The 133,070-nt window shown below is 44.3% G+C and overlaps 1 protein-coding gene across 1 annotated transcript; it reads right to left on the bottom strand.

The window, feature by feature from the left end:
- Positions 1-12,143: 12,143 nt before the first annotated feature.
- Positions 12,144-113,992, bottom strand: Ntn4 (netrin 4). The gene is given in 14 exon segments (XM_042054258.1): positions 12,144-12,427; positions 16,885-17,055; positions 19,804-19,872; positions 25,644-25,759; positions 26,089-26,302; positions 47,889-48,077; positions 51,036-51,162; positions 76,743-77,021; positions 93,566-93,577; positions 107,498-107,512; positions 109,950-110,156; positions 110,158-110,199; positions 110,202-110,458; positions 113,552-113,992. Coding segments are annotated over 14 exon segments (1,890 nt in total). The 5' UTR covers positions 113,607-113,992; the 3' UTR covers positions 12,144-12,290.
- Between the last annotated feature and the right edge of the window lie 19,078 nt (positions 113,993-133,070).

The raw sequence follows: 133,070 nt of genomic DNA, 5'->3' as shown, positions 1-133,070 counted from the left end.
CTCCAAGGCCCCTGTGTTCTAACCCCATTGGCCTCATGGGTCTTGTTGCACGTACCTCAGATCCTTGACCGAGGAGGTCTTCCACTTGCCATTCTCTTTTTATAAGAGTATTTTCTCCTAGCTATTCACATGGCTGCTGCTTTCTCACTGTATAGTTGGCAGCTTCAGGACCACCTTTGTTTTGGAAGGATGCCCACCTCCATTATCACATTTATCGTTGCTATGGTGCCGGAATCCTCCTGTGCAAAGGCCCTTCTTATCTCAGCTTCTTGGACTGCTGTTGGCTGCAATTTTCAGCTCTCAGCCTCTCTAGGAGCTGCTTTGCTACAAGGAAGTTGCTTACTCAAGCCTAGGAGAACTATACTTAGGGGCACAGATGGAGGCCCCCACCCAACTCAGTAGAAGGCTTGTACCTGGGAAGAGGGTATTTCTCGTGATGTCGGAGGCTGCTGTTGGGTGTGCTTTCCAGCCCTCCCCCCAGTTTTTAAAATTACATTTTTATTGAGTAATTGCATAGGGATAGGCACACACCATGGCCTGGGGGTAGAGGTCAGAGGGCACCTTGCCAGGGTCAGCTCTCTCCTTCCACCACGGGGATTCCAGGAACCAAACTCAGGAAGCTGGATTAGCAGCACTGTCTCTGCTGAACGATCTCACTGGCCTGCCAGCAACTTTTTTTCTCTTCTGAGAGTAAAGGAAACTCATTACTTCTGAGCCTTCACAATACAAAAGCATGGGCTTAGGCCCGGGGCTCACTCGGTGGGTAAAGGTGCTTGCGGTCAAGACTAATGACCTGCCTGTTATTCCAGAACCCATCTGATGGAAGGAGAGATTCAGTTCCTGCAAGCTGCCCTCTGACCCACCCAGACACAGTGGCATGTGCATGCCCACCCACATATACACTCATGCACACACATACACACCCCAAAATAAATGTTAAAAAAAAGAGAGTAAAGAATGCCGCTTTTGTTAGTAATGATGACTCACTGTAGGAAGAAATACCCGGTTCACTATCCCGTGTCTTGGTCCCTGACTCATTCCAGGAAATGATCCTGAGGACCAGAAGGAATGAAAAGGTTCAAAAGGAACTGGAGTTGGCTGTCCCTGCAGTCTGGGAATGTGCACGATAAGGAGGGAATGCTTTGTATAGAAATGAAGAGCAAAGGCTGTGGAGGTTCAGACCCAGCCTGTATGTCTGCTTTGTTTATCTACCACACAGCGGCTTAGATGCTTAACGGAGCTTCCTTCGTGCTTCAAACAGGGGCGACGTTGGCATCGTGTGTATCAGATTGTTGTGATGATGATTCATAGGAAACCGTTTTCCAAGGAGATAGCATTTGACTTTCGACCAGTCTGGGCCTCCGAGCTTTCATGGGCATCATCAAACCGCAACACGGAGTTCTGCCCCCTCAGCCTGGTGGAATTCAAACGCTGAGAAGTTGGGGACAGACCGGGCTCCAGTCACCTTGCCACTGGGGCGTTTCCGGCGGTATTTGTAGCTCCCTAGCAGCGCCCCTGCCGGCGGAAAAATGCCATTGCTCATCTGCGCATGCTCCCAGTCGGTTCCCTGCTAGCCAGTGTTGGCCTTGTGCTCATCTGTCTGCCTCTTCCCCTCTTCGTTACTGGAGCGAGGACACACAGACTCTGCACAGAAGGCAATAGATGCTGAGCCTGTGCACAGCGAGGAATGATATCTCACTGTAGAGTGTAATTATTACTTCTGCTGTCTTATTGAGGCAAGCATCTTTGACACGTAGACGGTAGCCTGCATTTGTACAATTTGGAGGTGCTTAGGGCTTTCTCTTCCTCCTCTTTTTCCTTTGCTATAAGAAAAAGAAAATGGAGCAACTTCTTTTGTTTTTATTTTATTTTTTATTCTCCCCCTTCCTTTAGAGGAGGAAACAGGAAAAGAAGAACCAGGAGGGTTTTTTTTTTTTTTTTTTTTTTTTTTTTTAAAGAGGTTAGTTGTCTTACATAGAATCAAAAATGACTTGGAGATTTTTGAGGGAAGAATTTTTTTAAAAAGGTGGTTTCAAAAAATACATTTGGAGCTAGAAAAAGGTGGGAGAATATTGGGCTTTCTGAACCCTGACTGGAATGAAGATGTCCCCGTGCCACAGCCATAGGAAGTCACGGATATAGTTCTGAAGCCCGACTGATGAAATACTCTGAAAACTGTCCAGGTCACAAGTGTTGGCTCAAGACTCTGAAGCACGGAACGCACACTGCTAGCCTCTGTTTTTGCCCAAAGCCTGAGGATAATTCACTTAATCCCAGGTTGACCTCCCTATAGAATCAGTTTGCAGGGCACAATACATAAGGCAGGGGGGAGGGTGCTGGAGTTAATTACTGAGCTTTGGTCTATTCAATGCATGAAGCACTTACTGGAGTTTTGACGTGAGTGGAGGGACTTGAATTCTTTCTCAGCCGGAATGTGCTGGAACTTCCCAATTGACCTGAAAGAATGCCTAGAATTTCTTTTCTGTTATGGTCACTGTTACTTCTCACAGTGGCAAGTGAATCCTCCCGCGCTGCCATGATTGGACGACAAGAGCCCCTGGCTGGCTCATAGGAAGCAAAGCCGGCCAGTGTTTCCTAGTAGAGACTAGGGAGGGAAACCTTGGCTGCTTCTCACAGGGGCTTCAGGCAGGGCTGTTGTAAATGGTTAAAGCCGATAGGAGTACTCATGAGGATGGCCAGAGCCCGACCTTATCAGTGGCGGGAGGAGGAATTCCGCTGCCTCCTTCTAGGCTTTGGGCAGAACTCAGCAACTTCTGTTCTGTGCTCATTTCCCAGCTACAGTGGCTTTCCGTCCTGGAAATCCATCATTCATTCAGGAGCTGTAGTTAGTACAGTCATGATGATTGGGCATCCTGCATTGAACTTGCTCTTTGATGATGGAAATTCATTTTTTTTTTTTTTTTAAATGAGACAGGGTCGTACTCTATAGACCAGGCTGATCTGGAACTCACTATGTAGGACAGGCTGGTGCTGACCTAACAGGGAACTGCCTGCCTCTGTCTGCTTCCTGAGTGCTGGGATTAAAGACACACGTACCACCACGCCTGGCTGGAAATTTCTTTTAAATCATTGCAGATACCAAGTGATGGATAAATACACTGGCAATACGAGAAACAATAGAGTAGTATGGCTAGCTCCTGAAGGCCTCTCCACCCCCAGTGTCTAAGCTTCGTCAGAGTAGGGCTTTTCCATGATGATACGGAATGCCTGTTAAGCTAATGCAAATTTACAACCCAACAAATCAGACTGAGACGAGAACTTGAAGCTTTAAACCAGGGTTTTGTGGCTGAAGGATCTTATAATTTGACTGTCTCTGATTTTCAAAAATTGGTTTGTTAGGTAATTATCATGTGGCCTTGGGCAAGTTACTTTACTTCCCTTAATTCCACATCTTTGAAATAATCCCTACAGCAAAGGTTGTTCTGGGAAGAATAAATTTATGTTATTATTATGATGGTGTCTGGAACTCTGAGAATATCAAATTTTCTGCTACTCCCATCTTTATCCCCGATCCCGTTGCTATGGGGTTTATTTAATTGGCTTCTTAAGGGTTAGGAAAGGGAAAATATGGGGACGTGGGAGGATAGTATGGGGGGCAAGCATGAGCAAAGTCCAGTGATTCATATGTTTAGAATGTCACAGTAAAACCCATTGTTCTATCTGCTAACTAAATTAATGAAAAAAGAAAGAACAAATATATATGTATATTATATATGATTATATATAATATATACATATATATTTGTTCTTTCTTATAATTATATATAATAAATATAAAGAACATATACATGTATATTATATATAATCATATATAGCTAATCATATGATTATATATAATAAATATATATATATTCTTTCTTTTTTCATTAATTATTTTAGTTGTCCCCAACTAGATTCTAAGCTATTCTTGAAGTTGTAGGACACTTAATGCTTTATTCTTACATGTGCTATTTTAATTTCTGTCTGAGAAAGAAAATTAAATTTAAAAAAGATACTGAACACTGAAGAGCCAGCTATGGACAATGAAGCTTTGAAAGCCACTTCTCAAATAGGACAAAAGGGTAATACAATTTCAATAGGGTAAGACTTGGGCTAAGAGAAAAGTTGGGGGAGGGACAAGGCTTTCTTAACGGACTGGACTTCCCTGAGACATTCGGTAAAACCTTTAACATCTGGAGGGGTGCAAATTAGGGGCCCTTTACCCGTGCTGCTTAAGAACGTATCTGCTACATTTTTTACTTAAATGGTTTAGCCTGATATTTCCCAAAGACAGAGAACATGCTGATGGAATCATCCAAGTCTGTGTTCTCAGCTGATATCAAGAGCTCCGCAGGTCACGGAAGGTCACTGCCAGGCAAGCGTCTCTGGACAAATTGTCGCGCCGGACCGGACTCTTCTCTGGGGAGGGACTGGCTTCTCACGATGAGACTCCTGTACTTGTCCTTGATTTCTCTCTAGCACAGAGTTGTCCAGCCGGTGCTTTATTGCTCACCCTCAAGAAGGACAGCTGCAGCTGCAGAGTCTCTGTTCTGATTGTCTGTGTCTTGGGCCCGCGTCTTGGAGACAGTCCCCAGGCTGTCTTCCCAGCGTCTCTTCCCGTTCACCTTTCCCCTCGCTTGAGCCTACAGTGGGGTGCGGCTGAGCTGTGGGAGTGACTGGCACTGCCTGAAGGGAAATCAGGAAGCCATCCAGGCAACCTGATTTAGGAGGCAATGAAAGGCACATCTGACCAAAAATATCTCCCGCACTAGCCTGCCCCCAGTACCCGAGATCCCTGATTAGAAGTGCCCATTAAAAATCTTTCCATAGGGGAACAGAGAAAAATATACAGCTCAATAAAAACAATAGAAAATTTTAAAATAGAATATAGATTAACTCCCAGCTATGATAAAATGCATTGTTTGTAGAAAATTACTATTAAATTAAAAAAAAAATATCAAAGACAGGCATGCAGGTCCTTCAGTCATGGTCACTACAGGCTAAAACAGTAAGGCCACATGAAGTGTGTCCTTGGAGCGATAGCCTTTGAATTCTCCTTTCTCTCCACTTTGATTCTTAACAACCCAGTCCACCGTGCCACCGCAAGGCTACTGACTCTGTTCCTCATAAAGTGACATCTGTGACAAGGGCCAGCTAGGTTTCTAGCCAGAGGAAGATATATTTGCAGAGACAAACCTAGTGAATCATTCCATGACTCTGCAAATTCTGTTCCAGAGAAGTATCTGATGGCGGTGCTTCTCGGTCTTCTGAGTCACCGTTGATAATGATGCTGATTAAAATTTTCTTCCCTGGTTGGGTGTGGTGGTGCACGCCTTCCGACCTAGCACTGGAGGGGTAGAAGCTGGAAGATGGGAAGTTCAAGGCTACTCTCAGTGATGTAATCAAACAGCAGCAACAACATCGATAAATATAGTGTTTGTTCCTATTCTGTACCCAGACCTTTGTAAAGACCCCAGAGGGCTGGCTTGACTCAGGGACACTGTATTAAAAAGTTACGTCTGCTTTATACAAGCTGCTAGCAGAGCCTTAGAGGCAAAGTGTGCAAATTCTGAAGGCACAAATATCAGGGGTCAAAGTCTAACCTTGCCAGTTATTTATTCATTCTGCCATTTGGACAACTTAATTATTGGACCTCTCTGACCCCTCATTTCAGCCTAAAAATATTATTGACCTTACACAGATATTATTATATGTGGCCAGAGGAGCCAATCCGTGTAAAGTTTAGCATAGCATCTGGTATGTGGTGATTTCAAAGGAGATAACCACTGTGATGATTACCATGTAAAACAGGCTTTTAGCAATGGATACCGACTAATTATTTTGTTGACCGGGTACTCTGTGAATGGTAAATTTAGAATCCCATCTCAACATACAGTAAAATCAAATTGCTTTTCTTGTTTTTCTAATTTTTAAAGACTTATTTTATGAGTACAAGTGTTTGCCTACATGCCTGTGTGTGCACCACACGCACGCCTGATGTCTTAGGAGACCAGAAGAGGGGGTCAGATCCCCTGAAACTGGAGTTACCAATGATTGTGAGGCAACACGTGGGTTCTGGAAACCAAACTTGGGTCCTCTGAAAGAGCAGTGAGTGATCTTAACCCCTGAACCATCTCTGCAACCCAGTCCTGATCATTTTTGTTATCCTTTTCTAATGTTTCTTTAGTGTTCCTCAAACACAACTAACAGGTATTAGGCAGAAATGATGATAAATATTCAAAAAGCAAAAATTAGGGTTTGTAATCATGGTAACCAACTTCTTCTTTAAGTAGTTGGCTGAATGTACCATACTTGGCCCGCACTTACTAGAGCGAGCCATCTCATTCTCTCTCCAGTTGCTGTTTTCCTTTCTCCTTCCCCCTTTGTGTCCTGCCTCTTCCTACCCGTCCTCAGCTGGCAGAGTGCCGGCATTCTATATTTCTCCCTGTTTCCTTGAATCTCTCCGGGTGCAAGCAGAATTTGCCTACACAGTGCAAGTCACAGCTGAGAGAATTGATTTGAAATGCCGTTGGGTTTCACAGCAGCTTGGTCAGGGTCATTACTGATGAATGCAGAAACTGCTTTTCTGTCCAGATGGACCTCACAAAGCCCAGCCAAGGGGATAGACGGGCTCTTACCATTTTGTCTTAACGAAGATGGCCACAGGCAGCGTTGTAACAAAGACAGTAGAGAATCGTGTAACCACAGAATATAATAGAACACGTTGGCATCTGAAGTGTGGAGAAGGAGAACAAGGGAGACATGGAGCTTCAGTGCTCTTCTCTCAACCAGGATCCAAGAGAAACGACGGACAGGAAAATAAGTCACAGTTGGCGTCAGTTCCCATGGATGCCTTTCTGATAGCCAAATCCTTGTAATAATGCTTGAGCCATGAACTTTGTGAATTAGAATGCATAGGCTCAAATCCAGGCTTCCTGCTTATGAGCAGAGTGCCCTTGAACAGTTCAGTTTCTCTGTGCCTCCGCTTCCTCATCTGGGAAATGGACATAGAGATATGGCACACAGCAGGAGTGTTTCGGCGGAAACGTGAGAGTAATGCCCGAGAAGCACTTAGAATTCTTTATAGAAAATGTAATTATTTTGGTATTGTGCATGTGGGCAGAGATGGGTGTGTGTACTGTGATACCTGCGGGGAGGTCAGAGGGCAACTCTGTGGGATCAGTTCTCTCCACCTTTGTGTGGATTCTGGGTATCAAACTCAGTTGTCAGGCTTACGTCACAGGTGGCAGGTGCCCTTGCCTGTCCTCACTTATAGATTCTTAATTGGTATTTGTTATTATGTTTACTTTTTCATTCACCAATTCTTTGTTGTTGCCCTTGTTTGCTTTGGTATTTTGGGGACAGGATCTCTCTTTGTAGCCCTGGCTGGCTTCAAATTCAGAGAGATCCTCCTGCCTCTGCCTTGAAAATACTGGGATTAAAGGTGTGTGCTACCACACTGGACATGGGTCACCAAGTTCTCTTTACTACTCCTTGTTGGTTGCACCCAGGAGTTCTGAGCAGATCCTTATACCGGGGCTGTGGATACTTGCTAGAAGGTGCTTTTCTTTCCAGCAAGCAAGATCCCTCGTCTGGCTTCTATTTCTTCCTGTTCAGAGGAACACACTATGACTTATCAAACCCAGGCCCACTGAGGCATTCCAAGCAAGTGTTCTACTGTGGAGGGGTGTCCCTACCCCTTACTGGAATGAGCAGTCTCACATTTTAGAAATAAATGTTGGATCCCGTGCAAATTCTTTTTTCTCTGCATTTTTAGTTATTCAGCATATATGGATACTAGAGACCTAAGCATTTCTCATTTAAAAAGATTATAGGTTTCAAGCATATTCGTTAATGTTTGAATAGGACGGAAACATTTACACATCTTTGCCGCAGCGCAAGGACAAGGACCGGAGGGAGCATCATGCTTGAGAAAGCCCGTCCAGACACATCCTTCTCCAGAACGGCCGGGAACAAGCCGTCAGTCATGCGAGGCACACTCCTCTGCCTCTGTTCCATTCTTATCATACCAATCTCCCTTGCAAAATTGAAGCTGTTCATAAATATTTTCCTCCCAAACTGTGGGAAATAAGTTGTGAGTGACGTGAACTCTTTGCTAAGGTTACGTTAGGGGGCGGCTTATCATCTAAACAATGAGCACAGAACCGGTTCAGTCCTGGGGCTTCTGACGAGAGGCCAACAGAGTGCTCACCCTTGTTCTCAGGCTTTCCAGGGGAGTGGCAGACGGACAGACACAGCAAGACATTTTCAAGGGCTCTCCCACCCCCACACCCTTCAGAGGGCCATCTCTGAGCGTTTAGAAAAGGATTTGTTTTGCAAGGACTTAAAGTGTCCCAGGGAACTGTTTACCCGTACTAGGGCTGTTGTGTGCTTAATACGGCCAGATGCGCGTGGCTGCTTGACTCATGGTCACATCCCCATAGATCTGACCGCATTACATGGACACTATTAAAAGATTATCCTGTTATTGAGACTTTCCATTGCATCAGATACTAAACATCGGTAACATTCCTCTACAGGGAAAATGATGTAAGAGGGGGCACAGGCTGTGTTGACCTCGGGCACATCAGGATAGGTATGTGTGGATTGCTCAAGGAGCGGCTGACTAATTAAGCCCCAGGGGTACAGGGAAGAAAGCTCCTGGGGCATAGACGTTCCCTCTGGAGCTCCTGAGGGATGTGTTTCGGTTCAAATGCTGCCATACATGGAAGTTCGATTTGACTCTGTTGACTCAGTGGTTGACCCAGGTGGTTATTTTGTAGAAATGCTCAGAATACAGAGAATTCTCAGACCTACAGAGAGCAGCCCTGGCAGGGATGGGGTGGTGAGATGGTGTTTTGTTTGTGATCTAGCAAAGAAAGCCTGCCTGGAGATCAGAGTGCAGAGCTAGCCACTAGTTAACCATAGAGGCCAGGCAGTGGTCGCACACGCCATTAATCCCAGCACTAGGGAGGAGGAAACAGGAAGCGATGTGGCTGGGCGGAGAGAGGAGAGAATAAGGTGAGTGGAGACAGGAGCCTGTCCCTTTCAGGCTGAGGAGGTGGCGAAAGAAGAAGCGGCTGTGGCTCGCGCCTTAGTCTCTGATTTTTCAGCATTTACACCTACCTATATCTGACTCCGGGTTTTTATTATTAAGACCAATTAGAATTCGTACCACAGAGTGGAATGTAGTGTTAAGAAAAAAAATCCTAAGAAGGGTGGCTCCGCCGGCACAAAGAAGTCCAGTTAGGTCAGATCAAACCAAATTAAAATGCCCATCGTTTTATTAAGTACAGAGCTCTCGGGTGGCCAAGTGCATGGCGGGGAGACAGAAAAGTGGGGAGCCCATGCAAATGTTTCTCCTCTGGGAGCCCAGTTAAATACCCTGTAGCATGCTGGGATTTGGAGTCCTGACCAAAGCAACTCCCAGGCCAGGGAGGCTGGGATGGATGCCAGGGGTGGGGGCTACGCTCCAGACTTAGCATGTAGTAGGGAGCAGAACAAGAGTTCTCCCCTTTTTCTTTCTCTAAGACCCACCTCACCCCAACTTTCACCGCTCCCCACTTTGAAAACCAAAGGGTGTCCCCTGGATGTCGAAAGCAACAGCGGGAAGACAGCAAATGATTTCAGAATCAAGATATTAAGAAGTTATTATAATATGGATTTCTTTTTAATGTTGCAAGAATGGTGCTTTAAAGAGCAGCTAGAAGGAGGAAATTTCCAGTCTCAGAGGACCTGTGCCAATCAGCTTCCTGTTGTGACAAAACCCTGAGGTGAACATCTTAGATAATGAAGGACCGATTTTTGCTCACGGTAACAGAAGTTTTGATCCATGGTCACTTGGCCATGTTGCTCTTGGGCCTGTGCTGAGGCAGAGCATCATGGTGGGGGTGCAGAAGAGCAAAGCACCTCCCCTCATGGGAGCCAGAAAGCAAAGAGGTTCAGTAAGGAAAGAAAGGGCTATATCTCCAAGGGCACCTCCCTTCCTGTCACCAGGCGCCACTTCCTAAAAGTTCCACCAGGGGTGATGACCAAGTCTTTAGCAGGCGGGCCTCAGGCCTGGGGACACGCCAAGGTGACAGACGGGAAACATTGCCGCCCAACAATTAGGCAAATTATATAAAATTAATCTTTTGGTTATGATTTTACTTGATCATATTTTAAAACTACCACTGACTGAATTTTTATTGTTGGGGAAAAATAACTGCAGAAACAGCATAGTGAGAGCCTGCCAAGTATGAAGGGAACCTGTTTTCCCTGGAAGGACAGACATTGCTATGATCTTTGAAGGATGAAGATACTATGTAATCCAGCAAGTGTGTCTTTAGGTTGGGGGATGATCTTTCATTATGCTGAAGTTTTCCCCTCCTTAATGCTTCCCATTTCAAGCTCTCTCTTTACACAGTGTAATCAAATATCTCGCAACATTAGTGTGTGTGCCAGTGTGTGCCGGTTAGAGGACAAATTTCAGGGTGCTGGTTCTCTCTTTCCATCTTGTTGAGGCGCCCTTCCTCCCTCCCTCTCTCCCTCCCTCCCTCCCTCCCTCCCTCCCCTTTTCCTCCTCCTCCTCTTCTTTCTCTTCTTCCTCCTCCTCTTCCTCTTCCTCCTCCTCCTCCTCCTCCTCTTCTTCTTTTGACACAGGATTTCTCTGTGTAGCTCTGACTGTTCTGGAACTCACTCTGTAGACCAGGCGGGCCTCAGACTCAGAGATCTGCCTGCCTCTACCTCCTGAATGCTAGGATTAACTTTTGTTTTAAACATGAATTTATTTACTATGTGTATGGTGTGTTGGCATGTGTGTATATGTAGAAGTCAGAGGACAACCTGACGGAGTCAGTCCATTTCTTAATTATTGTGTAAGTTCTGGGGCTTGAACACAGGTCATAAGGCTTACATGGCAAATGCTTTTAATTTGCCCACTAAGTTATTCCCTCATTATTTATTTTCTAAATTTAAGGAATTAGATTTAAGTCCTCTTATTGAGAGAGAAGTTAATCTTTAGCATTATTGAAGAATTGGCTAGGAGACAAAGGTCAGGAGGTCATATTCCTTTATTACATACATGAAATATAAAAACAAATTCACAAGGCAATATATATATATTTTGTGAGTCCACAGGACCTCAGAGAAAAATATGCTCCGGATATGAGCCTAAAGTTTCGGCACTGTGGCTCCTGGTTTGTAAATTCAAGTACAGTAGAAACTGTATGCGGTGAGTCTATGCCTGGATAAAGAAAATGAAAGATAATGAAAGACAGTAACCGGGTGAACTATCGAATATGTTGTGTTATGAAAAGGGTAAATGTCACGACCATGTACTGTTAATAAAAGAAGGGAGAAAACTGGTCCAATGTTCATGTTTAAATACTAAACACAAAAACAGAACAAATTCTGTGTTTACAATCATTTTCGAAGTGTGTCCAAGTGCATCACAAATAAATGAGCTTTTTTGACAGGTAAAGCCTACTTCCCCTTTATGCAAACATATCTCTACATCTGTGGTTTCTTTCTCTTCTTTTAAAGTCTCTCTCTCTTTCTTCTTCTTTTTTTTTAAGTTTCAGTATGACAAGTATCTTGCGATCTAACCTTTCACCCCGAACCGAGACTTTCACACAACATTCTCCTTTTAGGCTGCGTCTTTGTGGTGTTTCTCCCAATGTCTAGAGCTAAATGGCATCGCTTCCTTTATCCACGGCTCCTGGGTTTTTATCCACCCATGGTGGCAGTGCTTCTGTCTCGGCAGGTCTTCACACAGCCCTTCTCTTGTCTTCCCGTTAGGAGCCGGCTCCAAACGTCCACAACACCAGCGGTAGGTAAAGTGCTTTACGCAAGGAAATACTATGTACACCCACGGAGAATTCCTTTCACATCCCGCCCACCGAAGTCCACACACAGCACACAGCAAGGCTCTTTTAAAGAAACACTTTTCCTGACGGTCGAGTTGGGGGCGGGTCCCTAAAAATCTCATTAATTCCTTAAATAGCATCAAATACAATGGACACGCCATATCTCAAGCTGGGAGCAGACCTCACCAGGGATACAGCCCCTGATAGATGCGTGCTAAACATCATGTCGCTATTCAGATATTCTCCATAGCTATGACTTCCAGAACCAGTTCCACAGACAGCAGCGATCAGCTCGGGGAGCGCAGATCTAGAGCAGATCGATCGGACAAGGCCTATGCGTTGGAACCTTTTTTCTACATTTTGGCACTTCAAAAATATTCCAGTTTCATTTCAAGGTCTCTTTCCCATTACACGCGTGTCTCTGTGTGCCTCGTGTGTCCAGTGCTATTTGCATTCTTTCTTTAAGATATGCATGACCCTTCTCCCGAGAGCTGGCTTCCAGCGCTGGACAAAGCTTTTCATATTCACAACCAGTTTGCCTGTTCTTACGTCTTCGTGCCCAGCCACAAGGTACTCCAGACCTGAAAGCACAGAGAGATGCACGCATGATACTCTGTCAAAGGAGGGGATACGACTTCCAGAGTTTCAGACATCCCTGGTTCAGACTTTCATATAGGCAGGGACAGAAGGTAGGAGACTCGTTCAGTCCCCCGTTAAGTAGGAGTCCCAGGACTCAAACTCAGGGCTGTTTGGTTCTAGACCTGTGTATTGTTCCACTCTGAGTGGGAAAGAATGAGGGATCGATGGGCACTTAATGCGTTACTGTTCCCTGGAGATCATTCCAATTAAGAAGGATTTACACCGGGCGGTGGTGGCAAACGCCTTCCATCCCAGCACTCGGGAGGAAGAGGCAGGTGGATCTCTGTGAGGTCAAGGCCAGCCTGGCCTACAGAGCGAGTTCCAGGACAACCAGGGCTATACAGAGAAACCCCTGTCTTGTAAAACAAAAAACAAAAACAAAACAAAACAAAAAAAAGGACTTTACAAAACTAAAGCAACGTGAGGAAAACGTTAGAACTGTGAATGACAGAAAATGACATGTGTTCTCTCTATACAGCTGTATAAAAATGACACGTATTCTCTCTATACAGCTGTATAAAAATGACGTGTTCTCTCTATACAGCTGTATAAAAATGACACGTATTCTCTCTATACAGCTGTATAAAAATGACGTGTTCTCTCTATACAGCTGTATAAAAATGACATGTATTCTCTCTATACAGCTGTATAAAAATGACGTGTTCTCTCTATACAGCTGTATAAAAATGACATAAAATGACATGTCTCTTTCTATATAGTTATAGTTGAGGACTGAATATATCTTTGTATTTGAAGAATAAATATATCCTACTTATTTGTTTATGAACAAAATAAAGCAAAAAAATAAATAAAAAATCTGATAAAACTTGACCACAGTTAGTTCTGCCCTTGTAATTAAAAACAATTTCAGGCTTTGAGTGAAATATTTTGGCTCACAAAGGCACAGAAAGATGGAGTGTCTCTTTATGTACTAGTTAAGGAAATGACAATATTCCTCATTACATATTTGTAATGGTGTCAATTTTGATATTTTGAAACAATTTTATAAAATGTAGGGCATATAACTTTCTAAGACAAAGAGTTATATAGTTATAACATCTAGCTAAAATTTTAAAGTATATAACTCTTTGTCTTAGAAAGTTATTTTAACTAGATGTTAAAATTCAAATATATGTTGGCTTAAATCTATGAGTCATACATAGTGAGGCATGTCTGTAATCCTAGTTATGATGTCTGCTTGTAACACTAAGGCAAGGGGATCCCAAGTTTGAGGTTACTTAAGCAGCTTAGCAAGACCTTGTCTCAAAATAACAAGGACTTAAGACTTAGCTCAGACGTAGAAGGCTTGTCTGGCAATGCACAAGAACCAAGGTTAAATCCCTAGTAAAACAAACATGCAAACTAGTATGTAGTTTGTTTGTTTTGTGTATGTATATGTGTGTGTATACACACACATATCTTGCTATTGTCTACTATTTAAATAATAAAGTTCTCTTTTTACAAATACAATAAACATTTTAAAACTTTTCTATGTGTATGCATATGTCTTGTTATTGCCCAATGTTTAAGTAAAAACGTTCTTTTACAAAAACTTTGGGGTTGGTGCGATGACTCAGTGGTTAAGAGCAGTGGCTGCTCTTACAGAGGACCCTGGTTCGATTCCCAGCACCCACATGGCAACTCACATCCCTTTGTAACTCCAGTCCCAGGAGACCCAGCAGCCTCTTCTGGCCTCTGAGCACTGCATGAACAAGGTGTGCAGATATGCATGCAGGCAAAACACAAAGACACATAAAGATAAAGGCCTAAAATAATAATAATAATAATAATAATAATAATAATAATAATAATAGCAACTTGTAGATCAAGACCAATATTTTAAATTACTTTAAAGTCACAAATAGAACAAATCGTTCAGGAATTTACCATCTAAATTATTAATATAAAACTAATACAAATGATGCCGAATAAACCCCTAGCGTACGGAATAGCATCAAACCGTAGCACACTGTCTTCTTTTACATTCCTTAGTATTGCTTATATTTGTCTATCTTACGGTTTCATGTCTGCTTCATTATATGTTCGAGGGCACAATATTATGCCCTATAACAAAAAGGAAGTGTACTCTGGTGCTAGCACTGGTATTTAAAGACGCACAGGGCTCATGAAATGTATGGTACGAGTCACAGGGGACTGGGCTGGCGCGGACGGCCAGTGGATCGCTCCTGTGCTCCTGTTCAAAGGCAGCGCAGGGGAGAAGTTGAGGCGTGAGGTTTCAGAGCTGCGGCTGCTTTTTTTTTTTTTTTTTAATCAGCCGTGTTTAGTGTTCATCATTGAACTTGTAAAAATGGAAAAACAAAAAGCAAAATGAAACAGTGTCTGGTTTTGCTTTGGCAGTTTCCAGATTTTTCTTCAAAGCAAGTAAACATGTTTTCAAGAATTCTTTGAATAATTGTGCTTATGTTTTCAATTGTGATGAGCTCAGTGGGTTCTCGGACTCTGGCAGAAACCTGAGCAGGAAATAGAGCTCACTTCCTGGAGGGTGGCTCAGACGGTCAGAGCTTTTGTTTTTAATGTCATTCTGCAAAACTGGACAGACTTTTTTTTTCCCCTTTTGCCAAGATAATAGAAAATTGTTCATGAGAGCCCTGAAGCACAGATCATTGGGAAACAGAACTTAAATGAACGACTCTTATTTCCCATACTCAAAAATCCAAAATTCTTACTTATTCTTCGGAGTTATGCTTTGGAACTATTTACTTTTATAATAAAAAAGTTTTCCTTCTATCTTATTGAAATTTAAATGAAACTAAATAAAGTATTAGAGGGATAAAAGAGGTTGTAAGAAATCAGTTAACCTGAGAAAACTATTTTTGTTTTAAATCACCGGTTAAGTGTTTAGATTAAGGGGATATTTTGTTTGTAGTTTTTCTGTTATCTGTTTCTTTTAATTTGTTAATTAAAAAAAAACACAGAAGAATTCTTTCTAGTGTAACTGTGCTTTCCTGGCTCGGAAGGGGAATAAATTAGATCCAGAATATAAAGGATGCTCCTGCCTCAGCCGCCTACAGCCCAGGCCATGGCTGCTCCAACAGGAAATCACGGAGCGCACATACAGGGAAGCAGGTTTTTAGAATTGATCATCTGAGCATTATGTTATATTTGGTGCTAATGCTGGATGGGGATCGAGGATAGACTGTGATCAGACATCTATATCCTATCCTGCCCTCAGATTGGGGGGGGGGGGGGCAGAGAAGTAGACGAGGACATGGAACGTGAGGTGAATGTTTAAGTGTAGGACGCAGTTTTGGTATCGTTAGCAATGTTGACACAACCCGATGGAAGGTTGCTACGGGAGACTCTTCTCTCAGCTGGTCCTGCATTCTGAAGGGACCATCGCCAGCGGTCTATCTTTATAGAATCAGGAAAGGTCTGAAGAACTCATCTAATGATCCAGGCGATGGTAGCGTGTGCCTTTAATCCCAGCACTCGGGAGGCAGAGGCAGGCAGATCTCTGAGTTCGAGGCCAGCCTGGTCTATAAGAGCTAGTTCCAGGATAGGCACCAAAGCTGCAGAGAAACCATTGTCTCGAACCCCTGCTGCCCCCCACACCTAAGGCCTTATCAGTGACTGCTGTCACCATGACCTCTGCGTTGTTTTTCAGGTTCAAATGACATCTTACTCCTGTTCCAAGTTCCTCTAAGGTTGTATTTAAATTATTTCCCCCTGCTGTTTCACCTTGGAAACCAGAAGGACCATTTAATGAAAAACAACACAATGAAAACTTGAGTTGTTTTCTGTGCAGGGAAAACGGATGCCTCTCATGCAATAGGGAAGATTGGTTTTTTAGTATCATTTGCACAGAAGGTTTTACAGGAGTGCTTCCTTTGCAGACAGGTTCTCGCGGAAGAGGACCTAGCTGTCAAATAATGCACACACGGCAGATAAGTTCAGGGAAGTGCTGTTGGTGCAGCAGGCACTGGAACCAAGCTGAGGCTTCTCTTTCAGGATAGAAAGTATTGTTAGATTTTTAAAATATTTTATGTTTGCAGAGCACATGGAGAAGATGAGGTTCTCTCTCTCTCTCTCTCTCTCTCTCTCTCTCTCTCTGTCTGTCTCTTTCTTTTTGTTTTTGTTTTTTGAGACAGGGTTTCTCTGCAGCTTTGGAGCCTACCCTGAAACTAGCTCTTGTAGACCAGGCTGGCCTCAAACTCACAGAGATCCGCCTGCCGAGTGCTGGGATTAAAGGTGTGCGCTACCACAGCCCAGCTGGGTTTTGTATTTCTTAATGTCAGTTCAAAGAATTCCTTCTGGATATTCAGAAGGTGAAGGGGGGTGGGGGGATGATCTTAGGGAGTTTTGGTTCAGAGGATGTAAGACAGCCAATGTGCAGAGACAAGGGCCGCAAGATTAACTAATTAAGTCCATTAGTGCTCACCTGGATTGAGGATCGGACATGTGCAGCCCCTGTTTGTCCAGGACTCAGGGTACAGCGTCCTCTTGCCTCGTAAGAGCTTCAGTTTCGTAGACTGTAGGACTTTTTTTATCTTCACGTTGACCTCGGCATGGGAACCTTTGTCGTGAGCTGATAAAATCTTGATTTTTAACACTGGAATGACACAATTCCAAAAGTTAAAAAAACAAAACAAAACATGGATTTCATGTGTTCTTTGGAAATTTGAACTATTTGAAGATTCATTTCCAAGTCTGATGGAAAGGTGAATAGACAAAAATCAGAATATGGAAATCTGCTTTACAGTCATGAGGCCCATTCATTTTCACAATGATTTAATCTCATTTATATTTTATTTTCTCTTTATTGGGCAATTTCAACTTTCGCCCCCTCCCATATTATGACACTAGAGAGATATTATGCATTGCCTTCTACAAATAAAAATTTAAGTATATTCAACTGAGCGAAGCAGGGTGGCTGGTGAATCTTTGAGTTCAAGGCCAGCTGGGCCTACAAAGTGAGCTTCAGTACAAACCAGGACTTCACAAAGAAATCCTGTCTCAGAAAACAAACAAACACATTCATATATCAAAACTACCAAGAAAGAATAAATAGGAGGTTGAGCTGTTGTCCTAGTATTATTTAGATTCTGATTATATATTATATATTTATTTATGATATGTATATATGTTATATACTTCAGTGGTTTGCTGTCTATGATGTCATGGCAGAGAACAGAATGCTTTGGTAGAATATAGTTTGCATCATCGTACAGATGCTATGGCATTATTATTATTTCCTGTTCTGTGGAGTACAATATAAGCGGTCTAGGTGAGGAAAAGTGCCCTCCGACTTGATGGCAGGACTATCGTAATCCCTTTCTTTCGTTTATTTTAGGATTTATTTATTTTTATTTTAGGTGTCTTATTTGCCTGCATGTATATATGTGCACCATATGTGTGCCTGGTGCCCATGGAGGCCAGAAGAAAGCATCAGATCCCCGTCTGGAGCTAGAGTTACAGACAGTGGTGAGCTACTATATGCACACTGGGAATCGAACCCTGGTCCTCTGCTAGACCAGCAAGTGCTCTTAACTGTTGAGTCGCCTCCCCAGACCCTTCTTTTAATTTTTAATACTTGGAAAGTGTTTCTAAACTGACACATAGAAATTATCCATGCTTATAGAATTCCATGCGCTATTTTAACACGCGCGTTGTAAAGTGTAGAAGAGGGTAAGTTGACCTGTTCAAACCCTCATCATGCCTCTGTAGTGAGGACACCCACGGTCCTTTCCCCGTCACTCTGCAGAATACAGTGTAATACTAATGTGACACGTAATTACAGATGTCATGCATGATGATTACAGATCATCTCCAGTGTTCTGCTTGACTTCTGATTCTGTTATGCTCTTCTGTCTATGAAATGCATGGGACAAAAAAAATTAGGGAGTGGAATATGTCGGGGGAGGGAAGAGCGTAGACCTAGGAACACTAGAATATAGTTTTCCGTATCATTAAGGGAGCGTGTGCAGATTTTGATAAGACCATGGTGCGTGATGAGAGAAGCCTATTTTAGCTGAGTCCGTATTTCAAGAATGCCACGTCAGACAGCCATCTTCGCAGAATCAAGGATCAGAATTATAGGGCATCTCAAGAATGAACCTAGTCTTAAGAGTCTTAAGCAATTGACTGAAATGTTCATAGGCCTGGTTGCTTTGCATAGAGCTGGGCCAGGCTCCTGAAGAGATGAAGTTGTGTGTGTATACACAGAGTATGTAGCACAGTGTCTGGTAGGCACGGCTGCTCCAAGACAGCGGGGACCTTTCTCCTTCACTACTGTCATTCAGTAAATACTGGGAACAGGAATACACAGCAAAATCAATCAAGTGGACTTCCCCCCATTGTGTTGGAGAATAAGCTCCTTTTCCTTTATTAGACACTATAGTTTCAAAATGCTTCTTTTACTGGCCAAATTGGGGAAGCAATGGGGGCGGGGCAGTATGCTTGCATCCCAGGGTTCCTCTGTGTAACAGACCCGGCTGCCTTGGAACTCGCTTTACAGACCAGACTGGCCTCCAAGTCACTGCCCGCCTCTACCGCTACCTCCTGCGTGCTAGGGTTAAAGGAGTGGACCACCACGCCTGGCTGTATGCTTGTAATTTTAGATAAGATTTATATGCTTTCTTAAATTTTTATTTGGTTTTATTTTATGTGCATTGGTGTTTTGTCTGCATGTGTGCCTATGTGAGGGTGTCAGATCCTCTGGAACTGTTCCAGATGGTTGTGAGCTGCCACATGGGTGCTGGGAACCAAACCCGGGGTCCTCTGGGAGAGCACTCAGTGCTCCTAACTGCTGAGCCATCTTTCTAGACTTACTTTTAAAAAACCATTTATTACTTAATTCTTATAAGGTTAAAGACAATGTTATCAAGAATGGAAACACTGGCAGGCTTGGTGGTTCCCAGCACATGGGAGGTAGAGGCAGATCTCTGTGACTTGGAGGCCAGCGTGGTATTAAGTTTCAGGCCATGGAAGAAAGAACAATAAACAAAATCAAGAATGAAAATACTCTACTTGGTTTTGGGAATCTTGACCGAAAACCTTTCTCTTTATTTGAATGCATATGTTTAGCCATATAAGTCCTGATTGTTCTGGAACCCACTCTATAGACCAGGCTGGCCTCGAACTCACAGAGATCCACCTGCCTCTGCTTCCATAGTGCTGGGATTAAAGGCGTGCACCACCACCGCCTGGATGAATCACCATTCTTAATATCTCACAGACAGCCATCTTTCCGTTTCCCAAGCATCCAATGTGCTATGGAATCTCAGCTTCTAGTTTCCCTAGACAGCTGAGTACTTAGTTTGAACAGGAGGTAAACAAGCACGGGGGGCTTCAAACTCACCATACGAATACTTCATTCCGCAGAATGCCTTGGGGTTTCCTAACACTTGTTCCTTACATTCACATTTACCTACGAAAAGTAAATGGAAAATTGAGATACAGGGGTGATGGAGGGGGGAAGGGCGGGGTGGTGAAGGAGTGGTGATCATTCAGTGGGCAAATGCAGGCCTCACAGCTTGCTTCTTTGTTGATTCATATATAATGCCTGTAAGTAGTAAGCAGTCATGGGAATAGTTTAAAAGAAGTACATTCTCTTTCCAAATAGAATTGACTCTCATCTAATAAAATATCGACCTAGGTAGAATATGGAAGATAAAGGCACCATCAAATTCCAATGCACAAACTGATGTTGTCATAAATACAGTCCAGCGTCAATAGAAAGGAACAGCTAACAGTGTACACTTACAGGAAAGTAACTAAGCGTATTAAATAGCCCATTAACAGTTATGTCAACTAAAATCCAACAAAATACTTGGTAGCACATTGAAGGTAATTGGATGCCTTACCACCTGCTGGGCATGGTGATGACGTCATTCAGAGCACATAAGTATAAGCAAGATATAGTTCTTGCCTAGGGCTTGCAATTTGGCAAGTAAAAAAGGGGGTGTATAAAAAAAGTGATTAAGTGGTCTAAGATAGATGTACAACATGTGCTGGGTGGTGGTGGCGCACGCCTTTAATCCCAGCACTCGGGAGGCAGCACTGGAGATAGAGACAGGCAGATCTCTGTGAGTTCGAGGCCAGCCTGGTCTACAGAGCGAGTTCCAGGACAGGCTCCAAAGCTACAGAGAAACCCTATCTCAAAAAACAAACAAACAAAAAAGAAAGAAGTACAACATACTTAGGTGGGAGGAGGGTCCTCCGTATGGGAAGAAGAGAAAAGCCTTCCTGACTGAAGAAGGATCAAGAATGATCGTTTACAAAAAAGATAGGGTAGTTTCTTCCAACCATTGAAATCGTCTGTTAGAACTGCTGCACATGAGAAGTGCCAGGCCCTGTAGGAGACTTTCATCACACCTTAGTACAAAAATGAATGTAATGAAAATGAAGTTTGCAGTTAATGAGAGGATCGTCGTATCGCTAACAGACATAGAAACATTGGTGGGGGGGCATTTCAGGGCTTTATAGTTTTAAGGGCTTTAGCAGCAACCACCTATCTAGTTTGTTGCTTTAAAGGACGTAGCATAGTAATAGCTCTCTGAAGGGAGAAGCAGCTGAAATCAGAACTCAATAAAAGCAAGAGTCGGTGGGGGCACTGGAGACACCGGCAGCGGAGTAGCTGGCTAGTGTTTCTTACAATTTTGCCTCTGGAGCCACACGCTCTGTCATGTGCGGATGTAGTCACCACTGGGGCAGCACTTCGGTTCCAGAGGCAGAGAGGACACTACACTATGGTGAGACAGGAAGGGTGGCTTCTCGTAGCAAGGCCGAGAGGCACTAACCCAGACGTAGCAGGAAAGAGGGAAAAATGGATCTAGTACAGACCGAGACGACGGTGGTCTAGGACAAGGAGGAGACAGTGATTCAGAGGATGCTGGCAGGACATCTGGGCAGAAATGCCAACCCAGTGAGGGTGGTACGAGCACCTCCGGCATCTCAGCTACAGCGGCGCACGCTTCCAAAAAGAGAACCAGAGTTACGCGTGGAAACGCACAAGTAGAATTAAAAAGTGGGGAAGGAGTGGAAGGCACTTAAAACTGGTGGTTGTGATTTGCTTATAATCTAAACCCAGCAGAGGAGCTCATTCAGAAGGTGCTCCAAGTGGCTGGCTCATGGCCTTTGAGGACGGCATTGAAGCCGGGAGCTTGCCAGCTAGCATGCTGTCATAGAACTAAGGGGACCACGAGAGAATGGTGTACACCATCCCTCACCACAAAGCTGTCCGTCAGTCCTCTGGGCAGCACACAGGTCTGTCACTTGAAGGTCTGTCTTTGACTTCCTGACAATACCCTTTTTTTCCCCACACATTCAGAGTTCAAGCATTCACATGCGCAGGTCAAGCTGGGTTCCGCGAGGGAGCTTATGTTGTCTCAGCTATTCAGAAAGCCAAGCCCAAGGGACTGGTTGAGCCCGGGAGTTCACGCCCAGCCGAGGCTTATCACGAGAGCCAATATTTTTCATTCAGAGACTAATATTTTTCATTCGTCAGGGCTTAAGCAATCTGGAAATGGAAAAGACCTGTTTAGTTACAGTAGGGTCGCTAGGACATTTTGAAAAATGAACATGGCTCACAGTTTTCTGGTACTAGTTAAAGCTAGATTTGTCATTCGGGAAGCCAGAACTCACATCTGGTGTTTTCTACCTCACTAGTGGGAGAAATGATAGATTAGAGGGCTGAGCTTAGTCGTCAAAAACTTTGCCTACCAAGGACAGGACTCAGGGCTTCATCTCTGGCACTGAGAAAGAAGGAATGGAGGGAGGAAGGAAAAGAAAGAAAGAAAGGAAGGAAGGAAGGAAGGAAGGAAGGAAGGAAGAAAAAAAGAAATTATTTTCTTGTGACACATAGCAGTGTTAGTAGACAGACTGCATCATAATGGTAGTCAACAGCTTTTAATGGTGTTTACCGTAGATCGATAGACAGGTAGGCAACTAGATTCAAAGATGAAAGGGCTTTTTTTAAGTGCTTAAGAAACTGGCTGCCACTTTTTGCTGAAGAAAGGTACCCAGGAGCACTGAGCTATACCCGAAGGGAATGTTGAAGCTGAGCTGTCTTCTTCCCTCGGGAACGCATCCAGATGGATCCCAGAGCCTCCCTGGGGACATCCTAAGCCTAACAGCTGTGGAGACACTTTGTGTGCTCACTGGGCATGCTGCCAGCTCCCTAGTAACGTGCACAGTGGACTCAGTGGATGTCCTGTCATCCAAATGACCCGGTTATTACAGATTTGGTCACCGGGCAGTAACAGATTAGAATCATTGTCAAAGCAAAGTAGAAGAGAGCTCTAAGAGTGGCCATATAACATGTGGACTATGTAGCTTGGATATTCATCTTCTTTCCCAAATGCTTTGAGAAAAGATGAATACGAGGGCCAAGCATGGTGCACATCTTTAATTCCAGAACTTGGGAGGCAGAGGCGGGTTAGAAGCCGGATTCAGGCCAACCTGGCCTATACAACTAGTCCAAACATAAACAGATAAGACAAGCTCATATTACTTTATATTTCCTATCTCTTTCCTATGGTAAGTTATAAGGAGACCCTTAGGAAAATTATTATGACATATTTAGTGAGGAAAACAGAGTTGTAAATACCACTGCTTCTCAAATTTGGGTTCATGGATCATTTTGCTGTTGTTTATGTTGCTGAGACAGTGTTGTTCTGTGTAACCCTGGCTGTCCTGGAGCTGGCTATGTAGACCAGGCTGGCCTTGAACTCATAGAGACCCTCCTGCCTTTGTCTCCCAAACGCTGGGATTAAAGTGTTGTGCTACCATGTCTGGCTTGAATCTTTAAAAAAAATTTAAAAACTTTATTATAAAAAAAAAAATCTCTTGCAAATAAAAAGAAGATCACACACCAAAATCCTTGGCTCTAGGGCTCGAGGTTCCCTATGAAAAGGTGTTAAAACAGTTGTCTCTTCATTATCTAAAACATAGATTAAATTAAATAACCACTCTAAATTTCTTTGAAAATAATGAAAATGTTGGGAAAGCCTTATAATTAAGCAATACAGCTTTGTAAATTCATGCTTGTCTAAGTTAGGGTTTCTGTTGCCGTCGTGAAGAGACACCGTGACCACAGCAACTTTTACAAAGGAAAATTATTTAACTGAGGCTGGCTTACAGTTTCAGAGGTTTAGTCCGTTATCATCATGATGGGAAATCATGGTGGCATGCAGGAAGCCTGGTGCTGGAGACGGAGCTGAGAGGTCTACATCTGGATCCACAGATATATGCCACACTGAGTGTGGTTTGAGCACCCACCCTGACAGTGACACCCTTCCTCCTACAAGACCACACCTCCTCCAACAAAGCCACACCTCCTAATAGTGCCACTCCCTTTGTGGCCATTTTCTTTCGATTTTCATCTTATGCATATGTATATGTGCATGTTAAGGGGTATGCGTGTGTATGCATGTGGCATGCATGTGTGTGGCAGAGGACAGAGTCAATATCAAGTGTCTTCTTTAGTTGTACTTTATTTTTTGAGACAGAGTTTCCCTAACTAAACTTGGAGCTTGGTGATTACAGCTAGATCTCCTTGCCAGCAAGCTCCAGGTATCCTTCTGTCTGACCTTTCCCTTCCCCCAAGTGCCGAGATTACAGGTGCATGCCCTGGTGAGTTTGCTTGTTTTGTTTGTTTGGTTTGGTTTGGTTTTTAAATGCTTGTTCTGGGAGATTGTTGTGTCACAGTGTCCTCTGAGTTTGAAACATCCCATTCTGCAGGAAAGCTCCCTCAGCGGGAAGGTAAACAACTCAAAACAGCTTCAGGAAGTCCCTGAAACTGACCAAATTCTCTAGGCGGCTCCCTGCCAGGGTAAGCATAAAACCCCTCAGGTGAGGGAGCGGATGCAAAGAGGGCTCTTAGATGCCCAGAGCTACAGTGAAGACTCAGATGAGAGAAGCTACAAAGACACATGATCAGCTGTCTGGAAGAAGCAGAAGCCAGCGGAGCACTCTGGAAGGGGGATGAACCTGGAAAGGATACTTACTGTTCAGCCTGTTGAGCTGCCTGCAGGCTGTGCTGTGTGCTCTAGGTTTCCTGGTTTGTGAACTTTCACCCCTACTGGGGTGGGCCTTGGTGACGCAGCTGTCCGTGACTCATTTATTTTTTTTAAAGATTCATTTATTTATTTATTATGAATACAATACTCTGCCTGCATGTGTACCTGCACCTCTGAAGAGGACACCAGATCTCATTATAGATGGTTGTGAGCCACCATGTGGTTCCTGGGAATTGAACTCAGGACCTCTGGAAGAACAGTCAGTGCTGTTAACCACTGAGCCATCTCTCCAGCCCCGTGAGTCATTTCTGTTCCCATAACCCGTCACCCATATTCCTGCAAGTAACCCCCATAATACTCAGTGGTTCACCAAGTTGGACTTTGGTGGTCGTGGTTGGCACTTTAATCTGTCGTGGGCTTCCTATGGGTAGTGAATAGATATGTGTGTTGTGTCACCCTTAGAAAAGTTCTATCACATAACAGAGATCAAATTGGGAGTCTTCATGCTTACTGTAGAAGCGTTTTACTGGCCGAGACCATTAACTCAGCCTCATTTCAGCTTCAAACACACAGCCATGTTAGGGAAAGGAGACTAGAAAACAGATAAAGGTCACGTCAGAGCCAGAGAACAACCTCTGCGGGTTAGAAACAGAGTGTGCTCAGAGGCGGGGTAGGGTGGGGTGGGGTGGTGGGTGACTTAAGAGTCTGGGGCCAGAAATCACAGGTCTTTTGGTTCTGCTTTCAGAATCAGGTAGTGGTAGTCACTGCAGACCTAGGGGGTGACGGGCACTAAGGAGGGGCCATCATGAGGCATTTCTTAAAGGTACAGAGCAGGTTAGGCTCTCCTCGATAATTAAAGGAGGTTGGAAACAAGCCACAGCCTGGGTTTTTAGTTTGCAATTATAGAACTAGAGTTGGGGAGATTTAATTTTTTTTTCTGTGATGTTCTACATTTTTCATGATATTTGTACAAAACCAGAAAAAAAAAAAACCCAAAGGTCTATTAAAATACACCTTGTCTGTACTTCACATTCACATTTGTGGGGACAGGCCATGGATTTATTGAACCTCAGAACTAAAGAATACCCCTCAGAAGACCCCCCAACTGTTCTCCGATGGACACAATCCCTACGGCTCCAGACCAGACTTGGAAGTATGATGGAAGATGTCTCAGTCTTACCTGAGTGTCGGAGTGCAGAGAATCCTTGTTCATCCCCCCACTCCCAGGTCGGCTCGCTCTTATTGTATGGAGAAGGAAAGGCGGGGACTTCATGGTACCAATCAACGTCAGCATTACTAACAAAACAGAAAACAATGGCAGATTTAATAAGATGTTTTAGAACCTGAGTAAAAATGAATCTTGTTACAGAGATCCAGACATTCCTATTTAGCTTTCCAGACACCAGTGCTGCTATAGGATATAACTGTGCAAAATAGCTTAGTTTGCAAATGAGCTAGACAATTTTCTGGAAAAAAAAATCACAAGAGCCAATTATTTGATTCTGCAGACTGGAAAAACATTTTTTAAAGAGATGTGAGCAATGTGTGCTCTCCTTATGGCTTTCAGTCACTGCCCAATCTCCGAACGCTTGAGCGACTCACAGAGAAGAGGCACACACACTCACCTGCTGATGCAGTCTCCTGTGAGTGGGTCACAGCTCCCAGCACAGTCACAAGGTCTGCAGCCATAGTGTCCAAAGCCCCAGTATCCCACCATGCACCTGTCACAGTGTGGCCCTGCCACCCCAGGCTTGCAAGGGCAGTCACCATTGCTAGGGTCACAGAAGGTCACTGAGCTGAAAGGAAGGATAGCTGACCCAACTGGATGGCAGGAACATGCTACAAAAGAAGAGAGAAGGGACTTGTGAGTGCCTTTGGATCAACCTTGTGACTTATCCCTGGCAAATGGCTTCATCTCATCAAACAGCATGTTTCTGAGACTCCTGTAAATAGAGACTGTTCTTTCATTTCCAGATGCCCAGACCTAAATAATCACACAGAAACTATATTAATTATAATAGTGTTTAGCCTATTAGCTTAGGCTTCTTATTAACTAACTCTTACATCTTAAATTAACCCATTTCTATTAATCAATATATCACTATGAGGCTGGGGTCTACTGGTAAGTTTCCTTCCCCTTCAGTAGCTACGTGTTGTCTCCTTGACCCTGCCTATGCTGTCTGTCTCTGTTCTGACTTCCTGCCTGGCTTTACTCTGATAAGGCATTGGATGAAACAACTTTATTAATCAACCAATAAAAGCAACACATACAGAAGGACATCTCCCTTTTTCTGTCTAATTAGAAAAGAAGGCTTTAATTTTAACATAGTAAAAGTACATATACAAAAGCAGTTATTAAAAAATAATTATAGTTACAATATTTAGTCCATTTACATTTGGCAAATTAAGGAAAATACTCTATTATCTATAATTTATCTTTTATCATAACTAAGGAAAAATATAACTATAAGTATCTGTTCTTCAACTCTTCAAAGATGCCAGAAGGATATAATATTACTTAAGTAAAAAGGAAGTGCATTGTAAACAACTTTCAAAACTCCAGAATTGACAGAGACATCTTGCTGCCTGGACAGTCACCCAAAGATCTTCTGTGACATTGGGGCATCCATCTTCAGCCTACAGGCTCATAGTGTCTGGCAGACTTTTCCATGAAGCAGGATATTTGAAAGATTGTTTCACCTCTATTGGCAGTTTGTCGGTCACTTTCTTCCGTGCCCTTCAGAATGTCGGGCAGACTCTTTCATGAAGCAGGAACACCAAAGGACTATATCACCTTCTTTAGACAAGTTCATCAGTTACTTTTCTGTGGGTCCTGCATGTCCAGTTCATATAGCATATCATCGAGAAGTCCAAGCAAGAGCAGTTTCTTGCCCAGATGGCTAGCCTTGTCACATTGAAGGCAAATTCTGAAGTAATTGGTGCTGCCAGAAGCAGACATGTCTCACTGTTGAGAAAAGTCTAAGTTCTTAAAATAATTAAAATGCCATATTCTGTAGGTCTTTGAAGTGTTAAAGATTATCTGTCTAAAAGAAATATATCTCAGTATATCTGGAAAATCTAACTAACAAGCTTGACTATTATAAATGACTATCTTTTAATTTGTATTTCTAAATTAAATGTTACATTTTTAAATAAGTTGCACAAACACAATACCTTAAGAGCAGAAATACATATACACAGTGTAACAAATCAGTCATAAATTTGTATCAATAGACCAAGATTCATACAAATGCAAAGTATTCATCTTTATATTATATCTCCCTTTAAATGAAAACAAACATTTATAAACAATCATTTTGAGAATTTGGGCATAGTTTTTTCCAAACTGCTTCCTGCTGTTTGTTGGATGAAGTATTTTTAGGGTTCACAGAGACCTTTCTGGGGGTTTTATTCCATCAAACCACATTAGCCTGTAAGGAATCCACAGGTTCTCATTTTCTTTTGTTTGTTTGTTTGTTTGTTTGTTTGTTTGTTTGTTTTTTGTTTTTTTCGAGACAGGGTTTCTCTGCAGCTTTAGAGCCTGTCCTGGAACTAGCTCTTGTAGACCAGGCTGGTCTCGAACTCACAGAGATCCGCCTGCCTCTGCCTCCCGAGTGCTGGGATTAAAGGCGTGCGCCACCACCGCCCGGCTAGGTTCTCATTTTCTATGTAAACAAAAGCAGAACCTCTTTTCCAAAGCGACATATCCTTAGACTCAAGTTTCAAAGTCAAGATACCTTTAAAATATATATGTTGGTTTAGCTTAGCAGCCCCCAGAATCAAATGTCTCTCTGCAATCAAGAAATTCAAAGAAAACACAATAATATACATAATCCAGACTCTCTGTATATTTTCCATCTTTATGTGGCTGTTTTTTATTACTCTATTACTTTTTAATATTTATTTTATTATTTTTACTCCTTTAATCTATGACTGTCTGTACTCTTATCTATATTATGTTTCCTCTCTCTCCCGAGTCTATGTACACGCTTCAAACACTGACCCGTTTAGAGGTACATTTTTGTCTTAGTGTGTTTTTATTGTGCATCTGTAATCATTTTCTGACTAGGAGCACCTTTTATATATATATATAAATGCTAATCAGGCATGGCTAGGACCAACTTTGCAGCCCTACCTGTTGACTTCACCCCTTCCAACATAACAGAGGTATGTTTACTGCCTCTGCAAGCCATGCTTACCACCCTAGTGGTCCCATGTTGCCATTAAGCAATTTGTAGCATGCTGTTCACAAACCCCATTCAAGTGCAGGACCTCCCATAAAGAGCCAGAATTTGTGCTTCCAGCATGAATCAGGAAGCCAGCTCTTAAAGGAGCTGCACGGTTTTTGCTGCTAATGCCGAGTCAGGAAGCTTCTCTTAAAAGAGCTGCAACTCTTTTTGCCTCTAACAGAGCCCACCAGAGCAAATGCTGCTACCAAGAAGCTGTGTTTAACTCTGTTCTTTTGTGTCTAGAATTTCTTCCCAAACTCTCTCAGGTTTTATGTGGGTGCAGTTGACCCAAGTTCGTGCCATTTTTAAATGGAGACTACTCTGTTGTTTCCCAGCCACCCACACCCAAATAATCACACAGAAACTATATTAATTACAACACTGTCCTGTTAACTCAGGCTACTTATTAACTAACTTGTATATCTTAAATTAACCCATTTTTATTAATTAATGTATTACCATGAGGCTGTGTCCAGATATATATATATATATATATATATATATATATATATGTATGTATGTATGTATAAATATAAATATCTGTCCTGGTTTCCTGCCTGGCTTTACTCTGCTAAGCCATTGGCTGAAACAGCCCTATTCACTAACCAACAAAAGTGGCACATATACAGAAGGACCTCCCACGTCACTCCTCCTTTGGCCAGCCGGTGTTAAACTACAGACAAGCAAAATACAATTAGCATGTCTGCTGCAAAAAGAGCCCTGTCATTTATTCTTAAGTTGAGAGCGTTGTGTATGAACACGTTTTGGTTGAGGTGACATGGATAAGCCAGTGAGGAAGGTAGAAAAGGAGCATTTACTGAGAAACAAATCCCAAGTGCTTCTCAACCTTCCTAACGCTGCGACTCTTTAATACCGTTCCTCATGATCCCAACGACCCCAATCATAACATTTTTTGTTGCTACTGCATGACTGGAATTTTGCTACTGTTATGAATTGTAAATATGGGAGATAAACCGTGCAGCCACCAGTGCAGGTAAGAGGAGCTTGCTGGCGGCATTCTTCTCCTGATTGGATGTAGTTTGTGAGTGACACAGGAAGCAAGGTCATTAGATGAGAAAGGCAGCAGAAGTCTGAGACATAGGAGGAAGGTTTAGGAGGTCAAGCACTGTCATTGGCTAGGCAGCCTTAAGGCTGTACCTGAGGTTAGGGATTGTGACTGTGTAATGTCATCAGACCCATTCCTTCATTTCCTCCAGTTTCATATGACAGAGCAGGTTCAGGTTTGGTGTAGGAAGAGATGGATTGACTTTGGCTGGGATCAGCTTGGCTTCTCAGACTGAAATCTAGGACAGGACATTTTTGCAAGGCTATCTTCTTAGCCCTGCCTACACTGTCTATCACTCACAGTGTTACAATGTCAGGGTTTGCCTTGCCTCTGGGATAGAAGATGTGGGCAATATGTGTGTGTGTGTGTGTGTGTGTGCACGCATGTATGCTCACACTCCTGCATACACTCATGCTTATGAGCAAAGTGTGTGTATGTGCATGCCATGTGTGCTTGCACTCCCGCACATACTCATGCATGTGAACAAAGTGTGTGTGTGTGTGAATTTATATGAAATGCACTTATTTGGTTCATTATATATTATCAACAGAATCAGGGCATGGGTGTGGTTCAGCTCTGGCAGACACACAGAACGTTAGGGAAAAAAAGAAACAAGAGTTGACAAGGACACATAAGGTAGATGGTATAGGAGTGAGAGAAAAGTTTGTCCAGAAAAGCTTTGTTTGTGTGTTTGTTTTGAAAGACAGAGAGTATCCGAGGCTAAATCCCCGTGTAAGAAAAAGAACCACACGCAGTAACAAAAAGGTTTATAAAGATTCTCAAGTGAGAAAGAACTTGTCAAGGGGAAGCAGATGGTGAGGAAGGTTTAAGCTTTCTAGTTTGTGAAAAGGAATGCCATTGTTTATGAAGAGAAGCAAGAGAATGCTGGGCTAGATAGATCGATCTGTGTTGGAGATGGAGGTTGCAGAAGACAGAGGAAAACATGAACTCGGGGTCAGACATGGTGCTTGTGAGCTATGCTAATGAGATAAAATGGACACCTGGCAGCAATCTGAGGCATGGGAGAAAAGTTGGAGGCTCACAAAAACAGTTTAAAGAGTTTCTAGGTAGTTGAAACCGAGAGGACATGGTGAGCCCCCTGAAGTGTGTGGAGTGGGAAGACAGCCACAGCACAGCGTGGAGGCCATCCTCGCAACACAGACAGGCGGAGGAGCAATAGCTCACAGGTTAGACTGTTAAGAGCTAGACAGGGAGGGGAAATAAAAGGAGCCATGGAAGACAGAGGTTGGGAAATTTTCGCGTGGTTAACAGTGTCAAATACCACAGAAAGCACGTGTCCCATAAGATTGACTGCAGGCCAGTAATGCTCTCAGGAGGTTGCTGATGACTTTCCTGAGAATGGGAACTGAGGAAATGACAGCTGACACAATGCTCTTATGTCTTCACTTGTAAGTGTTGGAGCAGCGTTCTCAAGTAGGCGTCCCTGGGTAAAATCATTTGGAACACTTTAGCATGTATAACCCTCTCTCCCCACCCTTCCGTCTGCTTTTTTTGGTTGGGAACCATCACAATGGCATAGAATGCTGCTTTCTTCCTGCCCAAGGTATGAATTATCTCTTAGAAGGAACTTTTAATCACTCAATTATTCATTGACTCAAACAGAGAACTGATAATCATTCTGTTTGTGAAGCATTTGGAGTTTAGAAGACATCAAACATTGCACGCTATAGCCCTCGCCTACGTCTCCAATCTCATCTTTTATTATTCTCTTGCATATATCCTTCATCCTAATTAAATGCTACCTTCCGTTTCTAGACACACTCCACTGTTTCCTGTGGAGGAAGAATAGCCATCCTGCATACATAGTTTTCAAAACTCCATACGTCATTCACATCCACCTCAGACGGCATCCCCGATTCATCCATTTGAGGTGGCGAGTGCTCAAGGCAAGTGTTCAAGGCAAGTGTGTGAAGATAGAGGACAGCCTGCCCAAGGCGGTTATCTTGTTCTGCTATGTAGGCTCCAAGGATTGAACTCAATTATCAGGCTTGGTAACAAGTACCTCAAGTACTTTCTCCAGCTGAGCCACCTCAGCAGTCCAAAGAGAGACTGTTTGAAACAGAAACTAATGACGCTCATAAGAGAAGAGGAATAGGTGTCACCCTGCACTCTGCACCCGTCTCCACTTCCCCAGGCTTGGCGCCCAAGGCAGCCATTCCTGGTGCCTATCTAGGGAGTAAGTCTGTGGTCTTTAAGGACTCAGTCTTAATCCCCACCATGGATGCCACTGACCCTTTCTTTGAAAGCTTCGGTTGCTTTAAGGATAACATTTCTTCTTAGAGCTTCATTAGCGTTTGACTTTAAATCATCAACGGTGGTTTTTTTTTTTTTTTTTCTTTGTCAGACTAGACTGGGAGGTCTGAGGATCATATCTGCCCACCATATCATTTAGTTATTGTTGCTGTTTTGTTTGTTTTTGAGACAGGGTTTCTCTGTGCAATAGTCCTGGCTGTCCTGGAACTCGCTCTGTAGACCAAGCTGGCCTCAAACTCACAGAGATCCGCCTGCCTCTGCCTCGTGAGTGCTGGGATTAAAGACGTGTGCACCACCACCCCTTAGTTGTTTTCTTTTTGAAGCCTTTCTGGGTCTCGTGTTTCTCTTTAGTCGAGGAAGCATTGAATGAGAGATAATGCATGTATCCATACATAACAAATAATTATAAACTCTATGATACGAAAAAAAAGCCCACATTTAATCTAAAATGCAATGATAAAAACTCTTACCAAGTGGCGCAAAGGGCAATGGTGTCTTTGCATAAGGTAGCCGCCATCTATCCGTTCATTTAGTCGGCGGACATTTAATGAACTGCTACTATGTGCTAGGTAAGTACTGAGCAGACTGCGAAGGATCGAAGGTGAACTAGATAACCTTTGCCCTTTGAAGAGACTCACAGTTTCTAAGAATAACTATTCCAGAGCTGATGAGGTGGCCAGAGGGTAAATGTCACATGCAAACCTTATGACCTGAGTTTGATTTCTAGAACCCTGGTGGAAGGAAAGATTGGCTCCTGAAAGTTGTTCTTTGGCTTGTCTCATGTGCATCATGGCACACACACACACACACACACCATACACACACACCCCATACATACATACACCACACACACACCCTACACATACACCCCATACATACATACACCACACACACACCCTACACATACACCCCATAATACATACACCACACACACACACCACACACACACCCTATACATACATACACCACACACACACACCATACACACACACCCCATACATACATACACCACACACACACCATACACACACACCCCATACATACATACACCACACATACACACCATACATACCATAGACACCATACACACACCCTATACATACATATACCATACACACACACATACCGTACACACACACAGACACCATACACACACATAACACCCCATACATACATATATACACCACACACACGTACCATACACACATATACACCATATATACACACTACACACCATACACATGCATACCATACACACATACCCCATACATATATACACCACACACACATACCATACACACATATGCACCATATATACACATGCACACCATACATAACACACACCATACACACATACACACACACTGTACACACACAGTAATAAAAATTAAAAATTGAAAATAATAATGACTAGTCCAATATAAAGGGGCTTACCCAATACAAAAAAAGAAAAGATTTTATCTTTAAAACACTGAGTTTCTCGTGGTAATGATGTCATTTACATTAATGCAGTTATGTATTGTTACATCTTCATTAAGCTTCCTAAGTTTTTCAACTGTTTGATTGAGACTCTTCCAGAATTCTCTCTTAAGATATCAAATCACCAGTGATTTATCACTTGTTCTTAAAAATAACTTATCTTTATTATTGGCGTGTGTACCTATGATATGTGTGTTATATATGTATGCATGCATATGACGTGTGTGTTTGTATGATGTATGTATTGTTATGATGTGTGGGTGTGTGCCTGACACGGCACATGGGTAGAGGTCAGAGGACAACTATGTATAGCCAGCCTTTCCCCCACACCCATATGTGGACTCCAGGAATCAAATGGAGGTCACAGGTCATGTGCCTTTTCCTGGTGAGCTCTCTTGCTGGCCTTGTCACCTGGTTTTATTACTTCTTTTTAATTAGCCAGTGTGGGAAGTTTATGTGATATGAAATATGAATATACCAATATAGCATGTACAGAGAGCATAGAGATGACACTCAAATAAAACCATACAAGGAAGCATCAAACTTTCATAACTTTTAGATGATTAAACCAACAGTTCCTGTGTCACTCAGCTAAATCATTTTGGTCCCTGACAGCAGCCGCGGGAGGCTGGGACGGAAGGCAGAGATGTCGCAGAACCCCTGCCCATGGGACCCCACTCGTAGATTTGCAGCCTGTCTAGGAGTTGACCTCTCAGTAGGACCTTATGTTTTCCAACCGACGCACATGTCAGGCAAGGCCAGAGAAGAATGCGGTCCTATCACGTGTGCTAATGGATCTCTGTCAATGTGACTTTTTGCATAATAACAAGGCAAAAATACCAGTGGGAAACTATGCAGAACTAGCTGCAGGCAGAAGGCCCCCAGCATCCTCCACGGCTGCCTTTTCAGGCTGCACGGAGAGGCTTGCCTTGCACACTGGCCTCCTCAAGTTTGGTGGCTGTCGGCATCAGACACACAGAAGAGGCATTTCTTTTTCTCTTCCCGAATGCGTGTTTGTTATTGTTGTTTAGGAAGATCGGTGGGCTGGGGAGAGGATGTCTACAGGTTATGGTTCGGGTCTGAGTCCCCAACACTCTGTAGACCAGGCTGGCCTTGAACTCACAGAGATCCTCCCGCCTCTGTCTCCTGAATGCTGAGATTAAAGGTGTGCACCACCACTGCCCAGGTGATAATTTTTTTTTAAAATTTCAACTCGAGCATTTTTTTAAAAAAATATTTTTTGTTTTCATTACTATACATTTTTTGTTTATGCAACTAGTCCCATAAGGACATCATCACACAACTATATAATGTACGTTGAGCATACTGTCTCTCTAAACCCTTCTACCCTCCCTTTCTCTTATCCTCCCCCCCCCCCAATTAATTCTTTGTTCCTTCACTTCTCCTTTCAGGGCACATGTACATGTATGATTTCATGTGTCTAAATAAAATCTAAAATAAAAACCACAAGGGAGAGAAAAAGAAGTGCTGCTTTTATCTTTCCGAGGCCGTCAAAGTTTTGACATAAAGGATGTAAGCCCTTGACTTTTGCTTGTCATTAGACATGAACTTAGATAGTGAAAATTGTATATTTTAAAATTATTATTATCACTGTGTGTGGTTGTGTGTGTACAACTTCGTGGAGTTGGCTCTCCTCGTCTACCTTTAATGGATGCCAGGGATTGGATTTAGGGCATTGGGCTTGGCAGCCGGGGCCTTTAAGTTGGGCCATCTCATAAACATTCTCTCCTGATGCAAATGACTTATTTTCAGTAGTCACTGGGGGGGTGAGGGGGGTGGGTGTGTCCTACTGGAAGAAAATCTAAAGCAATGATACAAAATGTCTAAGCAGATGCAGTAGAGGAAAATTGCTTTACAAATGGTTCCATAGCAGGGTTGAACGATGAATTTTGATCACTGCTAAGTGAGATAGAAATTTCATCTGCGAGGTTTCTGGAGGAGTTGCATGTATGATGGGCATCGCTTCCTTAGAACGTTTCCAGGGAGACGGCAGGATGTGCAGCCACTCTGGAGGGTTTTCTAACAGCAAGTACAACTGTTAATGAAACAATGGATTTCATTAACACGTTTTCAAACAGCTTTGTGTATTTATTCCAACTACAGGAGCTGACAGTAAATACAGCTGTTTGGAAGTCTGCCGTACAAGATCTCTTAGAAAAAGAGAAAACAAGACAGAGACATTGGATAAATAAAGAGAATAAGGGCAAACTCAGGAGTCAGATAGGATGAGCTCAAATCCTGGCTAGAAGGCTTATTCTTCTTTCTTTTCTTTTTTGTTGTTTTACGAGACAGGGTTCCTGGCTCTCCTGGAACTTGCTCTGTTCCAGGCAGGCCTCAAACTCCCAGAGATCCACCTGCCTCTGCCTCCCAGGTACTGGAGACAAAGGTGTGCACCACCACATCCTGCCTGAGGCTTATTCCTTATAAGGCTCTATAAAATTAATTTCCTTAAGTCTCAATAGCCTCATTAATCAAGCGAGAATAACAATACCTATAGCACGGGGGGGGAGGGGCTTATAGATGAGTAGGTAGTGTGTGCATTTGCAATGTATCAGAAATTTGTGGTGCCACGGGATCAATAACTGATACTATTTTCTGGCTAATATATATTTTAATATGTTCACCATCCTCCACCTTCCTGCCTGCTCGCCATCTACTCTCCACCCATCCGTCCGTCTGTCCATCCATCCACGTCTCCACGCACCCACCTATCTACCCACATTTTCACCCAGGAGGTTCTCGAACTTTCGCATGAACACGAACTGCTGGGAACCAGAGATAGGAGGGAAAATACCAAGAACCGTATCTCTTGAGCGAGGGGAAGAAATGACAAAAGGCACTGGATGTTAGCACTGAGTCTGTCCACCGTGAATGAGAACGCAGGCAACCAGCAGTGGCCTCATGGCTTGATTTTCAAGAGACTGAACAGTCCAACTGGCTTTCCGGCTTCTCTCTCTCTCTCTCTCTCTCTCTCTCTCTCTCTCTCTCTCCTCTCTCTCTCTCCTCTCTCTCTCCTCTCTCCTCTCTCCTCTCTCTCTCTCTCTCTCTCTCTCTCTCTCTCTCTCTCTCTCTCTCTCTCTCTCTCTCTCTCTCTCTCTCTCTCTCTCTCTCTCTCTCCCTTGCACTTGGGAGGAATGTGGTAGCAAACAGCAGCATACCTTTCTTGATTGCCCAGTGCTTTAGCGTTAAGTTCCTCTTTGGTTCCGAGGTCCTTTCCTCGGATAAAAACACCAACCTATCACTCAGTAGTAAATTAGGGTGTGATCTATGGTCCCACTGCCTATGGCGAGGGAGCCTGTGATGTAATGTAGGACAGGAGTCAGAGCCCCTCAGATGCATACACGTGGAAGAATACGAATGGCAGTGACCATGGCCAGCCACCCCGTGGCCCCTGGTATGTGATGGAGAGCTAAGGCCTTGGCAGGGAAGTCCAAGGGAGCCACGGGTGCTCTTTCACCCTCATCCCACCTTCAACTGAAGCCCGGTTTGTGTGTGTCCCACTCTGAGACTGATCCGTGACACCAAGCTCACCCTAGAAACAGCAGCTCTGGGCTCTCTAGCATTACCTGGTCGCTCCCTAACTTTGGCTCTTCTGTTGACAAAAGATACACTGAGAGCAAAATACCCTGAAAGTATTTGTTCCTGATTTAGCGTTTCTAAAAACAGCACTCAAAGTTCAAGGCCCTCGGCTGGGAAAGAAGTGGCTGCTTGGGACCTTTCACCGCTGCCCCGTGGCCACTCCCTTGGCAGTGCCTCCCAGGCTCCCAGCATTGTTCTCCCCTGGAAAGGCCAAGCCCGACCCAGCGTCTGATGGGGAATTTCAGAAGCAGGCAGCAGCGGCTGCCGCCAAAGTTCACAGGAACTCAAGGGGCATGGTCTGAGATGCAGTTTCAAGCAGAAAGGAGATAGTCTAAGCTGTTACAGATGTATGAAGTGTGAAGTTAAATAGTAGATAAAAGGAGCCCTTCTGTCTTCTGAGGGTCCCTGTTTACTCCTTCCTGTCTGCCGTCATCTTGGAGAGCAGATGAAAAGCTACAAGAACAACCGGTTTTGCTAGTGGATGAGCAGCCATGAACCTAAACATAAGGGAAATTAATTTGACCGTGTGAAAGGCAAGATAGCACCTATGGAACATTCCCTGTGGATCCTTGAAATGATAGATGCATTCTGTTCACTGATTGCTACAGCATAATATTCAGTATTTACTTTGGACATACTGTTTTCAAATCGTGCTTGAATAATTTTAATAAGTAATCCAAACTAACACGTGCCTTTAATTTATGCCACATGGCATAGGAAAACCCATCACACATAGGTTAAGCTTTTATTAGATGTCTCAAAGAGTAAGTGGAAGGTACTTGAGCATATTTCTTATCTGCCCTTGGTGAAACTTTAAATGTACAATAAAGAAATAGTAATGTCATGGCCTTTATTTTTAATCCGTGACTGCAGCTGAAGGGTCAGACCTCTGTTTGTTTTTTTTTAATATTGTTCCTTTCCTGTTTACCAGTTGGAACCATGCCAGTTTCTGTTTGTTCCTGGACATATCTAAGAGATCTTACGTGGTTTAAAAAAATATGTTTTAATCTCTGTGACGTTTTTAAACTGAAGACCACTTCAGTTTAAACTGAGTACACAGATGACTTTAATTTACTAGAAAACTCCTAGATTTGGGTTTTATGTGCTCTTCTTGACTTTGAAGAATTTTCTCTGTCACACTCCACAATTGTTATTATTGCCCGTGTCACACTTTTAAGAGAAACACCGCCTGTTTAACCTGCGCTCCTGTTCTACTCGGTCACCATCTTGCCCGGCGCCTTGCCAGGAATGGGGTCATCTCTAAAGGCCCTTTTCCCTGTTGAGAAGAAAGCCCTATTCTCTGCTGACTGCATATGTCTGGGATCTCTTCTCTGAGCCGACATGATGAGTCTGGGCTATCACCTGTCATGGTAATTTTTTTTCCTCTTCTAACATTTTCATATTGAGCAAAGGCATAGACTCTACTGGATACAAATATAGAAAGATGCGGTCCTTACCTTGTAGGCCTTACGCTCCTTACACTATACTACAGAAATGACATTGAGATAGTGAGACTCCTCAAGACCAAAGATCATCGGTCATTAAGAAATACTAGCTAACACAATTTATTCATTTAAAAAATAAAAAGCCCAAACAAGGAGCTGGAGAGATAGCTCAGCAGTTCAGAGCTCTGGTTGTTCTTCTAGAGGACCAAAGTTTGGTTCCTAGCACCAACATGGCAGCTCACAACCACCTGGAACTTGAGCTCTTGGGAATCTGGTGCCTTCTTCTGGCCTCTGTGGGCACACACACACACACATGAATGAATGAAGGAAGGAAGGCATGAACTTCTCTGTAAGCTTTGAATAATTGTCTGCTTTGGTGGACCCCCAACAGGAACACCCTACTTCTCTTACAGGTTTTACAGTTTCTTCGCACTGCTGCATGTAATACCGAGATACTGCAGACAGAAATACAAAGGGAACAAGATCCCAAGCAAGCCTGCAGAAAGCATAAACGGTCAAAGTGCAGTCAGTTATGCCAAGTCACTTGGGCACAGTTATTTCTCACATTTAATGCTTCATCTCGTCCAGTTTTGTTATTTATTATCTGTAATAAAAATATTATAACTCTGCAGGAGACATTCTCCATCCAGAATAATGCCTTTCACTGAGAGCAATTCTTCCCACATGAGTCAACCTGAAATTCCTTTTCTTTTCTTGCTTGCAATTATCTCTAATTATACACCTCTTTGTTCTAGGGCAATAACTTGTTTTAAGATTACCACTCTGCATCCCCTGTACTTTTTGGGCATCAATAGAAACTTTCAGTTTAGTGCTTATTTAATGTTTGTCATCTTTATCAAATGTAAACTGGTATATCTGATTTATTTATTCAGTGAACTTTCCTTTCTGTTTGAGAGGTACTGCGAAGAATTTATCAATATTTATCGCTTCCCAGGTTGTGTGTGTGAGAGAGAGAGAGAGAGAGAGAGAGAGAGAGAGAGAGAGAGAGAGAGAGAGAGAGAGAGAGAACGTGACTGAGCAAGCGAGTATGTGCTGGGATGCTCTACTATTGAGCTATATTGCCAGCTTTTTTTTTTTAAGACAGACTTTCCCATGCAGCCTAGGCAAGCCTTGAACTTAAGATCTTCCTGCCCCGCCTCCCATTGCTGGAATTAGGTGTGTGCCACCATGCCCAGCCTTTACTGACTATTATTTATATATTATGTTATATTGACTTTTTTCTATTTCTTTCATTTTCTTACCCCTCTGGTTTTTACTTTTTGGATTAAAACTAAAAAGCTGCCACGCTGCTGGTTCTATTTAGAGTTCGCTTTTTCAAAAACAGTTACTTCATTTTGATGCTACCTTGGAATCATCCACACTTGCTTTCAGAATTAAGCAGAGATGCCTGTGTTGTTCGGGGCCATAAAAATGAACGTAGATGGCTTTGCCAAGTTGTGCTTGGGAAGGAGGAGTCCCCCAGTGTGGGCTGCTGTCCAAAGGGACTTCAGTGGCACCCGAGAAGCAGCGCCCTGGACACAAGAGCAGAGAACTGACAATGTCTCCGGTTCCTAACTGGGTTTCCTGGTGAGGCAGTCTGGATGTCGTTAGGGTAACATTTTCACCTGTAAGATGAATGAGAAGGAGGGACCTCGAACGGATAGCGATATAAGTGAAGAGAACTGTGTGGGCTTTACCTCACGAACTGGCTACACCGGTAGACGGCGCAGGACAGAAAACCACGCCCCCATCCGAGGCACTTGTATCTCTCCTGCGCCTTGAGTTCTTGTCGCCTCAGTTAGAAAGCAGAGGGTGGGAAGAAGCAAGGGGGCAAAGCAGTTTGGCTGATGGACTCACTCGTGTGTGTAACCGTAACTAAGGAGCCAGAGAGGATCTTAGTAAACACTTGATTTGGGGTTCAGAGCAGGGAGGGCAGGTTTATTTTGATTTTTCTGCTCCTAAAAAACAATTGGCTGAACTTATTCTGGCCACTGGGGATGAAGGGACGGGTGCCAACCTCTCGGGAGGTGGCCGCTTTGGTATCTTACTCTGTTTCCAGCCGCTGCTTTTTTCTTTACGTTATCGAGGAAGACTACGCAGTGGTTGGAAGGGTGCTTCTTGGCGCTAAAGAAGAATTCATTACAAAGGAACTGACTGGGTGTGTCCCAAGAAGACCTAATTCTGTTCTGCAAGGCATGTGTTCAAACATCTGTTTTAAACTTGCTCTGTGAAAGTGAGATTTCGTACAGAGGCGTCTCAGGGTGGCTGCCACTCGTCCATGCCCACTCGGTTTCACACCCACGCCACACTTAATAAATCTTTGAGTGCTGAAAAGAAGGGGCTGGGAAAGGAGAAAATTTGGGAGGAACTGGATTCAAAGATTCTTTCACAGCCTGGTCTACAAGAGCTAGTTCCAGGACAGGCTCTAGAAACTACAGGGAAACCCTGTCTCAAAAAACCAAAAAAAAAAAAAGAAAAAAGATTCTTTCAATGCCAAAGCAATACTATACCTACAGTATTTCAGTGCTGTAGTGTTCCAAAATAGGTCATTATAGGACAAAACTAAATGTTGGTGTGCTATAATAAAACTAGTTTTATTATAAATTCTAGACTCATTACAGCAATCTGCTTTAAAGAATTACACACCACACACACACCACACACACACACACACACACGAAATCTATATTCTTTGAATAAGAAGTTCTGTGGTTGGAGTTTCCAGATAAATGTTCTGAAATGGTTCATTAGAAAACAGACATCTTAAGAGTTTTTTTTTCCCAGTTTATCTTAGAGAAAAGCAGGTTCTATGCTAACCATCCTCCATGGGAGAAGACAACTAACATGGATACTTCCCAGTGCTGGTGTGTATCAGTGAATCGGAAGAAGAGCACGCCTAGCTGGAACTTTAGCAATGCTTTAGGATTTTCTGCCTGAGGTATGGCTAACTCAGGAGAAGACTGCATTGCAGGTGATTGTTAGCTCAGAGTCTTTCATCCCAGGGTGGCAGTGAAGACAGCTCGCCCCAGAAACAAGCCTAGCGTAGCCAGTGGTCCTCAGAGGCCTGCAGGGAGACAGAAAGGCTACATCGGCATCCCAAGGATGCTTGTAAGGAAGTGTGGGTTTGCGGATCACTTCCTGGTGGGGTTTCTGAGTCAGGAGATCTCTGTCTTCAGGTCCGCATGAGCTCCCAGGTGATTCTGGTCCCCATCCAATGAGCACAGAGGATAATGCTTACACTTGGAAGTGGACTGTGGCTGGACCGTGTGCAGAGGAGAGAAACATCCCACTGATGTTTATTATCTGTTTGGTTTCCTGATGGAGAGCATTAGGGGCTTCGGATGTAGCTAAATGGTAGAGCGCTTGCCTAGAATGTGAGTCCCTAATCAGTCTTCAGTATCCCCCACCCTCAAAATCTGGCAGCTTGAAACAGGCTAGGATGGAATATTAAAGCCATAGAAATTGAAAAATGCTACAAATTAAGATTCTATCTCTACCCCACTGAAAGACTGTGGTGGAATATTAGTTGAAGATGCGTTACATTTGTTTATTCGGTGGAACATTTGTTTAATGATGCAAAGATGTGCTGCATTCTTTTACGCTACATTTGTTTAACTCTGTGAACAGTATGTGTTACTTTGCCTGTCTAAAACACCTGATTGGTCTAATAAAGAGCTGAACAGCCAATAGTGAGGTTGGAGTAGGGATAGGTGGGGCTGGCAGGCAGTGAGAATAAATAGGAGGAGAAATCTGGGAAGAAAAGATCAAGGAACGAGAAAAGGAGAAAGGACACCAGGGGCCAGTCACCCTGCTACACATCAAGCCATGGAGTAAGAAGTAAAGAAAGGCATATAGAATAGAGAAATATAAAAGCCCAGAGGCGAAAGATAGATGGGATAATTTAAGCTAAGAAAAGCTGGCAAGAAACAAGCCAAGCTAAGGCCGGGCATTCATGAGAAGAATAAGTCTCCATGTATTTATTTGGGAGATGGGTGGCACCCCCACCCCCACAAAGGGCCAAAAGAGTAAAACAACCAACTACAAAAGACAGTACACCACTGGGTGCCCCGTGGCTTATTCTCCCACTTTTAATACCCCTGCCATAACCAAACCAACATGGGGTTATAGTTACATAAGAGAGCAGAGGTTCCAAAAGGGTCTCTCTGAGAGAAACCACTGTTCCTTAGAGTAGCTCAGTCCAGAGAGAGAGAGAGAGAGACCTCTCCCTTTCTCTTCAGCCCTTAGCAACCACTTAGTTTGAGCCTGTTTCTGTTCTTAGCCCTGAATCCAGCTGGGAGACTCACATTTTCCCTTGGGTTTATAGACCTTAAATGCACTCTCTGTCCTTCAAAAACACTTCTCTTCCTTCCTTGGGTAAATAAATTCCCTTTCAATGATCCCCCACTTGTCTTAAACAAACAAACAACATCCTGGGAATCCTCAGAAGTGAGCCCTTGGCCTGGAAATATGTGGTGGTAGTTCCACCGTAGACTCTTGGGTAAGGCTGAAATAAAGAGGAAGTGAGAACGGATGATTTAATTGCTCGCACGAACGGATGATTTCATGACAGCAGAGTTGGGGCGGGGCCGTGTTTACTCAGGTCTGATGGATCTGTGACATTAATGAAAGTGTGCTCATAAGGACCAACAGGAGATGAGCCCATTGGGAGAGTGAGAGACACAAGGACAGCTAGAACTCTGGGGGGGGGGGGGTGCAACAAGTCCTTGGTTATTGTGCAGGAAGCTAGGGACCCGAGAAGCCATTCCCAGTGTTAATGTCACTCTGTTTGCCAACGAGCTAGGGTTACAGGGTGGTGTCCTACTAAATGTATGGGAGCTGCTACGACGACTGACGTCACCAGTTCACTTCGTCCCGTAGATAACTCATTCAAGGCCACAGAGGCAATCCTTGACATTAGAAAGGAGGATAATTTCAGAGGAGGGGGGGAAAAAAGGCCATGTTGCAGGGGATTCCCTGAGACAGTCATCCTCAAACTGTTCTCATTCTAGTCCCACCCTCTCCCCGGGGCACACAGTGCATCTTTCCTCCCGTGACACAGAGATCCTCATGGTGCTTCTATCAAAGCGCCTTTGCAAGAGTTACAGTGAGTTCACAGCCAGCCCGCTGGAGAGTGAACAGAGAGTTCTGCGCCTGCGCACTCGGTGCGTGTCAGCCGGCGCTCACACGTCACGCGCCACCGCTTCAGGGGACTGAAGTCATGATCTCTCCCTGTAAGTTTCTTCCCGTTAAGCATGTGAGGCCTTTTCAGGGAGCTCCTGACATCTTACAGACCCGGTGCTGGACACAGTATCTGGAGGGGGAGGGGACCATAAATGTCTTTAAGTGAAGTCTTCACATAGATACGGCCACTTGAAGAAAGATTTATAGTGAAGAGCAGCAAAACTGGGCCTGGAGGTGTCTCAGTAAAGAAAACGTTAGCCAACTCATTTCCTAAATTGACAGTCTTAGGAAAACATGCCGTCTTGTAATTTCTCCTAACATTTCATGGAATTAGAGTCCTACTGGGGGGGTCAGATACTTCTGTTTAGATTTCTGTTTTTCTCTCTTAGTCAACTTGTTAAAATTTATTTTAGAATTCTAAGTTTATATGTACACAAATAGAGACTGAAAACAAAACTCTTGGGTTGATTTGCACGCTGGTTTGAGTAGATATTCTGGCTAGTGCGTCTAAGCAATCTAACGCTAGAGAAGTGCTCCACTACATTTAATCTTCATTGGAAGGCATTCTGCAGCCCTCTCGACCTCTAATAAAATACAGCCGCATGGGGATTTGTTAAAGTCAGGCTTTGGTTTCATCTGGGTTGGGATCAGAGGCTCGGCATTTCTAAGCAGCTAGATGGTGCCAATGAGACCAGTAGAGTTTTGGACCACACACTGAGGGCAGGTTCCCCCGCTGCCTTGGTAAACTCAGTAGAACAAAAACAGTCAAACTGTTAAACCAAGTAAAGTCCTACACGCTGCTGATGGACCCACACAGGGAAATAGTCTGGATCTTTTGTTTTTTTTTTTTTTTTTTTTAAAAAAAATCAACCTGTTTTCTGATGGAGAGAAGGCTCCTAACTAGTGATTCTCTATAAGGGCACCTCATACAAGTCTGTACGTCACGCACACAGTAGATCTTGTGTGTCATCAGAGTTAATAACTGAAGGGGACACATGGGGAAGCCGTTGACGTGTAGACACCGGTGTGGGAAGGATGACATTGACCATAATGCCAAATGGACAATGATAAGGACTGGTTTAGGTAGAAGAATGGGATTGCTGTGTTCTGAGATGTACTGCAGGCTCAGAAAGGGGAAATGAACAGCTAGACATGCATTCTGGGAGAATGTGGACATGGGTGTCTGTGCCCTAATGCGCCCTGGACTATTCAGTGCAGGGACGATGTAGAGAAGAGGAGAGCGATGGGTCTCCCCACCCACCTCCTGGAAACCATCCTAAACCGTCAATCATTTTCATAATTCCCCTCCAGGATACACTAAGAACCATGTGCGTACTTGCTATCTAGTCATGATTTGCAATATGGCTTATGAGAGTAGTTTCATACTTTGGTCCTTTCAGTAGCCCAGAAGGGAAATGAATCTCAGGACATCTTAAGAGGTTGAAGGACTCAATCCGACAAACACAATTTGTGGGTTTGTTTTGTTTTGTTCTGAGAATGTGTTCACGTATTAATAGAGTTTTCATTGAGGTATCATTGTTCTTCTGACTGGTTACAAGGAATCCTTTTTTTTTTTGTTTTACAGTTTCTTCTTCTATACCCTTCTTAGAAAACTCTGGATCTGTGAGTATTTTAGGTCTTAACAAGCTAGAGGGTTTTGTTTTTGTTGTTTTAAAACAGCCTTTTTACACTTGGCAAGCATATGAATCATAGCTTGTCACCAGAGGGGTAGCAGAAATAAAAATAAAAAACGAAAATTGAAGATATTCACTTGGGCTTCAATTCTGCCAATAAACCTTTCCACTTTTTCTGCCAGGCTCATTAAAAATGAGTTCCACCTGTTTTAATTCTTTGTGTATTTTTTTTGTCTTTTTATTTTACAAAAGCCAAACAAATTTTTTTAAAAAAAAAAATAGGAAGAGCCAGAGAGATGGTTTAAAGGGCAAAAACACTTGCCACGTAAGCCTGACAACTTGAATTTGAATTCCTGGAACCCGTAATTAAAACAAAACAAAACAGACCCTAAGAGAGACATACATAGATCTAATCTACATGAGAAGTAGAAAAAGACAAGATCTCCTGAGTAGATTGGGAGCACGGGGACATCAGGAGAGGGTTGAAGGGGAGGAGAGAGGCAAGGAGGGGAGTAGAGAAAAATGTAGAGCTCAATAAAAATCAGTAAAAAAATATTTCAAAACAAAACATACAAAACAGAAAACAGGGTTCAGGAAGGAGCAGAGGCTGGAGAAATAGCTCAGCAATGAAGATCGCTTGGTCCCGCTTGGCGGTGGTGGCGCACGCCTTTAATTCCGGCACTTGGGAAGCAGAGACAGGTGGATCTCTGTGAGTTCGAGGCCAGCCTGGTTTACAGAGTAAGTTCCAGGACAACCAGGGCTACACAAAGAAACCGTGTCACAAACAAACAAATGAAAGGATCGTTTGTTGCCCTAAGAGAAGACTTGAGTTTGGTTCTCGGCACCCATCGTGGGAGGTTCACAACCACCCCTAACTCCAGCTGCGAGGAATCTGACGCCCTCTTCTGGTCTCTGAGGGCACTTGCATTAGTGTGCACATAGCCACACACAGACACGCGCGCACACACACAGAATTGAAAATAAGAAAAGTCTCTGAAACAACGTAGATACAGTGGAGCGCATTTGCAATCCCAGCATTCCTATGGTGAGAAGAGAGGTAGAGATGGGAGCAGGGAATCTATTGGAAGTGTGTGGGCCAACTAGCCGGAAGTCTAGAGCACCACAGCGGAAGCGTTTCTATTGGCATGATAAAGTGTTAAACACGTTATCTTGTGAGTTTATTATATCTTAGTTCCCATTTCAACACTACAAGGAAGACTTTTGCATCTAAGAAACTGGAGACCAAAGAGCTTTTGATAACTGGCATAGGATCAGAAACAGCCAGGAAGCGGCTGTGAACTCGCCTACTCTACACGTGTTTTAAGCCTGTTCAGATGAGAGCTTGAATACAAGCAAGGATCTGGGTAACTTAGTATTCTTAGTGAAGTTCTCTGAGGCCGGTCCAGATCTGGAGTCGGTTGGAAAGGGTGAGCCATGCTGTCCTCCACCCTTCACTGCTTAAGAGATGAAGCTTGCCAAAAGAAACCCAATAAACTGCATGTGGAGATTTCACCAATTCCCTGAAATTCAAAATATGTATTTTTATCCCAGGCTGGACTTGAATTCATGACCCTCCTGCCTCTGCCTCCTCTGCAAACCCTACCGGTGTGTACCACCACAACCGGTTAAAGTATGCATTTTTAAAGAGCATTTTTTTTCCCTTTAAAAGAGGGGGTGGGATGGGGTTCCAGAGCGCTTGTTTCCCATTGTATTGCCTCCGTCAGGTCATTGATTTCAAGCCAGAACCTGGAGTCCTCAGTAAAGATAACAGGCATGATCATGAACTGCCCTTGACAGGGAGTGGTTCTTCTAGCCTAATAACTTCTAGTTGACAGGCTTATAGATCCCATCGTGGCATTTTAAGCTTTGCATGCCACCGGGCAATGCTTTGGCTCTGTACGCATGCGTCACATGTGTGGCGACGCCACGCACAGGAGCAGACCTTTGAAAATTCTATTCGCTTTTCAAGTAAACTTCTGGGAGCTCTGCCAACAGAGAGGCCGAACCGAGCCTGTGGGCACAGTGTTTTAAGAGAGAGCATACAATTATTATGCCCTGAATCAGCCATGATAACAGGGTGGGTACGTTTGAGCCGTGTCAACGGAAGTTCATTCATAATGGCGTGAAAACCCTTGGTTGTTTTCAGGTGTCCAAGGTCATTGTTCAGCTGAACAGTAGCGCATCCGAAGGGTCAGGGACCATTCTCTTTCCTCAGCCTACTGTGGACCCTATACTCACATTTCCCCCTTCTTCACCACGCCTACGGCTTCTCATATTCTCCTCTGGCGCTAAAGAACCTTCTTTATCAGGACAAAAAAGGGAGATTCCCCTTCTCGAACACTGGGCCGTTTTTAACTGAACAGGTTGAAAATCCTTGGCTCCTATTGATAAGAAATTAGCTGATCTCTCCGAGTGTATTGTCTGAGGATTTCATAAACCTGCTCCGGCGGGCCAGCAAAGGGAAGGCTAAGGGAGATGGGTCTGTTTTGCACCGATCATTTTCACGCACGCGCTCACCTTTGCAGGCATCTGGGGCGGAGAAGGGTCGCCTGAGGTCCCGGTAGAAGCCCGGCTTACAGCGCTGGCAGTGCTGACCTTCGGTGTTGTGCTGGCAGTTGGTGCAGACGCCCCCGCTGCGGTTCCCTGACGCCTCCCACACCTGGCTGTCGAAGTGACAGGTGTCGGCGTGCCCGTTGCACTTGCAGGCTGGCGATAAAACAGACGGGAGGGACATAAAAAACACCTGCTGCGGGGTCACTGGTGATCAAGATGTTAAGCTAGGATCGAGTTAAATTTAAATTTTATTTATTTACAGAAGAGGATCTAGCACAATAATAAAAGCAATACAAAAAGGAATATATAAAAAGCTAACTTGCTTTCCCTTGATCGGGATGCCACTTTTATGCTTTTTAAAAAAGATTTATTTATTTATTATGTATACATCATTCCTTCCCTGTATGCTTGCATGCCAGAAGAGGGCGCCAGATCTCATTACAGATGGTTGTGAGCCACCATGTGGGTGCTGGGAATTGAACTCAGGACCTCTGGAAGAGCAGGCAGTGCTCTTAACCTCTGAGCCATCTCTCCAGCCCTATTTTACGCTTCTTATCTGGCTTTTCACTTTTCATTATATATTGGTCTTCTAAAGGGTTCATATATGCATGAAGGTCATCGTGATGATTGGTGTGGATTGTTAGATCACTTGGGAAATTGGCCTCAGCATGCCTGGAAATGTTCTTCAGTGTGTTCATTGGTGTGGGAGGATCCATCATAGCTGTGGACCAGGCCAATCTTTGGGCAGGGAGTTTGGAGAAAAGAGTTGAGCACTCAGCATGCATTCCCCGCTGCCTGTTTTCTGATTTTGGATGCGCTATAATGTGACCACCTGCTTCAAGTCCCTGTGCTTGACTTTCCTGCCATGGTGGACTAAGCTGCCTGTCCCCTTGAACTGCATGCCAGAATAAGCCCCTTACGTGGCTTTTGTCAGAGTAACCAAACACAGCAACAGGGAAAGAAACTAAAACATTTATCAGAATGAAGGAAGATAAGTCCATTCAGGCAAAGACATTCTGGTTACTCTGAGGTTGGCATCTATCTTGGAAAGATATTTGAACAGTCACCAGTTTTCCTCTCTGATGGTGCCCTTTGACCTTGTCCATTCCTGCTACTTTCTCGGGATCAGTGGATCTCTTGCCTCTGGGAAGAAAACCTAAGACTCTTGGCATTATTTGAAAAATACAGGGTGTATTGCAGATACAAACCACAATTCATGCTCGCCCATGAGCCTGGAAAGAAACGCCTGGTGGGCAGTGAACATAGCCTAAGTTTCTCTCTCTTGTGGTACTAAGATCAAGGGTGTTATGTGTGCTAGGTGCTTTGTGTGTATGTGTGTGCACGCATGTGCACACATGCATGTGTGTACACACCACTGCACACATTTGGGCATCAGAGGAAAACGTGCAGGGATCAATTCTCCCCTTCCTCCCCATGGGTTCTAACTGGAACTCAGGTGTTTCTTTCCTTCCACAGTGCGGAGCCTGGGGATTGAACTCGGGTCATCAGGCTTGAGGGCAAGCGCCTTTACAAGTTGAGTCTTATTGCTGGCCCACCTTTTTACATTTTATTTTGAGACAAAGTCTCACTTAGCTGCCCTGGGTGTCCTTGAAGTCACTTTATAGCCCTGGCAGGCTTTGATCTTGGGATTCTCCTGCTTCAGCCTTCCAAGTAACTGAGATCAGGGCCTGAGCCATCAGGACTTGGTTTGAGTTTTCGTCTGTGGAGTAACACGTCTCAGCCGTTGTCCTTTGGTGACTCTGAGGAACTCTGCTGTTGGAACTTCAGTTTATAGAGGAGGCCTCCGTGCTCCTTATGTAATAATTTCTTCACTTCCAAGTGACAGTCTCTGTGTCTATGTGTATTTAGATATACACTGGGTTCCCATGGAAAGGACTAGAATGGCACTCTAGGAATTTAGGAGAGATTCTTTAGATTCTCTTGATAAATGATTTAGAATAAGAATCCAGACATCCCCCTCCACCCCACCCTGGCAGTCAACTGCCTTTGAAAACGCTAGTGCTATTTTTTTCCCCTTGTTTCCTCGACCTGTCATGGTATTTTTCCCAGACTCATATCTTTAAAAGGCATAAAACAATTTGATGTTTATGCTTAGAGGAAATCCTTTATATTTCTTAGAAACAAATCCATTCCGATTCCAGATTTTGTATCGGGAGAGATTTCTCGGAACTTTATTCAAAGGGCAAACAGTTTCAAATCTGGCAATAGGACCGAGTGGACAAGAATGTGCTAACTACTTGGACACTTTGGAGGACCCAAATGCTCTCCCTGAGAACCTGACGTGGTACAAACATGAGTAGATACAAGATTTTAAAATTCTCCTAAAACAGGCTTGGGACTGGAAACATTTCAGTGAGCACATGTGTTTCTCAGAACATCTGGCCACTTGAATGCTAACCCGGATATCATTGGACCACATTCTGCACATTGTAGTCTGGAAAGAGAAAAATGTTTCATCTTCCCATGGCCTATCTTCTCTTCTCCAAATGCAACCCCAAAATCAATCCTAGTAAACAACCCCATTCTTGACTTCCTGGTTTAATTTTGGGTCTAATCCACCAGTGGGGAGGATTAGACCCAAACTAATAGGACCCCCAAAGACATGGGATCAAATCCCCCTTCCTTCATTTCCTAACTCTGGCAAGACATTTAATCTTATTGAGCCTCAGTTTCCCGATTTCTAAAACAGTACTGACACCATCTTTTCTCTGGGGTTGTTTTGTGAGCTGAATTTAGAAGAAGCTGCTTTCGTGTATCGCTCAGTATCACAGCTATGAGAGCCGTGGGACACTGTAACCCTTAGTTGCTCTTGTGTCTACTCGTGTTTGTATCACGTCAAGTTCTCAAGGACAGCTGTTAGGTCCTGCAAGGATCCAAGTGAATAGACAGCACATTCTTGGTCACTCAGTCCTATTGGCTGCGAACTAACTGTTTCCAATGGCTGGAGTCATGCTGGGCAGTGATACGGCTATGTTTGTGTATAGCTTCTGTCGTCCACCACTTTATATTGTGTTTCAGGAGATAACAAGGAATTCACAGATAAGTGTCGTCTACAAAGAAGGCTTTTAAATAGTGGAGGTTGATACTTACTTCTGCACTCGTTAGGGGACCCCGTTCTGCCATCGGCTGCCTCCCAGGGCCGGTCATTGTACAATGGCGCACAGTGCTGACAGTGGCTGCCTGCTGTGTTGTGCTTGCACATGCATTTCCCGTGCACCTACAAACAACGTTAGGGCAGAGCTGTGAGCATGGGCTGCGCCACTAAGGGAGAAATTCTCCCTCCGGTCTCTCCCTGCACCCGTTGCTTTGCTTTAGCGGGGAGACATTGATTCTTTTTTTTTTTTTTTTGTGCGAGGAAAAATACTTTTAATCTGTCTTGTGATTAACTGAAAGAAAGAAAGAAAGAAAGATATTTCTTGACTATAGAATCTATGATGCAATGAGAAATTCTGTGGTATTGGCTAAGTATTTAGTCAGTTTTAATATCCTTAGTTTAAAGAAAAAAATTAACATAAAATAGTGCATCTTTACTGCAAAAATTTAGAATTTTGTAATCTTTTCAAAAATATTAATATAAACATTTGAATGTATATATTTCTAGTGCCTTAAAATGCAATTAAGGACTTTTCTACATAACATGTCAGGAACTTGGTAGAGTATATACCTAGCATGTGCAAGACCCCCCAGGTTCAATTCTCATGCTGCTATCCAAAAAAGGAAAAGGAAATCTGTATGCTTTCTTTAGCATTCTTGTATATCAGACATTCTCTTGTGTGAGTAACAGTTTAATTGAGCAATCTCCTACTTTTTATCACAAAGGCTTAAACTCATGGTATATTCAGTACTACAGTGAATATCCCTGTAGATCAACTTGTATAAACTTGTATAAATTTGTGTAACTCTTTACTTCTCTTAAAAGTATTTCCTAGAAGTAAAATTAATCGAAGAGCCGAAGAAATATTGCTAAGACTTTGAATACACTTTGTCGTAATTACTGGGCTTTTCTTTTGACCCCACAACTGAATTCTGGAGGGTCATCTAAAATACCATGTTTCTCAGAGAAGAATGCTTCTGTAGAATTCTTAAGGAAATATTTTTGGCCCTTATTTCACTGATAACGTTAGAAAATACCTTGGATTATCACGTATCACCTAGTAAGAATTACCATGGGGTCCAGGACCAAAATGCATCTCTGGATACTGATACAGTGACTATAGAGGTGGGACTTTGTAACGCAACTCTGAACGGGCTTCATAAATACAAAGCCACAAGTTTCTCCTGAAAAACAGTTCTTAAAATGATTCAGCATTAAGGTAACAAATCTTGTCAACCAGTCAATGAATACTTATTGATGATCTAGAAGGGACAGTCACGATGGGGCACTGAGTTTGGTACACAAAGTGTCACCTCTCTATTTATTTTTACTAATGTGTGTATGCGAATATGTTCAGGTGCCTTCAGAGGCCGGAAGAGGGTGCTGGAGTACAAGAGCTGAAGTTACAGGCTATTGTGAGCTCCCTGACCTGGGTACTGGGAACTGAACTGGGGTCCTCTGGGAGAGCCCAAGGCACTTTTAACTGCAGGACCGTTACCCGAGCCACAGTACTCCTTTTCTTTAAGAAAGGATGAGGAGTTGGTGGTCGCTGGAGAGATGGCTGAGTGGGTCAGCACACTGGATTCTCTTCCAGAAGTTTGATTCCCAACACCTACGTGGTGGCTCACAACCATCTATAACGTCATTCCCAGAGATCTAACACCTTTTAGATCTAACACCTGGGCAACAGGTACTGCAATGGGGTACACATACAGGCAAAACAACAACAGGAGGAGGATTTGGGTGGTGGGAGAGAGGGTGGTGGTTAGGAGCATATTCTGCTTTTCAAGTGGACCCAACCCAAGTTCTGTTCCCAGCAACCATATCAGGAAGCTCAAAGCTGCCTATAACTCTAGCTCTAGAGGAATCCAACACATCTGGATTTTGCAGGCATCTGCACACACACACACACAGAGAGAGACACACACACACAAGTGTGCATATACACATAATTAAAAATAAATTTTTATAAAGGAAAGGATATAGTACAGTTGGAGCAGAGAGATTCATGTAGGAAAATGCAACACTAAACAGGACAACAAATAAATGCAAAAGAATGAAAAACAGTGTAGGAATTCAAAAGGTTTAGAATTGATTTTAGGCTGAAAGATGTGAAGGGCATTATGAAAGGCGTGGGGTCTGATCTGGCCTTGGCAGACGGACTGTGTTTCTAACAAGCCGAAGAGAAGAAATTTCCCAGGACGTGGAAACCACACAAACCAAGGTGCTAGGGAGCTCTGTGAGCTAGGGTGATCTTTGAGGATGGAGCAGGAATTTTCATCACCCGTGGGAAATGATGAGGATTGCAAAGGGAGGTCCAAGAAACAGGCAGTAAGTGGACCAGAGTGTGCATTAGAGACACAGGCGTGGTCCAGAATGCTCGTGGCATTCATCAAACATCAGCACCAAGAGTTTGGAATTTATCCTGTAGATAATGCAGACACATTAAAGATTTTTAAGGAAAGACATAAGTGGGAAGCGTATCAGGGCTACACTTCATTTTTGCTTTAAGAAAACATATTTCTACCTTCTTCCTTCTTGCCTAATAATACTTTTTCTTTCCTTTCCTCTTTGATTGTTTTTACTCCTGCCCCCAACTTATGTCTCCCAGTAGCCAGCGACACCGCCTGTATTTTTTGATAACATTTGCAATTTTAAAAGGTAATGATATTTATTCCTTGATATTTATTTATTTATCTTTTCTAACTTTTTAGCATCCATTTACCAAGGGTTATAGGAAGATGATATCGAAAGGTGCCGTTAATTTTCTTTACAGGAACTCAGCTGTTGCCAAGAGTCCAGTTTACCAAGTCTAGTCTTGGAATGTCCAAAGCCAATATATAATTTCACCCAACTCATAGGTTATTCTGTCCCACAAATTCTAGGTCTCGGGGGGGGGGGGTCACAGACATTTGGGGGTAACCTCATCAAACATTCATGCGTATCATAGGATAATATTGACAGGTCTGTTCCATCCAGAGCATTCCTTTGCTCCCATCTGCCAGGGACTGAAATGGACCTCCCAGGGTCTGAGGATGCTGGGACAGCAAATTTTTCTGCACATAGAAAAAAAAAAATCAAGGAGCTGTCATTTTGCGAATTACCAAAAATAGCTGTAAATCATTACCCAGACAGTTCGAAATAAGAAATCCTTCCTCAGCAATAGAACTCTTGCCGTTCAAGCTTGAAAGATCACCCACTATTTGATGCTCGTGAAAAATGTGCAAGGAAAACTAGGTCTTCCTTGGAGAACAAACAGAAAAGGGAAACTTCAGTAATAAGTTAAACATAACTCCTATCTGGTTCACAAACATGAACAAGGCAAAAAGTAAGAAAGTGGAGTTGTGCCCCAAAGAGTTCATCTCACACTGCTGTCTGTTTGTCTAACTAGAAGAGGAGGAATAAATCTTGACCACAGAACCACAGCTTCTAATTACGTGAGGTATTCGAACATTGTAGGAGTTTCAGAAACGCCTCTGTTAATGTCAAGAAAACTTTTCTCTTTCAGTGTCTGTCCTAAGGGTCCCCCCCCCCCGCTGAGACAGGGTTTCTCTGTGTAGCCTTGGCTGTCCTGGAACTCACGATCAGCCGGCCTTGAACTCGCAGAGATCCCCCTGCCTCTGCCTCTCGAATGGTGGGGTTGGAGGCTTGTGCTACCACCACCCAGCCAAAGTTTTTATAATTACACACAAATCTGTTTACCACTAAAATCAACCCATTTTCTGCTCATTTGGAGCACATTCCTCTACTTGTGCAGACTTGAAACAAGTCATTCGAGGGATTACTGGACCAGTGTGTTCATTATGAGCTGTGTGGTTTCGTTACAATAGGTGTATATTAAAACCAGAGAGATAAGGAAAAGGAAGACGTCATCTTTTCATACTTGAAGCTACCCGTGTAAGAATCTCGGCAGGGCCCAAAAATTAGGCATGCCGTTTAGATCCATCGTCAGAAGATCGGTCTGAGACAGAAAAGTTTCTTTCTTTCCTTTCTACTGGTTCATTTTGGTTTTCAGTAGCCATCTGTCATGTGTCTGAGGGCATTGGTCATGGCAAGAGATAGTGGCAAACTGGTTACAGGTAGAATTAAGCACCTGTGGTTGAACAATTGTTTATTTGTATGCAGATTTTAAATATGGATTCTAAAACAAGATTGATATTACTTTTAATTATGTGGCTGAATCTGTGTGTCTGCACATAGGTATATAACATGTGAGTGCTGGCACCTGCAGACCGCAGGGGAGGGCATCAGATCCCCTGAAGCTGGAGTTATAGGCAGTTGTGAATCTCTAAATAGGTGCTGGAAACCAAATTTGGGCCCTCCGCAAGAGCAGTACACACCACCGGGCCATCTCTCCAGCCCAAAGATGTTATAGAATATTTAATTATGAGATGGAAGAATGGCATAGATCACCTTAAAAAAAAAACTTTGGGGTCCTTAAAAAAAACAATGCAATATCAAAGCCTACGACTTTGTACACTGGAGGCACAAGGGAACTAGTCACAACCCACAGTCCTCCCTGGACTGTCAGAGGGTTCCGGTGCCCTCTCAGCAATGCCAGAAATTCCTGACGTGAAACGCAGACGAGCCAAGAGCATTTTTCTTATTTCTTGCCCTGTGTAGCACAGATAAATGAATAAACACGTGTAGTCTAGAGGTGGAGCTTCGCTTGACTTAGAGACCACCAAAGTCATCTTAAAGACTGTTCTAGTTACTTCTCCCCAGGAGCCACACACTTTGCTACCTAGTGACGACGTTCCCCGTGGACTCTCACCATATCAAAAGGGCTCACGTTCCACAGGATTCGATATTAAGTTCTTTAGGGAACGTCTGACAAAATCAGTTCCCTACCACTTCTGAGAAAGAAGGTTCAGCCACTGTTTGAGTCTTTTATTCAGATCCTACAGAAAATAACCCTGTGTGTTAATGGGAAACGTGTTTTGTAAACTTCATACTGAGAAATGGTTGAATTTCAAAAATGGAATGATTTCCTTGTCTGTGATAATTTATATACACACGGCTTTACTTCATTACTGTCCCACTCTAGATTCCAGTAGAAAATGAATATTGCTTCATACCAACACCGAAACTTAAAAAAATAAAAAGAAAAAGCATTTGTGAAAGAAGAGCATCTGGGAGCCAAGAAGAAGCACACTTGACGGTGGCGGCGATGGCGGCCGTGGTGGCAGTGATGGTGGCGGTGGCTGTGTATGGGGTCTCTGCTGACCTCTAACAAATTATCTAGAGAATGGAGAGAAGTCATGTGGCCTCTTCAGACCAAACGGGAAGAAACACTGACTAATTTCTGAGGAGGTAGTACATTCCTGTTAGAAAAAAAGGGTTAGTTTCTAAAGGAATGAACTTCTTCTGCTTGAGAGACATTTTCTTCCCCTCCTCCCAGACAGGGTCGCTCTGTGGACCTTGAACTCACAGAGATCTGCCTGCCTCTGCCTCCCAGGTGGGATTAAAGGCGTGCGCCACCACCGCCCAGCTGAAGAGAGAAATTCTAACAACAGGCTAGCCTGTTGGAATCTCTTCTTCTGTGGGACAAAAAACACAAACAGCAATGCTATGCTACAACCCATAAACAGGTAACCCCCGCAAGGACAACACATCTTTTCATTAAAAAATTAACCACGCCCTTTCCCACCGGAAGCCTGCACGTTCTCTTTTGACGGAAGAAGAGAAAAATGGAACTTCAGAGCGAGTTTGGTGGAAAAGGAGCTTGCAGCATCCCGTCAGGATGGATGAAATAGGGTGAGGGACGGTCCAATCCTTGCCTAATAGTAGAGCCTGGGAGAAGGCAAGGAGAAACAGGCAGCTGTGTGGTTTATTCTCTGGGCTGCACCAGAACACTAAAGAAAACAGCTTGTATCCGAGAGCGTGGGCTGTGCGGCTAGATCGAGAGGTAAAAGCGATTATGAACACAGAATATTGGTTCCTAATTAAGTCCGCTCTTCCCACCTAGCCTGAACCCTGGAATGCTCGGAGGCGTCTGTCCTTCCATTTCTCATGATGGGTCAAGTTCCAGAGCTCTTGACAAAAATACCCCTTAAGTGGTTACTGAAAACCCTAGCCGCCGAGATTATAAATATCGGTTCTTAATCCTACCACTGGAGACAGAGTTGCTTGGAGGAGGAACGGACATCCTGGAGGAATGGGAAGGAATGTCTTAGGCGGAGAGGAAAAGGGCCAAAGGCAGACTTTGCCCACTTCACTAATTTGCCCAGACCAGGCCTTGACTGACACTTGGGAAAAAGCATGAATGGGGCCAATGCAAATTTCTGAAAGAACTGCTAAGCTTTCTACGCTCTTGTGTGAGAACCAGAATGCTTATCTCTCTCCATTAGATTAAAAACTCTTGCAGGGAACAGTGGCTTCGTTTTTTTTTTTTTTTTTTTTTTTTTGAATTTCCAGTAAGTGGAGTATAATAGGCTATCAGCAAATATGCACTATTTTTCCTCCAGTTGATACATGTTTAGTAGGACCTGGAGGACCTTAGCCATTTATTTAAAACTGCCGAGAAGGCTGGGAGTTAGCCATGCTGGTGAAGTGGGCATGAGATCCCTACAGTTGTTTAGCGAATCCGGTATGAGCAAGGCACTTCCTATAATGGCTATATTAGCTCATACCTGAGTGTCTCTGAAAGACCCATGGCACTGTGGATCTGCCATGGGATGATAGTGAATTAATAATAATCACGCTAGTGGTGATTATATCGCACAGCTTCTACAATGTGCCATGCGCTGTTCTAGGCACCATATAAATATTAATTAACTTAGTTCACACAAAAACCTTGTTAGAAGGCAGGAATAATTGGCATTGCCCACTTTCAGGACGGATTAAACCAAGGCCCAGAGGGCTTAAACACTTTGTCGAAATGTCAAAACCTCAAAGACTGGTAGAATGACTTGAAGTCTAGCAGACTTACTCCTGAGTTTCCAACCTAACCCCTGTTTGGAAGACCTAGAGAGTAGATTTTGAGAACCGACTTGGCCCAATCTAGATCAGGGTGATCCCTAGATGATGTTGGTGTGTCCCAAGCCAGTTTTCCCTTCAAGAGCTTTTTGGGGAGCTGGTGAGATGGTTCAGAAGCTGAGGATGTTGCCTGCCAGATTCCGACCCGAATCTGATCTCTAAAACCCACAGGGTGGAATGAGAGAACCAACTCCTACGAGTGGTTCTCTGACCGCGACACTTGTGGCGTGCATGTTCCTGTGTGTAGGTATGCATAAGTACATGTTTACACACACATACACACTTTTAAAGAAGGAACAGAGGGCTTCAGGATAGAGTTGGCATGGATCTGTGGTGAAGCCAGCTGTTTTGAGGGCAAAGGAATACAGGAAGATTTGCCAGTCTTCCACACCTGCCACAAGTAACTATCCAGCAAGCAGGGGTGGAGAAGGACATAAGAAACTCACTGGTTGCTTATAAAACCTTTCTATCCGTGCACTGGTTCCAACTAGTGCTGGTTGCGCAAGCCTTTAATCCCAGCACTTGGGAAGCAGAGGAAGCTGGATCTCCGTGAATTCAAGGCCAGGCTGCCTCACAGAGGGAGTTCTAGGACAGCCAAGGCTACACAGGAAACCCTGCCTCTCCCCCTGCTCCTCCAAAAGAGTTGGAGCACAGGAAAGAACACTGTAAAGTGCTGTGCTCTGGATGGGACCTGGCAGTTGCACCCATGACCGCACAGTAACCCTGGCTATCTGCATAGGGCCTGTATGAACATTCCAACATGGATAGGGAGGGGGTTTGTAAGCCCCCACCTGTCCTGAGGGAACCCATGGGCAGTTAAAGGTTGCAAAGGTAAGGGAAATCTGACTCCTCAGTGGTGTGGCCACTGAATATTGCCCTCATCTGAATAAATAACGCCCATCCAAGTTCATCCGGCCTACTTAATAAAAAGCAGTGAACAAAGCAACCAAACAAACAAACAAAAACAAAACCACAGTAAATGAAAAACTATAACGCCCCTCCTACCCAATCTTTACAATGTTATCTATCATCTATCTATCTATCTATCTATCTATCCATCATCTGTCTATCTATATCTATCTATCTATCATCTGTCTATCATCTATTTATTTATCTGTCTGTCTGTCTGTCCATCCGTTCGTCCGTCCATCCGTCCGTCCATCCGTCTATCTGTCTAGATGTATGAGTGTTTTACCTGAACATATGTCTGTGCACCACATGAACACAGTGTTCTCAAAGACCAGAAGAAGGTGCTGGACCCCCTGAGACTGGAATCATAAATGGTTATAAGCCTCCCATGTGGGTGCTGAGACTGGAACGGTTCTCTGGGAGAGCAACCAGTGCTCTTAACGACTGAGTTATCTATCACTCCTGCCCAAACACACTCAGTTTTTTTTTTTTTAAAAGCCAAATGAAAGGAGTTAATTATTCTCATTGTATAGTTTTCTCATTCTCAATACTATGGGTTTTTGTTTGTTTGTTTTATAAGTGAACAGAGCAATTTAAATGTTGGGCTCTTAAGTAATTATAAGTAAGATGCTCTTCCACATCATAGAAACATAAGTGGAACTAAGCAAATCTCTCCTTCCTGAGGCCAGGGACCAGGAATACTTCTGTTTGTGGCCAAGGACTGGAGAGTCCCAGATAGCTCCATTTTGGAAACCCCACTCCCTGAAGGATCTTTCTTTGCCCTATTTTCAATTTAAGTATCCAAATTTCTTCTGCTGGAAAAAAAAAAGTAGTGAAGAAAAACCCTTAAATTGGGGAGGGGAACCCCACTTGCTAAGTATCCCAGCCAGGGAAGTCTTCTGGGCTGATTTGAGTTTTATTATCATTGAGCTGTTTTACAGCTCTGTAAGCTATAGAAAACCAATAAATCAAGTGTTTCTTATCCACAGAAGCCAAATCAGTTGTATTAGAAACTACGTTGTGTTGAAAGAATGCGAATGATTATTGACTTATTATGTAGCCCAGGCTTGCCTCTAACTAAGCAATCCTCCTGCCTTAGTCTTCCATGTGCTGAGATTATAAGTCTGAGCTACTATGCCTGGCTCACATCAGCATTCTGTATTTTTGTATTTGCCTAAATATGTGTATATTCTTTAATTTTTTCATTTGAATTGTTATAATAATGTCTTACTAGTTCTGACATATTTAACATTTGTGTCTGTGAAATTTTTTGTTTGTTTGTTTTGTTTGGTGGTACTAGGGTGTAAAAATAGGGTCTGGTCATTGCCACAGTGCCTGACCAACTGAGCTATATTCCAGACTCGTCTGTCTCCGTTTCTGTCTCTGTCTCTGTCTCTTTCTGTCTGTCTGTCTGTCTGTCTCTCTCTCTCTCTCTCTCTCTCTCTCTGTGTGTGTCTGTCGTACCTTCTATTGCTCTCTCTCCTCTCTCTCTCTCTCTCCTCTCTCATTTTTCCTCTTCCTCTCTTGTTTCTGTTTGTTTGTTTGTTGTTTTTTTCAAGGCCACTTGAAGCCACACTTGCTGGCTTCTGCCTGTAGTCTCGGCTTCTTGGGGCGCTGAGGCAGGGGACTGAATGAATAGCACTATTCAGGAGCAGCCTGAAATACATCAAGAGACTCTATCTCTAAAGAATAAGAATAATAAAAGGGTTGAATGTGTTATGTACAATCTGACACCCTGTCATTCTGGGGGGCGGACCACAATTAAGGTCAGTCCAAACCTAGACTGCTCTAGGCCTGCCAAAGCTATGTGGTGTAGACCAAGTCAAAAAAAAAAAAAAAAAAAAAAAAAAAAAAAAAAAAAAAACCAGAAGAAAAAAACCTTAAGCATTTATTTCTAAAGATAGAGTTTCAATATGCTTTATAAAGATAATGGGTTTTGAATGTCTTATAGTTTTACAACATTAATTCTGATAGTTTCCTCATTTTAGTACCACCAGGGGCTTGATTTTCTTTCTTCTGTAAAAATGCAAGGCCCAGGAGGCTTTGGAGAGGCATTTGGATGAGACTGTGTCACAGCTGGCATAGGAAGGTACCCCGCAGTACTCCCTTCTTTGCAGATAACTATTTATTTTATTTTATTTTATTTTATTGCTTCCAATGGATGTAAAAATTATTTCTGAGAACTAAGCTAAAAATTATTCTATACAGATAAGTTATTTGACTAAAATCATACAAGTATGTTGGGCAAGTGTGTACACGTTGGCTGGCTTTGGATCCTCATGCAGGCAAGGGCCATAGAGTTGGATGCTCTTGACTGGACAACACCTACTTCCAAGTATCTGAGACTTCATTGCTTCAGAAGGGAAGCTGGCTCTGTACCCTCCAGTTTCTTCCATTGCAAATATAGCGCAAAAGTCGGCTATTTAAAAGTGGATAAATATTGCTACGTTTCCCCCACAATCCCCTGCGGTACTCTGTAGAAGAAAGCTCCTCAGTAGAGAGCTAACTGTAAATGTCTTTCAAGCCAAACCAGTGCCTGGCCAGCAAGCTCACTCGGTTCTGGGGACAGCTGCTAGTGGCCACTCGGCTCCCTCGTGAGCCTGCACCGCTCTGTGAAGTGTTTTCATCATTCGATGACACTCTGACTGACGGCTTGTACTTCTCCAAGCAAATCTGCGGCAACACACAAGACAGACTCCCCAAGAGGCCTCCAGATACCAGAAGCTCCATCTTGGAACACTGATGCCATCCAGGGGATTTTTTTTTTTTTAAATCCTTCCCACGAATACTTAAAATAGCTGCTTGTGATGTAATCTTTTGAGGAAAGAAAGGGAAGATCTCAATTTCAATTTCTTAACAGCCATTGGATTTTCACAATCTCAGGAGGGACTAGCAAGCGTGGAATTAGCGACACGCCTCTTTCCACATGGTGCTAAGTCTTCCTATGTTACACAAGAATGAGACAGAGAGACAGAGAGAGAGAAAGAGACACACACACAGAGAGAATGAATAGAACTATTTTTTTTTTAAGCAATTACTGTGTCAAGCACAGAAATTGATGTGAGGCTGAAGGAAGGTTTTGTAGGATCTTGCGCAACATCTTTTAGGATTCAGATGAGGTTTTTTTTTTATAATGAATGGGGGGGCAGGTAAATTCTCTGAGGACCTGGTGCCTTACTCAGTACTTTTTCACCCGGGTGACACTCGTCAATGGGCTCACACGGCTCTTGCTTATTTTAAAGAAAAATTCCTTGCTACCGACTACTTTGCATTCTCGTGCACCCCCTCCCCCTTCTTAATTCATTCTCGTTCCCACTGTTGTTCCCACTGTTGTTCCCGTCTCCCACTGTTGTTCCCGTCTCCCAATGTTGTCCTCCACTCCTTGACAGCTCTGTCTGGTTGTCACTCAGTGTTCTATACAGTGCAGAGGGCGTCACAGGAGTTGACCTGTTTAAGATAAATGAGCCTCGGATTGTGGCACAGGAAGCTAGTTGCGAGGGCACATTTCCTACCACGGTTTCTGGTGGCTGAATTGCTTTCTTCAGAGGCCTCTCTTCACACTAAGAAACTGCCTGTTGCTTTGTGAGTCCTGTAAAATGTAATCTGCATTTTTAAAACGCCTGCTCGTATGAAGGGTTAAGGTAGAAGCAACTCACTGACCTAAAAGTTGCATTCGCTTGGCAGCTCTGGCAGAGTCACCCGAACATGGCCAGAAACAGCAGTCACAGGTAGCTAAAGGCACTGCTTTTGAAAACAGCCAGTTTCAAGACCCAGACTAGCAACGAAATACAACCAGTATGCAAAATCCTTCTACGAACATCTATACTTGCCTGTGGGTTTGTTTCGTGGAGACTGCTGTAACAGCTCTGTTCTCTTTGTGAGGTAGTAGTCCCAGCGAATTTGTCATTTTCATCTTTTTAGGGTATAACACAATGATTTTCGTATAGTCCAGATGCTGTACAGCCACCAACATGAATATAGAGCTTTTCAGCGCTCTAAAAAGAACACGATGAAGCACACACTACCCTGCTTCCCTGAGTCTGCCAACTTATTTTGCCTTTATGGATTTTTTTCACTTTGTAGATTTCATATAAAAGGAAAAAAATACTGCCAGGCAGTGATGGCACAGGCATTTAATCCCAGCACTCGGGAGGCAGAGGCAGGCGGATCTCTGTGAGTTCAAAGCCAGCCTGGTCTACAAGAGCTAGTTCCAGGACAGGCTCCAAAAGCTACAGAGAACCCCTGTCTTGAAAAACAAACAAAACAAAACAGAGAGAGAGAGAGAGAGAGAGAGAGAGAGAGAGAGAGAGAGAGAGAGAGAGAGAGAGAGAGAGAGAGAGAGAGAGAGTAGAACGTAGGCTTTTGTGTTTGGCTTCTTTTGCATGGTTTAATGCTTACAAGATCTAGCCGTGTTAAAGTGTGTATTGGAACCCTCCTTATTGAGGTTGGATAATACCGAATTGTGGATTTGCTGTATTTTGTTTGTGTGTTCATCAACTGAGGGGCATTGTGCGGTACCAACTCTTTTGCGACTATGAATCATGCTGCTTTGAACATCCACGATCAAGACTTTATGTAAACGTATTTTCAATTCACTTGAGTTCATAGGGAAGAGTAAACTTTCTGGATCGTACGAGAGCTCGGTCTTCAGCTCTCTGAGGAAATGCCAGACTTTTCACTTGTCAGCCTGCAGATCCTCAGCCCTGCGTCTTCTCCATGTCCTCACGGGCTCTTGTTACTGCTTATCCTCTTGGTGACAGCTGTGGAGTGGATGTGAAGTGGTGTCTCGTGGATGTTTTTATTTGCCTCCATCTACATGACTAAAAGATACCGAGAATCTTTCCATGAACATGCTGAACCTTTGCGTGCGGTCGTGGGTTTTCCCCTCGAACAGCCAGGTTGGTTTTCTGCTGTTGAACTCTGAGAATTCCTTACATACACTGTGGATGCTAGAACTTTATAGAGAGCTGGTCTGGAAGGATTTTCTGCTATTCTGTGTAGACCATCTTTTCACTTGTGTGTGTGTGTGTGTGCATGTGTGCGTGTGTGCGTGTGCGTGTGCGTGTGTGTGTGTGTGTGTGTGTAACTGCTCTGGCTATCTTGGAACTCACTCTATAGACCAGGCTGCCTCTGCCTCCCAAGTACTGGGATTAAAGGTGTGTGTCACCACTGCCTGGCTCGCTTTCTTGATAGTGTCCTTTGCTCAACAGTTTTGATTTTGATGAATTCAAATATATTTATTTTTGTTTTGTTTTGTTTTGTTTTGAGATAGGGTCTCTCTATGTAGTTCTGGCTATCCTGGAACTTGATATGTAGACCAGGCTGGCCTTGAACTTACAGAGATCCATCTGCCTCTGCCTCTTGAGTGTTGGGATAAAAGGCATGTGTCACCACACTCAGATGATGATGATTGTTACTTGCGTTTCTGAGTGTCACTTCTAAGAAACCATCCCCTAAAGCAAGGTCACAGTTAACCCATATTTCCTTCTAAGAGCCTACAGTGTTAGCCCTGTGCTCAGATCTGTCGGTTCATTCTGAGTTACCCTCGGCACTGTGTATGGTGGACACGGTGTATGGTGGAGGTCCCAATTATATTCTTGTGATTGGCTCACCACCTGCTGAAAAGATCGTTCACCATAACTGAATAGCTTTTTTTCATTGTGATTGGTTTGAATTTTTCTTTTTTGAGGTAGGGTCTCAGGCTCGCTGCTACTGGAATTCTCTGTAGCACCGGGGATGACCTTGAATTCCAGAGCTACCAACCTGGGTGTTTTGTTTCTTATTCTGTACTAAGCGCCTGGGCTGGAGTTTCCGGCACAAAGCAACAGGCAGTGAGAACAGGAATACTTGTCTTGTTCCTGATAGCGGAGGGAGAGCACTGTTTTTTCACCATTGTGTGTCCCGCCCGACGTTGATAACCTTTGCTGTGTGGAGGATGGCCGCGCCACTCCTAGTTAACTGAGTGCTTTTCTTCGTTATTTATGAGAGGATGTTGGATTTTTGTCAAATGCTTTCCCCATGTCTACTAGGAAGATAAGGGAGGTTCCACCCCCTCCCTTTTTTTTTAAATGAGTATTCCAGATTACATTAGTTGGTTTTCTGATGTTAAACCGAGTTTCAAATTGTATAGTCATCTAGATTTGAGATAGAATAAACTCATATAAACAAGAACATACCATTTTCTCTTTTTTCTTAATAAAAAGGAAAACTTCTTTTTCTAATAGGAAAAACAGTGCAAAGCCTAGACAAAAATATTTAAAGGCTTATTTTAATTAAAAACACAAATTTCCATAGTATGAAACTATTAAGGAATATGAAAAGAATTTAAAAATATGTTACAATTAAATTTAATACAAAGCCAGTGTTCTATATTATATCGAGAGATAAATGATATAGTTAAGATAATAGATGTCTTTATATTTATAAGTTATTCTGTTTTTTAAAAAAATTCTACAACTTATGGGGGCTGAAGGAATGACTCTTGAGTTTTGGAGTGCTCTCTGCTCTTTGCTGGGGACTAGAACTGGGTTCCCAGCACCCCATGGGGCAGCTCCCAAAGGCCTGGGACTCTAGCTTGAGAGGAGCCAGTGTCCTCTTCTGGCCTCTGTGGAGCATCCCCTTTCACCGTGTTGGTGCACACATCTTTTATGGGGATCAAAAATGAGTTAAGGCAAGGTTAGGATGGAGTTTTATTATTAAAATCCATTAGAAAGTAAAAATACTATGTTTTTTGGTAAACCAAGAAAAATCGCATTTAAAATGTCCCAAGAATTTTTATTTCACCTCTGCCCTGAACAATAGCTTAAGGGAAACCATGAAACATGATCAAAGTACAGTATGTATGTGGGAATATGAAAATGTCCCAGTGACCATTATTTTGTTCAGTCGACATGGTCTAACAGCAAAAAAGAGCGAGAAAAGGAAAAAAAAAACAATGAAATTAACTCTGTATTTTCCCTTTAAGGAAATCTAATAATTAGAAACGCCGAAGATAGTCTTCTTGGAAGAAGTGTGCCTCTGGGTCATGCTAATATCTGCGTGATTACAAATGTTTGATGTGCTTGCCTGAAAGGGTTTATTGTTCTTTTTTTGGGGGGGGGGTTATTGTTCTTGAGATGATCCTAAAATATATTTTGGTTTTTATGTATTGCTTTCATAAGAGCACAGTAACAATCAGCTGAAAACAATAAGCAATCTATACATAGAAACTCTAGGGGCAGCGGTTCTCAGCTTTCTTAACGCTGCAACCCTTTACTATATTTCCTCATGTCGTGGTGACCCCCCAACCATACAATTATTCTGTTTTTACTTCATAGCTGTAATTTTGCTACTGTAAGGAATCATAAAGTAAATATCTGATATACAAGGTATCTGATATGTGACCCCCCAAAGGAGTTGCCACCCGCAGGTTGAGAACCACGGCTTTGCGGGCTCTGGGGTTCTCTTCTTGCCATCGTGTGGCATAGGAAAATGAGAATTTGCAATTAGATAAAAATAATTCCTAATTTCTCTTCTCAATAATCATAGACAAGGTCTCTTGTAACAAATATAGCTTCCTATTTATAAAGATGCATAACATAAATATTGACCCTATTTATTTGTTAGAGGATTAAAGGAGAAAAAATATATACATATCTATGACATCATCAAGGCTAGTCATTATTGTTAATATTAACATTATTATCTTATATAAATCTCTATTAGATTGTATTTATACAGGATTGAAAGTAGGTGGCAAAGCTTGGATTAGTGTTCCCACGGCTCTACTCTGTGTAGCGTAAGTTCTCATTGTGTATAGGAATCAAATGAAGTTACAGACGAGAATCACAATGCAAGAGCACTATCACCATGAGAGTGATCTGCTCATTAATCCTCCCCCCCCCCAGCCTTATCTGTAGCACAGTGAAATCCCTGCCCCTTAGAAACTGTCAGCTTCATCCCACTCCTGGCCATGTGCCTTTAGAGATGCAAATACGTCTTATGAACTTCTTAATTGTTAGCACCATATGAACACATTCAAGAGTGGAACAAATACAATCACTTTCTCCCATCCAAGTACTAACCAGAGTCGACCTCGCTTAACTTCTGGGATAGATACGGTAACGCAGATTCGGATGGTATGGCCATATATAATCACCTCCCATTGCTCCCGAGCTCTTCTAAAGCTAGTAATATATATACACATACACACACACACACACACACACACACACACACACATTGAAAGCACGATTTCCGGTGAGGTGCTGTGGCTCCTGTCTACAGTTCCAGCTCTTTGGGAAGCCGAAGCAGGAGGGTCCTTAAGCTCAAAGTTCGGGGCTAGACCTTGGCACTCCCAAAATCAGACAATCAACAGGTTTTTCTGGTTTTGTATCTAAATAATTAGAGAGGGGGCTTGATGGGGAAAGCCTTGTTTACCAATAATCTTTAAGAGGTGGGTCTTAGTTAAGGCGTGGCTTTGCTGGGACCCAGGTAAAAAGGTGTGCACCTGTGTGTGTGTGTGTGTGTGTGTGTGTGCGCGCGTGCGTGCTGTACTTGGATTTCTCGTTTCCTGTTTCGTGAGTTTTCCCCTTATAATAAATAAAATATAATTGTTTTATCCTTAGCTAGCCTGGTTATTTCAACAGGCGCTAAAATGATATCAGAATTCTGTATTACTAGCATCAGTATTATTTGGCTTTAACAAATATTATAGCCTTTCTGTATCCCCACCCGCATTTTATTTTATTGCATTAGATATTAATATTGCTAAGGTGTAATACAAGTGCAGTCTCAGTTATATTATAGGAGAATTGAATGTCTAACACACTCCGCTTCCCTGTAAATTTAAAATGGCTGTGTTCTCAGGAGGCTGAGGCAGTAGGATTGGGAGGTTGAGGGTCACATGTATAGTGAGTTCCAGCAGGACCCAGTTTCAAAAGTGAAATTATAAAAAAAAAAGGCTTTGAATTTTCTCTACCTTCCATAGTTATAAAATGAGTGTGTGTATGTGTGTGCACTCATGTGTGCATGTGTGTATGTATAAGTGTGAGTGTGTGTGTGTTAATAAAATATTCTTTTTGCAAGGGGGAATGAGGACTTACGTCGTAGTTTATTGAATGAAATTGTTTAGGGCAAGTTGAAGTACATTTCCAACTCTTACGAAGTTGGCACGATGCAAAGGAAATGCCATAGAGGTGCCGGTTATGAACCGTAAGTGAGATAGCTGCCGTAAAACCTTTTCTCTGTCCACATAGTTTCTCGCTTACCACTCCCTCCCATCACATCAGCTGTGAGACTGGGCGACCCGGCCTTTCGGCAGGCGCTGCTCCAAGCTCTCAACCATCTACATTATGGACTGCAGAGCGCCGTGCTGGGAGCGTTCGTGAGAAAATTTCCAAAACGAGACGTGCTTCACCTATAGCGGGCACTTTAAAGAAAGAAAATGCCAAATTCGTGTTCTTCCATCCCCACTTTTAGTAGGTCAAACTGTGTAAGAGACAAGTTTTTGTTTCCTTACTTTCGTGAAAAGGTGGACGAGCGCTTTGGAGACGCCCCCGCACCTCTCCGCTGGCTCTCGGTTTCACCTTTAGAAGCAGCAGCTGTGACGTCAGCATCTTAGCTCTCAGGCATTTCTATCCTCTGACCGTACCTCACTGTGCAACAACTAAAGTTCCACAAACAAACATCTAAGGATTCTGTGAGAACTCTTGAAAGAAGCCCCACCAGGAATTCTTTCATGAGTGCTGATCATTTTTTCAATGCCTCTGTGTGGGAAGGCTTCGGGATCACTCATCCCTCCAAGTGGTTGCTCGTCGGTAAGGGACGCCTGGCAGAGCTACCAATGGCACAAGGGTGTGAGGCCTACTTGAGAATCGTGCGTATGGTCTTACTTCAATAGTTTCTTTTGGTTTGGTTTGGTTTTTGAGGCAGGGTTTCTCTGTGTAGCCCTGGCTGTCCTGAAACTCACTCTGTAGATCAGGCTGACTTAAAAGTCAGAGAGCTGCCTGTCTCTGCCTCCTGAGTGCCAGGATTAAAGGCAGGTACCACTACCACCCAGAGATAGTTTTTTTGTTTGTTCTTTTGCAACTATGAGTATACTTATCCATGTTAGTACAACTTGAGTATCATAACTACAGAACAGATTTAAGACCACAATTGCATCTTCTTTAAAAAATTTCCTGTATTATAAATAAGTCAGGGCCAGGCGGTGGTGGCGCACGCCTTTAATCCCAGCACTCGGGAGGCAGAGGCAGGCTGATCTCTGAGTTCGAGGCCAGCCTGGTCTACAAGAGCTAGCTCCAGGACAGGCTCTAGAAACTACAGGGAAACCCTGTCTCGAAAAACAAAAAAAAAAATAAAAATAAAAATAAAAATAAAAAAATAAATAAATAACTCAGGAATATCATCAGGGAGATGGAGAGATGGCTCAGGGGTGTCATTCAGGAACCTGGGTTCTATCCGAGTACCTTCATGGCTGGTTAAAACAGTCTATCACACCAGTCCCAGGGGATCCAGTACCCTCACCAGGCCTTTGCAGACACCAGGCACCCACAAGATCCATATACATATGTGTAGGCAAGACGCTCATACACATAAAGTTAGAAGAAAAAAAATGCTGTCCGTGAAATATATATTATATTATCAGAAAACTAATCTGTAAGGTCTTGTGGGGAAAGAACTGAGTGTTTAAAACGATGATGTTATTAAATGAGATGATTGAATCGAGATTTTAAAATCTTTTTCTGCAGTAGGATACACGTCCATATTTGGAAGTGAACATCTGCAAGTCAGTTTTAGATCTTAGCATAGAAAAAGGAAACAAACTACCGTGGACTATAAATACCAACACGCACCACTTATTGAATGTTTGTGGAATAACAAGTCTTGGGCTATGGTGCTGCAAAAGCCACTGGATCTAATCTTCACAGCGGCTGTGTAATGCAGCAGCAGCATCGTCTTTGTCATGGAAGAGGAACTATCGCCTGGAGATGTGCACTGGCTCCCCAAAAGCTCTTAAGGGGACAGCCACACTAAAATACCCACCAGACTCAAAAGCACATTCTCTTATTATGGAAGATGTGATTCCAACTAGGGTTAACTGATTACGAACAGAGAAAAGAGAGGAAGGAGGGAGGGGGGGAGGAGGAGGAGGAGGAGGAGGAGGAGGAGGGAGAGGAGGAGGAGGAGGTAATGGCAATGCACCATGGAATCTGAACCCAGCAAGGATGGAAGGGAGGCTACGATAGAGCAAAGAGATCAAGCATTCTATTGGCACCAGTTTTTGTTTGTTTGCTTGATTTCTCTGTGTAGCCCTGCTGGCCTTGAACTCACAGAGATCCGCAAGCCTCTGCCTCCCCAGTGCTGGGATGAAAGGCGTGCGCCACCACCACCTGACTTGCTTGACACATACTTTTAGATCTATTCTGAAGATGGGAGCCCGAGCCCAGAAGAGGACTTTCCTTCCTGGTCATAGTCACGGGCCCTCTTTTTCAACGAGCTTCTCATTATGAAGTATAAATCCACCTTGACAAGCGTAGCTCAAGGCAGTTAAGCGATTCTCCACGGTACTCGAAGGGTTCTGGTGTTACCCAGTGGGTTGGATGTTTTGGTGGGTTTTTTTTCAATCTTCCATGTTCCTTTTCTTTGCCATCCGTCATCCAACAGCTGTAAAATCACCAGCTGCTAGAAAAGAAACCAGAACTGAACCAGTCCCCCACAGGTGCAAAGCGGTTCTTTCCCTCACCTGATCTCCGGGCTCTCAGCAGGCTGGAAGCAAAGCACAGTTTCTCGAGCCACAGAACCCTCGCCTTGTAAACACGTCAAGCAGCCCATGAGCTCTGATTTAGTTTCGTCTGCACTAGGAAGAAGTCTATGCGGGAAAAGCAGTAGAGGTGGCTGGGATTGGGCAGCGCAAGGACAGCGAGGGAAGCAGGGTTTACCCTGTGGACATCGGCCAACACGATTTAAGTCCATCTTCCTGAGACAGCATTTCTGGACAGAGTCCAGCCTGGCCTCAAACGTGGAATCCTCCTGCCTCCGCCTCCTGAGGGCTGGGACCACAGGCACGCATCCCCAAGCCGGAAACCGTCATGCTTTTGAAACCTCACGGTGCCGATGAAGGCAGAAGTCATCCTCGTGTATGGAAGCTGAGGTTCAGTGAGGCGGGGTGACTTAGCAAACACTGTGGAGAGTGAGTCACAGTCACGTCTGGTTGGCACCCAGCATGGCTCCTGACTCGTCATTGCCATGTTCTGCCTTCCAGAAAAAGGAACCGTTGAGGGGAAATGCAGCTGCCGAAGGGATGAAAGCAGTCTTGGAAGGGCGAGGGGGAGGAAGTGGCAATCTTTAGAGCTGCCTACTGGAATCTCCCTTCATAAACAATGACCCTAGAGTCTTACACACCTTAAGAAAATGGAACAGGTGCCGGGCAGTGGTGGCGCACGCCTTTAATCCCAGCACTCGGGAGGCAGAGGCAGGCTGATCTCTGAGTTCGAGGCCAGCCTGGTCTACAAGAGCTAGTTCCAGGACAGGCTCTAGAAACTACAGGGAAACCCTATCTCGAAAAACAAAAACAAACAAACAAAAAAAAAAAAGAAAGAAAAGAAAAAAGAAAATGGAACAGGTATCATTTCCTTTAACCTCCTAATTCACTACCATCATCCACTGAGAATCCTAGCCTGGGGCCAGAGAGATGGTTCAGTTGTGGAGAGCATCTGTTGCACTTACAGAAGACTGGGGGTCGAGTCCTAGCATCCACATGGACCACCAGTCACCGGACCACCAGTCACCGGATCCAACAGGCATCCATGTGGATGTTTGCAGGTATACGTATGTATAGGCAGGTCAAATATTCATACACATAAAATTTTAAAAATCCTAAATTTTTAATCTTAATAAAAAGAACTCTAGGCTAGAAAATCAGACTTTGTTATAGGACTCCTAGGAACACCGTTTGCTGTCCATGAATCACCAATCACCTCAGACCGAAGCTCCCTAATCACCTGGGAGACTTGCTCAGCAGACTCCAGGGCCCTGACTCCAGAGTTCCTGTCACTCTGGGACAGAGCATGATTCCCATTTCTCACAGGCTACTGGGAAGTGGTAATGGCTTTGTTTCAGGGACTACACTCCAAGAGCTACTCCCATAGAGAACAAAAGTGCTGAAAAGAGCCACACTTCTATGAACACAGCTATGAAAAGAGTCACACTTCTATCAACATACCTATGAAAAGAGTCACACTTATATGAACATACCTATGAAGAGGCACACTTATATGAACACACCTATGAAAAGAGTCACACTTCTATGAACATACCTATGAAAACAGTCACACTTCTATGAACACAGCTATGAAAAGAGTCACACTTCTCTGGATACACCTATGAAGAGTCACACTTCTATGAACATACCTATGAAAAGAGTTACACATATAAACATACCTACTCAGAGGCACACTTACATGAACACACCTATGAAAAGAGTCACACTTCTATGAACATACCTATGAAAACAGTCACACTTCTATCAACATACCTATGAAAAGAGTCACACTTATATGAACATACCTATGAAGAGTCACACTTCTATGAACACACCTATGAAAAGAGTCACACTGATAGGAACATACCTATAATAAGGTGACCTATAAAAGAGGCCAGACATCACTCTGAAGTCCTAAGTTATTAATCCAGCTGTCATAAGTCACGTTCACGTTTGAAATAGTGTTGACAAACATGCACACATGGGATGACAGTTGATTGTCGTCTGTGTCACTGAGCACAAGGATTAGTCTTCTAATGTGCATTTCGCTCAGCTAAGCAATCTAAGAAGAATGCAGCAAGTCAAAAGAGGCAACCATTGCCAGATTTAGGTTTTGTATGTGTGTGGTATAAGTGTTTGTATGTATGCACGTATGTGCAAGTATGAGGAGGCCAGAGATCAATACTGGATGTCTTCCTTGTCCTAGCTTATTTTTGAGACAGTCCCTCACTTAGCCCAGAACTCAGCAATTCAACTGCGTTGCCTGGCCAGTGAGGTTTAGAGATCCTCCTGTCTCAGCGCCTCCCAGTTATAGGGTTGCAGACATGAGCCACCCTGGCTGGCTTCTCACGTGGACTCTAGAGATGGAAACTTAGGCTTCCATACTTACACAGCTAACAGTTGGGCAACTGACCATTTTCTCAGCTCCCCTTTCCAAATGTAAAGCAAGCTAAACACCCCTAATCCAAAATTCTGAAATCCCAAATCCAGGACTTTCTCGATATCATTAAGAGCGCTCAAGGGCAAAATTTCACACTTGTGTGATGGGTCATAGCCAAAACATGGATGAACCACAACTATTGTATAAAGTTATCTTCACACTCTGTATACAAGGTCCACATTAAACATGAATGAATTTCATGTTTGGATTCAGACTCCATTCCCAGAAAAATCTTATCACATATATGTGGACTTTCTGAAAATCCCGAATATTTCTAGTCTCAAGTATTCCAGATAAGCGACACTCAGCCTATACCACCAACTCCTCACAAATCCAGAAAAATAAAATAAGATAGCATTCACTCATTTCTGTGACAAGTAGTTATGTGTTTTTCTGGTTTTAAGGGCAAGGCAAAGATCCTTGGGAAAACAGATCCCCAAAGACTGACAGTCTTGGCCACTTGTCTTGGGTTCTACTCTCTTTCTGGTGCTAGCTGCAGGCTTGACTTAACCTGCCCTGGTTCAGGTTCCCCTACCCCACTGTGGCTGAAGCCCAGCCTGCAGAGATGCCAGAAACTAGGACCGTTTGAAAATTAAATTGATTTCAACTTCGAAGTAGCCTGAGACGAGCCAGGAAATGAGGTTTCCATCACGCAGGATCTTCCTATAGAACGGGGTCTCTCACCCTACATCCTTTTGACCCGGACTCTATGACCTCCCTTGGTCAGTTATACAGCTTCCTTTTATTGTTTGATAATTCTCTGGGTGACAGAATAGTGTCAAGGATAATTATACTTTAAGGTTTCTATATTTAAGAAAAAAAATCATTAAGTTTGAGTAATTTTCCCTTATGGATTTCAGCGGGATGAAGAAAATCTTGTCGAAGGTTTCTTTGAAAGTTTGTGGTCGGATGACCTCTGTTTAAAAAAAAAAAAAAAAAGAAAGAAAGAACCGCTTCCAATGCATGCGCCTGAGTGTTCGACTCCAGCAATTCAGTAGTTGGTAAGGGGTACTAAGCTGTTTAATAGGTCAGTCATTCCACAAATACTATTTGAGGACCCCTTTGGTGCCTTGTGCTGGGGGCCTCAAGGTTTACTTCTGGACTCTTGCTCAGGACTCTGCATGGCTCGGAGGACAAGACACTGAGGGAACAAAAGGCCTGTGCACCCTGCCATAACTCACCGAGATTTATGAGCACTCTGGTTGACACATGTCTGCCAATGCAGCCCACGACAAGCTCTGCTCTACCTATAGTAAGTATGGTCCCCACACAAGTCACAAATGCTTATAATGTTATGAGCTTTCTTTTCCCTCTCATGTGACCTGATGGTGCAAGTCTCAACTCAAAGGTCTGAACTTTGTTGACGACAGTGTTTGGCTATTGGGCATCCCTACTGGAGTAGTTACTTGTGTCTAGAGTATCTGGGTCATTTGTAGTTGAACCATCCCGGAACAAAATTAACTGAGATCCACAAAATTATTCCACTCTTTGTTTGCCACAGTATTATTTCAAAAGTCTTTCCCAGTCTAGAAACTAGTAGCTACTGGCTACATGAAAGCTGCAATCTGGGGAGAACTGAACTCATTTTTAGAGGTAATCATTGCTGTCACTCTCTGGCCACTCTCCTAATCATCTGAGTTACCCTAGCAACTCCACCCTATTAGCATACAGTGTCCTGCTGGGTAACCAGTTCATGATCTGCCCTACAAGGACCAAGATAAAGAAGAAACTGTAGACTCTACCCTTTACGTGATGTCCTATAGATACTCAGAGTTGTTTGGTTTTGAGACAAGGTCTTGCTAAGTAGCCCAGGCTGACCTTGAACTTGCAGTGTTCCTGGCTCAGCCTCCCTACACCATCCACGCTCAAGTTCCTCAAGCCTTCGTAGTGTAAGTCTCTTTCATTTCATTGGTCATTGCTGCTGTTGCTTCTTTTGCTTTACTTGGAGATGTGTAGAATTAAAGAAACGAGTGCATGTAGGATGTGACTAGCCAGCCCGGACCATGAGCAGCTGGGCTGTAAGGATGAGATCGTGACATTTGCAAAAAAGTGGATGGCGGCGGCGATCATTGTGTTAAATAAAGTAAAGTAAGGCACACTCATAAAGATATCATGTATCATCTCATGTGCAGAATCTAGGTTTAGATCTATATATGCATGCATACACAGTATGTATTTACGCGAGTGTGTGTGTGTGTGTGTGTGATGTATGTAGGACAGGATAGCGGACAGGGTGCTATTTGTGTGCTCTAAAGAGAGGGTAATAGAATGAATATGACATGAAAGGGACTTCTGGGGAGGGGAGATGACAAGAAGGGGAGGGGTGGGGCGGAGGGTGGGGGCTGAATAAACCCAAGGTAAAATGGCAGGCAAGTGTGAAAGTATCCCAGTGAAATACGTTACTTTGTATGGTAGCTAAAAATTAATTTCAAAAGGTAAAGAAAAATGTTAAGTTTAAAAAAAAAGAAGTGTTTTCTACTTAGTTTTAGTTGTTTGTTTGTTTTTCTAATCCCCACCCATAGTTCTGAAGTGCTTGATGTCTGAGACCTTTTCTGTTTTGGAAGATAGTGAAGGCAATCAATGCCGATTTACAAATACCTTCTACCTGAGTTCTAATTTTCACTTACTGTGCACCTGTGTCTAGTTCAGGTAATTGCTGGGTCCTGAGGAGGTGGGTATCCTGAAACCACATCCCCTGGTCTCAGGAAGTTACAGCCTCAAAGGGAGACGGGCAGCGTTGCAGGGAAATGGATGGAAGCCATATGTCCGTGATGTGGGATTCCCCTCTGTCTGCGGTGAATACCAGGTTAATAAAGAAGCTTCTTTAGGCCTCTGGCAGCACAGAGTAGGGCAAAGCGAGAGTTCCAAGCAGATAGAGGAGGAGAGAGTAGGCGGAGTCAGGGAGACACCATGTTGCTGCCATAGGAGATGGACTCTGGGTGCTGGAACTTTGCTGGTAAGCCACGGCCTCATGATAATACACAGATTAATAGAGATGGATTAATTTAAGATACAAGAGCTAGTTAGCAATACGCTTAAGCTATTGGCCGAACATTATTGCAAATAATATAGTTTCTGTATGATTACTTCGGGTCTGAGTGACCAAGAACAAATGAGTGGACTCCATCTACATGTCTGTGTTCTGAGAACATGGAAGTAGGAGAGGTTTGCTCTGCCTTCGGGTGATGGGAGTTCAGGTTGCTTCTCACAGAGAATTGTTGTCTATCCTACTGATGGACCGCAAAGCCACCAGACATTGGACTGAGGATCTAGTTTTCCTTGCTCCATAAATTTCAATGGTGGTCCCTACTTCCCGAAAGCCAAAGGTGGCTTGTGTGTGATCATGCCAACTTCTCAATCCTGTTCACATTACACTTTAGATACAAAGGTCACGGCACAAAAATACCGCCATGGATATTTCCCAAGGAATCTAGTTATCATATTTGACTATTATTCCAAAATTGAAGCTTCAAAGACAAGTCAATAGCTCTTCATGAGTTGAGTAGGGAGCCAGAAGAGTGGATAGCAAGGAAGAAATAAGAAACACTGTTAGGCAGACATCAACTCAGAGGACTTAGACTATGGTCCCCAAAGCCAAAGGTAACTTCTGGGTGTTTTATTTTTTTAACCTACCACATGGAATGCTCCCGGGGCCTTGACGGGTCTGAAGCCATCCACAGGTACACACTGATCGGCGTGGCCATTGCAGAAGCAGCTGCCCTTCACGATGAAGTCATAGATTGCATAGTGTGTGAAATGCTGAGGCTTTGCGTTCAAGTCGTTTCCCTGACAAGGGCAGGGCTGTCGCTTGAGCAGCTGCACGCGGAGGTTGGTGATCTTCAGCTGCTCCTGAACTTTGGCACTGTAAGGGTTTTCTATGTCATACGGTGGTGACAGAGCTCTGAAAATAACCTGCAAGGAGAAGAAAACACCATGTGTGCACAGACGGTGTGCAAGCCCCGACTGTTTGCCAGCCGTAGTCCCAGTTTGATTTATACCTCTGGTTATCTGCGTGATAAGATAACCTGAGGCTTTCAGACCTTGCTCACACCTGGAGAAGAGCCGCCCTGTTATTCTAAGGAGCAGGTGTACCTCCTGTTGGGATACAGAAGTGCACAATGAGTAACCAGCAGGGATGACGGTGGCCATGCAGAGGTCATGGGGAAGAGCATTCTGAGCAGAAGGAACAGCAAGCTTCAAGGCTTCGTGGCAGAGCCAAGCTTGATTTATTTTAGGAAGAACAGCAGGCCAGGCACAGTAGCAAATAGGAGTGAGGCAAGAAGATTGCATGAACCAAGAGTTCAAGACCAGCCAGGGCAACATGGAGAAACCCTGTGTCAAAACCAAACCCAAACCAAACGAAGGTCTGTGTGACTGAAGACCAGTGAACAAGGAAAGAGGGGCTGGAAAGAGTAAGAAACAAACATGACATGCAGAGAGGGAGGGCCTTGAGAGGCTGTGATGGTGTGACTTGCACTGCAGGGAGCCAATGGGAGGGTGTGGCCAGATATCCCATGAGTCATTGCACGTTCTAAAAAGATAGCATCACTTCCCAGAGCACAGATTATACAGGTAAAGAATACAGGCAGTGAATGAATCAGAGTGTGTGTGTAGCTCAAGGGAGGCCCTGGGTTGGATGCCTACCCCTTCAGTAAATAGATATCTAAATAATCAAAAATCAAACAGGACAGCCAGTTGAGAAGCAACTGTAAAGTCAAGATCTAGGAGCTTATATTTCTGAGTGAAACTTAACCCTTTCAAAGACTAATTGATTAACAACTGGGGCCATTATTTCTGTTCTACAAATATTTTGGGTTTTCCTTTTCTGGAACTGAAGTCCACATTTGTAGGCACTTTTACAAAAAGAGTATCCCTACAGGCGGTAAATGCGCTGCCCTTGAGGACAGATTGATTTCTGAAATGAGTCAGAATTCATTTCGATCCAAGTGTGAGGAGAAAACAGATTGACCAAGCTTCCAACAGCGCCCCTGGTTAAATACACCACGTGACTACTGAGCCTGCTTCTCTCCCATAGGTTACAGATGACTCTGAGGTTTGAGGAAGAAAACTGGAGGGAGGAGGGCTCAGGAGCAGACTTTGGATGATGGGAGGAAACCTTTGTCCATATGTGTCTCTCAGTGTGGGGATCCTAAAGTGATTCTGGTATGGGTGGCACACAGTCCCCAATTTGCCTGCTACCTGGAGGAGCAAGGTTGGCCACAGCCAATGGAAACAGGGATATAAGAGATTCTGAAGTATTGTAACATGAAATAGTATTAAAAACACATGCTCATCAAGCAGGATTTATAAAGACATAGAATAAAACTTAGTCAATCTTGAGCATGCTGAGATTCTTGAGCATCTTTTGGGCTGTGAGGATTTAAAAACTCTAACAATAATAAACAAAAACCAGAAATATTTTGATAACTAAGTAGCATGAACATAATTTTCAAATGTAGGCTTTGGAAAAACTACCACTTAGGGGAAATGTATCCAAGTTGACCTTATAGAAAAATAATTTTTTTAAATTTTGTTTTTGTTCCAAGGATCACACAATGGGCTTTGCACAGGCTCACACGCTAGGGAAGCTCTCTATATCCTCCACATTGTTTCCACTTTTTCTCTTTCTTTCTTTCTTTCTTTCTTTCTTTCTTTCTTTCTTTCTTTCTGGTTATTTTTTAAAACTGATATTTTCTTAAGGATGCTTTAGATACAAAATTTTCATTTTAGGAATGAATTTTAGGGGGCTGGAGAGATGGTCCAGCAGTTAAGGGTACTTGTTGCTCTTGTAAGGTTGGGTTTAGTTCTCAGCACCCACATAGTAGCTTTACAAATATTCATAACTCCAGTTTCAGGGGATCCAGCGCCTTTCTCGGCACTCCACAAACACCCGACACATGGATGGGGCACACATATACATGGAAGCAAAGGTCTCACACACATAAAAGACATAAACATAAAAATTAAAAAAGAAAGAAAAGAAATGGCCAGGCATAGTGTCATATGCCTTTAAACCCAGCACTTGGGAGGCAGAGGCAGGTGGATGACCAAGTTCAAGGCCAGCTTGGTCTACAGAGCGAGTACCAGGACAGCCAGCGCTACACTGGGAAACCCCGTATCACCCCCCCACACACACACCCGGCCACCCAAAAGAAATGTAGTTTATAGCGAAAGCATGGAAAGGAAGGGGTCAGCTTCGGAGGACCTCACACCCTGCCTGTGAGGACAACATTGCTCTCCATCAGATATAACACTGACTGGGCAGGACTCGGTGGACCCTTGGTTTTTCTACAGTAGCCAGAAAGCGTCTCCCTGCAGTATAAAGGGGAAGTCCGAATTACCCCACACTCTTGCTTAACCGTCCTCCTACCTGCTCTGTCAAAGACCCATTTTCTTCAGAATAAAAACAAAACAAAACAGTTTTCAGTGGCCCTGCCTGATTTTGGTCCTTAGTACTTATATGCCCGCGCTTAGTACCTGACAGTCTGTTTAGAGCACTAACAGCTAACAGTACCCATGCTTAGTCCCTGACAGTCTTTGGTCTGTTATCCTCCCAGGGCAGAGTGAACGCTTCCTGGGGGTAGTCCCCAGGAGCCATCCCAGCACTCTGTGGGTGTTTAATGCATTTTTGGTAAATGACTAATGAATGACAAAAATCCCCTTTGCCCGCAAGTAACAGTGAGTTTGGAAGCCCCGCCCCCCACGTACACAGTCCGGATAGACGCGCTGCTGAATTTCACAGCATCCCAGGGGGAGAGGGAAGAGCTTAGCACAGAAGTCATAGAGGCTGCATTATCAACTAAGCGGTGCGTGCATTTCTAAACACCTTAAACGCAGACAAATGTTATCTTAAAAGTATTCTGGCCCATTTTAAACCACATTAAGTCGATGGCAAATGACACCACGGGGAATCAACTTTTCTGACTCAATACTATGCCACTGAGCTGAGAGTTGTCGCGAAAATAATGGGTTTTGCTTTGTAAAGACAGACATCAGAACCTGCTTCATATTTTTTTTTTGAAACACTTGACAAACAAAACTCCCCAAAGCTGGAGCCATCATGGGCAGTGAAGGAGACACTGGCGTTTCTATTAGCTCTTCAGACAGGCATAGGGAGGCATGACCCAGCGCTGGACAAGCAATGCCCGCTGAGAAGCCTCTAGGCTTCACGGGCTGTCTGCCCACCCTTCCTTTTCCTGGACATCGGCGGCAGCTGTTTGCTCTCTGTTCCGGTCACGTGTTTACCCTTGCCGTTCTCGACATTTACCGGGACCCCCCCCTCCCTCCCCACCCCTCTTGCCCTGTGAGTTGTTCTGCAAAAGCACAAGATCCATCAAGGTTTGGGGAAACTTAGAGGCCCTTTTGCTTCCTGAACCCAGCCCAAGGAGGCTGAATGGTGGCTCTGTGCTGGGTGTGCATGACACCACAGTTGGCAGGCTGATATCAGCCGGGAAGGGACATCGTGACCCCTGCGGCTGCATGCTGGGAAGGAGACAGCAGAGTGCCACAGACACAAAAGGGAACGGGAATTTAAACCATGAAATCTTTTTTTTTTCAAGAGAGGAGACGCCTTAATCTGATACTCTGGAATGGGGATCTAGCCTACATCAGGAAACAGAGTAGGCCAAAGCAGATGCTGTGAAGTCCTGGCAGGTGGCCCTTGGGTCCTACCCAGAAGAAGCCCCGTGTGCCAGGGCTGAAGAGGAGGAAGGCACTGTGGAAGCCCTTCATTTCCCATCAGCCCCTTTTTGTTTTGTCCCCATGAAGAACAGGAGGTGCCTGGGGGTTGATGCATCATTGAGCTTCTGCCTCCGGACACTCCCAACAAGTACACTTGAGTCAGGAGCCCGCCTTCCCGATCAAGACTGAGCCTTCTTCCAGCCTCTTAGAGCCGATGCCTGGTGCCTCAGGACTCTTTTCCCTTAAATTAAGTGATTTTATTGTGTTTTAGTTGCTGACATTCTGCTCATTACAGAGAAGTTCCATTCACAATTTAGAAGACAAGTATCCACACTATGTTTTTTTTTTTTTAACCACAAACAGGAATATGAACTTGATAATCTTTCCCCCCTAAACTCCTATATAGACTACCAACAATTCTGTACAATTGGTGAATATTCTTCTGGGTCAAAAAAAATATGCCTGTATATCATTAGTTCTGAAAGTGCAGTCCTTGGACCTACAGCACCCTTAGGGATTTTTTTTTTAGAAAAGTAAATTCTTAAGCCCTGTCTCAGGTCCACTAAATCAGAAACTCCGGAAGCTTGGCTCAGCAAGCGGAGTTTTAGTGGGCTCGCTAGGTAATTCTGATGCAGAAGAGAGAGCAAGAAACATTGCCACACAGTTTAAAAAAACCCTGCTTAGAATGCCATTGTATGGGTGACATAATTTATTTAGCTAGGCTGCTATTGTTAGTCAATGAGGCTGTTTCCTTCTCCATGTAACCAAATACAATGAACACCCTGCACGTGAAATGTGGACTTACATGGTACTTTCCTAACTTCTAAAAGTAAACTCGATGGAGCTAAGAAAATGCAGAACTTAAAACTATCTGCCCTTCTGAATGAATCTTGGACTTTTCTCATATCCAATCCCTGGTCTTGCTTGGCCTTCCCATCCCTGCCCCCCTCTCTCTGAAGGCAGGGTTTCTCTGTGTAGCCTTGCTTGTCCTGAAATTTGCTCTGTCAACCAAGCTCAGAGATCCACTTGCCTCTACCTCCAGAGTGCTGAGATTAGAGGCGTGGGCAACCACACCCACCTGGCTTGCCTGACTCCTGTGAGGCTAGGATCCCTAACATGTCATGTGTGGCTGTGGAGTCTCAGCTCAGTTCTGCTTCTTATGTCGTGATTTAATTCCTTAAAGAGTCCTAAATGGGCTAGATTCCCTCCTCCTCCCTGGATTGTCACATATTACAGAATTTGCTGGAGAAAGTGGGTAGTTAGGGGTAGGCCCTGAGGTTGTATAGCCTAGCCTCACTTCCTGTTCCCTTTTAATATCTGCTGATACAGTGTGGCCAGCAGCCTCCCTCTCCTGTCTTCCCCCACCATGACACATTTTATCTTCTTGCACTGTAAGCCAAAAACAAACTCTTTGTCCTTCATAAACAAATGACAGCAACCACCCTAAACCCAGCAGTATATTGAGAATCTGTAAAAACAGAATGTATGTTTTTATGTGCCCTGAGCTGGTATAGACAGACTTTCCTTTCCATCGCCAGCCCCAAATAACAACATTGAAACTTCTTAATTATGAAAGCTTGGCCTTTAGCTTAGATTTGTCTCAAGTAGCTCTTCCAACAATTTACCTGTTTCTTTTCCCCTACATTCTGTCACATGCCGTTACCTCTCTTCCATCCTGTACCTCCTATTTTCCCTCCTGGTGTCTCTAGATTCCTCCTCCTCTTTCCCTCCCCAGAAATCCAGCCTGTGCCTCCTGCCTAGCTATTGGCTGTTCAGATTTTTATTACACCAATCACAGCAATCCACCTTCACACAGTGTCCAGATACCCATGACAAGCTGGGGATTGTTTAAAGCAGAGGAAGGACTAAGCCAACAGCAGGTGCATAACGGTGAAGGAATTCTTCCAAAAATATGCTTTATGTATTGCCCCGTACTTCAAGGTTTATTGCCTCTGTTGAATAATCATTCATGAAACATGATGCTAGGGCAGGAGTGGGGGTTTGGAAGGGAGAAGGAAAGAGAGGGGAAAAAAGAAAGAATGAGCCTGCCCTCCAGAAGTAACCATCACATTAAAAACTTACTGTTCAATTGCTATCGTGGGAAATGTTTTAAGTCCCAATTGATAACCTACCCCCATGGATTCCCTTGGTACTTGTTCCAGGATCCTCAGAAGTCCATTGTTGGTGCACATTTGCCTGTTGGTATACATTAGACTGAGCATTCACAGCTTGGGATCTTGCTTGGTGGGCAGCTAAGGGCCCCCCTGCATGTCCCATAGTCTCCAGCACACGAGAACATTTCACAATTACCACTAAAAAACATGAATGAACGGTTTCTCAAATTTCATTTTAATAGGAGAAGTCAAACAGGGACTAGACTTAGAACTAAGAAAACAGTTGTTTCTTTTTAATTTTGTTTTAACTTTTTAAAAGCTCCCATTAAAGGCAGTGATAGTACATGCTTTTAATCCCAGGACTTGGGAGGCAGAGACAGTGAGTTCTTGAGTTCAAGGCCAGTCTGGTCTACAAAGCAAGTTCAGGATAGCTAAAACTGTTACACCCTGTCTCAAAAAAAAAAAATTTTAAAAAGACTCCTATTGAATTAGCTCTTGATGATTTCTTTTATGTGTAATTTGCATTCTGATAGTACTACATACTCTTAATGCAAATCATATGAACACATGCATTTATTAATATCTATGTAAAGCATGTGCTAGTTTTGTTACATGTTTTATGGATTCCTTCTCTTCCATATCATATACAATTTTTTATATTCTCAATTTTTTTTTACAATTATTTAATGTGTGTGTGTGTGTGTGTGTGTGTGTGTGTGTGTGTAGGTCAGAGGACAACTTGCAGGAGTTGGTTCTCTTCATCCACCATGTGGGGCTTGGGGTTTGAACTCAGATCTTCAGGCTTAGAGTAAAAATATTTACCTGTTGTACCATCTTATTGGCCTTGGCCTTTTTTGTTGTTTTTGTTTTTGTTTTGATTTTGATTTTTCAAGACAGGCTTTCTCTGTGTAGCCCTGGCTGTCTTGGAATTAGCTCTTATAGACCAGGCTGGCCTTGAACTCACAAGAGCTCCGTCTACCTCTGCCTCTGCCTCTGCCTCCGGAGTGCTGGGATTAAAGGCACCCTGCCATCGCCGCCACCACCCTGCGATTTTTGTATTCATAGGGGAAAGAATGAGGTGGAGACGAGTAAACCCTCAAATAAGCAGCCATGGGATCTGTGATGTGCTTTCTTATGTGTGGAGCAAGGATGCCCTGGGAACGTGGTTGCATTTCCTCCTTAATGGAAACCTGAAGTTCATGCCCTCGAGGAAGCAGCCTTTGTCTCCACAATGTTGCCCGTTGTTTCCCCGTTTCCTTACTTTCTGCGTCTGTTCTTTGCTCCTGCTAACTCCGGGGTGCACTTGCTCTTCTCACCCCAGTGTCTTAGCGTGGAGCCTGAGATGGCTGCCGTGACTCTGTCCGCTCAGTGCTTCTGTCCTTACTCCCTCCAGCTTTGACCTGCTGCATCTTCATTTTCAATCTGATCAAAAACACTTTTGGTTTCTTCTTTGACCTATGAGTTATTCAAAAATAGGTTAATTTCCAAGTACTTTGGAACTTTCCAGATATCTTCTTCTTGTTGACTTTTTTTTTTTTTTAAATCTAACTCTCTTGGGGTCAGAGGACTTACTGTATGATGCCACTTCGCACTTATTGACACTTGTGTCATGGTCCAGTATACTCCTCTTCTCCATCTTTGTGTTACTGCATTTTGGCTCATATATTATAACCTCCAAAACATGTTGTTGATACCTTTGCTTTAAAAGGACAGTTCTCTTTAAGGAGAATTTAAGAATAAGAAAATTTTTTACAGGTGTTCACATTTTCCAAGTTTGATGGTATTTTCTCCATGAGTAGCTCTAGAGACTGATCTGGTATTAGTTTTCTTATATGAAGACCGCCCTTTGACATTTCCATTGGCTGGTGATGGGCTTTTTGTTGGGCAAGGGAGGCCTTTCTAGGTCTGAAAACATCTCCATTCCATCTCCATTTTGGAAGACAGTTTTGCTGGGTATAGAATTCTAAGTGATAATTGTTTTCGCTCTGTTCTTTTAGATTCCATCTCTGTTGTCTTCTTGCTGGCATCGATTGAGGCAGAAGCCTTGTTGTTCCTGCCCTTGTTTGTCTCCAAACACTTGTTCATCTATGTTTTGCTCTGACTGATTTTAAATTTTTCCTTTTATTAGGTTATGATATGCCTTTGGGCATTTTTCTTCTGTTTTTGTGTATTTTGTTGTATGTCTTTGGCTCGTGAGTATATGGTGATTATGTATAACAAAAATGTCAGCCATCATTTCTTTTTTTCTTCTCCATTCCTCTTCCTTCTGTGAGTTTTATCTACACACACACTAAGCTGCTTGAAGTTTTCTCACAGCTCACTGGTACTTCACTTCCTTTTTCTGGGTCTTTCTTTCCTTTGCTGCTTATTGGATCATGATCACCAGTCTTGCTTCTGTGTGCCTCCTGATACCAGCCAGAATGTCCTTCACCTCAGCAATCAACATTTTCAACACTAGACTTTGGCTTTTCATCACTTTTCCATGTTTCCATGGATGCATTTTTCTTCCCGTTGTGTGTTGGCATTTTGTTTCTTTGCAAGTCTTGATTGGCTGGCTGCAAGACACGGTGAGGCATACTTTGTTTTCTTATTCTTAATCTGGTAGTTTTGACCGTTTTCCTGGGATGCAGTCAAGCTAGTTGACACAAGTTGGATCCTTTCAAGGCTTATTTTTAAGTTTTGTTATGTAAGCCCCATATACTTGTTAGTATATGCTGTGATTTGAATGAGAATGGCCCCATAGATTCATATATTTGAATATTCCATTTCCCAACTGGTAGAATGTTTAGGAAGGATTAGGAGGTGTGGACTTGTTGGAGGAGGTGTGCCATTAGGGGGTAGGCTTTGAAGTTTCAAAAGCCCAGATGAAGCCCAGTTTCTCTCTCTCTCTCTCTCTCTCTCTCTCTCTCTCTCTCTCTCTCTCCCTCCCTCCTTCCCCCTCCTCCTCTCCCTCTCCCCTTTCCTTCCTCTACTTTCCCCAACCTCTCTCTCTACCTGCTGCCTGTGGATTAGGATGTAGCTCCTGGCTACTGTTCCAGTACTATGCCTGCCTACCCGATGCCCTGCTCCCCACATGTGATGGGCATGGACCAACCCTCTGGAACTGTAAGCTAGCCCCCAATACCTTCCTTTATAAGTTGCATTGCTCACAGTGTCTATTCACAGCAGTATATAACACTGACTAAGACAGTACAGGATACATCCTGCTCCTCTGCAGAGGGGATGACACCCTCTAATTACTCTGTAATGCATTACCAGATCCATGTTGGTTCTGGGCAGCCTACGTGACCTATGGGAACGATCCCCTCTTTCCTTTGTGGAGAGGGTGCCTTCTGGTGTTTGTATTTGAACTTAATTTTATTATGGTTATGATTGTGATTAGAAGTAGCATTGAAGCAGGGTCTTACACCATAGTACAAGCTAGCCTGAAACTCACTATATAACCCAAGATGTCCTTGAACTCAGGTCAGTCCTCCTGCCTCAGTCTCTGTGTCCCAAGCATAATCATAATTAGAGCCACCACACCCAGTGGCAGTTTTATTTTATTTGTGTTTTATTTCATTTCAATACTCTGCTGGATGTTTGAGAGCAACCTTTGGAAGCCTCTTTCCTTTCTGGAACTCCAGCCTCATAAAGGTCTAGTGGCTTTGACCTTCTCAGAGTCTCACGGTTCTTTTTTATTTCTCATAAGTTCCTAACTCAGAGAATCCATCTGGCTCCATCTATGTTCTTCCTTCCTGCACAGGTACCTGTCACTTTCTCTAGACAGTAAGAGAGGTAATCTCGGGACCTGCCGCAGGCGCCATTGTCCTTTCCCGTCCAATGTCCCCAGTGCCTTGAAGCTGTTGTCTTACAAATCTTCCTTGGCGCTTAGCTGTTTCAAATGAGGGTGGACCTCCTCCTTGTCAGCCGTCATGGTGAAAAATGAAGACAACTTAACGTTTATAAAATACAATCATAAAACTGCGCATGGACCGGCACCTTATTTCCCTATATGAATTGATAGAAATAACACATTGAAAAGCCTTTTGCTGTTGTTTTGTTTGTTGCTGTTGTTGTGGTCTTGGTGGTGGGTTTTTGGATTTTTGAGATAAGGTTCTACTACGCAGGGCAGACCGGCTTTGAGCTCAGTCCCCTCCCTATTTCAGCCTCCCAAGATGTGGGATTACAGGTATATGCCAACACATTCAGTTGGCAGTTTTATAATAAAGTCGTGTGCATGGTCGTGGTTAGTAAATTAAAAAGACATGGACAAACTGTTTTCTTCCTTTTTAATTTTTTTATTTTTTAACTTTTTATTCATTTATTTATTTCGAGACAGCGTTTCATTGTATAGTCGTTGCTGTCCTAGAACTTACTGAGTAGACCAGGCTGGCCTCGAACTCACAAAGAATCAGCCTGCCTCTGCCTCCCAAGTGCCGGGATTAAAGGCATTTGCCACCACTGCCTGTCTTGTTTTCTTCCTTTTAAAAAAAGGTTGACCTTATTTTTAATCATGTTCAGGTGTGTTAGTGTATATGTGCACATGAATACGGACACCTATGAGGGCCAGAAATCTCAGATTCCCCTGAAGTCACCTGATATATGTGTGCTTGGAGCTGAACTTGGGCTCCCTCATTGTCAGCCCAGGACCCATTTCTCCATCCACACACACAACCTCTGATATTCTTTAATGCCAACAAGGAAGGGCCACATCCCTTTAACATCTGAAGTCAGTTGCTGCCATCATTGAAGCTGAAGGGTTTGGCATCCAATTGAAAACCGCAAAGAGCGCATGCTCCATGAGAGGAGGCCGGGAGCCTTAATGGGCTCCGTAACAGGATTCTGCCACCATGGCTCGGGGTTCCTCTTGGAAAGCCTGTGACATTTCAGGCTTTTCAAAAGCCTTGCAGAGAGTAGGAATTCTTGAAGGCTAGATAAGGAGAGGACAGTAATTGACGTGTGGGCGTCCGCCGTTGAACAGCTGGTTGGTTTAATTTTAGAACGTTTGTCCTTGACTGTAACATTTTTAAGCGAAGCACCTTCTTGTCTTGGAAAAGTATGTCTGACTTCTGGGCAGCGGCAGAATCCTTTTGCTTCCACCCCTGGAGAGTTAGGCACCCTGCTTCATCAGATAGCTCACCTTTTCAAGTGGGAGAGTCTTATCTGCTGAGATAGGGCAACACAACCCAATAAAGCCCTCCGCGGGGCGGGCGGAGGAATGCCGTGCACTGAAGTGACTTGCTTGTCCGATAATAACCTCTAGTTGTAAGTACACAAAAGCCTCTTTGCGTGTTTCAAGGGCATATTTACGGTTTTAGAGCCTGCAAGGCTCCTTCTGAACTATCTTCAAAGGAAAGGGAGGAGGACAGAACCGAAAGGAGGGACAAGAAACCTCAGAGATTGGGCAGAAAACAAATGCCCCAAATTCCCCCAATGAGTATGGAATCCTAGCATTTCCTTTGCTCACACTTAGAATCAAAGGACTCAAACCGAACAGCAGAAGAATCCTTAGGATCAATGATCCAGTCCTGGCAGGCTCAGAGTGACTTACAAGATCAGTGGGCAGGTTGGTGACAGTTAGAACCAGAACCTAGGATTTCAAACCCCCCCCCTTAAGAATTTTCCCCACGAATCCCACTTACCCTTTGAAGCTAGCCGTTCCTGGTCTAAGTTGAATTTAAACTATGGAATGACATATGTTGTATTATCCTATGTCCCTTGTTATCCTGATAGTGGCTGGGATTGATCGTACTATCGGGAAAAGTGACGGTCCCGGGTCCTGCGTGGCACACAAGGAAGCTGTGAAGCATTTTTCTTTTTCAAGAGTCGCAGATGTAGGGATATCTCGGGGGGGGGGGGGGGAATCAGCACTCTTACAAATGAAACTGACTGGCACATAGCATTCCCTGGGGACCTTGCTTTCGTTGAGACACAGACCAACCGGCGATGCCAGGCCAGGTCAAGGACTTATTGACAAGCCTCTCAGATTCTGTTTGTCTACCTCTGTCTTGCTTCAACACTGATGACCCATTTACTTGAGAGCCCGCTTGGCTCACATCCTGGATCTACAGGGTCTTCTCGTTGCCTGCCCTGTGATGGAAATGCACGTGGGACCTCCTAGTTTCTGCCTGCCCTGCTCTGCCATATTGAGCCTTGTTCGGTTCCTAGAAAGCTCCTTTCCAAAGCCGTTCTTCACCTGGCATACACAATACACCCCTCTGTCCTCATCACCCGCCGCCCACCCTGTGACCTGGCCAACTCACACTATCTTCGGGTGTCATCTCCCGCGTCACTCTGCTCATGAAGTTTGCTTCACTGACCCTTTTCATCGCGAGTCCAGCTTAGGTGCCCCCGCCATGTGCTATCTCCAGTATCTATTAGTCCTTCCAGACTTGGAAGTTACCATGCTTTTTTTTTTTTTTTTTTTTTTAATTTAAGTGTCTGTGTTCCTTTCTAGACTGTGAGCTCTATGAACACAGGGGACTTTATCTGCTTGTGCAAACAAGCTTAGCGCATATTACAAATACGTGTTTGTGAAAACTCAGACAGGCTAGACAACAGTTTTACTTTATAAAGACCTTCCATTCTTCCTCATCTGCATTTCATCCTTAAAATACACCTAGGGTGTTGGCAATGGTGCTCCTCAGGCTCATCTTTCAGATAAAGGAACTCTGAAAAGGTAACGTCAGCTTGTCCAAGGTCATGTAGCTGGGAAGTGGCACAACCAACATTTGAACGCAGGTGGTTCGAGTCCAAATTCAGCTAATGCTGGGGCTGGGTACAGAAGGGTGAATTAGGTGACCAGGGGAGAGAAAAAAAAAAAAAAACACTGGAGTCTCCCTTCTGGAGAATTAACATGACAAAGAGAAGAACCAGGACAGAGGTGGCTGGGGGGAGAGAGGGAGGTCAGGAGAAGAGGAGCCAGGTGTGAGAGGCAAGAAAGTGGGTGCCAGCACCCAAATGAGAAGACAGAGGCTGAGCTCTGGGGGGCACTGTGGTCAGAGAGCGGAGGGAAGAAAAGAGCCAGGAAAAGTATACCAGAGGGTCAGGGGATGAAAGTAATAAAACAGAAAAAAAAAATGTATGCCCGTGGAAGCCCAAAGAAGTGAAAACGCAAAGGCAGAAAAGCAACAATGGTAGATGCAAATCTACAGGGAAAAAAGAAGACCGGGAACCTTGCCCGGCTTGGCTGGATACAGGAGTTATTTGTTGTTTGTTTTGAGACAGACTCTCACGCCTAGCCTTGACTGGCCTGGAACTAGGCAGAAAGGCTGGCCTCCGCCCTAGAGCCAAAGGTGTGAGCTGCCACCCCCTCCTGAATGTGGAATATTTTCGGCAACTCAGGAGGGTCAGTGTGTAAAGGTTTTAAGAAAAACCACGGGGACCAGGAAACAGAAACAAGACAGAAATAGAGGAATATTGGCAGTCACATGTCCACGCTTAGTAGAGAGGCGTTTGGGATGTTTACACACTCAAGTGTCACGTAGACATCATAATGAGAGCAGAAGCCACTGCTATCCCTGGGAGGGCGGTTGCTAGGTGGTGCGGTGGATGGTGCGCCTGTAAGGAACCGCCGGGCTTCTGCTAAGGTGGCTGTGCACGTTTGTATTCTGCCGTGGGTGCGTAATGAGAAGCTTTAACTCTACATATCCTTGTCAACACTTGTTCTCGATCAGTCGCCTTCATTGTGCAGTGAATGCGAACGGTATCTCATGGCGATTTCAATTTGCGGTTTCCATTGGCTTTACGGGATTACGCGCTGTTTCATGTTTTGGCTCGTTCCTGTGACTTAGTGTCTATCCAAACCTTCCGCCCATTTTTGTTATTTTTCTTGAGCTATGACTTTCATGAATTACTATTCATGTAAACACATATTCAGACATAAGCTTTCCAAATCTTCCTCACAGGCTGGCACTTATTAAGGGTTTTAAAAGCAAAGCCTTTTCCTTTTTGCAAAGTTTATATTTTTCTTTTGTAATTGGTACTTCTTGTATCCCATCTCTGAAATATTTTGCTCTAGGTCATATACAACTTCTTTTATAAGTTCTGTGTTTTTAAGCTCTATGTTTGGGTCAATAGTCTGCTTCAGGTCAGTTTTTATATGGTGTGAACCGACTACCAAGGCTCTTAAGGCATTAACGCATTTCTTCTTTCTTTGCTCGCCCTTCCAGGCCCCACCTCCCTTCCTCTCTGACAGGCTCTGGGTCCTACTTGAGATTCTTTTCCCCTGAACAAGCTAGAGTTTGTTCTCTGTGCTCAGCTGTGTTAAGAGACACACTCGGTGTCTGAATAGCAGACGCCATCCTTTCCCTGCAATGGAGGGAAACTCCAACACCTGGTGGGTGGGGGGGAGGATGCTTCATTCCTGGAGCTTAAAGCTCCTACGCTTTGGACTGGCCTTGCTTTCTTCACTCAGCATAATCAGAATAAAGCTTTCATAGTCTTCTTTGCCCTGGCCACTTCATTATGAGCGTGAGGTACTCTAATGCGGAAGGGTAGTGGCAATGAAAATGGGATTTATTTTCTGAGGTGGGACAATAGAGATTTTTTTTAATGAGTACTTTAAAAAAGGACATCTATCTATATATCTATGTATCTGTCTATCTGTCTTGTGGGTCTGTCTAAACCTCAGCTACAGATACAGAAAACCACAATTACGTGAGCTTTCTCGGTGAACACGAGTGTATGTATTGGCAGGTTTCTATAACACAAACTTCACCCTAGGATGTCCTTTCCTCTCTTTCAGACTTTAGCAGGAGCAACCAAATGTCCTGACTAAGGTTTGAAAACAAGTCTCCAGCCCCGTTTCCCTGGTGGGGAGATCCTGGCTACCAAACAAACAGACTTCAAAAGGACCTCACGACTTGTCTTAGGCCAACGGACAAATATTTGCTGTTACTGGAGGAGTAGGTAGGACAGGGCCACTTTGACCTTGAGGACCCGTATTCATTACCAGCGTGAAACGTTTCCCCAGTAGATATGAGTCTCACATATCTTTCCCCCATTGAGTTCCCGTCTGAAGTACTAGGATTAGTTTCAAGAGTTGAGCTAAGGAAAGGAACAGAAGCTGTCTAGGAGGAGAGACCTGCAGACAGAACACCTAGAAGCTGGCGAGCTTTTGAAAAGGCAAGTGCAAATGTTCTCTCGTTTGTACTGCACTTCCTGAAGAACTCTCTGTCAACTCAACTGGGAGACAGCTAAGTCTAACTCGTAGAGAGAGAAAATGATGCCGTAAAGGCAGGCTATGCGTTCCTCTGCCCACAGAGTAGAGAATTCTATGGAAAAGTTCGAAGCACAGAATTTTTAAGGATGTTTACAAGCCATTGGGTATCTAAGCAAAAATGCCCACGGTAGAAATTCTGCGCTCCAAGGAGACGTGGGCTGACGAGTGGAACTCATTTCAGCTTCCATAAATAGGCTGGGGGATTGTAGCTCAGCCGCAGAATATATGCTTAGTATATGAGAGACCCTAGGTTTGGCTCTCCAGAAACACACACATATACATACATACATAGCTTGCCTATGTCTTTAAACATTAACGCAAATCTTATTTTTAAATGGTGACAAACCCCTGGTTAAATAAGATGAAAATCTCAGGTCTGTGTCATGAAGCTTTTCAAGAGTAGAACCGTTGGCTTATTAGCTAAACCACTATTTTCTTCTTATTTGGCTCTGTACTTCATACTGTACTTGGGCTATAATCCCAAAGGAGAAAGGCAGCCACACATACTGTGCCAGGGATCCCATAGTTTTGTTTGGCCCTTCTTTGATGAGACAGGGTCTCTGTGATGATTAGGCTTGATTACCATCTCAACAGGATGTTGACCAGCCAATCACTGGTCCTGTCTCCTGGATTTTCTAGATTACGTTCGTAAGTGGGAAGCCCTCCCTAAGTCTAGGTGGCACCATCTGATGAGCTGGGGTGTTGGACTGAAGAAAAGACAGGGAGCTAAACCTGTGTCCATTATGCTTGACCTCCTGACTGTGGATGCAAGGTGACCAGCTGCTCCCATTCCTGCTTCTCTGACCTCTCCATCATGATGGACACGAAAAACACTCTGTCCTTGAGTGGCTTTTGTTGGGTATTTGGTTGCAGAAACAAGAGGAGTAAGGAATACCGTCTTTCTTCTTAGTAGTCCAGACAGTCCTTAGACTCTCTACGCAGTGCAGGCTAGTCTCCACTGTCGTCCAGATTGTCCTTGGACTCACTGTGTAGCTCAGGCTAGCTTCCAGTTATTCCTCCTCAGCCTCCGAACTCTGGGAATTATGGGCATGTGCTATCACGTCTGGTTTGCAGATGTCTCTAATTCTTGAAAAATGAGCTCCACAGGATTTCAGTTGCCCCTTAATTCTTGAACACTGAGCTCTATCAAAAATGCTATGAAACAATTCTATTTACTTATGGAGTTAGAAGGGAACAAAAAACTACTTAACCCTAATTTCTCAACCGAGAGAGTTTTCTCTCTTATGACTGATATGAGACCTACCCACTTGCTGTGAGACACACCCACTTGTTTTTGATACCCAACTACTTGCTATAAGACCCACCCCCACTTGCTGTGAGACTCACCTACCTACTATGAGACACACCCACCTGCTATGAGACACACCCACCTGCTATGAGACACATCCACCTGCTATGAGAGACCACCCCCATCCCCACTCCATCCCCACCCCCACCCCACCCCCGCTCTCATTAAGCAACCCATTTCACTGCTAAATGGTTTTCATTATCAGAAGGTCTTCTGCATTAAGCTATAGTCTGTCTTGTAATTTCAAAATACTATATTGGAGATAAACAAAGTAATTCCTTTTATCTTCAATCTGGAAAAGTCCTTCAAATAGTTAAATGTGATCATCAGTTTAGCTTTCATTGTCTGGGTAAACTACCTACAGTACTTCTTGCCTCATAGTTTCTAAACCATCCACCCCTCTGGCTGAGTATAAAACGGCCTCTCTTTTATTTCTGTGCCTAAGCCACCAATGAAAATATCTCCGTTTCTTCTTTCTCTGATGCCAAGCATCTAACCTCTATTTCTGAACATTTCTTTTGGTGACTGTAGGCTTCTAAATCTAAATGGATGTCAAAGGTTTTCTGTAACCTAAGCAACACTCAGTTTGAAAAGACCTGGAGTGCTTTTGGTGGGTTCAATTCTTTGGGAAGAGGTCCAGTTGACGCAGTGGAGACAGTGGCGTGAGAGGGGCTGAGTGCTGTTTGAGACGCATGCTGATGTAGGCTTTGATGCAGTTTACCTCCATCAGGGCAAAACGAGGATGTGAGACTGATGTCAAAGGTTATTGGAAAGCGGAGAAAGGGAAGGGTCAGTTCTACATCAGAATTATAATATAACATACACCTTCTACACATTTCTGTAACATCTGTCTTGCATTATTACATCCCAAGAAAATGATATTTCTGGTCACAGGCTAACTAAATTCATTGGGAGAAGGGCAGATGAGGCTAAGGTAACAAAGGAGTGGAGGTTTGAGGAAGCCAAATGAGTTCAGTAGCTACACGTGAAACAGGATTGCTCTCCCTGTCCTCTGTAAGGTCCAGTATTTATCTTGGGGCCGTACAACACCAGCCTAAATCCTTCAAGTTGTTAAGGGGGCAGTCACCCACTTAGCTTTCTGGGTAGTTTTTCTGCAGTGTCTTCACAGACGTCTCCTGCAGCTCAAGCGATGCAGCCGAGGAGTTTAGAAAACTGCAGCGCAGCACCAGGGGCCGTCTGCGTGACAGAGCACCTGGCGCTGCAGCCAGCCATGTGGGCTTTTTTTCCGCAGACTCTGCTAGACAAGACCGTTGCAGAAGTGACTAAGTACGTTCATAGGGGGGCTCTTAAAGGGGAACGCACAGCTAAAGAGGAACAGCACTGCTGAACTCCTGGCTGTGGATTTTGATGTGAGCGCACCATATTTCATAAAGTGGTTTTGGGAAACTGGGGTGTGTGTGTGTGTGTGTGTGTGTGTGTGTGTGTGTGTGGTGTATTCTGGCTACCACATTTTAAACAGGTAATCTCTTAAACATGTTCTAACTCTCTGACTAACCTGAAAAACACCTTAAGAGAAATTTGAAAACCATATTATTTGAAAAGCCCATTCATCTTCATGGCAAACCTTTCATACGAAGTCTTAAAGCGTATTTACCCTTAGCTGAAGAATAAAAGGGGACCCAGAGGAAGGTTGAGAGCATTAACTGTTGCCCATTACAGAACACTCCTGACAGAATCACTTAGAAATGACTTCAGGAGTCTGAAATACCACAAAGGTGTAGGTAGGTACATTTCTTTCAGTCTCTCCTGAACTCGCTCTTGTAGACCAGGCTGGCCTCGAACTCGCAGAGGTCCGCCCTGCCTCTGCCTCCCGAGTGCTGGGATTTAAGGCGTGCGCCACCACCGCCTCTTAGCCATTTCTTTCGGTCTTGCTCAGGTATTTCACTTTCAGCTCATACTTTTAGCTGGCTGCAGCGTTGCCTCCTAAAACTACCTTTTAAAACTTAGCTCTCTATCTTGCACTTGCTATTCATGATACAGTTTTAAAATAATTTGTAAGATCACAGTGGATAGGCAGCACTAGATATGGATGAAGAGACAGGAATTGTCCTTTCCCCTGATTTGATCATTTTCCTCTAAACCTAACATAGCTACTTTGTAACTGTCCAATGAGATGGCCGGCTACTCCTTTAAAAAAAAAAAAAAGCCTATAATTTTTAATGTTCATTTATCTACCATTAAATAGCCAAGACAGATGTTTGTTCTCAACTAATAGTTTGTCTAAAAGCACTAAGGAAACATGATAGATCCTTGATGAACTAGGGAACTTGGACAAATGCTCCAAGTTACTACAAGAAATCCCAAATTATTATATAATAATATATTATATATAATCAGTTATTATAATAATAACTGTTGTTTTAAAGGAGTCCATTTAGGGGTCTCGGGAGATGTCTCAGTGGTTAGGAGTACTGGCTGTTCTTCCAGATGTCCTGGATTCGATTCCCAGCACCCACATAATTCTCACACCTGTGGCATACAGATACATATTCAGACAAACACTCATTCACACGAAATACAACCTTTTTTTAAAAAGAAAAATCCATTTACGTCTATTGTTTGAACTTTAATTCTGTTTGTCACCTCATCCCTAGAACCAAATACTGGCTTTTGGTCACCAAATGAAGTGGCCCCCAGGTGCCATCTCCACTAGTAATACGATAGAGATGTGTTAGTAGGGGTTATACGGTCCTCGGCCATTCATCAAAACACAGCCACATATGCGTTACCGGAGTCTTTCTCACACTGGCCCAGTTTATAAACGAAGAACCGGAGGTCCCTTGAATAAGGAGACAGCTACTTAGGCTATGTCACCGTGTGAAGATGGCTGAAGCTTCACCTGGAGGGGACAGCAGTGGAACTGGCCAACGGAACTGCCATTCCCTGGGCACAGACCAAACTGGGGTGGGGGCTTTCAACTCCTCTCTCAAACGGCCACATGGTATCTGACCTATTACAAAATACAGATGAAATGGCCCCCATTGATACAAGGCAAAAACACAGACAGTCAGGACTCATTTTCTTTCTCTTCTTTCCCTTCCCACTGGCTGTTGAATGACTTCCATAGTGGTTAATGGTTAAGAAGCACACAGAGCTGTTCCACAGCAAGCAAGCTCTCCCCTGAAAGAGCCTGCTGCGCTGCAGCGGAGGGTGGCTGCTCAGCTGGCCGCAGACTAGCTAGCTCTGCAATACTGTGGGTACCTACCGCTGGTCCTCTGCTCTCGAATGAGAAGGATGTAAAGAATTCCTTAAGTCAAAATGAGCGCGTGCAGAGCTGTTGGGGGGTGGGGGGGAGGTGGACAGAGTCAGAGGCTGTGAGACAAACTGCCAGCTCTGCCCATAAGCGTCCCTCTGTGCATCCTTGGATTTTTCTGGAGCATTCCCTAGCGCGAGATATCTAATATTCAGCCTGACTCTGGACACATTTAGGTTTTTAGAGAGTCCACTCTCTGGCCATACCCTTGCCTTCTAGAAGCATCAGAGTCCATTTAATCCCTCTTCAAATATCTGAAGAATGTGGCAATCCCTGAGTATCATCCGTAAATCCTCTCCTAGGCGAAATGCACCCGAGTTAATGTTCATTATATAACAAGGGTTCTAATTGCTCTCACTAGTGCTGCTGGGCGTTCTCTAAATAGGAAACCTTGACCTGAGCATAATATTCTAGCTGTGCTTTGACGAGGAGGAGGACAGAGGGCCATTCTCTCCTTCGCTTGGAGCGCTGCTCTTCCGCTAATGTGGCCTAAGATTGCATTCAGGTTTTTTGGCAGGCACGGTATGTTGATGATTCACACCAAAATCACAGTCAACCAAAACCCTCAGGGCTTATTTTCTCTTTTTTCTTTTTTCTTTTTTTTTTTTCCTCCCTTTTCACATGAATGGCTGATAAGTCAGTCACACCTCCCCGGGGGTGGTAGGGCGGCTGAGTTTTGACCAGAGGAATTTACATGTATCCCTACCGAAATGAATCTCCTACATTTTGCTTAAGGGTTTCTCATGCCAGTCCCTGCGTTTTCTTCCTCAACGGCTCCGATTATGTTACCCTTGCCCAGAGCTGCTGAGGGGCCTCCAGTTCTCACAGGTCCGAGTCCTGGCAGATCAGACCCAAGCCTCCATGGACAGCTTCTCCTTCCCATTCCCCTTCTTGTCAGCCAGTGCTCCATCTCCAGTTAGTAAGCGAGGTGACTTTCTGAATAGACCTCCCCAGGACGTGCTTCTCCATCTTTCAGTTATTATTTATTCATTGTTAAAACCCTCAGATTATCAAGTCCTTAAACATAGAACATATGAATAACATAAATAATTGGAGGAGACTAGACCCAGTTTAGGCTTTTTTTTTCTCTTCAAAAGAAACCCCATTTGTTTCTCTCTCTCTCTCTCTCTCTCTCTCTCTCTCTCGCTTGCTCGCTCGCTCGCTCTTTTTGGTTTTCCACAACAGGGTTTCTCTGTGTAGCCCTGGCTTCTCTGAAACTCACTCTCCAGGCCAGGCAGGCCTTAAATCTGGAGATCTGCCTGCCTCTGCCTGCGATTTAAAGGTGTGTGCCACTACCACCCGGCTAATATTTAAACTCTTTCTCCAAAATAGTTTCTGTTTCAGCTAGTTTTTCCTCTGAGCTCTAGATAAGCAGGTTAGGTGGACGTTGAATTTGGTTTACTTGAAAATGAGAGAGGAGAGAGAAGAGAGGGAGAGAGAGAGAGGATGAGGAGACGAGAGAGGAGAGAGAGGATGGAGAGAGAGAGAGTGGAGAGAGAGAGAGAGGAGAGAGAGAGAAAGCCCGGCTTTACGCGAGCAAGCCAACAGCCATGAAAGCTTGTCCAGAGATAGCATCACGAGGCTTGTTCTCCAGAATTCCCAACACACTACCGGTGCCATCAACACAGCAGTGTGGCGAGGAGCCCAGTTGGCAGCACTGCGGAAGCGCATGCGCAATCCCTTCCCAATTGTTTGCAGCGACGAAAACACGGAATCCTGGAGTAACCCCTTCCCTGCACCTTGCACTGTTTCCAAGAGATGGGAACAGATGGAGTCTTCCTTCGTACAGTTGCTTCAGGCAACTGGGAACAGAGCCTGCGGCTTGGGTTTGCAAAAGAATGGAACTCGTGACATCATGGGTTTGTGGAGAGTACACTTGTCAACTGTCCCCGAGTGGCAGATTTAAGAGGCACTTGGCAAGTAGCTTCTCAGCACACTATTATGTACTGTATACCCATTCTTTTGCCATACAAGTAAATCAGAAAGAACAGGGAGAGTTGTCATCAATAATATCAACAGTGGATATCAACCCAGAGTTCCATTTATGTGATGAATATCTGCCTAATGGCAGGTAGCATGCTAGACACTCTGGGAGTATTTCTGTAGCTGTGGCCTGCACCTCCTTAGGAGCTCACCAAAAGAATGTGACGGCTGCCACAGCAGAATGAGTGAGTATAGGGTACTGGGGTAACACATGGGTACACACGTACAGGTAGAATTACCCCGAGTTAGGTAAAAGATGGAGCTAAGCAAAGGTCTTAAGTATGAATATGAATCATCTAGTTATCCACCCACCCAACCATTCATCCATCTCCACCTCTACCCATCCACCCATCCCAACCCAACCATCCCATCCATCCATCCACCCACCCATCCATCCTATCTACCCATCCACCCAACCATCCATCCATCAATCCATCCATCCATCCATCCATCCACCCATCCATCTATCTACCCATCCACCCAACCATCCATCTACCCATCCATCCACCCATCCATCTATCCACCCATCCACCCACCCATCCATCCCATCCATCCATCCATCCATCCATCCATCCATCCATCCACCCACCCACTCACCCAAAATAAGCTTGAGTTAGAACTTAGGCCAGTGGATGAGAAGAAGAACTTGATGAAGAGGACCCATAGGCAGTAGACCCATAAGAATGTACTTGCCACTCAGGCCCAGCCACTCATCCTTCTGGCTGTGGCAACTCAATGGAGTCAGAACACAATCGCCGCCACTTGGTCCCATAAGTGAGCAAGACTGGTTTTTGTGAATGCCTCAAGAACTTGTACGAGTGTTTCAGAATGGCAGTATCAATGGATAAAGTTGCCCTACTGGGCTTAGTTCCCAGGCCTTCCTCTTCCTATCCCATATCAGTTACTTGATTATGATTATGCCAAGCAAGTGTCAAAGCTTCAGATATAGTCCGTAAACTGTCAACGTCTCTGAACTCTAATCCTTATCAGTGTCTGCACTTGGGTGTTTAATAAACAGCTTACACTTAGCATGTCAAAATCAGCTTTCTGTCTCCCCGCCCCAGAGTCTTCTCCTTCTCAGCAAAGGGCTGTTGTATTCTTTCCAGGTGTACAAGTTACGAGCATCCTCTATATATTTTTATCTCCCTCTTTCCTTCCCCTCCCCTTCTCTATCTCTTGTCTCTGTCTCTTACAGACACACACACACAACACACACACACACACACATCGCTTACCCCCAACCTGTCAGCAAATGTGTTAGCTCTTCCTAAACACACCCAGGAATCCAACCTTTTTTTTTCCACCTCCACTGTAACCCTCTGCCCATCTAGCCTCTATGAGGTCTGGCCTGATTTCTGCATGCATTCCCGCTGCCCTAATTCCTCCTTCACCCTGCCTCCCCTGTGTAGTCTTTTCTTAACATGTATCTTAAAATATATATTATTAAACCATTTGTTTAAAATCTCCCATAACACAATCCCACTCGGGGTAAAAAATTAATGCCATGATAAGGAAGTCAAACCAATTGGTGGTGCAAAACTGGATTTTTTTTTTTAAGTATAAGAAGATGCTGAAAATAATGATTTGGTTTTTAATTGGTCTGGTAGTAAATTGGACCTCCATGTGGTACCTGCTTTTGAGATCCACCTCCTCGCCTGCTACCCATCTTCCCTCCGATCTCACCTACTCAGCTAAATCATCATCAGCTGCCTTGTGTTTCTAAAAGCACCAGGCCAGCAGGCCCAGGGAGCTTGCTTTCCTGACCAGGCCTGCAAGCCGCTCAACAACTTTCTTTTGGAACTTTATTCCTACAGTCGTCATGATTTTTTTCCCCTGGGGGCTCTGCCTAAGCATTCATCCCTCTTCTGCACATCCTCTTCCCTTCCCTGCTTAGCATTTTTCTTAACCATCCGTCCATCCATCCATCCATCCATCCATCCTTCCGAATCTACAGGGACAAACAAACAAACAAACCTCAACGCCTTCTCTCTGCAAATTAGGTTTTTCCCCCAACTATTCCTAAGAGAAAGAATGAACTGTGAATATTTTGCAAGGATCACTCCTTAGTAAGTGTGTAATATCCGGCACAATCAATGAACAGTTCGTTAGTTCATCCAATTCAGTTTCCAGTTCGAGGGAATGTATCATAGACATTTACTTCTTATAGGAGTCTGTGCTGGTGAGAGCTCTAGGGGCTGGCATCCACAGAGTGGATACAATGTATTACAAAGAACAATGGCCCTCAGTGAACAATCCTGTGGGAGTGGAAGAGATAGGAGGGCAGATTCCAGTAGGGAGAGAGTCCCCTCCGTTCCCACACACTCCCACCGCGGGTCAGAAGCAGTCTAATGGAATCACCCTCGTGGGTTTTGGAGCTCCCAGCTCCTAATACCCTTACTCCCTATTCTGGTTTTGAAGGTTCCCTATGTCTTGAGGCCGCCTCACGTGCCTGAACACACCTGACTTCCAGGTATCTTCCCTCTCGCTTGCTCTTCATCGTTAACCCTTAATATTTCAATGACTCACTATGAAAATTTGACATTTTGCAATCTGATTTCGCAAGTTTCCAGAATATTTGACCAAATATTGGCAAAGTTAAAGTGTCCCAATACACAGTTAAAGTGTCACAAAACAAAACAAATGCAAAACAGACTTTAAAAAAAAATAAACCAATCAGGGTATTATTGTGTGGTGGAAAGTCCACTCAGATGGCTTCTGGACGTGGCTCAGCCTCAGCAGGCAAAATGTCACACAAGCATGAAGACTTGAGTTTGGGTCCCCAGCACTGCATAAAAGCTCGGGCTACATGGTGACAAGCTCCTGCTACATGGTGGCAAGCTCGGGCTACATGGTGACAAGCTCGTGCTAGTTGAGTGTGTGTATTAGAGTAGGAAGCAGGGCCCTGGAGCTTGCTGGCCAGACTGTTGAGCTAAAACTGGTTGAGTGCCAGGTTAAGTGAGAGACTTAATAAGATGGGAGGTGATCGAGGAAGATGTGTCTATGTGTGTATACCTGTATTATACAATTATAGCTAGTGGAGCACTTCAGGACGACAGACACATTTTACTACATTAGATAACTAAACTTAGAGAAAACTTCTTGAGTAGTTACTAGCTAGGTGAAGGTAGGTACTCCCCTCCTCTCCAAAAGCAAACAATCAGGAAGCATGCTCAGTGGACTCCAGAAAGCCACATACTCCTTCCTATATGACTTATTTTAATCAGTGGCTCTCAGCTTGTGGGCTACGACCTCTTTGTGCTTTTTCACGGGGGCCGCTCAAAACCATCCCAAAACACAGGTATTTACATTAAGATTTACAGCAGCAAAATTATAGTTATAAAATAGCCATGAAAATAATTTTACGGTTGGGGGGTCGCCACCAGCATGAGGTTGAACTGTATTCAAGGGTTGCAGCGTTAGGAAGGTTGAGAACCACCGGATTAATGCTAAATCTTCAGTTGTTATAAGTATCTTTACAACATAAGCAACCAGCCATTTCTAAACCGAAGTATATAATACAACTCATCTCAAATTACCCATCAGTCTGGACAGTCTCTACAGTCTCTAGCAGTCACAGAGTAATCTAGCTCTGGTCTTATCGTCTACTTAACGAATTCTTCAAACTGTTTTTCTCCACTTATTTATTGGGGTGGGGGTGGAGTTTATGCCACGGCACATGTGTGGGGGTCAGAGGACAGTTTGCAAGAGTCAAGCTCTTTCCTTCCATTCGTGGGTCCTGAGGATCACATTTAGGTCATCAGGCTTGTCACAAGTGTGCTTAGCTACTGAGCCATCTGACAGCCTTCTTCTCTACTTTGAAGTTATACTAGAACTTACTCATATCGTTAATTTTTAAGGTAAGCTCATTACCCCATCTCTCATATGGGTAGCTCATCGCTTATTTGACTCTGAGTTCCTCTGACTCACCACGTCTCCATTTTTATGTCTTTGAAAACGCGATTCATGTTGATGCCTGACCAATAGGGTTCTTCTTGTTCTGGTTTTTATTACAGAGTCTTTCTGCATAGCCCTGGCTATCTTGGAACTCACTCTGTAGACCAGGCTGGCCCCAAACTCACAGAGCTCCCTCCACCTCTGCTTCCCCAGTGCTGAGATTAAAGATGAGCACCACCATGCCCAGCTTCAATGGGGTTCTAGCAAGAACGTAGTCTGCAGTCCGCTTACAGGGGTCCTTCCCATCTGGAAGGCCACTTAGATCTTAGCTCACCATCGTGACTTATCACTGCTACTGTTGGTGAGACAAGCTGTCAGCAACTGAGGAGAACAGCAGCTAAGTAAGGAGCATTGTTTACAAAGCATCCCCTGCTCCTGTATTCGCTTGTTTTTATCCTTCAAGTTAAAAGAAAAATCCCAAGCATAGTTTAGCATAGAATCCACATAAATAGGTGTAGAAACCCAATCAGCTGACCGATTTTCTGCTCTATAGACTTTTGTCACCACTATTAGAATACAAACTTTGAATATCACAAAGAGATAACAAAATGCTTGGATCTTAAAGGGCATGCCATCTACCCAACATTTTTGGGGGGAATAATTATGTGATGTCCTAGGTTACTAAACGGAGTCAGGTCCATAAATGCCCCCTCACCCCAATAGGCTATAAGATCACAAAGAAACTGAATGTGCCACAGGACCTGCGGTCACACTACCCAGCTTGTCACAGGTGCGTTTCAGCTAGTGTGTGTTATAGGAAACAGAAGTCAGGAAGACAGGGTCTGGTGGGGGTTAGATGTAGGGAAGCCATTTAAACTCTCCCAACCTTGAATTACTCACGAGAAGTATTCTCTTCCCCTGTCATCGTCGTACCCCTACCGACCTTTTCAAATACTCTCTCATCCTAATGAAGTGGCTTTTGATTGATTAGCAAAAAAAAAAAAAAAAAGGATTTTGATTGCTCTGTGTCATAGTAATTAACAACCTATTTCATTTTACTTTTTTTTAGACTTGTGACTCCGGGGGTTGGAGAGACAGATGGCTTAGTCAGTGAAGTGTTTGCTATCTATACAAGTGTGAAAATCCAAACTCTGTCCCCAACCTAAGTTACAGATGTTGTTCACACATTGTCCATTCTATCAAACACAAATTGCTTAATACATTTTATAAGTAGCACCCCCTTTGTTGACAGTCTCCATATCCTGTGTTGCTTTATGTTCTTCTTAGTATTTTTTATTGTCTGGTATATGATAGTTTATTTATTCTCAATTCCCCAACTCCAACCACCCACCCACCCACCCCTGCATTAGGAATCTAAGTTTTCATTAGGGACAGGGAAATTCTGTCTAGTTCACTGATAGACCACTAAAATCTAGAGTGAGTCCTGACACACAGCAACTCAAAAGTTACTTAAATGGCTGGGCAGGTGGACATCAGCATCCTTCTTAATTGTCCCTCCCTACATTTTTCTTCTATTACTCCCAACTTAGTTTCTTGCACATCAACTGGAACTTCTGCCTCTCGTCCCCCACTCAGGCCTTATATTTTTCTCCTTCATTTTCAACTTAAGAGCATTTTTCTGCTCTTTCCCAGCCCCTCCATTCATCCAAATTACACATTTGTTGACTGCCTATATGATCAAAGCAACGTCCTACGTGCCAAGGCAACAGTCATAAATAAGATTGATAAAATCCCCACCCTTGTTAGCAGGACATTGTCTATCCAAGGAGACCAAGCTCCTCTTTGTGCTCTTGGCCTGTCTTATTGTTTGCCTATGACTTTATTCTCTTTGAGTGTGATATATGCTCCGGAGGAAAAAAAATCTATGTGGTCCAGTTGATTGTGATACAAATTTTGTGTAGAAGTCTTTTAATAACCACTTAATGGTACAGGGAGTGAGCAGAAAGATAGATGGTGTCTGCATCATCTACCATTGATTTCAGTTCACATGATCAAAATCCTACTTCGGGGAAGCCTGGAAGACTGGGAGACCCTGAATGATCTGCTGTCTCTCCTCTCTTTCCTACATTTTCTTTGCCCAGGGCTGATGTAAGGGGGCCTCTTTTCATCCATGAATGAAGGCCTAATTAACTCACCATCTCTAGCCTCCAAGCTTGTTATTATCTACTACTCTGTCAAATTGACTAAGCCCGTGGTTGACAGAGAGTCTTGAATCAAACCACCTGAGCCCCAGGGCCTGTCTGAGCCTTTTTCACTGGGGCTTCGGCAGCCCTCAGTGCCTCCACTGGCAGGATTTCCCACAGGATGGTGCACAGTGGAGCTCTGGAGTCCTAGCGGACCGTAACTGGAGTGCTACAGAAAGAAGGCCCATGGCCAGACGAGTTGAAATGAATGCCATGTTCCTTTTTGTCTCACTGGCGTGCAAGGCACATGATAGTATCCGTGTTTACAGATGTTCAACTTTGTTGAACTCACTTGCAGTTGTTGACTTTGCTCACCAGGAATGTCATGTATGGCAAACTTTAGCTCCAGATTCATATGTTGATAGTATTTGGAGCTAGGGACTTTGAGCCCTAATTGGGAGAGCATTGGAGGGTGATGGGGTTAGTAGTTTTTCTAAAAACTAAGGAGACCCAAGCATGAAGTTGTGCTGTGGAAACATGTAATACCCTAATTCCGTTTAGAACAACGAGCAGACCGTGATGTTGGACTTGGCAACCTCCAGAACTGTAAACCAAATGCACGCCATTCCTGCAAATCGCCTAGACTCAGGCATTCTGTTATAGCAACAGAAAATAGTCCGTGTTTCCTAGACTAACTTGACCATTCCATCTGTCCATCTTGAAACGCCCCTGAAACAAGAAGATACTGTTTCTTAGGAGAGAGCACTTTGGAAGATTTCTTTTTCCTCTTCTATATCATCCAATATGAACAGCAACCAAAATATAATGGCTTCGAGACAGTGAGGAAGGAGAGGGGTGCCCAGCAGTTCTGGGGTTGTCACTATTAGAGGAAGAACAATTTATAGGGCAGATAGGGTCAGAAGAGCCGAAGCTTTGTTCCTAACTCTGTCCTACAGCTTACAATAAGTTGCTGGGCAAATCATGCCTACTTCTGAGCAACAGGACTCGTCTCCTGGATGCTTTAAAAAAATAACCACACCCCATCCTTTTTAAACCACTGGCCCACCTTCGGAAGTCTGTGTGGCAGGTCTAACTTTATGGTTTAAAAAGTAATTTTTTTTTTTTAAATGTGTAGCTCAGGCTGGCCTTCAACTCGTGATCCTCCTGCCTCTGCCTCCTTCAGCAAATCCTGCCGATGGGCCACCACAACCGGCTAAAGAGTAATCTTTGGGGGTTGAGTATGTGGCTCCATGTAGAGAGCTTGTCCCGCATGTTCAAGGCCCTGGGTTCAATCAGCAGCATTTGCCTCCCACAAAGCAGACCGGGTGGATAAATGCACCTACATTCCGAAAGCCCTCTTTCAGAGTGTGGTCCCTCCAGCTTTGTCGATAGAGGCATGAGACTCTTCAGAAGGGCAGCTGTAAGATCTCAAGGCTCAGATCCAGATTTCTGAATAAACCCTGGGAGCCAAATTTGTCAGGCGCATAACTACACCTGCCTACCGAAGCTGTGAGCAAGGCATATAGAATTCGGAAAGATAAAGATCGACTAGATTATTGGCAAGTGAGAAATGGAACCTGAGACTGTCCTGTTTGAAATCCGAGCCGCGGGCTTGTTTTTCTGAACGCTGTGTTTCCCAAAGATACAACCTGGTGGTTTGCAGTGTTAGTGGCAAAATTCGCTGCAGCTCAGCGCGATTCATTCTGCTCTACTTATGTTTTAGAAATAAACAAGGAGAGGTCAGTTCTCCAAGGGTCCGAGGGGCTTCTTTGGCTATGATCTTGAAGCAAGGCTCTCTTAGTGCTCTAGGGGGGCGCTTAAGCTGAACTCACGGTTTTCTCGCCCTTAAACAGAAGGCTGCTAAAGTAGCGGGAGTAACCGAACAACATTTACAACGTGTATTTAAAAGGATGTCCTGTCCATTAAAATTCCTGATAAAATTGTAGTCTCTCCTTGAAATGTGATGTACGTGTCGGTGACGATAACTATTTAATATTGTGCACAAGCGTGTGCACCTGCACATTTGTGTGCATGTGCACATTCGTGTTTAGGCACACATGTGCATGTGGGAGGCTAGCAGACAAGGTTAGATGTTTTTCTTTTTTAAAGCCAGGGTTTCACTGGCCTAGAGATCACCAAGTAGCCTGGGCTGCCTATGTCTGCCTTCCGAGGGGCAGGGATTTCAAGTGTGTGGCACTGTGCCCAGCTTTTTTATGTGGGTTCTGCGATGGGAAACGGGTCCTTGTGCTTGCGAGGCAAACCCTTAAGAGCCTGAGCTATCCAGCAGTTTAGTTTTTGCTTCCAGTGAGGCACAGGTAAGTATTGTATAGTGTAATAATGATCTCTGCATTAATTGTGAAATCGCTGCACTAACCCAGGGTGGCACCTGTTAGTAACCAGGCCCCTGTCTCATGCTGTCGTTCACTATTCTGCTGCTTTACAAACACATGTGGTCCGGTAATGCTAGCCTGTGGGTCAATTCCAAAGTAGTTTGAGAGTTCAAACCATTGTTGTTGGTTTTGTTTTTTTTTTTGTTTGTTTTTTTTTTTTTTGCATAAAGTGTTCTTCACATGAGGATGAAAACAAGGAGGCCTAACTTATCTTTCTCTTTCCTGGTTCATATCTCTAAAAAAATGCCCATCATAACAGTGTATTAAAAGGCTTACAAAATGAAGCAGCTTTAAGGACTATTAAGGATAATGGGAAACAGTGACAGACCATGCCCTTCCTGGACTCTGGTCCACTATCACTATCCTTGAGTGTTTTGGAGCCTGAACTCATAGACACAGGCATTGGGACTCTGTGTCGGAGACCCCAGGGAAAAGAGGAATTCCTACGCTACACACTGCATCAGGTCCCAGCGCAAGCAGATCCTCTACCAACCCCAAGCAGAACATGGTAGCGCTGTGAAACCAGCGCCTGACACCCAGCAGGGATCAGTGAATATTTGTTTAAACGCTGCCATCTGGGAAGCCTGTGAGTAGTTGTGTAAAAGGACTACCGGGGAGCTGCTTATCTCGGTGACGATAGCCTTTGTGTCATGTGCGTTGGATGCATGCCCGACGCTGGCTCCTGCTTTCCCAACCAGGGCGGTGTTGACGAGTAGGGAATGCTGTTCTGTGCACTGTCTGGGACCTAAGCTCTCTCCCTGGCTTCCACCACACTAGATCCCGGTGGCGTTCACCGACTCCTCATAGGGCAAAAGTGTCTCCAGGAGCACTAGATGTCCTGATGCCGGGGGGATTATATAAGACACTGGCTGCATGACATTACTATCTAGTCTTTAAATTCATGGTAGGTATCAGCATCAGAAGACGACACTCTCAACCTCTCTCTCTCTCTCTCTCTCTCCTCTCTCTCTCTCTCTCTTCCCCTCTTTCTCTCCCTCTCAATATTTCCCTTTCAAATATTTTATTGTTTAATTTTATTTTATATGTATGAGTGTTTTACCTGTGTGTATGTCTGTGTTTCATGGTGTGCCTGCGTTACCCATGAAAGTCAGAGAAGGCATGGTATCCCCCTAGTACTGAAGTTACAGATGTTGTGAGCCGCCATGGGCTCCTGGACTCGAAACTATGAGTCCTCTGGAAGTGCAGCCCATGGCTCTTTAACCGCTGAAGCCATTTCTCCAGCCCCTCTTTGCTGTTCCTGGATCAGCATTTCTTCGTTCAGTTGTTGAAAGCATCAGAGTCTCTCAGCTTGCTTTCATCGAGTAGTTCGCTGTCTGTACTCTCTCATATACCTAGGGAGAACTTCCCTGGATCCTCTATGAAAGTTAAAAAGCCCTATGCTCCCCATAGGGGAAGGAAAATAAAAGAAATTGGACCTGTAGCTGGCAAGACCAATTTACAGGATGAACATGGCCTGACTTGGGCCAAGGAAAGAGGACAGACCCAAGTCCCTAAGTGGAGTTTGTGTGTATGTGAGCCTCAAAATCGTCCTTTTGTTAAAAGGAACAATCTTCCTTGATTTCCACACATTCTTGTCATCTTAACACCAAACTCCAAGGGGTATGTATGTGTGTGTCTGTTTGTATACACGTACATGTCTGTATGAATTCATGTACATGTATGTGGAGACCAGGCATTGAGGGCTAGCACCCCTCCCTTATCACTTTCTACTTCTTTGTGTGTGTGTAGTGTGTGTGTAATAGGCATGTACATGTGTGTATACATGCTTGTGGAGAGTAGAGGCTGGTGGTGGGCATCTTCCTTCATCACTTCTCTACCTTAGATGCCTGTGTGTATGCATGTGCAGTCTATGTGTGTGCGCACTGTGTGTATATCATGCATTTGGAGGCCAGAGGTTGACATCTTCCACTATGATTCTCCACCTTAGTTTTTGAGATAGCACCCTATCACTGAACCCTGAGTTTGCCAATTGGCTAGATTAGCCCGCCGGCAAGCAGGCCTTGGGGACCCATTAATGTAATTTTACATCCGTGCCAAGGATCTGAACTTAAATCCTCGTGCTTGTTACCTCAGGGACTTGATCAACCAACTGATCAATCCCCCTGGGCTCTCTACCTTCCTTTTTGAGACAGGGTCTCTCACTGCACCCATGGCTCACTGATTTGGCTAGAATGGCTGGCCAACAAGACCTATGGATTCTGTGCTCTACCTTCCCCAGCCCCGAGGTTGCAAGCATACATCCTCACACCCAGAGCTTTCCATGGGGGTTTGAACTAAGGTCGTCACACCTTCAAGGGAAGCCATCCAGCAAACCGAGTCACTGTCTCTGCCCCCTCTCTTCATGGCCTTTTGATAAAGGATCTCTTCCCCTCCCCAACTTTGTTTTTTATTTCCTTCCTATTTATGTTATGAATATCAGGAAACGGACACCCACGTGCTTCATGAGGCAAGTCTTTCTCAGCAAACACAGTATAACAACCTCCGCTTAGCTGAGGGCACCCGCAGCCTTAAGCATCCCCAGCAGGAGAGACTGCGTTGCAACTGCAAAAACCAGACAACCTTAGGAATCCTGACGGAAAATCCAGCCACTCCGGGCCAGCTTGTTCTGAGAACAACCCGCACAATTCCATGTCCACGGGTGAAGAAATAATTTATGACAACGCTCACGAAAAAATTCTAATTTCCTTCATGTTGCTACAAGTACAGCTTCCCGCTTTTAAATAAAAATGTGGGGACTGGTGGCATTTCTTCTCGCCTCTCTCCCCTTCCAGTGCAGAGTTATTAAACAGGTGCCCTTACCCTCTCCTCCAGTGCACGGGAAAGCACTGAGTATCTCGACGTTTGCAGGAGAGCTCCCTTCTTGACAACATCGTCTTCCAGGCCGAAAGTAGCCGAGCAGTTGGTTGCAAAGTACTTGTAAGGCTTCCACGTCTTTCCAAAGTCCTGGGACCGGTCCAGCACCATGGCTGCAGGCATGGGAGACTGAACACCATAATGAGGTGGGGTAAAGTAGAACTCCGCTTCCAGGTCTAAACTGGATCTTTTCTCTTTGCACGTCCTCCGCAGAAGACTGCCACACGTCCGGGGAAACCGGAAGGACGAATCGGCCATGGCGAGGGCAGGGTGGGCCAGGTGATGAGTGGGCCGCATTGCACTTCTCGCATTGGGCTGCCGGCAGGTGAGGTCGGCGTTCTCGCTGTAGAAGCAAAAGAGTTCGGTGGCGTTCTGGCCACAGGTGCTGTCGGCCCGGAGTTTTCTCCCCAGAGCCAGGTTGCCCATGCGAGGGTTGCAGGCCTTCTCGCAGCGAGAATTAGCGCCGGCTACTCCGCTCAGTCCTGTGGAGGGGAGGAGCAGAGGTCATTCAAGACAAAAATCACTGGAAATGGGAGTGATCTGCTGTGTCCCTGATTTACCCGCAACAGTCAAGATATCCTCTGAAGACCTCTTGCCTTTCTATATGAGAAGTTACCAAACAGGACCATGAACACTATCAGACACTCACAGTGATTCGTGTATACGAGTATGTATGTGTGTGTTCAGGTGTGCAACTGAATGTGTGTACAAGTGAGGGTGTGCATGTGTGCATGTGGAGGCAAGAATACCTTGGGTATTGTTCCTTATGAAACCATTTACCTTTCCTTGTTGCTTTTAAATTTATTGTGTGTGTGTCTGTGTGTGTGTGTCTGTGTGTGTGTATGCATGTGCACCCTGTGCACACAGGTGCACGAAGAAGCCAGAGGAGGGTACTGGATACCCTGGAACTGGAGTCACAGAGAGTTGTAAGTCCTAGTGTTCAGTGCTAGGAACAGAACCCACGTCCTCTGCAAAAGCAGCCAGTGCTCTCAATCACTGAGCCATCTCTCAGCTCTCCTCCTTGTGGTTTTGAGACAGAGTCTCTCACCGGCCTGGAACTGTCAAGTAGCCTAGCCTAGCTAGCCCGTGAGATCTGCAGGTCTACTGGTCTCAGCCTCTCCAGTGTTGGGTAGTAAATGCACTATCACACCTCACTTTTTGATGTGATTGCTGGATACTGAACCCAGACTCTCATGCTTATGTGTCAAGCATCTTGGCATCTGAGCTAGCAATCCCTATATCGCCTTCATTTTCTTTATTAATTGTTATTCTAGCCAGTAAATGGGGACAATCTTCTGGGAAAACCAACACGAGATATTTAACAAATATACAGTGGGACCTCAGTTCAGGTGGCAAAGCTAGAAATCACTGGCTCTTAAAGGTGTGATATCCATGTCTAATATTAACTAAATATGACTATTTAAAAAAAACCCCAAACTACCAAACAATGGGAAACCTTATAGTCCCTGCTCTCTAATTCTTAAGTGTTTCTTCCTATGGCATGTTTGCAGTACTTACCTGTTAGCTTAGCTGGAGAATGTTGATGGGCTGGCCCACCAAACCGCACCTCTAACAACTGCCGTGAACTAAGCATCGTCTTAAAGAGACATCTCTTCCTCCCAAGGTTCCCACCCACTTACTGTTTCAGGAGTACTTAGAATGATAAACAGTATCCACTTAGTCACATTCTGGCTACCTGTCATAATCCTTTAATTTGGGTTTGCCATTTTAATTATGAATACTGTAAGCAAAAAAAAATTGTCCATTTAAGAAAAATTAAAACACAGAGGAAAAGAGGGAAAAGGAAACCAAACCCCAAATTCTGGCTAATTGAATGTTTCTGCTTAAGAGACAGACCTCTGAATTGCTATCATAGGGGCACTGGATGGGAGGCAAATGACAGCTTTGACGGGAGAGGAGAGGTTTCACACAGTGACAATCACAACCTCACACAGGCTCAGACCAAATGAAGGGCTTCCTCGGGGTGTTATGTTTTTAGTGTCAAATGAAAATGCATCCCGTGCTCAGACTGTTTGCCATTGTTCTGATTAGCGGGCGCAACAGCTGCCTGTGGCCAGAAACACACAAACACACGGTGTTATGACTCACCTGTGAAACATGCAGGGGGAAGCGCATACTGCCTGTACAAGTAGCTGTGACTTGCAACACTCGCCCCGGTGGTTTTTTTTTTTTTACAACCTCTTGATTGCTCCCTTATTTTTTTCCGGGGGGGGGGGAGTGTGTCATAACATGACTTGGAAAGGGGAAAGTTTATGAAAAGTTCACTTTGGGGATGTGGGAGCGTGGATGTGCAATGCATAATAAGGAGTGTGAGCAGGAAGAATTCAAGTGAGCTCTTTAACATTGAGAAGTTTGACAGATCCTTGGAGGTGGGGGAATAATGAATAAAAAGTTTCTGCACCCTAATAATTTGGTAATAAATAGTTATCAGTGAGCAAAAACAGTGGAGATCCCTGAACTGACTGTAGGGGGTATACGCTGATGGAGGATGCAGACTTTCCAGCCAGTAGCCCTGAGAAGAGAGTGGAAGCAGCCCAACCAAAAAGATGCCTGCCACAATGCTCTGAATCTTCCACTGGGCACCTCTAACCAACTCTCCACTCTCCTCTAACTCCACTCTCTAGAGCAAGTCACGTCTGTCCGTCTGAGCGAGGATGAAATCAGGGTGCCTCACCATCTTTACCCTGTACCCCACCATGCTGTCCTTAGCCCAACTGAAGGCCAGGTGGCCGGTGAGAAGGAAGGGAGAGAAGAAGCTCAGGGACCAGCGAGCCTGGAACGGTGGCCTAAGGGCAGCCCAAGAGAGCCAAGACTCGGTGGGAGGGAGAGGACATCTGACGGTTGCTCGGTAGTCCAGTTACTGAGCCAACCGAGGAGCAGACCCGCCTCCGACCTCCTGCAGAGCCTCGGCCAGGGTACCGATTCCCCAGGGGCGGTCAGCCAGCTCCGGGGCAATCACCACCTGAGTGATCCACCCCCCATGGTCCCCAGCTCCGAGTTCTACAACGTTGCAGCCACCAACCGTGGAAGAGGGCGCTCACCCTCACCCTAGGTGGCCCTACCTGGTTCCCAAGTACACAAAATAAGATCCGGGAAGGTGGAGATCGCTCTAAGTGAAAGAGCAGTCTCAGCCCACGCACGCCCAGGGTCTCTGGGCCACCCCTCCCTGTCACTCCTCAGGCCATGGAGAGCCCGGGGATGGCGAGCTGGGTCCTTTGTTCCCCTCGCCAAGTGCAAAGGCAGTTTTTCACCCCCGAGCCAAACCCAGAAAGAAACACTGATCTCTCTATCTCCTGTAGGGCGTACCCAGGATTTCTGGTTATTCAAGGACATGTGTATCTCAGTAGCAGGGGAAAAAAAAAAAAAAATCAAGTGTTTGAAAGTGCGGAGTCGCGGGCAAAGGAGATGGAACATGGCCACTCGCTTCATCCTCCGTAGCCGAGCTCAGGGCTCCCTGTCCGGGGTCCCCTACATCCCCCTAGTCCCCGAGCTTGGGGGTGAGGGGGGCAGGAGCAAGGGAAGAGGGGTGGGGGCCCGGCCGCGTCACCACCCACCTGCGGCCACCGCCGAGCAGCCCCAGAGCAGCAGCAGCCGTGCGCAGCTCCCCATGGCCGGGCAGCGGCGGGAGCGGGTGGGATGAAGCGGCAGCGGTCCTCGGGAGCACCCGGGGCTCGTTGGTTCTTCCTCCTCCCGGGACGCCAGGCTCGCTCAGTGGGCACCGTGGGCGCGGAGCCGCGGGCCGGGGCCGCGCCGGGCGGCGGGGTGACCGTCGCGCACCTGCCTGGCGGGGCCCGGGCAACTCAGGAGCGGCGGGAGCCCCGGGACCATAGCCGGCCTGGCCGCTGCCCGCAGAGCGGCCCTGAGGGCGGGTGAGCCGCTCGCCCGGGGCTCGGCGCCCGCAGCCGACGCTGAACTTTGCGAGACCTTTCACTTCCCGGCCGCCGCCGCCGCCTCCCGGCCGTCCTCCTCCGCTTTTCCCACCTCCTGTGGCCGCCGCGGCTCGGTCCCGTCCTTCTCCATGGGCAGTTCCATGGGATGCATTTTTATTGCACCGACACCGCGGCGCTCCGGTGCCAGCCCTCCTCCTCCCCTCGCACCTCCACCCCTTCCTCCCGCCCGCCCCCCGCGCTTGACAGCCCGGGCGGTGCAGGCGCTCGGTCCGGTCGTCGTCACCGCCGCCCGGGGAGGGGTCCCTGCCGCCCCCGCTACGGGCATCTCCCCGCCTGACCTCGCGGGTGCCCTCCAGCACCCACGGGCCTCGCCTGGGAAGCAGTCTCCCACCTTCTCCAGGAACATTCCTGAGAGCAGTTGACTCCCTCCGGATCAGGTCAGGGCATGCCAAGGGGCTTAAAAACCCGCGAAACAGGCGAGCTACTACTTTCCAAAATCACCCAGAAAAACAAGCCTTCTCCCCTCCACTTCGCGGCACCCTTTCTCTGGGAGCCCCATGGCCTGGGTTCGGGCCCCCCCAATTCAGCCTGGGGTACCGGCACTGAACGCGCGCCAAGTGCTAAGGGTCCTCTGAGTCTTTGCCGCCTTTTGGGGGCTGCAGCCCAGCTAACAGCCATTGCCTACAGGAGCCGAGGGTGTACCCGTTTTGGTGTAAAAGGGTGTTGTCTTTCATCAAACTCAAGGGTCTGAAAGACCAGGATCTCTGACCAGGGAATGGGCTGTTTAACATCCTGGTCTAGGGCAGGGATGTAACAAAGAGAACGCCTGGGTCCTTGGTGCACACACATTTTTCAGAGTGTGGTGTGCAGGGAGAACGATAATGTTATGAAATATCTTACGGGAGCAATTTAGCAGCAACCACAAAGCAGCTAATTGTAGCTCAGGGCTGGTGTTTATGGAAGGAGATTAAATAGCACTTCAGCCTGGGACTTCTTTAACTTTTCTGAAAATATAATTCCGCTTACCCATCCCAGGAAACTGACAAAAGTTAAGTCGAATGCAATTTTGTATTGCAGCATTCAGTGTGTACCTTTCAATATTTTCCGGAAAATTGCAGAAAACATTCGATTATAATCGTCAGCATTATGGGTGGGCAGTTAGAGCTTCGAGGGCACATGTAGATGTTAATTTATAATGACCCAGCTGGGAACATGTAAGTTTCTACCTCCCAGAAGAAATTGAGTTGAGGTTAGCACAATCCACTTGGGAGGCGTTAAAATTATTCTTTTGGCCAATAACTGGAAGTAGCAGACGACAGGGAAGCCACCATTAGCTGTGGGTTTTCAAATCCTGGCAATGTCTGAGCCCTCTCTGGCTTTCACAGATAATGCCCCTGTTGAAGTCGCTAAAATGCCTCTCCAACTGTTCTCTTTATTAAACAAAGGATAGAAAATCATAGCAGCAGACTAAGGCCCTCGGCCCAAATATTAGCCTACTGGCCAAGAGAAAGGAAGAGAAAGTCGGTATTTACTATTAATCTCTGAGTCAATATGTTAAGTTGAAGCAGAGCTAATCCATGTCTGATTGTGAATTTTAAAAGCACTTGCTGTCTGTACCAATGCTGAGAACTCCCGTGATTGCTTCGTGACTGGTGTTTTGACTCCTCTAATAGGACCGCAAGCTCCTTAAACGGCAGTCAGACACTCCGTCTGTGCAGGGCGCAATTATGGTTGTTTTTTTCTTACTTTGCTCATTATTCTTAACTGAAGACACTTGTCAGACATGCAATAAATGTTCACTGAATGTTTTGACTGAGTTATCGCAAAACTATTGTTACAAGCTAAGAATAGAAACGGATGAGAAAACCAGTTAAAGAAGCGATTCCCAGAATTCTAGCGGAATGTGTGTTCTCTACACCAATTCATGTGTGGACGAGCTCAAAAGAAAAGGTAACAAGCATTCGAATAGTGTTGCCTGGATGCAGTGTGGTGTCTCCCACTTGTGATCTGCACACTTGATAGTAGAGGCAGGAGGATCATGCTTCCAAGGCCAGCCTGGGCTACATAGCAACTTTGAGTCTAGTTATGACTACTTAAAAATGCTTATCTAGTGTAGATTAGATTCTCATTTCAAGGAAAGGCTCCAAAAGAGAGTTGACCAACATAAGATCTGCTCGGGGGTGAAGTTGCTACTGACTAGGATTTTTGTGCTGTGAAATCTTCAAGAACCGATTCAGAATTTTCTGAGTGTCCTGGATTACAGGGAGGGTTGAAGAGATGGCAGAACCTCCATAGCAGGTTTCCAAATGTCACAAATGAACAAATTTAATCGAGAGCATTCCTGATGACTTGGAAAGGCGTTAAAAGGACTTCTAACATCTGAAATAGATGGCAAAGACCTTACTCACGAGTGCCCCTGGGCCGTATTTAAATTTTTCCCCCAAGTTCAGTGTGTCTGCTTAAGGTATGTTCTGGGGCTCAGTGTATTAGAATAACATCCTCACATGGAGCAGGATGCTCTTAAGGAGAAGGAATGGACCGAGGCATCGTCGTAATCCAGAGGATGGTGAAACTAGACAAGCAGACATGAAGACAGAGGCATAAGCCGCAAGATCTCTGCACCCCCCCCCCCAAATAAAAGTCCCCCAGTGGCCTAAGGCCTGTTAGCGCAGAGATTAAACACCGCGGGTGATGGCAGGTGATGAAGGGACCACCCTACAGAAACTCGGCACAAAACCTGATAGCTGAACCCTGGGCCCCACCTTCTCGCCCCACCAGGAGCCCTGCTTTCACCGTGACATCTTTGCCCATGGGCCATGCAATTTTTCTCCTGAGCATCCCAATGAAGAAAAGATTCAAAAGCATCCCTCTTATTTTCAGGACTCTTTTATTTAACTGTGGCATTTATCTTCTTAGAGGCATCTGCAACTATACAAAGTAAGTACAAGTTCTCACACGTGTGTGTGTGTGTGTGTGTGTGTGTGTGTGTGTGTGTGTGTGTGTGTTGAGAGTAGGTTTTATTAAATAGCCCCACATTGGCCTGGCCTGGCCTGGCCTGGAACCTGCTACTGATGTAGCCCAGGCTAACCCCAAATTCTCCGTGCTCCTGCCTTAGTCTTCCGAGTGCTCAGATGACAGCACACACCACCTGAGAAGCATCTGTGACTCGGTTTAAAGGCCTTCTCCGAGCTCGTCCAAACTCTTCTTTATCTCCGCTTTTCAGATACAACCCAACCTGCCTTGCACGCAGCCCCACCCATTAACTCTAAGTGTGATCCGTTAGAATGAAATAAAACTTACGGTGTCCTTAACGAGCCCAGGGCTTCTATTTGTGTAGCCTAAAGACGCATCTGCAGTTTTGTGACACTGGCTGATCATGCTTAATGTAAAACCCTTTGTATGTATTAGTTTCTTACAGGCCATTAAGATTCAGGGAAATTCCTAGGAATCTACAAGGATGACCCCAGATAAGACTCTAAGCAATCGTAGGGAGGGTGCCTGACCTGGACTTCCCCTGTAATCAGATTGGTGACTACCTTAATTGTCATCGTGGAACCTTCATCCAGTAACTGATGGAAGCAGACGCAGAGATCCGCAGCGGAGCCCTGGGCGGAGCTCCTGGAGTCCAGTTGAAGAGAGGGAGGAGGGATTATATGAGCAAAGGGGTCAAGACCATGATGGGGAAACCCACAGAATCGGCTGGCCGGAGCTAGTGGGAGCTCACTGACTCCAGACTGACAGTGGGGAAAGCAGGATAGGACCAAACTAGGCCCTCTGAACGTGGGTGACAGTTGTGTGGCTCGAACAGTCTGTGGGGCCACTGGCAGTGGAACCAGGATTTATCCCTAGTGCATGAACTGGCTTTTTGGAATCTGTTTCCTATGGCGGGACACCTTGCTCAGCCTAGCTACAGTGGGGGAGGGCCTTGGTCCTGCCTCAATGTGATGTGATAGACTTTGTTAACTCCCCAGGGGAGGTCTTACCCTCTCTGAGGAGTGGATGGGGGGGGTGAACTAGGGAGAAAGTAGAGAGAGCAGGAGGAGGGGAGGGAGAAAGAACTGGGATTGATAGGTAAAATAAAAAAAAGATTTTTTTAAAAAAAATATTTGGTCGGGAGGCAGAGGCAGGCGGATCTCTGAGTTCGAGGCCAACCTGGTCTACAAGAGCTAGTTCCAGGACAGTTCTAGAAACTACAGGGAAACCCTGTCTTGAAAAAAAAAAATTTGGGGCATGAATGCATATAGTAAACATTCACTCAGTAGTAAAAAAAAAAATTCTCAGGTTCAAATTGCTAAATCTAAAAAACGGTTAGGGGAGATAGCTCAGTTGAACAAGTGCCAGCCTTGAAAGCAGCAAGGACCTGAGTTTAACCCTCAGAACCCACACATTCAAGAAGAAATGCTGAGTTTAGGGGTATGTGCTTGTCATTCCAGCCCTGAAGAAGCAGAGACGAATGACCTTTGCTTCCCTGGCGAGTTCCAGGTCAGCGAGAGAACCTGTCATAAAATAAGATAAAATAAAATAAAATAAAATAAAGTGATGACACCTGAGGAACTATACCAAAGATTGTGCTCTGGTCTGCACAGGCAAATGCATACATGTGTAGCCCCCACCCACCATCACACACACTAAAACACACTTGTACGCTAACTAAAAAACTGTCGGGATATTTAAAACAAAGTTTTCCTTCTAAATGGAGAAAGTGTCCACTTCCCGAATTAAACTCCTCTACTCCAGGTGACACTAGTTTACTTCGCCAAGGAAAGGGAGGGCTTTGAAATGAGTCCTATTTCATTGGATCTTTTATCCTTCCTTTAAGGATCAAGAAACATTATCCCTTTTGCCTTCATTGCATGAATGGGAGCGTCCTGTGACCCACAAAGAATTGTACAAAGAGAAAGTGACAGGAGAGATGTCACCACTAAACTTAGATCATAAATATGTAAACACCTAATGAACGGAATGGCACTAGGGCCTAGGCTTCTGGATCAGAATCTCACTGCTTTTCTGTCTTCGTCTATGGGTACAAACTTCTCTCCCTTGGGAGCTGGGAGACCTTGTGGAGAAGGTAGGATGGAGAAATGCTCCCCTTGAAACCATCTCCCGTTCTGTTTTCTTCCTGGCCTCTGCCCTTCACGTGCCTTTTAAGAACATCACCTTAGGAGTTTCCTCAAGCTTTAATCTAAGCCTCTTGCCAATAGGACTGTTTCTTGTTTCACATACTTCCTGGCTACAGCTGCTCATTCCCAGGGAGGGAGGAGGGAGGCCAGCTCTTCAGGAAGGTAACCAGTACCTTTCTTTACAAAACACGCTCACCTGCTCGCTCGTGTTCTAATTAATGAGATGGAGCTGAGGAGATGTCAAGCAACGAGGTCACACCTCTGTTGCTAATGCAGAGGTATATTCTATCGGGGAACTGCATCCACGAATGCTGAGAGCCGTTTTTCTCTCAAAGACGGACAGCTCCAATCACGTTGGGTCAGAGCTCGGCCAGTGAGATACATCCCTCCTTCCCGTGCTCCCCCCACCTCCCCCACCTTTCCTGCTGAGGAATAATCCTTCTGTACACTATGAAATGTGTTGTTCTCATTGTTAACAAAAAGCTGATTGGCTGAGGGCTAGGCAGGATTTCAGGGGCAAAGAGAATGCTGGGAAGAAGAAGGGCGGAGTCTGAGGGGGTCTCCAGCCAGACACGGAAGAAGCAAGGTGGGAAGTTCACAGATGAGGTAAATGAGCCTAGGGCAGCACATAGATTCATAGAAATGGGTTCATTTAAGCTGTAAGAGCTGGCTAGAGACAAGCCTAAGCTATCAGCTGAAAATTTATAATTCATATTAAGTCTCTATGTGGTTATTTGGGAACTGGCTGGTGGGACAGAAAAGTCTGCCTACACCTTCCTTCCTTTCTTTTTATTTTAAGACAAGATTACTCTAAGTTATCCAGGATGGTCTGAGTTCAACATTTCAACCAGCAATCCTCCTGCCTCAGCTTCTTGAGTAACCTGGAGTTACAGATGTGTGCTATCAGCTACTGCTTTATATTTTAATGTAGGGAAATAGAAGAAACAGCCACAAAAGGCCTCATGAGGATGAAAGACTAGTAGATATGGGGATTCTTTTTGTTTATATCTTTGATATAGTAGTGTAGTGGTTAGGAGCATGAAATATAGAGTCTGATGTCCCTGGGTCTACAGCTTACTGTTGGACCATGGACAAGTTACTTGATCATTTTTGTGTGTCCTTCTTACATGTCTATATGGGGATGATAGCAGTGTCTAATTCATAAGAAGGTTATGAATGCCATGTGAATTAATATTCAGAACAGCACAAGACATATTTTTGAATTTGTTAAATACAAAATTATAAAAATGTAAGCCCATCACGTACTCTTGACCCAACTAGAAATTTCACTTTTGAGTTATGCACAGATGTTCAGTAGGAGAAGGTAAACTGTGGCCCTGGCTTAATTTTAAAAATGGCTTTCCCTCTGTGAGAAGATCTCCACAGGAGGCAAAAGCATGAAGGAGCCAACCCCCAGCTGGAGGGCTGAAGGAATTGGCATTAAATGATTGTCAACATAATGAGGGCCATCTGTGTGACTGTTGGGTTAGCACTCTCCACTGGACCCTGGTGGGGTGACCAGTAGATACAACTGAGGCATTGACTCCATAAAACACCCCATGGGTGTATCTGTCACCTGCCACGGAGTTCCTTGGACCCAACCCACCCACCCTCCAAGGTCCATCTCACACCTGTTCACAACACATGACTCCGCCTTTCCCTGAATCTAGCTTTTTATCTAATCTATTCTTTATGATTTATTTATTTCTATTTTATGCGCATTGGTGTTCTGCCTGCATGTGTGACTGTGTGAAGGTGTTGGATCCCCTGGAACTGGAGTTACAGACAGTTGTGCGTTGCCATGAGGGTGTTGGGAGTTGAACCCTGGTCCTCTGGAAGAACAGCCGGTGGTGCTGTTCACCACCGAGCCGTCTCTCCAGCCTCCCATGCCTCATCCCCAAATCTATTCTTAGGAAATAGTTCAGTAGTAAGGGCTGGAGCCCCAGGCCTCCATCTTTGTCCGTTGTTATTACAGGCCCAATCAAGTCACTGGTAATTATTGAGAGTCCATGATTGTAATGACTGTGGTTTCCCTGAGTATGATCTTTTACAACTATTATCTTCAGCTTCTGGCTTTTATAATCTTTCTACCCCTTCTTCCACAGTGTTCTCTGAGTCTTGGAGAGGTTGATAGAAATGTCTTGTTTAGGGCTGGAGAGATGGCTCAGAGGTTAAGAGCATTGCCTGCTCTTCCAAAGGTCCTGAGTTCAATTCCCAGCAACCACATGGTGGCTCACAACCATCTGTAATGAGGTCTGGTGTCCTCTACTGGCCTGCAGGCATACATGTAGGCAGACTATTGTATACATAATAAATAAATAAATATTTTTAAAAAAGAAATGTCTTGTTTAAGGCAGAACATTCAAGCATCACTTACTCTCAGCCCTTTGTTAGCAGAGTGACTCTTTTTTGTTTGTTTGTTTGTTTGTTTGTTTGAGACAGGGTTTTTTCTGTGTAACAGCCCTGGCTGTCCTGGAACTCACTCTGTAGGTCAGAGTGGCCTTCAACTCACATGGTTCTGCCTGCCTCTGCCTCCCAAGTGCTGGGATTAAAGGTGTGTGCCACTAGACCACCCGACTTGAGGTGTGACTCTTTCGGGTAAGCTGCCAGTCCCATGGTGAGGCCCCGAGAAGAACTGAATAACTGAGCAGTTGAAGAAATGGATGGACAAGTCGGGATTCCGTGTATGTGTGTTCTTGTGTGTGCACGGGCACATGGATGTTTGTGTGCATCTGTGTGTGCAGGGGCCAGAGATCAAGCTGAGGTGTCATTCCTCAGCAGCAGCTCACCTTGGCTTTTGAGACAAGATCTCTCACCGGGACCTGGGGTTAGGCTGGTGGGCCAGCAAGCTGGAAAGATCCTGTCTCTGTGTCCCCAGCCTGAGAATTCAAGTGTGTACCTTCATGCCAGGCTTTTTCCATGGGCACTGGGCATCAAAGTCCTTATGTCTTATCACAGTGGGCAGTTTACTGATTGGGCTGTCTTTTCATTGGAAGTCAGGGTTTGGACCCTTGTGTGTCTGGCAGAGCTGTTCCCAGCATTTTCTGTTTTCAGAACAGTGGGCTAGTGCAGAGGTTAAGGGGCGTGGTCTGCGACTAGATGCCAACTTTCTCTTTGATAAGCACATTCAGAGAGTGTTTTATTCCTTAACAGTTACAGTTTGCCCCACCGAGCCCTGGGTTTAACCGCCGTTCATCTTGCTCGCTCCCACATCTCACTTTATCTTTGGGTTTTTATCTCCAGCGGTCTACAGGCAAGTCTGCCGAGACCCCTCAAGTTCAACAGCAAACTGAGTTCACTTCCAGCTCAAAACTAGGCTTATCGTCTTTCTCCCTCAATGCTTTTCTCCTGCAGTCTGTCTTAGTAGACTGTCTAGCTATTCATTTCCATAGAGCTACAGTCTCACCGGTTATATCCAAGAGGAGGGAGCTCGTGAACATTGGCCGTTAGTCTTATCATTTTACGTAATGAATAATTTCACAATAAAGCATCGTCACAGGGGCTGGGGAGATGGTTCCGCGGGTAAGGTGCCTGCTGGTCAAGCATCAGGCCTGAGTTTGGTGCCCCAGCTCCCAGGTGAAAACCAGAAACGGTGGTGTGCATTGGGGATCTCCAGCTTCAGTGGCGAGACCCTGTCTCAAAAACACAAGGTGGAGTCCAAGGGTTGAGGAAGACCCCAGCATCTCCACACAGGCTCCTGTGTGCATCCCAGTCCCAATACACACATCAGCCCAGGAAAAATGGTGGAGGTCATGTTGACAGTCTCTTTCCCTGTCATGGGAAAATGCGAGCCCACTGAAATTATACATGCAGAACTTGCTATTGCGTAGGCCTGATTCATCAAGCGCTACCCCTAGCTAAGGTTGGTGAGAGAGACGGGGGTCACAGAGTCAGCTTTCTCTCAGCCTTGATTGAAATTAAAAATGTGTCGTATTTTCAAATGTCTATAGTACTCTCAGATTCAGCAAAATGGTCTATGTGTTCTGTGGGAGAGGAATTCGGTAGTCGGGTAATTCTAATTAGGCCAAACGAAGTTAAATGGGACTTCTCAGACATTTTAATACCCTGCGTTGCATTGTGAATTATCCTTCCAAATGGATACACTATTATATTTGATAGAATGGCACTTAGTTGCATGAATGGGAAAGTAAGCTGCTTCGCTTAGCAAAATTTGATTTTCCACACCTGACAAGAAGTCAGGACGCATAGAGCCGAGCAGTGCAGCTGTTCAAAGAAGTCATCAGATTTGTGTTGTTTTCTTCTTCATAAGCACAGTATGGCTGCCCATCTGCAGGGAGTGGCCCTGCCCTAGGCAAGATCAATGGAAAAAGAGTAGAAGAAAAGTTGTATGCCAGTTGACTCTTTAAAAAATATATATTTATAGGGGCTGGAGAGATGGCTCAGCCGTTAAGAGCATTGCCTGCTCTTCCAAAGGTCCTGAGTTCAATTCCCAGCAACCACATGGTGGCTCACAACCATCTGTAATGGGGTCTGGTGCCCTCTTCTGGCCTGCAGGCATACACACAGATAGAATACTGTATACATAATGAGTAATAAATAAATATTTTAAAAAGTATTCAAATATATATATTTATAAAGTGTATATAAATACCTCATGTATATATGTGTACCGTGTGTGTGCTTGCTCCCCTCAGAGACCAGAAGATATTGGATGCCCTGGAACTGGAGTTACAGATGCTTGTGAACTACCATGGGGATGCTGGGAATCAAATTCAGATCCTCTGCAAAAGCGTTGTGCTCTTAACCTCCAAGGCAGCCGTTCTCAACCTATATGAAGGGGGTCCGATGACCATTTCACAGGGGTCGCATATCAGATATCCTGCATATCGGATGTTTACACTGCAGTGCACAACAGTAGCAAACTTACAGTTGTGAAGTAGCAAGGAAATAACTTTTATGGTTGGGGGGTCACCACAACAAGAGGGGCTGTATTAAAAGTTGTGGCATCAGGAAGGTTGAGAACCACTGTTCTAGGGCACCTCTAAAGCCTCGATTTATTTATTTTTTATAGTTATACTTGTTTATGTGTGTTTGCTTATGGAAGTTGGAGCTCAGCTTTTGGGAACTGGTTCTCTCCTTCCATCATCTCCTTCTCCTGCCTAGGTCCAGAGTATCAGTCCCAGGCCGTCAGGTTTGGTAGCCATCACCTTTGCTCCCTGAGCCTCGTCTCCAGCCCGACTTTCTAGCAGTCCCACCCACTTGCTTATGTCTGCTTACTCAGAGCTGGGTCAGTTAGCATCTCCAGACTAAAAGGAAGTCTGGGGACCTAAGAGGAGCCAAGGCTTCCATCCGGGCACACAACGGACCCTTAACCACGTCAGGATTCTATTAAAAGGAAGGGAAGGAAAACATGGCTCTACACATGTCATCAAAAGTTAGCAATTTCGCCGGTGTATTTTGCCCAGATTAGCATATTCCATGGCTCCCTGCCCCTTGGCAGATGGATTCATGCTGCTTGGCTTGGCATTCAAGCTTTCTGTGCCGGACCAGTGTGTGCCATGGGCTCCTTGCCACCCATACTGCTTCCTGCAGTGTCTCCTCTCCTTCTGACTGCCTCTGGCAGAGGCTTGGAAATCCAGTCCTGACCATAACTGCCGTGACATCTTCCTTCCTCTCTTCCCTAAGAGCTGTCTGGCCCTCTGCTTGCCCGTGTATGACGTCATTATTCTCAGCTATGCTTCCCTCCTCTGTGTTGAATAGAAACAGGAAGCAACATTGAATGCATGCTTTAACTATAATTATAATAATGAGAATACACCTAGAGAATAGGCAAAGGACTAAGGTGTAGTGGTAGAAGTCTTGCGTAAGGCCCTAGGTTTAACTTCCAGTACCAAAAAAAAAAAAAAAAAAAAAAAAAAAAAAAAAAAAATGAATGAATGAATGAATGAAAAAACATGGAAATAGATATCAATACAGCAAATTACAGATAACCTTCCATAGTTGCTGCTTTTTCCTCTTGGTCTCTTTGGGCTCCTTACTCTTTGTGGGGCCCACCAACCGGCTCCCAAATAAATCACACACAGAGTCATATTCTTTCTTATAAATGCCTGGCTGTAGTTTGGCTTGTGTGTTTCTCTAGCATCGGACACATTGTTTCTGGGATTCGGGACTGAGGCTGCTGCTGGTACTGTTGCATCTGCTGGGAGAAATGCAAATATTGCATCTGCTGGGAGAAATGCAAATATTGCCTCTGCTGGGAGAATGCAAATATTGCACCCTGATAGTTTTCTCTCCTTGTCCAGGGGCAAAAAAGGACAGCCCAGGAGAGGGACTTTGGATGTAATGAGCAGCTTGGTAAGTTACCTAAGGATGCGTAAGAAAGAGACTGTTCCTCAGTGATGTCTGAATTCCATCCTTACACGTTCACTTTCTGCCCCTTCTCACCAGTAATCACTGCAAATGCAAATGTCTTAGGAAATTTTAATGTCATAGGTCCTCAGTGCTAGTTAGCTTTATGTCAACCTACAGCTATTTGGAAAGAGGGGCTTTCAAAAGTCGAGAAAATGCTCCGTAAGGCTTGCCTGTGTGTGGTGCATCTTCTTGATTAACAATTGATGTGGGAGGGCCCAGCCCACTATGGGCGGAGCCACTCTTAGTCAGCTGGTCCTAGGTTATTTAAGAAAGCAGGCTGAGTAAGCCAGTAAGCAGCACTCCGTGGTCTCTGTTTCAGTCTTTGAGTTCCAGTCTTGGCTTCCCTCAATGATGAACTGCCATCAGGAATTGTGAGCCAAATAATCCCTGCCCCAAAACATTACATTGAGCATGAATGGCATATTTATGAGTGCCAGAATTGTGGTTTGAGTCACAAAGTTATATGAAGTTATTTTAGCACTTTTTATATAATATGAAATTTTATATTGACAAGAGTCCTGCTTCACCAGGGGATTTCTTAGTCTACTAATGACCTTGTAGAGATTTGCTCAGTGAAAAACTGTATTTTATGGCCTTTAACCCACCCACAGGATAAAGGAGACAGAGATTGTTATCTTTTACTCTGAAAAAAAAAAATCAGGACCAGCAGTCTTGAGGTAATAAGCAGCCACAATCAGTAGCATTGAGTTCTCTTAGTGTCCCTGGTGTTTTGGGCACAGCACTTTTAAATACACAAAGAGAGTCAAAGATACTTATGTTTTCCCAGTGTGTACTTTATATGTGTATAAAATTTAATTGCCCCTTTATGGACACAATATACCCTGCAGTTGGTATCTAAAGTCTTGCCTTTGCAGATCTGTTAGAGGATTAAGTAAACAGAGTCCTGGGGAGAGCCAAGCCTGTGCAAATCTGGGCGAATTTGTCCTCAGGTGCCTACTGCTGATAGAACTTTCTCCCGCTCTAACCAATAACAATAGCTAACAGTTACTGAGGCCTTGGTGCCCAGCAGGCGCTGAGCTAAGCACCCATGGACATAACTGACAGTCACCTGGGGAGACACTTTCAGTCACCTTCATTTGACACATGAGAATGGAAGACACCGTGAGTGAGCATCAGAGGAGAGGCCACATCCAGACTCCAGAGACTGTGACCAAACCTACTGTGCGCATCATAGGTTTAGGGAAATACAAAAGTCCTAAGAAAAGAAAACCCATTAAACAAGGAAACAAGCTTTTCTTTTAGTGGATCTCCTCCATGCCACTTTCCCCTATATGACTAAGTTACTAATAATTCTCTTAAGACAGTGTGGTTCTCAGCCTTCCTAATGGTGACCCTTTAATACAGCTAGTTCCTCATGTTGCAGTGACCCCCAGCCATAAAATTATTTTCGTTGCTACTTCATAACTGTTACAAATCATAACGTAAATATGTGATATGCAGGCTATCTGATGGGGGACCCCTGTGAAACAGTCGAAACCCATAGATTGAGAAATACTGTTTTAAGATCGATTTTCATGACTATCTGCTGTTCCAGTGTGTGGATCTCATTCTCATTAGGAGTGCAGTTATTTGAACCTGGCTATTTTTCAGTTTATTAATAAGACTTTAATATCTGTCTGTGAATTCAATGTTTTCTCAGTCTGGGATTGTTTCCTGATAATCCACTAAATTGGAAACACCGGGTCAAAGTGCATTTAGGCTAATTTATAAGAAGGTTATACCCTTCACAACATTTGCGAATTTATACCATTACCAATACATCTGCACAGTTATTGAAATGCATTTGGACCAACACATCTGAACAGTCACCGCCAATGTGTGGTATCTGTTTTTACCTTACCCATATCAGCATAGTTATTATGCTTCAAACTAGGGACTGGAGAGCTGGCTCAGTGGCTAAGAGAACTGATTGCTCTTCCAGAGGACCCGGGTTCAGTTCCCAGCACCCACACGGCAGCTCACAACTGTCTGTAACTCCAGTTCCTGGGGACCCAACCCCCCACGGCAAAACACCAATGTACATAAAATAAATAAATGTAAAATATTTTTCGAGACAGGGTTTCTCTGTAGCTGTAGAGCCTGTCCTGGAACTCGCTCTTGTAGACCAGGCTGGCCTCGAACTCTTAGAGATCCGCCTGCCTCTTTGCCTCCCGAGTGCTGGGATTAAAGGCGTGTGCCACCACCGCCTGGCGAGAATGATGTTTTTATTCACGTGTGACTGACATATTTGAAGCAGAACTTTTTTCCTGTGCTTGTTAACTAGTCTTACCTCTCCCCTTCATTAATCTCTGAAGGCAAAATTTCCTGACTTGCTGGGGAGGCCGGGTACCTCTGTCTAACGCAGTGGTTCTCAACCTGGAGGTCGCGACCTTTTGGGGGTTGCATGTCCAATATTTACATTGCGATACTACAAAACAGTACCAAAATTCCAGTTAGGAAGTAGCAGCGAAAATCATTTTCTGGTTGGGGGTCATCACATCATGAGGGTCGCAGCGTGAGGAAGATTGAGAAACGCTGAGCTAAAGGAAGCAGACAGTGCTCTGTTTCCCTCTGAAGACTGCTTTTGTTGTGTTCTACAAACTTGACGTTAGATCTGTCTTTTCATGTACCTTAAAGAATTGATTTTGGAGGCAGGGTCTCATTCTGTATCCCAGGCTGGTCTAGAACTCCTGGAGGTCGGACTGGCTGGTTTTGTGTATCAATTTGATGCAAGCTAGAGTCATCAGAGGAAGAAACCTCACTTGAGGAAATGCCTCAATGAAATCCAGCTGGAAGGCGTTTTCTCAGCTAGTGATCAATGGGGAGGGTCCAGCCCATTGAGGGTGGTCCTGGGTTCTATAAGAAAGCAGGCTGAACAAGCCATGGGGAGCAGCTCCCCTCCATGGCCTTTGCATCAGCTCCTGCCTCCAGGTTCTTGCCCTGCTTGAGTTCCAATACTGACTTCCTTCAATAATAAACAGCAATGCTGGAGTGTAAGCCAAATAAACCCTTTCCTCCCAAACTTGCTTTTTGATCATGGTGTTACCTCACAGCAACAGAAACCCTAACTAAGACAGAGATCTTGCTTCAGCCTCCAGAGGGCTGGCAATAAAGGTCTGATCTGTCATGTTCAGCTAACTCAACATTATTTTTGTTGCACAAGTGGACCAAATTGGTCAATCTGCTTAGGTCATATACAGCTTTATTCTGGTCCTACTTTTCTTTTTTTTTTTTTTTCTTTTTTTTGGTTTTTCGAGACAGGGTTTCTCTGTAGCTTTTTAGAGCCTGTCCTGGAACTAGCTCTTGTAGACCAGGCTGGCCTCGAACTCACAGAGATCCGCCTGCCTCTGCCTCCCGAGTGCTGGGATTAAAGGCGTGCGCCACCACCGCCCGGCCTGGTCCTCCTTTTCAAAGGACACTTTTAGTAGCTTGTGAGCAAGGCAAGGAAAAGGAAATAAAACTCACTTTGCAACTAAAATGTGAAACAGATTGCCAGACGCATTCCCCATCCAGGTTTCTGTTTGTGTCTGACAATGCTTTCCAACAACGGAAAGGATGTGTTTGAGGACCGGAGGGGTCAAAGGGCGAGTAACGTCACCAGCTGGAATTTTTCCCATATTTTATATGGCACCTGTACGCCAATCTCATGTACCAAAGATTTTTAACTGTACCCTTGATAATGTATAATAGGAAAACAATAATAAGACTCTTAGAGCATTTATGGCTTCTTATTCTGTAGCCTCTCTGCATGCACTAAACTACCAAAGCCTTGGTGTTGTTGGCGTTAGAGGTTTGTCTGGCTGTATGGTGCTACAGTGGTAAGAACTGCTTCAAAAGCAGTCAGGCTCTTTGGAAAACCTTTTTCATGGCGAATGTGTGCTGCCATCCAAATGTAAACAGTGCACGGATCTCGGGAGCAAACACTGACTGCACACTCACACCCTGTCAGTTGTTCCAAGCCCTTCAGCTATAACAATACAGAAACGTGAAGCTTGGGTTTACTCTTTAACTCCAACCCTGTTCAAAGATCACTTATTGGCCTCTGAAGGGACAGGTGGCATGCCTGTTACACTTTAACAAGGAGCTTGTGGGTGAGGTTCCGTCACTCAGATATCTCTGGATGCTCTTATGTGTGGCAGTGCAAACCCTTACATTCTTCTCTAGATCTGGAAGCCTATTGCCCATATCCATACTGGACACTGGGCAGGGATTCAAGACTTTTCCTTCCAAGTTGTAGATGGGGAATGCTATCTTGCCTCCGAGAGAGTAATTGCTTTGCCAAAAAATCACGTTAATTTTCCAGTGTTGGCATAAATATTCCAAATCTTGATAAGATATATATATATATATATATATATATATATATATATCTTGTATGTATGTATATATTATTTTTTCTTTTTACAAAGTATATCCTAACATTCATCCTTTTTGTAAGAGAGTGTACAGGGAATGGCTTTCTCTCTCTTTCTCTCTCTCTCTCTCTCTCTCTCTCTCTCTCTCTCTGTGTGTGTGTGTGTGTGTGTGTGTGTCTCTCTCTTTCTTTCTTTCTTTCTTGTTTTTTTTTTTTCAAGACAGTTTCTCTGTAGCTTTGGAGCCTGTCCTGGAACTAGCTCTTGTAGACCAGGCTGGCCTCGAACTCACAGAGATCCACCTGCCTCTGCCTCCTGAGTGCTGGGATTAAAGGTGTGCGCCACCACCACCTGGCCCGGGGAATGGCTTTCTACAAGAGATACCATACCATACATTCTATGAGGCTCTCCAAAGAAGTCAGCGGATCATTTCTATTCCACCTATTCAAGCGGGTTCAGTTGAATTGGAATTGTACTATGTTTGCAGTTAGTTTCAGGAGGGCCTATATGCTTAGGGAATTGAATTTTTACATTTGTAAGTGTGCCATTAGGCCCTCTCTAAAATATCTCAGTAGTTTTATATAATTTTCTTCATAAAAAAATAGTACTAATGTCTCATTAGATTGGCTTTAGACCTGCTTTGGGTGTTTTTCATGAGTGATATATATTTAATTTTATAGTTATTTATCTTGTGTCTGGAAGGGGTATCCACAATGTACCTCTGGCAGTCACAGGAGTCTGTTCTTTCCTTCCACTGTGTGGGTTCCAGGGTTCAAACTGAGCTTGCCAGCCTTGGCTGCAAGCGCCTTTACCTGCTGAGCCATCTCACCCTCCCCGAACGGCATCTTTTAAAAAAATAGTATCGTCTAACTCTTCGTTATTGGTGTATGGAAACTATTGGATTTTGTACATTCATCTTACGTCTAGCAACCATCTAAAACTATAGTACTTTTTTAAAAAGATTGATTTATTTATTATGTATACAGTGTTCTGGGCACCAGATCTCATTAAAGATGGGTGTGAGCCGTCATGCGGTTGCTGGGAATTGAACTCAGCACCCGAGAAGAGCAGTCAGTGCTCTTAACCTCTGAGCCATCTCTCCAGCCCTAAAATTTTAGTTCTAACCACCTGTCCTGTCTTGCTTTTTTTTTTTTTTATAACCAACATCATGTGTAATTATTTGCCTTTTCCAGGCTACAGAGACCTTTCTTTTTTTTTTTTATAGTACAGTTTTTTTTAGATTTATTTATTTATTATATATACAACATTCCTTCCCTGTATGCTTGCATGCCAGAAGAGGGCACCAGATCTCATTATAGATGGTTGTGAGCCACCATGTGGTTGCTGGGAATTGAACTCAGGACCTCTGGAAGAGCAGTCAGTGCTCTTAACCTCAGAGGCATCTCTCCAGCCCCTACAGAGACCTTTCTAAAGATGTCTTAAAACATGCTAGTTTTTCTTTCCCACCTGCCTCTGCCTCCCGAGCTCTGGGATAAAAGGCGTGTGCCACCACAGCCCAGCTAATTGTAATATTTTTACATGGTTTATTTTTTCTAAAGGACATCTCTGTTCTTTCCTTGTTTCTTTTCTCCTGATTGTGCTTATATTAAATAGAAGTGACGGTTTTTTAAAATTACATAATATAGCCCAGATAGCTTCCTCTTGCAGCTGGCACAGGTCTTCTTGACTCGGGTTTAGGAGCGCTTTTGGAATTGGGCTTTAGAAGATTATCAGTACTTGCTTGCAAGAGACCCCGCAGTCTTTTTTGTTTGTTTGTTTTCTGTTTTTGGGGGGTTTGTTTTGTTTTCTGAGACAGGGTTTCTCTGTAGCTTTGGAGCCCGTCCTGGAACTAGCTCTTTTAGACCAGGCTGGCTTTGAACTCACAGAGGTCCACCTGCCTCTGCCTCCCTGAGTGCTGAGTTTGAGGCCAGCCTGGTCTACAGAGCGAGTTCCAGGACAGCCAGGTGTATACAGAGAAACCCAGTCTCAAAAACAAACAAGCAAATAAGCAAAAACTCTACAATTAAGAATTCTCATTAATGGTAATAGAAATGTTTTTGAGATGATGGCAGTTGCTGATGATGGTGATAACGGCATGTCCATGCATCCTGATGGTTTGGTCCAGCTCCAAGTTTAAATAAGCCAAAGTGGATTGTTTTTCCTGTAAAAAATTGGGGGGAATTGCAAAGTAACAATATGGCTTTCTTGATAATAAATGCCAGCCTTTCTCCCTGCCCCTAGAACAAGGATATTTGCTAAATCACAAAACTTTTGTTCTTTTTTTTAAAAAAAAAAATTATTTTATGTGCATTGGTGTTTTGCCATGGGTGTCAGGTCCCCTGGAATTGGAGTTGCAGACAGTTGTGAACTATCATGTGGGTGCTGGGTTCTCTGGAGAACATTCAGTGCTCTTAACCCCTGAGTTATCACTCCAGCTTCATAAACGCCACTCTTAATGATACACAGCATAATTTATACAGCATAATTGCTTCAATTAAATTATATAACTTTTACAACTTTCATTCTGGGCTGGTGAGATGGCACAGTGGGTAAGTCTGATGGTTGCCAAGACTGAAGATCTAAGTTCAGTACCCAGGAACGAGAGGGTGAGAAGAGAGAACCAGCTCCCCAAGTTAGCCTCCAACTTCCACACATGCAACCCCCCAATAAATAAATATAAAGCAAATAAAAAACTTTCATCCATATCCACTCTGTCTGTCTCCAAATTAATTTTTTCAGAGTAAAACTATATATCTCAGGGGCTGGAGAGATGGCTCAGCGGTTAAGAGTACTTCTGCTCAGCCAGGCGGTGGTGGCGCACGCCTTTAATCCCAGCACTCGGGAGGCAGAGGCAGGCGGATCTCTGAGTTTGAGGCCAGCCTGGTCTACAAGAGCTAGCTCCAGGACAGGCTCTAGAAACTACAGGGAAACTCTGTCTCGAAAAACCAAAAAAAAAAAAAAAAAAAAAAAAAAAAGAGTACTTCTGCTCTTCCAGAGGTCCTGAGTTTGATTCCCAGAAACCATATGGTGGCTCACAGCCATCTATATGGGGATCTGATGCCCTCTTCTGGCATATATTGTACAAGCAGATAGAGCACTCACACAATATATACATCTTTAAAAAACTATAAATCTTTCTTTCGAAAGGCAGCCCATAAGTCATAACTGAGATTGGCAAGGAGTCCAGCAGCCTGTCTTTGTAGTTAGCCTTCTAAAGCGTAGTCACACGCTTGCACACACAGACACACTGACAGACATGTACACTCTTTTGTTCGCTCATTAATTTGGAACTGGATAGTACAGACCTTGTCCTCACAGGATTTAACACCACAAAGGGAC

This window comes from Arvicola amphibius, chromosome 17 (assembly GCF_903992535.2).
Source record: "Arvicola amphibius chromosome 17, mArvAmp1.2, whole genome shotgun sequence".
NCBI classification, from domain to species: domain Eukaryota; kingdom Metazoa; phylum Chordata; class Mammalia; order Rodentia; family Cricetidae; genus Arvicola; species Arvicola amphibius.
The sequence above is the reverse complement of the archived record's forward strand: the minus strand, read 5'-3'. Positions and strand labels throughout refer to the sequence as shown.